Below are 144,179 nucleotides of genomic sequence, written 5' to 3'. Positions count from 1 at the left end.
TCATAGAATCATAAAATTCAAGATCAGAAGGGACCATTATGATCATCTAGTCTGGCCTCCTGCAAGATGCAGGCCACATAAGCCGATCCACCCACTCCTGAACTAATTCTCTCCCTTGACTCTGCTGTTGAATGCTCCAAATCATGATTTAAAGACTTAATTCATTCCCTGATCATCTTTATTTATAGCACAAAGTGTCCCAGCGAGGCATCGAAATCATTCGCCGGTGGCATGGACAGATGGAGGAGCTGGTTCACATTCCCCGGCAGTGGCACTTTTGACAATGGGCAATACTTCTGCAATTGGTTCTTTCTCCTTGGCAGAGGGGATGAGCAGGAGGCTTCGTTCTCAGTAGCCTGGCTCCCATCAATGGCTGTCGTTCTCCATGGTTCTGAAACCCGTGGTGCGCTGAGGGCTTGCACACTCACTGGGGGTCAGGGAGAAAATGCTTTGGGTTAGAATGGACTAGCTGTAAGTGAAGCCAGAGGGAGTGTTGTCTAGCAGTTACAGCAGCAGACGGACTCCTGGGTTCTACTCCCAGCTTTGACACTGTCTCACTTTGGGTGTGTCTACACGGCAAACTCAGCTCGGGGCTGTGGGGCTTGGTGTTTCCAAGCCCAGGCTTGGGCGTCCACACAGTGTTGTAAGCCTGTGTTAACAATGCCTGGACCTGGGTTTCACAGCCGTGCTCACGCATCCACGCTGCGCTACACAGAACTCCTGACTCGGGTCTGTGGCTTGAGCAGCGGCCACACTGCAAAATGACAGGGCTTGGACCTGAGTCAGGGCAGAACTCAGGCTCTGACCACCCCACCCCCCAGCAGGGCTCTAGGACCTGGTCCTTAGTGCTTGCTGACCCAAGTCCGACTGATTTGTGTGTGGATGGAAGGCGGCTTCAGATCTAGCTTGAGTCAGAGCCCAGGCTTACTCGAGCAAGTCACATGCCTGCTCAGTGCCTCAGTTTCCCATCTGTAAAACAGGGATAACAATACTGCCCTGTCTCAGAAGGGAGTTACTGAATCAGTGTGTGGGGATATCCTTGCCCAAACCATTCCCTGCGTGTCACTACACAATGCATCCCTAAGTCCTGGCCTGGACTAGGCATTCCTGGAAGGGATTGTTGATGATGCTACAGTCACTTGTCTGCCGGTCGTTTATTATCTGTATTACCATGTTGCCTAGGGGCCGTAGTCCTGGAACAGGATCCCGTCGTGCAAGGCGCGGTACAAACACAGAACAAACAGATGGTCCCTGCCCAAAAGCTGCTCACAATCTAAATATTAGGCCTTATGGCTTTGCGTTCACCGGTCAGATCGGAAAGTTAATTGCCAATATGGGGGAGAATTCCCTTTCCAACGCCTAATGGTCTCAGAAGAGCTCACACCTCACTGCTCAGACATGCACACATCTGCGTCGATGTGTCACGCTGGCTCCTGCGCTGGAGCAGAGAAAACGCATCGCAAAGGGGAGACCGCTCCCCTGCCGCTGCTGCATACGAACACGACTCTTCATGGGCAGCTGGGGCGGAGGGGGGGGAGGGGAAAATGGCCCTTCAAGAGGGTCAGGGTTCAGCCTCACCTGATCCAGGTGTAGCCCAGCTCCCCCCATGAAGGGCGTGAGTCCAGGGGCCAAGGGACTCAGAACCAGGCCCTGCTGGGAGAGAGAAACGGCAGCCTGAGATCATAGACAGTGAGAGCTGCGGGAGATGGAGCCTGGCCTAGTTGTTGGGTTTACATTGAGCTGGTTTTGACCTGGAGAAATCACTCCCCCCTGGAGCAAAGGGACTGAAATCCTGCTGTCTGGGGAGTCGGCCTGGCTGCTGTATGATTTACTGTAAAGGCAGTGTAATGAGAAGGATGGTCTATCAGCTGTATCTTAACTATGTTTATCCATAAACTACAATGGAGCCAGTACCACGCACTGTAAAAGAAACCCCCTGTGTTATTAAGTGGGTGCACCGGGTGCTGGCTGTCCGTTAGGTAACCTGCCGCAGACAAATAGCCCACAGAGTCTGCCGTGGAAAGGCATAATAGGAGCAATACAATAGAGAACAAACACGGAGCCGTGTTGCTGAATAGGGGCTGTATTATCAGCTGTATTTGGAGGACCAGGAGCTGCTCGCTGGGAGCAGGTGTATAATAACAAGGTCCTTATTCAGAAAAAAATCACTCCCCTCCTTCCCACATGTCCACACTGTGAAGAGAGCTAAACACCCTGAACTCCTCACCCAGGGCTCTGTTACACGCTGGAGTCCCAGCCCGACGCTGGGGGTGGTGTGGGGCTGCACGCCTCCGGGGGACATGTGCTTCATGCAGCCACAATCCCTCCCAGAGTTACAGAGCCCAGCTGCTGCATGGCCCTGGTAGAGGGTGCAGCATGCATCCCCCTGGCTGGGCTGAGTGCAGGGGTGGGCTGCCTGGCTCCACTGGGGGGAGAGTGGTGGTGGTCAGGAGCAGGGCTTCTCTCAGAGGTGTCTGGCCACCGAGCGAGCAGTGAGCACCCAGCATCCCCTCCCCATTCTGCATCAGGAAAGGGGTCCGGTGCAATCTGTCCCTCCGTCCCTGGGCAGGGAAAAATCCCACTGAGATCAATGTGGGTTTTGCCTGAGTAATGACTAAGTACAGAGTTACCACAGAGTAAGTACAGAGTGAGCCCAGCGTAACAGCTCCAGGATTGCCCCTGTGCGTTTCAATGCCAGAAAATTAAACCTGTACAAATATTACTATTGCGGGGAGGGGTCTTCAGAAAGCACCTGCCCCCCCCTTTCTTCTAGTGGTGTGTGAATTTTAAACCCAGGGAGGGAGACTAGCAGAACACTGGCTCCTCTGTGAGACAAACCCTCAGGGCCCAGTTTGTCCGCGCCGTTGCTCATCACTCACGCCACGCGGCACAACCCTAATTCGAAGCACCTTCTCCTGCCCAGGCTGCTCACAGCACTGGGGGTTTGCAGTGTGGGATTGCAACTGCGCAAAGCAACTGTTCCCCACCCCCAAAAACAAGTGAGTCAAGACCAGCCTATTGCCCCTTTGCATCACAGCAATGGCCCAACTTGGAACATGCTTCCCAGCCCAGGGGATCCAGGTATGTCCTCCCTCTGCTCCCTACATCGGTCAGTCAAATTCAGAGCAAGAGAGAGTTGTCTCAGGGATCTCAGCTGACAGATACAGTCACAGCATCGGGTCTTATAATGTCCCCCCAGCATTTGACTTGTCCTCTGGGCCTGCCTCCTGAACAGGACAAGACTAAGGAGGCGCTGTGTCGTCTGTGCGGCAATAAGGTTACGGGAACGCATGGCCCCTGGTCTGCAGTGTAATTTAAATAGACAAGCGCAGTGCTGTAATCAAGGCCGATGGCAGTGAGCACTCCTTCCAGGCCCACACGTCTCCCTCCCTGGTGCCCCTGTCTGAGACTTCGTTTCTGCTGCTCTCAGGAGCCATGGGCTGGGTCCCTCGGCTGGTGTAGCCTGGTGCAGGGCTGTGTGAGTTTACACTGGCTGCAGGTCTGTCCCCCTACATGTGTTGTATCCCTACATACAAAGAGCACCACATGCACATTCAGTTCTAATGCCTCTCTGATGGGAGATGAAGGAAAACCACCAAGAACTCATGTAAAGTCTCCAGACAGGAGCACTGTCACATACGGCTTCCTTGCAAAAGGGAGCAGCGGCTGGAAGCCAGGGAGAGATCTGAGGTTCTCACTCTTTTCCATACCAGGACTCCACCCCTTCTCCTGAGGATCCCCCCCGCTTCCCCCAGTAGCTGGGATCCCCATCCTATTAACAGTCTGGAACCCACACAAGGGTTGTCTCTCCTCGACACGTTTAACCTTCCTGGGCTTAGAACCCATGATTTAGACTTTAGAGGGAATAGCTACATATGCTGAAATGCACAGCTCCGTCTATACCAGACTCCTAGGAGACAGCCCTTGGTTATCTCCCCAAAGGTATCTGGCTAAATTCATTCCTGGTGCGTAACACCATTGAAATCCATGTGGATTCAGACACGTGACGCAGTTTTGCCCACTCCTTGGGCATACTCATAGGAGTGACGACTTGTCCACACAAACCCTCCTGGAAAGTGAATTATTGGGGGTGAGTAGGAGCAGTTTATTCACTCAAGGTCATCAATCGGAGTGTCATATGAGCCAGATGTCATCCAATGAGGAAGCAGAAGCATTGCCACATGACTCAGCTGCGGTGAACTGCAAACAGGTCAATCATCAAATGAGTCTGTGGGAGACCCCGGAGCTGGAGCTGACGTGTGACAATTATGCATCAGAAAAAGTGACCAGTGAACTTGCTGCGATCCGCACACAAGAGTGGAACACGATCTCTTTTCCACCAGCTCTAACGCTGAGCTATTCCTTCCTATTGCCTGTTGCCATTGGTGTAATTTATTGAGCGTTTAGGAGCAGGCAATAAACCAAAGAACGCTTGTGATCATTTTTTATTTCCTCTCTGTTTATCGCTAGGCTGGTGGATTTGGGGAGGGAGGGGGAGGCTGTTATTATTTCAACCCATTTTGATTTTACCAGCTGGGGGTTTTCTCTGTAGGAGATGTTGCTGTGGCAGATGGAAAAAGAGAGCAGTAGGGGGAGGGAGGGATGGAAAAGTCTCTGGTAAATCCCTAAGGTAGGAAGGAGTGGTGGGTTTTTTTTCTCTTCAAACAAGCCACAAGCTAATGAAACACTTGGATGCCTCACTGTGGAAGTGGGCCCTGAGGTCTCTCTTGAGTGGACTTGGCATGTGATCCAGGCAGCAGCATCTTGGCTGGTTTTCTGTCTGTCAGCCAGTGGAGCCAGCTCACGAGCCAGTGCATCAAACAAAACTCCACCAGCAAGATTTCAATCTCTTTTCTTCATCCAAAAGTTCTCTTTTCCACACCAAAAAAAAAAAAAAAAATGCACAAAACTCTTCACAAAAGAAGATTTTGTCTGTGTTCCAACTGGCTACAGACACCTCAGATGCAATTTACACACCAAAATAAATGGCCAGATCTCCAAAAAAGCTCAGGAATTTGGATATGTGTAAGGGGATGGAGCAGGACCATTCCCCCACTTACATATGGAACTGAAAACCTGACCAGAAGTGAAATCTGGGCATGAGCGCTTCAGAATATCTGGCCCGAGGTGCTCAATTCAGCACTGCCCTCTACTTTGCATATTCACATACACCAGTGCAAAGTAGATGCTACAGGCTACCAATCTGACTTGGTATCATTTTATACGCCCTTCACCCTGGTGTACATGGTAACACAAGCAGCAGGACATTGGAGAACTGGGCCCCTAACATTTGGGTTGTGGACTGCTTCAATGCTGCCCTGTGGTGCTGGGGGAACCAATCCATCTCTCTCACCATCTATAGCTCTGCTGTCTCCATCCCTTCCCTGCAAGCAGGCTGTGGGGCTAAGCTGGACCAAAACTTTGGAAACGGACCACTCAGGTCCCGATTCAGCAAAGCCCTTGAGCACGAGCTATAATTCCCATTGAAAGTCTTAGGCTGACTCTCACATCACAGAGTATCCTGTGATTTCTACTCCGCAGGATAATGCCGATGACTTCACTGCATTGACTCCATAAGAACACAGGAAAGGCCAGACTGGGTCAGACCAAAGGTCCATCTAGCCCAGTGTCCTGTCTTCCAACAGTGGCCAATGCCAGTACCCCAGAGGGAATGAACAGAACAGGGAATCCTTGAGTGATCCATTCCCAGCTTCTGGGAAGCCTAGCTCTGAATCCTAAATCACCCTGCGTTTGGCTGGAGACACAGCCTAGGTTTGTTGGACAGCTTCCCGGGGTCAGCTCTGTAAAGGTCTGAAGGTCCCCGAAGATGCAGACAGGCAACTTGAAAATCCCACGTAGATACCTATCTGCTAAGGCTGTAGAGCAGACTCATTAATCTCTAAGTGGTCTCGATGCCACTAGACTGTTGTATCAGGCAGGCAAGGTATTAACAAGCTTCAACAGGACTTTATTTACAGTGGAAACCTCTTTACCAAGCTGCTGCTGCACCCTCTGTTACTCTCACTCAGCCTCCTCAACTCCTCCCCCCTCCTTCCTGTTTCCTGTCCTCTCAGACTCCCAATGGCCAGTGCTCCCAGTTCTAATAATGACAAGCACATCTAAACACCACAGTGACCTATCTGCATCTTTAGGGCACCTAAAAAATAGTTTAAAAATCCGGCCTATGGAGCCTAGCACGATGGCGAAGTCCGTCTTTCTGCCCCGGCTTTGTGTTTCTCTCCACTGCCTGGCTCCTTCCCTTCGCTGTAATGAAGCAGACAGGTTCACCGCCGTTTGCTTTTCCTCTTTGGAGGTGCAGCTACCTGACACCTCTCAGACTCAGAGCCCGGAGCATCGCTGTACCGCCCCAGCTCAGATGGCCTGGCAAGGCTTGGGTTTCTTTCCGAGTAAATGATACTTGAACGCCAAGCTGCTGGAGGGGGAAGGGTTACAGATGTCACCCTGATCAGGTTCCCAACTTTGCCAGGTAGAGACAAGGGAGTGGAGCCTGAAAGGGGCATGTTCTGGCTCTTGAGCCCGTTAGCGTGCAGCAGAGAAAGTCCCTTCTTTCCCTACAACAGGTATTCCAGTCGTGTTCCCACAGAGCTCTGCCAACACCCTTCAATCCTGCCCATAGCCTCCCCTGCTCTCCCAGCCTTGGGCTCCTGCCCCACAGCCCCACCACCGCCCCGGGAGCTCCCCCACTCCACAGTTCTCTCAGCATCCCTCAGTCTGGACCTCTACAAACAAACCAAACCCATAAAAATGCTATTTTATTCACTAGGGCAAAATAGCATCAAAGATCATGACGCTGCAGTAAGTATTGAGCCATGAATGTCCAGGCTGCCTGTTAGGATTTAACGCACAAGGGAACAGTGTGGAGCTTGCTTTGAACGTCGCGTTTCACTGGGGCTCTCAGGCTGATAAGGCAGGGATCAGACTGCTAGGGCAGAGTGTGGGACTGCATGGAGGGACTGCTCAGCCAGTCCCTCGTGGAAAAGGCCTCTCCCTGCAGTAGCAGCTCCCCAGGGAGTTGTGCTCTGGGATGGGCTGCGAGTTGGGAAGTGGGCCCTAAGGAGGAACGCTCCCACACGCAGGGCAGTCACGCTCTATTGCTTTCAGTGAGGGAGCCCGGGCTTGTGCTCTGTAGACTGATGGCTGTTCCCAGCACTGTCTGGGGGAGGAGTAGACTCCTTTACTGCCTGCACTTCAGCCCACCTTCGGGTGCCCTTGGCAGTTTGGAAGGGTCTGGGAGTGGGATGTCTTCAGCTAAAGTAAACGACTCGGTATCCAGCTCCCTGCAGTTCCTGTGAAACCCCCAGCCAATGTTCTGAGGACTGGAGGCTTCAAAAGAGAAGTGGGGAGGATGCTAACCAGGGTAGGGGAGTCCAAGGCCATCCGTGGGGGCAGTATCAGGCATGCAGCAAAGCTACAAGCTCAGCACAGCAGATCTCCCTGGGCACCTGAGTTCTCGCAAAATGCTCCTCTCCATGTGTAAACCCTGCTGCTCCCTTCGCTGGAGTGCAGCTAAAACCTCCTCACCCCAGCTCTTTCCTCACCCTGACTGGCACGAGGCTGCCAAGGCCACGATTCCCGCTGACATTGCTGAGCGGAGGACCACACGGCCCGCCCCTGCCAGCAGGCTCTGGCGCTCAGGGCCTCGCTTTTACATAAGGCCGCTTTAAGCCTCTCCTTCCATAAGGGGCACTCCTGCACCCTGCTGCCAAAACCTGCCCCCATGCCAAGGGAGCATGGGGGGAGGCCCCCAGCCCGGGTATTGCCAGTGACGTGCCCGCCAGCTGGTGAGCACACACGGCGCTGCTGTCACCCCTCAGTGGAACCCACCTCAGCCACCCCAATAGGCGCCTTGTGCTACCTGAGCAGCAGCTCAGTCAGGACCCAACAGGCTGGACCTAGGAGTCTGTATCTCTTCAGCTGCACTGATGGGAACTGGCCCCGCTGCCCTGTGCATGAGGCCAGCTCAATGCCCAGCCAAGAAGAAATGTTAGGAAACAATCAGGGAGAGGCCCCAGCTGGGGAGCTTCACGTCAGCGAGTGTAGGAGCTTCCTCGCCGGCCTGGAGCCAGGCAAATATTGTCAGTGCTTTGCATTCAGTGGGGTTACACGCAGGGTGAAGTTGGTCCCAAGGGAGGCAGGAACGTGGTGGGTAACTCAGGGTGGAAGCTTATCTGTGTGCCTTGCTGGAAGCGGGGGTGGAGGTATTTTAATTCAGTGCTTGCAGGGCAAGAGGGGACCCTGATTTCTGCTGATACCAGGAGCTGCTGAGCTCATTTCTCCTTCTCTAGGGATCTCTGTTTGGGTCTTAAGCAACTTCCCACCCTGCCACAGTGCGAAGGGCAGGAAGGTGGGAAATGACAAGCCGTGGCAGGAGAGTTTAGAGCAGACACCATCACCATTTCAGAGACAAACATTGCTCAGATTGTGAGAAGGGAGAGTCTGCATCTCGTACAGCTCCGAGCACTCTGCCAGCACATCACAATCCATCTCTAGTAAGCGAGAGATACTGGCTCGGTTAAAGGATGTTCAGAACAGAATGCAGGTCCCCATGCGTTGCCAGCAGGTGGCTCAGCAGGGCATGGTGTCAAGTCACTGCTTGGCGTAATGCCCTGAGCAGGGCGGCCACGCCAAGGTGTCTGGGCTGTTCCTGCGCAGGCTGTGAAGCTGGTGCAGCAAAGCGGCTGCACGAAGCAGCCCCCGGGATCCTCTCTCTGCGTTTGAACTAACTAGGCCTTTGTCTACACTGGGATTTTAACCTGCACCGTGCAAGCCCCCAGTGTAGACACAACTGAATCGGTTGCACCTTACAGCAGTGCAAAGCCTGGCTACAAATCCCAGCACAGACAAGGGGTAACTCACATTTCCAAAAAGCTTTTAGTTCTGATTTGCTGCGGCGGGTGGTGGCAGGATTTGTAATACGCCCTTGTGAGTTTCACAGTCTCTGTTTCATGCCCCATACTTGGGTTAATAACCGCACGTTACCTTTCTGCCGTGACTGGCACCCATGCGTTCCCAGGGAGCCCACAAACTCTCATTCATTACCCTTTGCAGCCGCTCTGCCAGGTGGGTATGATCACCCCACCCCACCCCTTTTACACATGGGGAAATTGAAGCAGGGAGAGACAAAATAACTTCCCTGTAGCCACAAGACAAGTTGGCACCAGAACCCAGGAGTCTTGACTCCCAATTCTGCCCCCACCCCACTTCTTTCCCAGAGCTGGGAATAGAACCCAGGAGTCCTGACCCCTGATCCCCTGACGCCCAACAACTGGGTAACACTCCCTCTCTGCTGTGATGAATGCAGAAGGGGCTCCAGGACAATGACAGTGACCCTGGGGGAGAGTGTGACGACATCTGAGAGCATGTAGGAAAAAGCACCGTGGTGGACTGGGAGCCAGTTTGCAGCAGCAGGTGATGATCCACCTGCCTCTGAGTCAGACTCCTCTGAGGAGCCTGCAGTGGAATAAACAGAGCACACCAGCAGCCAGACTCACAGGAACAATGACGGCCTGGAGTCACCACAATGCCACTAATGGGACCGGTAACACCCACCAGGCACTGGGAGGCTAATGAGGCTAATTAACCCCATCATTAGATTTGGCTTCCGGTGCTAAATAAAACACCCAGGACTAGGCTGTCAGCATCATTACTGCTTTAATTCTGAGCCCAGAGCAGGCTGCACACAGGCTTCTTCCATGGCCATGCATTTCGTCTGATGCTTAGGGGTGGATCTGTTACCAAGCAGGCTGCTGGGCTCCCTCTGTCTCACCGAGCCTTGTCCTGTCTGCACTGCAGATCAGCCTCCCCAGGAAAAGAGGAGCCACAAGCAGATGTCACACTGCAGGTGGGGGTGGCAGCGCCAGTGACTTCTCCTCTCTGATGCACCTGGTTCCTGCCAGTGTCCAGGAGCCCAGAGTTTGCCCCCTCCTCTGTGCAATGGTCTCACTTCCTTCTTTAGTGCCAATGGGACAGCTGATGTAACAAGTCAGTGCCCACTAGCAACTGCATGGTTCTCACTGTGCCGCATCCAGTGACTTCTTAGAGCTTTGCAGCAACAGCAAGGCTAGAACTCAGCTCTTCTTGCTCCAAAAGCACAATCCCCTAAAGCGAAAGGAACAGCTGTTAGCCATACAGGGCCTATGACACACAGGGGAGAGGTTCTGAATCCATCCAGTAGAGGGCAGTGGGGGGACTAATATTCAGAGCTGCTCAGTGCAATGCAGCTGCCACTGAGTGTCTTTAAAATAAACATGCACTGTCTCTCTTTAGTTCTCTAGGCAGTCATGTTGCATCATCAGATGGTCCTGGCTGCAGGAGTTTTATTTATTTTATTTTTTTTTAGATGAGTTGGGGAGAATGGAAATGCATGATTACATTTTTTTTGCTCCCTGCAGTGAAAGGCAAATGAAGAATTTAAGATCGTCCTTAAACCAAGCCAAGCTCACACAGCTCATCAAATGCCCCTCCCTTGCTCCCAGGAATGGGAAAGGATCTGGACAAGATTAGCAGTGACCTAAGGGAAGTCACTCCAGTGCCTTTCACTCTGAAGTTAAGGGACTTCAGCTAGCAAAGCAGCCCACAGTGGCTGCAAATTCTGGGTGCTTGTAATATCCCACATGGCCCTGAATTCTTTCTAATGAGAAGAGAGTTTTCTCCTAAATCAAAAGGGATGAGAAAAAAAATCAGTATATCTGAACTTTAGCAATAACCATAATCTCAGTCCAAAGGTTTAGGGGGAAATGGGGAGTTCCTGGAATCCTTTTTTCACCAGCTAGTAAACATAATGAAATAACAATAAAAAATAACTCTAAGCAAATAGGTGGGATTTTATAATGATATTGATCAATAATGATCACACTCAGTAGTCGATTGCAGGATGCCTAGAATAACTTAATTTTACCTAGGGAGGTGGTGGAATCTCCTTCTTTAGAGGTTTTCGAGGCCAGGCTTGACAAAGCCCTGGCTGGGATGATGTAGTCGGGGATTGGTCCTGCTTTGAGCAGGGGGTGGGACTAGATATCTCCTGAGGTCCCTTCTAATCCTGATATTCTATGATTCTACAATGCAGGGCCTATTTGGGGTGATACCAGGGGTATAACCGGTCACACTGGCACCAAGTTTTAGATGTGCAGAGTTTTTTTTAAAGTCCCACAGGACTCTTGGGAGCTATAGGGGGTGTTCGGTGCCAGAGATCCCTACTGGAGACTACTGATCTACCCGTCTCCCTCCACCCCCAGGTCTCCCTCCACCTGGGCCCTGTGACCAAGCAAGTCCAAGCTCAGCAGTTTGTGTCAGAGGCTGTCAGCATATCAGGGACTGGAGAGCAAACTAAAGGAAGGCATGTGGAAGGTAAAGAACAAACCTACAGGCACAGCAGAAGCCCTCATTAGTGCAAGAGTTCCCCAAGGGCTGACCCTGCACGCCTGGGTGTGTTTGCCAAGCAAGAAATGACACCGAAGGGCTAAAAGGAAAATGCAGATGGACACAGGCGCAGTCTGCAAGGAGATGCTGAGCATGCATGGATGGAGCAGCAGCTGGCTCCATCATGGGGTTGTTATTTGGTCAAAGGTGAAGGATCTGCTGCAGCAATGTGGCTATGCTTCACCTGGCAATGGCGCAGAGCTGCCTGTGGGATCACAAAGGAACTGGCAGGCAGGTGGAATGATTTATTTTCTATAGGTCTATCTATTGACCTACCTGCCCACCCCCATACTATATATATATATATATATGGAGATATATTTATCTTATAGAACTGGAAGGGACCCCGAAAGGTCATTGAGTCCAGCCCCCTGCCTTCACTAGCAGGACCAAGTACTGATTTTGCCCCAGACCCCTAAGCGGCCCCCTCAAGGACTGAACTCACAACCCTGGGTTTAGGGCATCAGCTGGGTCTGTGGATATGCAAGGCATTTTGTGGTTCTTGTTGTTATCCTTTATTCCCATGGCTCAGCTCCAGGGAATTCTACACTGGATGTTTTCTCCCAACATGGTTATTGCAAGACGACTTTGGCAGAGAAAGAAATGCCTTGTCTTGCTTTCTGAAGGTGGGACAGTCTGGGCTTGTTCTGCCTGCTAGTGGAATGGATTTCCATGGTGAGGTGGCCTCTTGCGGTGTCCACCTTGCTCCCAGAACACTGCCCTCGGGTGATGAGATTTGATCGCAGGCAGAGGCAGAGGAGGTCAATGGAGATGTTGCCAACCAGGGGCCAGGCTGAAGGAAGGCATAGTGTGTGCTAGCTGAGTGTGGTTTATTCATTATGGCAGACTTCTTGCTTCGTGTGTAAATTGTCCTGGGGTCCAATGCCAGGCAAGCCCTCATAGCACCTGTGAAGGTTACGGTTGTTATGTCCACAGCTTACACTCAGAGAGAAGTTAGATTAAAAACATAAAAGACCCTTGCTGAAAGGTTACAACGTGACACCACTTCATTGCTTAGAATTCAGAACAATAACACAAAGGAACCCAAAACAGAAAGAGACAAAACGGGCTATTCTTGAAATCAGAGAGGCTCAGCTCACCTCACTGTTCTGTAGACTGACTGAGACTAATCTTAGGCTTCCTGCAAGCAGGACCAAGAAACCCCCCCTGAAATTTGAAGTGATAGCCTACAATTTTAAGACAGGTTTAAACACACTACAACGGTACTGTTATCCCTTTGAGCTGAGTGAGGTTTTGCAGGGTTGCTTCCATTAGGATGAGAAATTGGTAGTATGAGTCTGGTCTACTTGTGGTGTAATTTTTTTTATAAAAAACATACAGAAAGTCCTGTTTCCCTGAACACAATAGGAACAAACAGCAGCAGGCCGTTTCCTAGCCCCCAAGTCTGCCCCTCCAGCAATTTCTGTGCTCAAGAAGCTCTGTCTTTCTGCTTCCTCTCAAGGGCAAGCTCAGAACTCCTGGTCCCTGACTTTCTGCCTCCAGCACGTGCCAGTTGCATCCAATATGCTAGTGGCTGCATTTGTAACTTTGGGAACCCTGCAGTTCACATGGCTTAGCTCTGACCTAATGTGGCTTAGTCCTTGGGCAGTCACCTCCACTGTTTGCCACTCTCTTTGCTACATAAAGGGGCTTGATTGCGCCTTCTGTTGATCCTGAAAATGAGTGCTCGACCACCCACTGGCTTTAATGAGATCTGGTTGGTTTTGGATCCAAGACTCCACTGGTGGCAGCTATTAGCACCATCCAGCATCACACCAACTCCAAGGCTTGGCAGAGGGAGGACAGTCTTGTGGTTAAAGCACAGGCGCTAAGGAAACCTGCATTCATTTCTAGGCTCTTCCCTAGATTTCTTGCATGATCCTGGTCAAGCCACTTATGGGCTGATTTTCAGAAGTTCTCAGCAATCATCAATGCCCTTGAAGTCTATGGGACATGCAAGTACTCAGCTCCTTTGAGAATGAGGCCAGTCGTTCTGAGCCCAAGTTCCCTATCTGTACAATGGCGAAAATAACATTTCTTTTCTCCCACCCTTTGTCAGACTTGTGTGGACAGAGCACTAGGCCGGGACACAGGTTACCTGGGACTCAGGAGACTCCCAGCTCTGCCCCTGGCCTGCAGGGTGACCTTGAACAAGTCATTTCCCTGCTCTGTGCCTCAGTTTCCCCATCTCTAAAATGGTGATAATGACACTGACCTCCTTTGCAAAGTGCTTGGAGATCTATGGATGAAAAGTGCTGCATAAGAGCTAGGTAGGGCAGGGACTGTCTCTCACTGTGTGTCTCTGCTACCATAACCCAACTAATAAATAATAAATAATGGTGAGATGAGGGAACGAGGTGGAAAACCGAGAGGGAAAAGTTTCATGAGACGGGATGGAGTGAGTCCTTGACGGGCCTCTAAAGCAAGGAAGGAATGTTGAACTGAAACCCCTGAAAATAAAGTCCTGGCCTTGAAGGAATAAAATACCATTATTTTAATTATTTATATTGCAGGAGTGGCCAGGAGCCCCAGTCACAGACCAGGACCCTGTGGTGCTGGGTGCTGAACAAACACAGAACAAGAAGACAGTCCCTGCTGCCCCCAAAGATAGATGATATGAATCTAAGGCTATGTCTACCCTACACTATAGATTTCTGCCATCGTAGCTATGTCAGTCAAGGGTGTTAAAGAGGTGTGAGCCGTCCCGGCGTGTGCTCCAAATGTGGATGCAGTTATACCAGCAATACTGTGCTTTTCCCAATATAGCTTGTTTCATTCAGCGGTGAGGAAATAAACTACCAGTAAAAGCATCCACACTTACTGATATGGTAAACCTAAATATAGATTATCGGTAGGGAAACTTTTCTTTCTTTATCCTAAGAGCAGCTACATCAACACTGATACGAAGCCAATTAAATCCACCATCCATCTTGGGTCTTTCCTGACTTCCCCACTTTAGAAAGGGTTGAAAGCAGATCTCCATAGCTGAATGGGAAAAAAAGGAAGCAGACAAAGCCTGTTCTCTGCACCTTACAGCAACTCCTCTGATCCTCAGGGTTACTCTGGATTGCTCTTCTTACAGATCGTTTTCTTTTTTTAAAGAAATGTTTAACCCGCCTAACCCTCTGCTATCTCTGCCTCCCATCATTCAAGGAGAGGTAGCTAAAATCTCCATCTAATCCATTTGCCAGTATACAGGGGCCAGATATCTGGGTAGATCTCCGAGAAAGGGGGTGTTGAGTTGATTCTGCTAAAATGAACCTTGCAGCTACTGTCTGAGTGCTTTGCTTCTCCGAAAACTAATGGGCTTTCCCCCCTGGTTGCATGGAGACTCTCTCTCTCTCTCTCCAGGCGGAGTTTTCAATCCCCTGAGGACGGATATCATTCTCCGGCGAGGAAAAATCCACCGCTTTTTCTCTCTCACACACATACACAGTCTCAGATACGCACACCCCCAGCATCTGGGCACCTGCTTCCTTCCCTCTAGCATCTGTAGCTTTTCTTTGCCTGCGATTTCTTTATATAACGGTGCTGAGCCGGAAGGGTTATTTGTTATCGCTCCTCTTTCTTTGCACATCTGGCTGCACCTTGCAGCCCCCACCCCCTCCTCATGCGCTGGAATTGAGACCTATTTCCAAAGACCAGGATCCCCCAGCCTGCAGCCTGCTTCCAGGAGGGGTACCGTGAAAACAGGAGCTGCTGTGATGCCGGCTTTTGTCGAAATCGTAGCTGGTTTCTTTCTGTTTCTGTCCCTTTTTCCTCTCCAGTTCCAGGACTTTGAGTAGATGCAGAAAGATGCAACTGACTAAAGGTGAGTCAATTTCACTTGACGCGGTTAATGCAATAAGGGAAGAGATGAGGCTCAGGGGTTGCCTCAAACATGCTCAAACCAAGAGGGAATGAGACAACATTAGATCGGTTCAGGAAAAAAAGCGTGATGGCCAGATTCTGCTCTGGGTTGCACAGGTGTAAATCCGGAGTGACTTCACTAACTTCCTATTTATACGAATCAGAATCCGGCCCTGTGATCAGTCATCCGGCAGAACCCCTAAAGATCTTATTTCACGTGTTCCTATAAAAGGTAAAACCAAAGAATCAGGTAGAAACCTGCTTGGCTGCTTTGACCTTCTCGGAATGGCTTTGAAAATGAGAGGCGGCGGGAGGGGTGGGGAGTGGGGGGGGGGCAGGGAAAAGCATGTTTCAAATCAAAAGCGAAAGGTAAAAAAAGAGAAGGAAGGAGGGGGGAAGTCTGTTGATTGATGCAAACAAATAGCTGGACTCGGGGGGGGGGCGGGGGAGAAGTTGCGTGCGTTAAGTTTATATCAGCTGCTCTCTGAGTTCCAGTATTCAGAAATCAGATGAAATTTTAGCCCAAGAGAGGGGGGTTGAGTGTTGTATGTACATCCAGACCCGAAGAGGTGCAATTTTAAATATATCCCAGGTTAACCTGCTGGCGGATTTGCTTTCTCCTCGCTGCAAGCAGGGAGGGGTATTCCTCTTCTGCCCTAACTTTCATTGAGGTGCGGGGGGGATCCCGTCCATACATTGTCAGGGTTTCTTTTTCCCAGAGCTTCAAAACGCCACTGGATTAGGTCCGGAGCAGATCTGACGCCCTCTTCTGGTGATGGGGAAAATGGCATCGTCTTGAATAGTCGGGAAAGATGAGAGAGTAATTTTTCTTCTTGTCGTTTATTCGAAAGGTTGAAAACCCCAGGAAAATCCCCAGATCACAGAGCTGTTGTGATTTATTCCAGCACCCATGCGTATGCTAGACACTCTCAGTACAGAAACACAATCCCTGCCCAAGAGAATTTGCAGTCTGTCTGTCTCTGTCTTCAGAGTAAACTGTGCCTTGTCAGGGTGCTGTCCCCCGTCAGCTGTATAGTCCATCGATGCTCCCCACTCCCCCAGCCATGCTCCCTGCGCTGCCCTTGTGTTTTCGATCTAACTTTACATGGTAAGTCCCTGGAGGAGCCTCGACGTTCTGTTCCATGCACATCTAAGGCAGTAATAAATGCTGCTGATCATATGATAATAGTGGGACAGTTTCTTTCTCTCCCCTATTAGTGGGACTGTCTGCTGGCAAAGATCTGTTTGCTTGAAAGGCGGGAGATGGGGCCGGAGGACACAACTTCCCTGGTTCATCTCAGGAAATTCAAGAGCAAACTGCCTGATAAAACACATACAGGAGTATTGTTCCACTTATCCTGCAGAAGATTTTCTGATCTGCAAGGTGATTTCCACTGAATATCACTGGGTGGCTGTAGAAAAGCAATTTTCTTCCTGAAGGGCAGTGGAATATTAAGGCAGCAGGTATTGCAGTTATATTTGTTTTACATTATATAATATTTTCTCTTTCTCTCTTTCTCTCTCAGCCAGAGAAGGGTTAATGCAAAAGGGATGCAGCGTGTCTATTGCACTACCCCTTTCTGCCTGTTTTCACTGCTCACAAGAGGTCGGGGAGGGGGTTGGCTTCATTTGAACACACTGGACAGATGGGGGATTTCAGGAATAATTCACAGGTGCACCTCACTGCTGCTGGATGTGCAGCGATACACTTTGCAACTCTCCGGAGTATATTTCTTGTTTGGTCTCTGCACTCTGTCTGGCTGCAGGTATCAGGAGATAAAGGGCTCATCACCAACACGAGACAGTCTGTGTTTGGGGTTACCAGGTCTCCTCTATTTTCCATATTCACTTCACATTCCCCAGCTAAAATATCCCACTGTGTGGTATCCCCTTCTTCTACCAAAGAAGGCTGGATGTGTCCCCTTCTGAGCCTGTCAATGGTCCTCTGACCACTTGAATGATGCTGAATGCTCCTGTCCCATGCAAACCTAGGGCCAAAGTTAGAGAGGAAGGATGGTGCAGTGGTTCAGATGTTAGCCCAGGACTTTGAAAACCTGCATGCTCTGCCACAGACTTTCTGTGTGACCTTGGACAAGTCACTTAGCTTCTCTTGGCCTCTGTTCTCCCTCTGCAGAATGCAGATAATAGCCCTGCCCTACCTCACAGGGATGTGATGAGACTAAATACATGGAAGATTGTGAGGTGCTGAGATACCATGGTAATGAGGGCCAAAGATGGCTCTCAGATGCTGTTGCTAGGTTGTTTGGCCAGTCCCAGAGAAGAGGGAGCTGCAGTCATATCATCAGAGATAATTAAATAGCAACTGGCTAAGTAAGAACTAATATGTCAAGAGATGAGATTTTCAATACTGGTATTTAAAAACACCTGCTGCTGCTTCGCGGCCTCCATCACTGCAAATAGTGCTGGTGCCTTTCTTCAGGGGAGCTGCCATTTTACAGAGGTTTCCCAGCAGGAGCCCTGTAAAGCTTCACTGCAGCCTGAGACAGGCATTGGGAAACCCAAACCGAACCAAACAGCATGTCCATGGGGGATGATTATCAACATGCACGTTTCAGATTCACATTTAAATGTATACGCTCAGAACTGGCGTGGGGGGTGGATGGAAGATACCTGAGCATTGCCAGTTGATTATTAATCACCATCTTTGCAATGAAGAGGAATTGTACATCCACATAGTGCTGTTTCCTTTAAGGTTGCAGGAATTAAAACTGGGATGAACATTTCATTGATCATTGCTAAAAAAAAATAATCATGCAAGCAAAAAACAATGTAGCAGCATATAGGTGAATGCAAGGGCTGAATGTCTGTCACCTACTTTGAGATTCCTTGGGATAAGCTACTCTATAATATCTAGAAATGTACATTTCATAGGAGTTTAAAGCTGGGTTGACAGCCCTGGACACTAGTCATCCACAGAACTGGAGAAGTCCAGGCAGAGAGAGACTGCAAACTTCCACAGGTGGCCTCGTTACTGAGCTGGTGAACTCATCATAACTAGATAATACTTAGTCCTGCCTCATTGCATTTGTCTACTTGTTTTTGCAGATCAGGTTTCCTCTTGCCATTCTGCTGCTGTAGTTTTTAGCAAACCCCCTGTAAAAGGCAGCCAGCTATGGGAGCAGCAGGGCACAGATCTTGAGGGGCCTGTATCTGGAAGAGATCAACTCACCAGGCAGCCCACATCAGCTTTTTAAAGCATGCCTCACCCCTTGCCCCATTTGAACCATTCCTGGGGGACCCCACCCAGGTTTTAAATTCAGTGACTATGTGGGCACCCTTTCATGTATGTTCCTTTAATCATGGGCTGAATCAGGCAACAGTTTCTGTGTCTCGTTTGGATTGTTAGCGCTGGTATGATATCGAAGTTGCTGTCAGGCTCAAAAATATGAGGACTCTTTCTGTGCAGCGTGGAGGCTGGTAGATTTCACAGAGCGACCCTTATCTGCTGTATCCACCCTGGGAACATATTTGCAAGTTCTGCTCAAGCAAGTTTCCTTTTTCTGTTTTTGTTTCTCCCTTGCTGACGTTCTTCCCTTCTGGAATAAAGAGCTGGATGGAGAATGCGATTACAGCACTTCGTGGGGGCCACCCAAACTTGGTGACACCATGGGATGTATTGGCCAAAAGCCAGCCTTCTCAGTGTGTGAACCAGCTGGGTTGGGGTCAGTGGCAATCTGGAAGCTAACTTTTGCTAGCACCAAGATCAAAAGCAAATGCACCCACTAAAGTATTTGCTTATGCGTGCATCTTTCTGGAGAGAGGAATGGAAATTGCTTGTTTGAGTTTGTTGGCATTAAAAACCTCAGAAAGGTCAGCAGCAAGCTCCCACAGCAGGGTGATAGCAGCCCTGTAGATGAATCTTTGTACCCCCATATCAATTTGTAAGAGGCCACATAATTAAAGAGCAACAGACAAATCCTGGACAACTCTGGGGGCCAATTTTGCTTCTGTCTCAAGTATTCCTGCATTCTGGTCCCCTTGTTGTCTCTATTAAGAGAATGATTGCCTGAACACAGGATTTTGCCGCCGCTGCTTATTCCCACCTGGAGTCCCAGGGTGAAATCCTGGCCCCACTGATGCCAATGGTAAAACTCACATGGATTTCAGTGGGGTCAGGATTTTACCCCGTCTTTGCTTCAGGCTTAATCCTGTAAAGTCTTTGTAGCACAGGCAGCTTGCGAAGAGGAGATGTGCATCCACTGAGCTGTGAAAATGTACTTTGCAGGAGGCTAACCCTATCTTGGTGAAGTTTTGCCATTGATTTCAATGGGAAGCATCATAAGAACATAAGAATGGCCGTACTGGGTCAGACCAAAGGTCCATCCAGCCCAGTATCCTGTCTGCCGACAGTGGCCAATGCCAGGTGCCCCAGAAGGAGTGAACCTAACAGGTAATGATCAAGTGATCTCTCTCCTGCCATCCATCTCCACCCTCTTGACAAACAGAGGCTAGGGACACCATTCCTGGCTAATAGCCATTAATGGACTTAACCTCCATGAATTTATCCAGTTCTCTTTTAAACCCTGTTATAGCCTAGCCTTCACAACCTCCTCAGGCAAGGAGTTCCACAGGTTGTGCCCCTATGTGCATATGCATTCAGTCATCATGCAGTGCAGTGCAAAGCATGATGCATGTAGGTTCACTAGACTCAGCAGGGGGTGTGCTGGGGGGGGCAGACACTGGGCATGCCTGGGGCAACGGTGTTGAGCCTTTATCCATATTATGGAAATGAGAAATGAAACTGGTGCTCTTCCTAGGGCCAGGAAGGGAGGTGAACAGCCCTGATTCTCCTGCCTCTCTCTGCTCCCAGGCATCACTGTCATTTCCACAGCAACCTGCTAGGATGTCCCAGTTCTGTGGATAGGGCATGGGACTAGGAGGGCAAGAAGACCTTGGCTTCTAGACTCAGCTCTGTCACTAATCTGCCTTTTGCGGGCCAGGACTGTCTTTTTGCTGTATGTTTGTACAATGCCTAGCACAACGGGGTCTGGGCCAGCGACTGAGGCTGCTCAGCACCACGGTAATACACACAAATAATAATAAATATGATCTTGGGCAAGTCGCGTCACTTCTCTGTGCTTCTGTGAGATGGGGAGGGTGATACCTGGCTTCCTTTTGTGACGCTCTCTGAGATCTCCAGACAGAAGTTGCTGGGTGTGGCTGTTATTCAGGTAAAGTGCTTGGAAATGCTGACCACAGAGCCAGGTTTGAGAGCCGTTGCCCGACAATACATGCACACGCTACTTTTTCAGTGGCTTGAGTTCTGGGCCTGGACACTTCTGATGTGTCCAGGACAGATCTCCATGTCGGAAGCCATAATTCATCTGTCGTGTAACAGGAAGGGGTGGTTGGGTATTACAGCGGTGGGTGCTGTTATGAGACACCAGATAGAGAGAATAAAGGACTGGGATCACAAAAGCCACACTGTTTCTCCCTGTCTAGCATGTTTTATCTCTTCCCCTTGCTATCTCTTACTCAGATACGATGAATCCGGCGGCCTGCTTGAGAGAGAGAGACAGCTGATAAGCAAGTGGCCACGTGATTATGCAGACACCCCACCATGCCTCTAGTAGACTGGTTCCTCCGCCACTCGGTTACCATGTGGCTGCTTCTCCAGAGCTTTGTTCTGATGACCTTTTGTTTCCATTCGGCCACTACCTTTCCCAAGGGCTGCTATCACGCAGAAGAGAGCGGTTACAAAACCTTCCGGTGCAGCAACGCTCAGCTCACAGAGGTCCCTAAGGACATACCCAATGACACTAACAAGCTCTACCTGGATTTCAACCAGATTGCCTTCCTCCCCATTGACGCCTTTCGGAACTTGCCGGTCCTGCTGGAGCTGGATCTGTCTCACAATGCCATCGTCAGGATAGAGAGTGGGGCTTTCCGGGGCTTGTCGGAGCACTTGCATTCCCTGGATTTGTCCTCAAACAAGCTGGTGTCAGTCAATAAGGATGTCTTTAGCAATCTGAAGGCCAAGGTCAATCTCTCCAGCAACCCTTGGCTGTGCGACTGCAGGCTCCAGGAGCTGATCAGGACAGTGGACCTGGTTGCTGGGTCCTCTGGGAGCATCCTCTGCGACTCCTCTGCTAAGGAGGAGCATGTTGGCAAGCCCTTCCTGCAAGTGGTCACAGACATGGACTTCTGCAGCGTTTACAAAAAGACCACGGACATAGCCATGCTGGTCACCATGTTCGGCTGGTTCGCCATGGTGATCTCCTACCTGGTCTATTATGTCCGGCAGAACCAAGAAGATGCCCGTCGGCACCTTGAGTACCTGAAGTCCTTGCCCAGCAAGCAGAGGAAGTCAGAAGAGTCCTCCACCATCAGCACCGTGGTGTGACTGAAAAACCGCTCCCTCCTGCCCCAACCCCAGCAAATGTAGGACCCCTGGGGAAGTTTGTGGAAAGACCCCTGCTGAGTTTCATGGGTATTCAATCAGCTCCATAGACACACAAAGGCTGAAGAGGCTTTTAGTTAACAACAGTAACAACAAAATTAGTTTTTCTCTTTAGAAATCAAACAGACCGTTTCAGGAGACCCAGACCTGCGTGTTCAGAACAAAACAGGAGCAAGGAAGGCTTGAGCTCTATCCACAATTCTGCAGATCAAGAGCCAACTGGGCTGTGATCTAGAGCAATTAGCGAGGGCTCAGCGGCGCCACGAGGGATTTGGGCATCTGTTTATTGCGTTGAATAACAGAGGGAAAAGAAAAGAAACCCAGTGTGTCTCCTCAAGCATACAGTAATTACTCAGATGATTCCCCTTTCAGACGTTAAACTTAATTTTAAAAGAATTTTGTATCCTTTACAGGAATCCATTAAGGTGTTAAAAAAAATCAGTGGTTCAGACACTCTCTGTCTACTTCCTTCACTCTCAGGAAGGGATGTTTCCAGCAACCAGGGGATGCCCCAAGAAGACACTGCAGAGTCTCGGAGAACAGTGTTGTACCCGTACTATATGGCCCTCCTGGCTTTTGAGGAATATTGGGAATACTGGGTATCACGTCAAACTAAAGAGATTAAAGCAAATCCCAACTGCTGGAGGATGGTATGAGCAAATTCCCCTCATAGGCTCTTGAGTTAAAGTTCTACCCAAAATACCTGCCTCTTCTTCAATCAAAGGACCAGTAAGGTCAGTGGGAGCTGAAGATGCTCTGCACCTCATAAATTTGGTCCCTAACAGAGATATGAGGCAGAAAGGGATTTTATCATGAGAGATGGATGAGTCTCTTAGGATCAAACAAAATCCATCTCCCTGCCCCTAAAATATCCCCCTCTTTTAGAAACAAATCTGAAATGAGCTTTTTGAGGTTCTGAAATGTTTACTTCACTTCTGCTCGCCGGGACTAGAAATGTCAAAATGCCACAGGGCGAGCCATCCTCAGAGTTTTTCCAGCCACAACAGCACATGCTGGGAATCTGCTGAGAGAGCCCATCCCCATGAGAGTGTCCACAGACCTGGAGGATCCCCCGTGGGGTCTCAGTCATAGGTAGGATATAGGATATACACATAGCAGGTCCAGCCACTGCATGGAAGACTCTGTGAATTGGTAAAGTTCTGCTCCGGTGTGTCTCTCTGCCATTGGCACATGCAAAGGAAGGGACACACCTTGTGGCATGAGAGAATCTTCTCATTTGCAGTAAGGGTTCCAAACCAGAGATGTGACTCGCATTCAGTGGCTGAGCCTCAAATCGTACTCCCCTGCCCCAACCACGTGAACTGATTTATAATGTATTTTGGGGGGTAGGGCTCTCTGTAGCTTAAACATTTACAAGACAGCCCGCTTCTGCCCAAACCACTCAGCTGGCTCCATATGCAGAACCCTTTGGGTCTCCTACTTTCCCAGTGGATACTGGTCATGGCCAGAAGGCATTGCCTTGAAGTGGGGAGATTCCTCACAATCTTGTATCTAACTGCCTCCAGAAGAGAGGACTTTGATCATCATGTTTACTTTAGGACTCACAAGTTTGTCGACCTATCACTGTGACATGTTGGGAGAAAAAAGGATATGGTGGGTTAGAGTGAAGCCACAATTAAGTTTCTCTTCTTTCTTTCTTTCTTCTGTTGGCAAGTGGCCTCATCCCTCACACGCACCAAAAAAACCCAACATCCCTTCTCTAATGTTTCCAGTATTGGGGCATAGAATCCCTCCAGCCCCATGTTGAGAAACAATATTTGAATATCTAATAATTAGAGAGGGGCCTGAGCCACTAAATTTTGGAACTTGATTGGACTATCTCTAAGATTTGGGCGGGGGTGTGTTTGGATCAGAGGTTTGGGATGGCCTTTGATGGAGGACAGCTGCAAAGTTTGAATCAAGATTCAGCGGCTGTTTAAAGAAAGAAAAGCCAACTGGAACCAGAATCTTAAAATTTAACAGCTGGATCTGCCTCTGGCCCAGGAGGAAAAGGCTGTAAAGCTGGTTTGTTTTGTGGCATCCAGTCTAAACGGACTAAAGGTAAATTGCCTTAATCTGTCAAGGTCATGAACCAAAGCTCTTTGAACTCAATCTTTGCTTTGATTTGAGTGGGTTTTGGATCAGGCCCCACGTCTCTCTCCTTGCTTGTGTAGTTCTGACAGCAACCAACCATTATATTATCTTACTATTAGCGATGACCCTACTGCAGCAAAACCTGGATTCAGATCCTAATGATGAACTGAACTCTCACAACATTTTGGGGGGGGTGTAGATGTTGGGTCTAGGTTCAGGCCCCTCCCTGACAAGCACGAGACTAAATTTTCCAGAATCATCAAAAACATTTGAGTACTGGGGGAGGGGAAGTTGGTGGAATCTCCAAATGATCTGAAAGAGATTTAGATGTGGGAAGCAGCAAAAGTTCACTTGGTGCTCGTGAGAAAATCTGATGTCCCATGCACAAATGCCTTCAGAGCTGCTCAGATATATTCAGAAGTGCCTACTTTCCAAACATCCGCAGGGCTCCTGCATCATGCACAAACACCTTTTGACTCTGTCTGATGCCACTTTTGTGCATTGACAATAAAGATCGTTTAACAAGTTTTCCCTTTACAAATCTATCTGATGTGCTGGAAAATGGAAGGCTGAAAGCAGCTAATTCAATGACCTGGGTTGTCCAGATGTCCACATTAAAACCAAATGTGAATTAATGAACTGCATATTTCCCCCCTGCCATCAACCCCAAGTACCCCTGACATCTATGCTCTGTAACAAAAGCCCAGTAGAATTGTGATCTTCTGGGATGCCAGGTTTAAAACATGGTGGTCAGGGCATGCTCACTGTGTGGGATTATGTCTTGATAACATCTGACCAAATGATGTGCTTAAATAGACTGTTCATGTTCTTACTTTATATGAGAATAAAGTTGACTTTTACTTTGGAGTTTGTGTCTCTCATCTGAACGGTATGAAATGTTGCTCTCATGGCAATTATTCCACCTGACTGGCTAGGCCAGGATTGGAGCGAGACATTTCAATGCTTTCGGTGCAGTGTAGACATAGTGCTGGGATCATCCCTAAAGGAGAAGACTTTCCCACCCCCCCAAAAGCTGTCCTGGATGGGGAGGAAAGTTGTGGGCTGGAGCTACCTCTAAAAAGTCAGCACCCTCGGTAGCTGCCTAAGTGGTTTGACCCTTATTTAGCAGAGAAAGAAAGAATAAGAACTCATGGCTGGAAGCAGAAGCCAGACACATTGAAATGAGAAATAAGACAGATTTGGAACAAACTCTCAAGGGAAGTGGTGGAGTCTCCATCTCTTGAAAGTCTTCAAATCAAGACCAGATGCCTTTCTGGAAGATATTTAGCCAAACATAAGTTATTGGGCTCAATACAGTGTAACTGGGTGAAATTCTGTAGCCTGTGTTATATAGGTTGTCAGACTAAGTGATCTAATGGTACCTTCTGGCCTTAAACTCTATGAATCTGTGCATCTTACATCCAGTTCTGGTCTCAGCACTTTATCCCTAGCAGGACAAAAGCAAAAGGTTCTTATGTTTTAACATCAGTATCACAGTTTTGGTGACCGGAGGTCATTCCACTACCAACCCTTGAGAGCAAGACATGGTGATGGTGCCGTTTACAATTGTGATTTCCAGGAAAGACAAGGCAAGATTTGTTCAATTTGCTTTTGTCGCTATTTCTGTTTTAAAGGAAAAAATGAAAATCTGCCTTGGGGTGGAAGGAGATGTGGAAGTATGATCTGATCTACTATGGCAACTCCTACATTCCTTGGAGCGTCTCTTCCCAGGGCCACTAGCTAACCCCATCCACTTCCTAAGAGGCATTCAAATCCAGTGCAGGATTTGCATGTGGCTGGTGAAAAATCCCAGTGAGCAAGCAGTGCACTCATGTCAGACACTGAAAGGGAATTTTCTCTGTCAGTTCATCCATTTGACATAAATAGTAGAGGAAGTTGGACTGGATTTTTTTATGTCCTCATGGAATCCAGTCTGGTTAGAGCCCCTGGGAAGACACAATCCTGACCTGGATTTCTTTGCCTGCCTGGAATGTACTAGGTACTTCCCCTATATAGAAAGCTGGGGCAGGAAGCTCTAACCATCCCTTGAAGTTGTTTACTGCCTATGTTTGCAATAACAAATGAGTCACTAATTTTTCCGTGATCTGGTGACCTGGTGATGGAGATAAGTGGAAACCTTTTCAATTACCTGGTGGTGTGTATGCCACAGCTGACTTTGTGACCTTAGAATTCACAGCTAATTGGCTTCTTTTTGAAGTGCCACACCTGCTGCTTTGGAGGCATTGACGACAAAAGAAGGAAAAAAGATGAACAAGGCTACTTAAAGGCCCCATAGAGATCACAATGATTAACACACCCACAGGATTTCAGGGAGGCTGAACAGTCGTTGCTTTTGCCATATCTTTTTATACACCACTGTACCTTTGCGACACCATCAGGACCCATGGGCAACTTGCCACGAAGCCAAGGGCAACACCATTTACTTGTATATTGACATCATTTTAAGTACCACATATAAAATACATAAAATTGTATTTGCTTGCTCTTCTGTCTTCCTTGGGAGGGCTGAAGAAGAGCTCTATAGACCATTGTAAAGAATACCTTTCCCTCTAGAGTGTTTACACCCTTCCAGTAGCTATAGACATTTGCAATGTTTCCCCACCATTTAGCTGTTGTTTAGACAAGTCATAACTTCCTAACTCTTTAAATGTTTCCTCATTCAACTTTCCTGATCATTTCTGGAGCTCTTCTCTGAACTCCTTCCATCTTGTTTGGTCAACGTTCTGTTTGGCACTGAAGCCCAGTGGTTATTCCACAGCCTATGCCGCACAGTGTAAGCTGATAGCCTGCTGTGGGAATTGAGGAAGGAGCTTCCCCCAAACTCGTAATGGCCAGAACCAAAGTCAGTAGGAGTCTTTTCGTCTGCTCCAATGACATTTGGATCCAGCCCAATTGACCTAGTGTATTTTGGGCCTGAAGAACTGAATACTGGACCATGGGTATGTCTGCACAACAAAAAAAAAAACCCTCCAAAACAACCCAGAGTCTCAGAGCCTGGGTTTGACCAGGCAATGCTCTGTCCCTGTTCTTAGACTCCCCAGAGACTGATCAGACCCACTTTCTTTTAGAGTTCAGTTTGTCTTTTATTCTAAACCCTCCTGCCACCACCAGTATAACGCAACATCACAGTTTTACATCCATGCATCTTTCACTCCCTCTTTACTAGGGCCCTGGTGGGAAAAAAATCTCCCTAGGGAGGCTTTTTCATTCTAGACTCAGCTAGCCCTGTCCTCCCCCATAACCCTGCCTTCCTGGTTTTTATCAGGTTAGCCAGCTGAGGGCTAATTAGTTTATTACCTCCCCATCCTCTCCTTCTGATTACCTAATTATTCAATCAGCCCTCACTGGGGGAACTAATTGAGGCTACCCTGATCAGAGGGCAAACCCACCTGTCAGGTCTCAGCACTCTGCCACACCGGGTTAACTGACTTGGGCTCCCAGGGCTCATGCTACAAGGCTGAAAAGAGCAGTGTAGACTTGCACTGGGCTGGAGCTGGGTTCTGAAAGCCCGTGAGTGGGGTGGGTCTCAGAGCCCAGCTGCAGTCTGAGCATGGGAATGGCTATGCTGCAATTTTTGGCCTCAAAGAGCAAACCGGAGTCAGTTGTCCCAGGCCTGGCAACTCGCTTCTGTGGGTTTTTTTTTTTCTTCAGTGTAGACTTACCATATACCGACAGCAGCATTCTCAGTCCCTGCCAGACCTTTGGACGATGGAGGCCCAAATTCAGAAGATCTGTCCATATTTTAATAAACCCTCCTTCCGTTCATTTAATGTAAAACTAGCAGCCAGAACCCATCCCTGAAGAGATCTAAGGAAGTGCTAAGCTGGTATTGTTAAAGCAGCCACATGTTCTATACAATATTATTTTGATTAGCTGGCAAACTAAGACATTTTGCTACATGTCCTTGAGAACCAGGGTAAAAGAGAGTGGTGTTTAAATACTACTTTTTTTTAAGTGTTGACCAGCTGGGCAAGTACAGCAGCAGGAAGGAAATAAAAGAGGAAGTGGCCCAGAGAAAGAGTACTAGGCAAGGCTATGTATCCGAATGTGAGTGTGTAGTCACGTTCTGCGTGAGAGGGTCTCTGAGTGTATATGCATGGGTACTGTATGTATGTCTGTGTCTCCTGAAGTGTGTGCATATGTATCGGTTTCTTGTGTATGTTGGTGTTCTGGGTGACATGTGTTCATGTAAAAGTATGTCCATTGACTTTTTGTGTATGTCTGTATGAAATGTATACATCGGTTCTCTGTTCATATCCCTGTGTATACTGGTATTAAGGGTGGTACTGTCTGCATTGCTTCTGTTTGCATCTTGTGTCATGCAAGAGGACAGACTAGTTGATCATGATGGTACCGTCTGGCTTTTGACTCTCTGTGTAGGCGTTGGGGTTGTACATGCAGAACAAGGCTTCCCTGTGAGCAGAGAGAGATTTTCTTTGTCTCTACAGCCAGACTGAGCAACAGGCAGACAGCGATGGTGGCGATTGCAAATCCTCCCTTAGAAAACATTGCCTCTGTCTGTTTCCAATGCCTCCCACAAAGCTGATAACATAACGTTAACATCATAGGCAGGAAAAGCTGGTTAGTTTCCTTTGGGGGTAGTCCTCATGACATTTAGAGAATGCAAATACCCTTATCCTTCATGCTGGTGGACCCCTGCTCCCTGGCTCAAAAACCTACCTACCCTACTTTTCTGGATCATTGTTGGCATTCTGCTTTCTGTTAAGAGGATGGAGCTTTTAGAAATAAGATCCCCTACTCCCAGGTTGTCACCTAGTGGTAACCCTGCCTTAGCTTTGAATTAATGAACACACAGCAGTTAAGTTTCTGCAGACAGGAGACCATGCACAGAATCAGAATAATTCAGGTCACTTAGAGGTTTGAAATTAGATAGGCAGCTCTTGCAGAAGCAGGGGGTGGGAAGGTGAGCCAGCCAGCTCAGCAGCATTTGTTTAATTTGTTCTAATTGTAGTTGGCCTACAACAACTGGACTGAATAAATTCTATACCCTGGAGGGGACCATAGCTTGGGGGGGACTCTCTCATGTGTTAGCACCACACAGTGGCATGCTTGTTTATTTATTTATTGTTAGCAGTTGCCCTAGCAACTATCACTGCAGTGATGTTGTTCACAGCAGAACTACTGGGCTACAGAAAGGGGAACTGGGATCCTCATTTTTAATGGGACTGAGGTGTGTCTTCTGAAGCTGGATGTAAGTGAGCATTGGCCCACAGAGGGGAGCCAGTCTCTGTGATGCTATTCTCCCGCTCTTTGCCTCTAAACATTTATACCTTGCTCATCCTGCAGTGGCATCTGAACTACCCACAGACAATGTGTGTGTGTATATGTATGTGTGTGTATATGTATATATACACACACACAGTAACTCCTCACTTAACGTTGTAGTTCGGTTCCTGAAAAATGTGACTTTAAGTGAAATTATGTTAAGTGAATCCAATTTCCCCGTAAGAATTAATGTAAAGGAGGGGGTTAGGTTCCAGGGATATTTTTTTTCACCAGACAAAAAGACTATATTATAAGTATAATATCAGTTTTAAGCAAAAAATTTAATACTGGTACACAGTGATGATGATTGTGAAGCTTGGTTGAGGTGGAGGAGTTAGAGGGTGGGATATTTCCCTTACTGCTAAATGATGAACTAGCAATTGGCTCAGCCCTCAAGGGTTAACTCTCTCTCTACACCAGGGTCGGAGACCTCCTGGACTACGACCGGGGAGACTGGCTGGATGGGGCTCTCCCTGGTCCCGAGGATATCAGCTGGTTGCAGCCCCCTCACCGACCTCTCTCTACACAAGGCAGCAGGAATGGAGGGAGATATGTGCATTTCCCTTAAGTACACTGCCCTGTTAATTAGATCAGCTTGCTGAGACAGCAGCTGTGGCAAGCTCCCTCCCTCTTGAGCCCTGGTGTGTCCCCCCTGCTCTATGGAAGATGGGGTAAGTGGGGTGCAGAAGCAGGAGGGAGGGGGACAGCCTGACATTAGCCCCCCCTCTTCCTTCCCTCCCCCCCGGCACAGCAAGCAGGAGTCTCGGGGAGCAGCTCCAAGGCAGAAGGCAGGAGCAGCACATGGCAGTGGGGGGAGGGACACAGCTGAACTGCAGGCAGCTGCTGCACAGGGAGTGGGGAGCTAATAGGGGGGCTGCCGGTCCACCGTGGTTCCAAGCCCCCACCAGCTAGCTGCAACGTGTTGCTCTTCCTGCAAGCAGTAGACAAAGCAGGTGGCTACCAAACAACATCAGATGGGAGCATTACACAACTTTAAATGAGCATGTTCCCTAATTGATCAGCAACGAAACAACATTAACCGGGACGACTTTAAGTGAGGAGTTACAGTGTATATGTATCTATATATATATCCCTGGCTTCTTTCTTCAGTGACTTCTATTAATGACTTTGCCTCTGAGCAATTCTCCTTTCAGACTGGTGCCCACAGGCACTGACGGACCCCAGGGAGGTGGCTGTAAGGTTACAGTCATTCATGTTCCCCTCTCAGAAAGTGAGCCTGCTAGCTATCACCAGAGGGTTCTCTGTACTGTGCACAGCTCTAGCTATGGCATCTGTTCAGAACTGTTAACTGTAGGCCCAGGAAGTCATTTGTATACATAGAGGATTCATTCTGGTTTCAGCCATATGTGCCCAATGCATTGCATGGCAGGGAGGGGTAGCTCGGTGGTTTGAGCATTGGCCTGCTAAACCTAGGGGTGTGAGCTCAATCCTTGAGGGGGCCATTTAGGGAACTGGGGTTAAAAAAAAAACTGCCTGGAGTTTTGTCCTGCTTTGAGCAGGGGGTTGGACTAGATGATCTCCTGAGGTCCCTTCCAACCCTGATATTCTATGACTGCATCTGATTGGTATACAAAGGATGGAGAAGGAAAATGGGGCAGATTTTTAAAGGTATGCAGATAGCCACATCATGGGACATTCAAAGCTCCTAGCTGCCTAATTCACATCGCAATCAATAGGAGTTAGGCAATGACATGCTTTTGAAAATCCCCCTAGGCATCAAATTTTAGATGCTTAAATATCTTTTAAAATCTCACTCAAAGGGCCTAATTGAACCATATTGGGCTGCAACTCTGCTACCCCCATCAAAGGCTGCAGAGAAGTCAGCAGGCAGCAGGAGAAATTGCACCATGCGAAAGAACTGTTCTTCCAGGCTCAGTTGCGTAACTGCTTCCTTTATTTGGACACTCGTCATCTGAGAACCCTCCCTGCTCTGTCGGAGCTCCGGAGAGGGAATTTTGCAGAAGAATCTGCAGAACGGCACCATAACCAAAGACACGCACAGGTCCATTTGTTAATAAGTTAATTTCCCTTTAACTTTCCATCTATCTATATCTATATCTAGATATAGATATAGACTAGTTTCAATTAATTGTTCTTGGTTGCAACCCCTTCTCCCCCTCATAGCACTCTAAACAATTCCCCTTATTGCCTACACCTTCCATATACTCACACATAGTTATAACATGCCCCGTTGGTAGCTCTTTGTCTGAGCAATCCATATTTTATCTTGTTTCTGTTTGACAAGCATTGATTTTTTTGATTATTTTTTTTTGCTACAGCACAGCAGTAAAACAAAGCAGGGGCATAGTTCAGAGGCCCCTTGAAGGAACAGATAAGTAGCTAATAAACTGTTGTCTTTACATTACAGGGAAACTTTCATCTCAAGGTCTATTTTGCAAACGTTAATTCTCATTAAATGTGCTTTATAACATTCTGGACAAGTCTCGGCTTTAGTTTCCGGAGACCCATCAATTGCACAGCCAGTAAAAGAACACAGGAGTCCTGGCACACAGCTCCATGCTCTGCCCACTAGATCATATTGTTCTGTGCACCAAAGCATAACCAATTTGTCAGATTTGGTACCGAAGGATGCACAAGGCCAGCAGCCAGGCTAAAGAACAGACATTGTACCACTGCACTCCCTCCCTCCCTGGGATTTCATAATTTGGAGGTGTCATCCACACATGGGAGGAAAACTTCTTTCCTGACGCCTGCAGTGACCCAGTGCAGGGCTGGAAAGACCTTTGGCTGCCAGTGTCACGGAGTGTGGAGGGAGACTAGGCCCTGAACCCCCAGCTTCCTGCGATTCACCATGACTCTCAGCCAGCCAGTAAAACAGAAGGTTTATTTAGATGACAGGAACACAGTCCAGAACAGGTCTCGCTAGTACAGACAACAGGACCCCCTTTAGTTAGGTCCATCTGGGGCCCCCAGCGCATGGGCCGGGTTTATAAAAGGGACCGTCCCGGGAGGTGGGCTGGGGGCCGCTGGCTCAGGGAATGGTCCTGAGGATGCTGGGAGATGTACATTGCCATTCTCTCTCTCTCAAAAAACAAAGACACAGAAGAATCTGATTACGGGGGAAGCGTTTGATTGGTAGTTTTAGGGACAGATCACTAACCGTTGGTCACTGGAGACTCCACAGTCCTTTCCCTGAGTCCTGGCTATATTCCATGCTGAGAAAAGATATTCTGCCCCTTTAAAAATTCCCTTCTGTAGGTTATGTGAGTCAAGCTCTTGGCTTCATTGACTTCATTGACACTGCTCAGGAGTAAATCAATCAGGGTTTGGATAGTTAATTAATCCTCAAAACACCCTATAATGTAGGCAAGTATTATTATTATTCCATTTCAAAGATGAGGAACTTGACACCGACGTTCACTGACTTGGCCAAAGCCTATGATGTCCATCACTGTGATATCTGAATGTGAGTAAAACTAGGGTGTTTTTAGCTCCTGCCTCCCAGAATAAGATACTTGAATGTGAAGAAAAAAATATGCTGAAAGTGCACAAAACCAAGAAGCATTTAAAAAGAAAGTCTCCCTAGCTTTTAATTACATTTTTGCCTGTTAACAACCCTGTAGGTTTTAAAAGCGATTTCCAGTTTAACAATCTCCTACACTGTGTATCTGCAATGTTTCAGTCAGTTGGGACAACACATCTAGCCTGAATAGTTCCAGGTTTATCTCTAGCCAGCTTCACTGTCTCCTTCCCATGCACAAGTGTCAGAAAGTGTTTTGGATTTTACGCTGCAAGGGATTGCTTTACATTAAAAAAAATAATTTTAAAAGTAATTGAATTTGATTTATTTTAAACCTTTCTAATAGTTGGCTCTGCAAAACTTTTTTTCTTAAACACAAAGCTTAATGGCAGAAGCATGTAGTTGTGGCTAAACGGCAGGAAGTAAGATCTGAGGTCTCCCAGCTCTGCCACTGAATTGCTGGGTGACCTTGGGCAAGTCACTTAACCTCTGTGCCATGTTTTCTCCATCCGTACAATGGAGTGTTCTGGGGCTTAATTCAGGAATATTTTAAAGCATGTATTCCTTGTGTGAGGATCCTGCAGCCGCCTTCTCCTCCTCCTGAGGTGCAGCTCAGAGTGAACCTGCACAGAGAGTGCTCTGCCAGTTTTGTTTCTGTAGAAGAGGAAACAGGTTTTTAGTGTTTCAAAACTGATCGAGGAAGCTCAATTTCCTGTTTCTGTGAATTTCTCTGCAACCTGTGCCACCTTACAGGGCTGGGGCCTGGAAGCCTTAGGGGAAAGAAAAAAGGGTTCTCTGCTGAAGCTACAGGATGAAGATTAATGGCACAATGTGTATGTGGAAACATTGTCAGTGAAGTTAGTTTGAAGGGGGAAAAACATCAGACCAGTTAAGTAATTTCCCTTTCACATGTATCTGTGCACAGAACATGAGTTACTTGTCAAATGTGCCACTTGGTTGTTCATATCTGCTGTGAACTTGCTATTGAGTTCCCTAGCAAAGCACTTGGATGGACTTCACTATGCTGGTACATTATGTAATGTTTGCCATGTTTCTCATTGGGGTTTGAATACTCAAGCAAACAACTGCTGCAGGAATAGAGCTGGTCGGGAAGAGAGTGCCTTTGCACTAGACTGAAAAAGGATAAATGAATCCAATAAAACCTTCAATATAATAACTTGATCTACATGTCATGAGCCAATACCTGGCCCCTTCCTTGTAACACTACCCTGTGGGACCAGTTTGAAGTTTATGACAGGAGTGCTATAGTTATTATGGACACATTAGCAGTAACTCCAGAGTTGAGGTTTGTGACGGAGCGATTCTGGCGGGACCCAACTGAGAGTGCCAAATCAGGACCAATTGCTCAAACAGGGCAGTTACAGCCCTAGGCTGGGGTTTTTCCACCTCTAAGGCAAACCAAACCAGCCAGACAAAAAGGACTTTGGTCTCACCCCACTGGCTAACCACAAGTCACACAAGCAATTTCCTTAGACACTCCAGTCTCCCAGTATCACCACCAGTGCACTCGTCCTGGGGATGAATGGTTATGAAAACCAACACCCCAATAAAAGAAAAAGGTTCTCTCGATCCCAAAAGACCAAGCCCCAGACCCAGGTCAATATACACATCGGATCTTACCCACAAATCACGCTGTTGCCAATCCTTTAGAATCTAAAATCTAAAGGTTTATTTACAAAGGGAAAAAGGTAGAGATGAGAGGTAGAATTGGTTAAATGGAATCAATTACATACAGTAATGGCAAAGTTCTTAGTTCAGGCTTGCAGCAGTGCTGGAGTAAACTGCAGGTTCAGATTAAGTCTCTGGAACATCCCCCGCTGGGATGGGTCAACAGTCCTTCGTGCAGAGCTTCAGTTTGTAGCAAAGTCCTTCTAGAGGTCAGAAGCAGGATTGAAGACAAGATGGAGATGATGCATCAGCCTTATATAGACTTTTCCAGGTGTAAGAATCTCTTTGTCTTCACTGTGGAAAATTACAGCAAAATGGAGCCTGGAGTCACATGGGCCAGTCCCTGCATACTTTGCTGAGTCACAAGGCGTGTCTGCCTTCTCTCCATGGGTCAATTGTGTAGCTGATGGTCTTTAATGGGCCATCAAGCCAGCTATGCAGGGCTAACATCAGCTTGTCTGGGACACTTCCCAGAGGCAGAGCATAATACAAAATACAGACAGTACAGAGCGAATACTTATAACTTCAATTACAAAATGATACACAGACATACAGACAGCATAATCATAACCAGCAACCCAGAACCTGGTCTTAGACACCTTATATGACCCCCTTTACTTAGGATTTGGTGCCACTACAGGACCTTGGTTGCAACCCATGTTCTATATGGTTCCCATTTATATCAATAACGTCACAAGGTTACATTCAAATTTTGCATTTAAAGCCTTTTTTATATTTAACAATTGAATTTAGTCTCCAAATTTAATATATGCTCTTTGTGGGTCAACTGAATTTTCTATAATATTTTTGTTCAAAGATTTACTAACTTCAGCAGAGGAAACATTTCTGAATGAACGCTTTTTTTTTATTTTTCCCCTACACTTACAAAATGTCCCCCCATCCTCTAGCTTAAGAGTCACAGCAGTTTCAACACACACACACACACACACACCCCATTTCTGAAAATGTTAACTTTGAACACAAATAGACTTATTCCGTTTCCTCATTATAACCTGCTTTATCTCTGGGATGAAAAGCCAAGAGACATTTTGAGTTCTACTAGCTACTTCTGTCCTCTGATGCTGCTAGCCTGACTCCCTCTGTCTCCACTCAGTACAGAGACCCTGAGGAGCCAAAAAAGAAAAACAGGTATTTGGGAGGCATAGGGTATAGACTGAAGATCTGTCAGGCCATGAAAGGTAGAGTGGGGCAGTTAGTGAATACTGCAAGACAAACCCAAGAAAGAAACCAACAGGACTCCACTGGCCATCACATACAGACCCCAGCTAAAGCCCCTCCAACGCATCATCAGGGATCTACAACCCATCCTGGACAATGATCTCACACTTTCACAGGCCTTGGGTGGCAGGCCAGTCCTCACCCACAGACAACCTGCCCACCTGAAGCATATTCTCACCAGTAACTGCACACCGCACCATACTAACTCTAGCTCAGGAACCAATCCATGCAACAAACCTCTATGCCAACTCTGCCCACATATCTACACCAACAACACCATCACAGGACCTAACCAGATCAGCCACACCATCACTGGCTCATTCACCTGCACATCCACCAATGTAATATATGCCATCATATGCCAGCAATGCCCTTCTGCTATGTACATCGGCCAAACTGGACAGTCTCTAAGGAAAAGGATAAATGGACACAAATCAGATAATAAAAGGTAATAATTGGAGATATACCAATCTCTTAGAACTGGAAGGGACCTTGAAAGGTCATTGAGTCCAGCCCACCTTATAGACTAACAGACGTTTTGCAGCATGAGCTTTCGTGGGTGAATACCCACTTCTTCGGATGCAAGAGTGGAAATTTCCAGGGGCAGGTAAATATAAGCAAGCAAGAAGCAAGCTAGAGATAATGAGGTTAGATCAATCAGGGAGGATGAGGCCCTGTTCTAGCAGTTGAGGTGTGAAAACCAAGGGAGGAGAAACTGGTTCTGTAGTTGGCAAGCCATTCACAGTCTTTGTTTAATCCTAAACTGATGGTGTCAAATTTGCAAATGAACTGAAGCTCAGCAGTTTCTCTTAGAAGTCTGGTCCTAAAGTTTTTTTGCTGGAGGATGGCCACCTTGAGATCTGCTATTGTGTGGTCAGGGAGGTTGAAGTGTTCTCCTACAGGCTTTTGTATATTGCCATTCCTAATATAGGGGGGAGGGATAGCTCAGTGGTTTGAGCATTGGCCTGCTAAACCCAAGGTTGTGAGTTCAATCCTTGAGGGGGCTACTTAGGGATCTGGGGCAAAAATTGGTCCTGCTAGTGAAGGCAGGGGTGCCACAGGATTGTCTGCTGCTTTTAGTGAATAGTGGGGCTACATAAAAGGTTCCTTCCTATGTATCAGGGCTATGGAGGGAATCACGTCTTTATGTGGTTCATACAGACTCAGCGCCTCATAACGCTGATGATGTCTTGACTTCACAGCACAGCAGGCAACAGTGAACGAAGGAACCAAGCGGGGAGGGTAACAGAATGCTCTATTCACCACTAGACGGGCACTTCCTCCTGGTCATAGTGGGGAATAGCTCACCAGGTCAACAGCCTTTCCCACAGTTGCACACGACTCTCTCGCTCCACAAGCTGCTACTGTCTCTTTGTGACTCAGCCCTCCAGCCAGATCACTGTCTGCATTTTCCCCTCCTGGGGTGGGAAAGTCTGTCTTTACCAGCAGCCTTAGGCAGTCTTCCCATTGACTGCTTCATCATGCCACTCTCTCAGTGGCTGGCAGGGAAACCTGGGTCCACCCTCCTCCAGGTTCCAGCTTAGGGACCCACTAGTCAACAGTCAAGGTCTGGTCTCTTCTAGAACCTTACTGCCTTTTCCTGAACCCTAGCTTCGCCTGACTCCAGGTTTGCTAGCCCAGAACTACAGGGTTTCCTACCAGTCCCTTTTGCTTCCAATCTCGTGTCTTTATAGTCCCAGTCCAGCTTGTTCCTCCTCAGGTGGGCTCCCTCATTCAGCCAGGGGATTACTTGGCCACCTGATTCTCCTCAGCTGTGGCTTGCTGGGTAAATAGCCCCCTTCTCAGTCTGCATCAACCCTTTCCAGGCAACAGTGGGGTAAACACCCCATCACAGGAAGGAACAGCAAATGGAGAAGAGCTAAGAAGGATTTAACAACTAACTGGTTGACTGGGTGTCCATAAAAGGGAACTACCTTCCCCACCCCACAACATTTATCACATTTTTATGAAACAAGCTCCGCGGCCATCGGCGAGAAACCAACAGGACTCCACTGGCCATCACATACAGACCCCAGCTAAAGCCCCTCCAACGCATCATCAGGGATCTACAACCCATCCTGGACAATGATCTCACACTTTCACAGGCCTTGGGTGGCAGGCCAGTCCTCACCCACAGACAACCTGCCCACCTGAAGCATATTCTCACCAGTAACTGCACACCGCACCATACTAACTCTAGCTCAGGAACCAATCCATGCAACAAACCTCTATGCCAACTCTGCCCACATATCTACACCAACAACACCATCACAGGACCTAACCAGATCAGCCACACCATCACTGGCTCATTCACCTGCACATCCACCAATGTAATATATGCCATCATATGCCAGCAATGCCCTTCTGCTATGTACATCGGCCAAACTGGACAGTCTCTAAGGAAAAGGATAAATGGACACAAATCAGATAATAAAAGGTAATAATTGGAGATATACCAATCTCTTAGAACTGGAAGGGACCTTGAAAGGTCATTGAGTCCAGCCCACCTTATAGACTAACAGACGTTTTGCAGCATGAGCTTTCGTGGGTGAATACCCACTTCTTCGGATGCAAGAGTGGAAATTTCCAGGGGCAGGTAAATATAAGCAAGCAAGAAGCAAGCTAGAGATAATGAGGTTAGATCAATCAGGGAGGATGAGGCCCTGTTCTAGCAGTTGAGGTGTGAAAACCAAGGGAGGAGAAACTGGTTCTGTAGTTGGCAAGCCATTCACAGTCTTTGTTTAATCCTAAACTGATGGTGTCAAATTTGCAAATGAACTGAAGCTCAGCAGTTTCTCTTAGAAGTCTGGTCCTAAAGTTTTTTTGCTGGAGGATGGCCACCTTGAGATCTGCTATTGTGTGGTCAGGGAGGTTGAAGTGTTCTCCTACAGGCTTTTGTATATTGCCATTCCTAATATAGGGGGGAGGGATAGCTCAGTGGTTTGAGCATTGGCCTGCTAAACCCAAGGTTGTGAGTTCAATCCTTGAGGGGGCTACTTAGGGATCTGGGGCAAAAATTGGTCCTGCTAGTGAAGGCAGGGGTGCCACAGGATTGTCTGCTGCTTTTAGTGAATAGTGGGGCTACATAAAAGGTTCCTTCCTATGTATCAGGGCTATGGAGGGAATCACGTCTTTATGTGGTTCATACAGACTCAGCGCCTCATAACGCTGATGATGTCTTGACTTCACAGCACAGCAGGCAACAGTGAACGAAGGAACCAAGCGGGGAGGGTAACAGGATGCTCTATTCACCACTAGACGGGCACTTCCTCCTGGTCATGGTGGGGAATAGCTCACCAGGTCAACAGCCTTTCCCACAGTTGCACACGACTCTCTCGCTCCACAAGCTGCTACTGTCTCTTTGTGACTCAGCCCTCCAGCCAGATCACTGTCTGCATTTTCCCCTCCTGGGGTGGGAAAGTCTGTCTTTACCAGCAGCCTTAGGCAGTCTTCCCATTGACTGCTTCATCATGCCACTCTCTCAGTGGCTGGCAGGGAAACCTGGGTCCACCCTCCTCCAGGTTCCAGCTTAGGGACCCACTAGTCAACAGTCAAGGTCTGGTCTCTTCTAGAACCTTACTGCCTTTTCCTGAACCCTAGCTTCGCCTGACTCCAGGTTTGCTAGCCCAGAACTACAGGGTTTCCTACCAGTCCCTTTTGCTTCCAATCTCGTGTCTTTATAGTCCCAGTCCAGCTTGTTCCTCCTCAGGTGGGCTCCCTCATTCAGCCAGGGGATTACTTGGCCACCTGATTCTCCTCAGCTGTGGCTTGCTGGGTAAATAGCCCCCTTCTCAGTCTGCATCAACCCTTTCCAGGCAACAGTGGGGTAAACACCCCATCACAGGAAGGAACAGCAAATGGAGAAGAGCTAAGAAGGATTTAACAACTAACTGGTTGACTGGGTGTCCATAAAAGGGAACTACCTTCCCCACCCCACAACATTTATCACATTTTTATGAAACAAGCTCCGCGGCCATCGGCGGGCCGCCCCCCCGCTGGCCGCTCCGCGGCCATCGGCGGGACGCCCCCCCGCTGGCCGCTCCGCGGCCATCGGCGGGACGCCCCCCCGCTGGCCGCTCCGCGGCCATCGGCGGGACGCCCCGCTGGCGCTCATGCCATCGGGCGGGCCGCCGCTGGCCGCTCGCGCCATCGGCGGCCGCCCGCTGGCGCTCCGCCATCGGGCGGCCGCCGCTGGCCGCTCCGCGTTATCGGCGGCCGCCCCGCTGGCCGCTCATGCCATCGGCGGGCCGCCGCTGGCCGCTCCGCGCCATCGGCGGGCCGCTTCGCTGGCGCCGCTCGCGGCGGGCCGCCCCGCTGGCCGCTCCGCGCCATCGGGCGGCCGCCGCTGGCGCTCATGCGATCGGCGGGCCGCCCCCCCGCTGGCCGCTCCGCGGCCATCGGCGGGCCGCCCCCCCGCTGGCCGCTCCGCGGCCATCGGCGGGCCGCCCCCCCGCTGGCCGCTCCACAAGCTGCTACTGTCTCTTTGTGACTCAGCCCTCCAGCCAGATCACTGTCTGCATTTTCCCCTCCTGGGGTGGGAAAGTCTGTCTTTACCAGCAGCCTTAGGCAGTCTTCCCATTGACTGCTTCATCATGCCACTCTCTCAGTGGCTGGCAGGAAACCTGGGTCCACCCTCCTCCAGGTTCCAGCTTAGGGACCCACTAGTCAACAGTCAAGGTCTGGTCTCTTCTAGAACCTTACTGCCTTTTCCTGAACCCTAGCTTCGCCTGACTCCAGGTTTGCTAGCCCAGAACTACAGGGTTTCCTACCAGTCCCTTTTGCTTCCAATCTCGTGTCTTTATAGTCCCAGTCCAGCTTGTTCCTCCTCAGGTGGGCTCCCTCATTCAGCCAGGGGATTACTTGGCCACCTGATTCTCCTCAGCTGTGGCTTGCTGGGTAAATAGCCCCCTTCTCAGTCTGCATCAACCCTTTCCAGGCAACAGTGGGGTAAACACCCCATCACAGGAAGGAACAGCAAATGGAGAAGAGCTAAGAAGGACTTAACAACTAACTGGTTGACTGGGTGTCCATAAAGGAACTACCTTCTTCCCACCCCACAACATTTATCATTTTTATGAAACAAGCTCGGCCATCCCCCGCTGGCGCTCCGCCATCGGCGAGCGCCCCCGCTGGCCGCTCCGCGGCCGCCGGCCGCCCCGCTGGCGCTCGCTCGGCCATCGGGCGCCCCGCTGGCGCTCGCGGCCGCCGGCGGGCCGCCCCGCTGGCCGCTCCGGCCGCCGGCGGGCGCCCCGCTGGCGCTCGCGGCCATCGGCGGCCGCCCCGCTGGCGCTCGCGGCCATCGGCGGGACGCCCCCCCGCTGGCCGCTCCGCGGCCATCGGCGGGACGCCCCGCTGGCGCTCGCGGCCGCGGCCGCCCCGCTGGCGCTCCGCGGCATCATCGGCTGGGCCGCTCACGCCCGCCAGCCGCCCCGCCGCCGCTCCTGCCATCGGGCGCCCCCGCTGGCGCTCGCGGCCATCGGGCCGCCCCGCTGGCGCTCGCGGCCAGACGGCAGCCGCCCCGCTGGCGCTCACCTACCATGGCCGCTTCCGCTCCAGTCCCCGCTGGCGCTCCAGCGGCCGCTGGCCCCCGCTGGCGCGCTGGCCGCTCCGCCCATGCGGGCCCTTCCTCACCGCCGCTTCCCGCCGGTCTCCCAATCTGCTCCGCTTCGGGTGCTCCGCAACGCCCCGCTGGCCGCTCCTGCATTCGCTCAGCCCTTCCTCAGCTGGGCCCGCTCAGTAGTTAACCTGTCACCGCTCCGCGGCCCATTCTGTAATCGGGCGCTGGCCGCTCAGCGGCTCTCCATCGCTGGCTCTGGAGCCATCGCTGATCTCCGCTCTCTATATATAGAGAGAGAGAGATGAATTTTATTATCAGGCTTTGGCTCTGACCCTCTTGCACCAATCACTGTAACTGGCTTCTACTTTGGGTTATCTGTTTTCTTTTAATGATATTGGGCCAGCCAATGGGGCCATGCTGCATTCCATGAGCTGAGGATCTGGCCTATTGTTCTCATGTTGGGCCAGATTCTGCCACCCTTATGTTGACTATACAATACCCCACAAGCAAGTCCCATTGAAATCAGTGTTAGAAGAGAGAGGTATTACTCAGTGTGAGATAACAACTAGAGCACCTCTGTCTTGTCTATTTATGTCCTTCTGCTTGTATGTCAGTCTGTGTTGTGATCCTGTGTGTCATATCAGTGCACTTACATGTTCTCATACATTATACAAAGAAGTATCTGACAGATGTTCAAGGAGCAGATTTATACCACACAGATTTATACATGCGGAGAATTGATGCATTCTGACTTGCATATTTAGGGGGTTTTTTGAAAGTCATAAAATGTCAAAATAGACATTTTTTGAAAGTCATAAAATGTCGCATTGTATTATTTTGCAAATGTCAGTTGCATACATGCTGCATTTATCTGTGCACTTGATCATCACCAGCATGAATACACAGTTAAGTAATTGAAAACAATCACCCCACTAGATATGAAATTGTTCTTTTGTGAAAGGAGTTATGCTGAAGGGTTGCCATGTTGATGGTTTAGTTGATGGCCCTTACTGGTTATCTAGCACAGTTTTGGTCTAACATGGAGATGAAGCTGCCCATAAAAGGAAAAGTACAGGCAAGCTTGACACAGACCAAAAGAGGATAAGAAAGAGAAATGATGTGGGAAATATGCCATTAATTTTGTTGTGGTGCCATAATTGTTAGATGAACAGTAGGAGTAGGGGAAATATAGAAGATAATTATTTAGACCTAGTTGGAAGATCTGTTATTTTCTAAAAATTATTTATGGACTGGACAGCCCAACAGTTTTTGACATTTTATAAAGCCTCTAGCTTTGTGAAACAGTTTTCATGATGGTGGCAGGACAATAAACATAACAGTGTCTAGTAGAATGGAGAAAACATCCTCCCCAAAACAAACAAAAATGGGTGCCTTGAATAAATACACAGGGATGAACATGAAGAAAAAAGACACTAAAAATTATGAAAAGAAACCACCACAGAAAAATATGTATCTCGCTTTCTGTGTTTTTTGACAGGTGGGATATGAATTTGCTCCACGTTTAAGAATAGAAAACAGATCCAGAAATCAGTAGGTGTGCTTCTTGGAGGTCCAGTTATTAGGTAGCCAAAATCTCATGAGCGAGTCTAAAAATGGGATATTTTTAATGATCAGAGTCGGCGCCGGCACTGGAGTTGCTGACTTTCTTGGTTTCCTATAGATGCCAACAGACTTGGCAACAGCCTATTTGAATGATCTACATCTGCTTTTTCTATCCTACGCTTTTCCCAGGTTAATCATTACTGATGGGGAGTTTACATAAAGCCCCTGAAGATAGTATGTAAAAGGGAAGCGTTAAAATGGCCTGCTTGAAGAGAGGTTACATCAAATTGCTTCTATGCTTTGGCTGGGCCCATATTTTTCTTGCCCATTCTGTCAAAGTAAAGTGTCTACACTTTATATGCTAACTCAGGGGTGGGCAAACTATGGCCTGTGGGACTGTCTTGCCCGGCCCCCGAGCTCCTGGCCTGGGAGGCTAACCCCAGCCCCTTCCCCGCAGCCTCAACTCACTCGCTCTGCCGCCAGCGCAAAGCTCTGGGCATCTGGGCTGTGAGCTTCTGGGGCAGCGCAGCTGCAGAGCCCGGCCTGGCCCAGTCTCTGTGCTGCGTGGTGGTGGTGGCAGTGACAGACTTGAAGGTGGCAATTTTGCAACAAAAACCTTCAAAAACAGACTCCAAAGAGAGACTGCTGAACTCAAATTAATATGCAAATTAGATACAATTAACTTAGGTTTAAACAGAGACTAGGAATGGTTGGGTCATTACACCAATTGAATCTATTTCCCTATGTTAAGTTCTCCTCACATCTTCTATGGGTCATCTCAATTATCACTTCAAAAGTTTTTTTTTCTCCTGCTAATGATAGCTCATCTCAATTGATTAGACTCTTCCTGTTGGTATGACTACTTCCACCTTTTCATGTTCTCTGTATATATAAAGCTCTCCTGTGTGTTCCATTCTATGCATCCGAAGAAGTGAGTTGTAGCCCATGAAAGTTTATGCTGAAATAAATTTGTTAGTCTCTATGGTGCCACAAGTACTTTTTGTTCTTTTTGCGGATACAGACTAACACGGCTGCTACTCTGAAACCTAAACTATTGTTGTATGTAAAGTAAATAAAAAAATTAAAATGTTTAAGAAGCTTCATTTAAAATTAAATTAAAATGCAGAGCTCCCCAGACCGGTGGCCAGGACCCGGGCAGTGAGAGTGCCACTGAAAATCAGCTCACATGCCGCACGCCTTTGGCACACATGCCATAGGTTGCCTACCCCTGGCCTAATCCATTTAATCTATCTGAAACTGGAGTTCTAGCTAGCAGATGTGGGTAAAGGTGTCTAAGCATTTACATTCTATTGCTCTGTTTTCAACTGCTCAGAACTTTACAAAACTGTTACTTTTTGGCCTGAAATTTACCAAAATTGGCGTCTTCTTGGGGATGATTTTTTTCCCCTTGAAATTTTGAGCAAAAACAGTTCCGCCATTTTTAAGAATGAGAGGGGAAAATAACATTTCTCCCATTATTAAAATGATTGTGATTTTATTTTTAAGAAAAATCAGGTCTGGCACTGAAGTAGGCAGGAATAGGAAGCTAAAAGCTGGCAGGAAAATTGCCTTTTGGGAGAAGCGCCTTTCAAAATTGTCATGACATTTGGTTTGAATTTATCACATTTATGAAGATTTGAAAATTGTACTTTGCACACGTACAGTCTATTTCAACAACATTAGCACTTTACTATTTGAAAAATAGGCTTCATGGGGCATGCACATGGCCTTATTAGCTATACAGTTTAAAAGTCAGTGAATCTCTGCATTACACTGATTTGAACAATAACAGGTGTGATAAGGCAAAAAATCAGTAAGCAATATGGTGCAATAATCAGTAAGATGCAAAGTCAGTGAAACTCTATGATATCCACACAGGGCAGTTAGGACTTAAGCTTTTCGGATGTTTGAAAAATCTGCATAGTACACTGAATTCCATGCAATTTATCTTCTTTGGAATAATTGACATGGGGAATATTTACAGTGCAGCTGGGTGCGTGCCTCCCAACTCTGGCAGATAGACACACACTAGGTCTAACAATAGCAGTGAGGATGATGTGGCGTGGGTGGTGTTATGAGCCAGCCACCTGACTATGCGGTACAGCGGGCTGGTACTTGGGTGGCTAGTCTGTCATGAAATCAACACTACTATTCTTAGCAAGCTATCTCGAGCAGACCTAGGGCATGTCTGTCTATGCATGCTTGTAGTCATGCCTGCCACTGTGTGCAGGAAAAGGTGGTGAGGTTGTAAGAATAAGGCCTTTGTCTGCAGCCATATTGTAAGGCCTAAAGCCTATGGCCTTCGTGTGCAGCCAGATTAAAAGAGCAGCCGAGCAGCAGCCATTAGCTGAGAAGCAGAAAGTCACATCCTCACTTTCCATCTAAATTACATTAAAACAATGTAATATCAGGCTGTTAAGAAGGAGACCCCATTCTAATGGCACCCACTATCACCAGATAAAGAAACAGATCTTAAGATGGCTAAAGAAAACTTAGTTTGATAGTATCCTGTTGGTCAATAAATCACTTATCAATAGTTGTGGTTGTGAAATCCTCATTTCTTTGTTTTGTCATTATGGTCCCCACTTCCCTATTGTTTATCTGTATGGTCTCTGTCTGGTTCTTTAATTGTTTGTCTGTTACATAATTAATTTTGCTAGGTGTAAATTAATTAAGGGGGTGGGGTAGGATTGGTTAGAGAATTTTGTTACACTATGTTAGGATTGGTTAGTAAAATTTTAGTATAACAATTGGTTAAGGTATAGCTAAAAATGACTCAAATTTCACTATATAAACTGGGGTCTAAAAGAAAGTTCTTTGGGAACCAACTCCGGGACACAGCCCCAAAGATCAGAGCTGCCAGACCTCAACACTCTGCCAATGACACTGGGCAGAAACTGGAGTCCCCCAGATGGACCTGATCCTGACAGGTCATCAAGAAAAGTTAATTTGTCTTATTGGGAGTGGTGAGCATTGTATGTGTAGCATGTGCATTCTGTTTTTGGTGATTGTTAATAAATAGAGGTGATGCAGTATATTACTGTGTAAGGCTCTTTCACTGGTAAAAAGTCCTGCACACCTGCAGAAGTAGTATACACCCGGAGCCCTATGTATTGGGAAAGGATGTAGGTACTCAAATTGACCAGGTTAGTTAAACCCTGAGCCCTACGAATTGGGTACAGGTGGCCCTGAGCCCTATGAATTGGGCAAGGGTAGGTGCTTTTTGCCTGGTGCTCTACGAATTGGGAAAAGGTGAAGTGACCTAATGTGTGCAGGTAACAAGGTCAATGTACATTTGAGTGTGGCCATAGGAAAAGAGGCAGCTTGGTACCAAACCCAGCAGAAATGAGCCCAGTGGAGTTGTGTAACTGGTGCACAACTTAAACCAGCTTCAAGTTGGTATAAATTATCCTCACTCCACAGTGCACAATGGAAGAGGAGAATCAGAGCTCTAAGAAGATGGGAGAAGCATTTTTTTTTAAAAAGTGGATGCAATGACCAGATGCCTTGGGGCCTGTTCCAGACTGGTTTATTGTCAGGCCTCAGGACATGGGGGGCTGGGGCTGGACAGTGCCGAGAACAGGTGTGTTTATTGGGAAGGCGAGGGTATACATTGCAGTTATTATTGTGACTGCTGGACCAGTATAGGGTTTTGGTGGTGATGCTCCTTAGAACATTTTCCCTTCCTTAGAAAGCAATATCTAGCTAAGTAAATATTTCCTTTGTAGATCACCCATTGTATATATTATATACTCTCTCACTCAGCATTTATTCCACACACTTCACTGTGGGTGCTATGTGTGCTCAGCATGATTAATTAAATTATTTAGCAAATATTGTTTGAAGATTTTTTAATATTTGTAAGTATCATCAGCTTTCTTACCTACCCAGGTTTTTTGGATCAGAAATATATATTTGATGTCAGTAATATTCACAGAGTGGAATGTTCAAGGTACTCAAGCTAGACTGTGTTTTATCACTTGTAAATGTCTCTAATTTAATATTTACTCCATCCTTTGTAATTTAGGTAAGGGTTGGCATCTGAGTCAAATCTGAAAACAGCACGACTGGTACTGTTTGTAGCTAAATACAGGAAATTGCCAAACACATGGGCGAACTTAATTCCAAGGTAAAATTATCAACCACAGTGATATAGTAAACACTTTTCTTTGAACAAGAACATATGTTAATCCATTTTAATATCATATGTCTCTGTAGTTTTATTTGCAATTACATTGTATATTTATCTGCTGGAATCAGTAACAAGAGAATTAGAAGCATGACCTCTGAATGTATCCTTTCATCACACAGTTAAATCTTGGTTATTAACTTCTAAAGAATTCTTCTTCACTCAGATGAGTGGGTAATCACTTTGGCACACCCAATGGAAAGCAATTTTATTCTGTGGCTGAGGAAGAATGTATTATTGGAAAGAAATAAAAAATCATGACATGGCTAGCTGTGAGCTAATAACCACCCTTGCAATCCTAGAATTCATGGCTTATATTATCCCCACAGATAAAAATCAATGTGGTTAGATGACTATTGCATATTGTGCAAGATCCTGAAATCCTTACTTAGGGTCATTACTTAAAGGGAAAACCTTCACAGGGAGAGGAAACTCTACAAATTGAGGGAACTCAGATGGTGATTCTCCCCTGCAAAAGAAGTTGGGGGCTCCACTCCCATAAACCAATGGATCCCCCATGACCTGTGTAGATCCCTGGGATAAGCAGGAGCCTCCTGCCTGGATTGCCCTTGGTTTACTCTGTCACTCAGTCTCACTAGTTTCCAATGGCCCCGGAGTTGTGCTTCCAGGACTACCTTTGTTATGGCTCCCCCCAGATCCTCCTAAAGGGGTTGGCTTTCTAGCTGTAGAGTGAAACAGAGTATTTCTACCAGTTTACACATAATGTAGCAGTGCAACAACCTGAAAAGACTCATTCTAGAAGTGAAAATAAAACTATTTTAGTGTATCCCTGAGCTTAACATTTTTTAAGGAAGCAGGAATTCCAAAAGATGTATGAAAAAAACCCCACTTAAATCTAAAAATTCAGGGTCCTCCGCCCCTCTCCCCCTAGGAACTCTAAAGCTTCTAGTAAGATATCCCAGGGAGGAGGGATAGCTCAGTGGTTTGAGCATTGGCCTGCTAAACCCAGGGTTGTGAGCTCAATCCTTGAGGAGGCCACTTAGGGATCTGGGGCAAAAATTGGTCCTGCTAGTGAAGGCAGGGGGCTGGACTAGATGACCTTTCAAGGTCCCTTCCGGTTCTAGGAGATTGGTATATCTCCAATTATTATATATTAGGTTTACAAACCAAACCATTTTAAAATAAACATAGCTAACCCTATTTGGACTCAAAAAATATCTCAGGCCAACTTTTTCAGAGGCTTGCAAGGTACATACATATTGTGTACTATGAAATTACTAAAAAACAATGTTACTTGAAAAGCACGTGTATACCACAGTGTAGTATTAACACAGCTTCTATTTTACAGGTAATACAGTCTATCATTGTAGATATCTTCATTCTATAAGATAACATTGTTACCAAATTTGCTTTACTTTTGAAAGGTTAGATTCTTTCTGGGAATAAACACTTCCACTTTATCTTACTATTTGCACAATTTGTTCCTGGACTTGTTTACTGATCCAGTAAAATGATGAAGGGTTCAAAACTGCTGTGAAAAGAATAAGCTTCTGTTCATACAGAATGGCACCTGGGACCTCCAGCACATGCCACAGGTGATATGCAGAGAAGAAGAAATAGCTACAGAGGCAAGCAGATGGAGATCAAAATGTTCAGCACCTTTTTAGTTTGCTTATAATATAGTTTCTGAAAGCACGATGGAAGCAACAGACAACATAAAAGTCATATAAACAGGACCCTTATTTTTCCTGATTCCAGGACTGTGGAATTTGCCAACATATCTTGCCTTAGATATGTGATCTGGAATCTAAGCTTTTATTAAAAAACAACCAACCAGAAAAACTGTCTTTCCAGCCTTCATTGGACTACTCTACATTAAACTTTTTTTTAAACTTCCACACTGTTGCACTACCATAGATCCCACTGGTGATGTAAATGGTAGAAGCTCAACTGGCTGCCAGTGTTTTTACCATCATACTGCCTAACTTTGCAGAGTAGGCTGGAATGGAAGGATTTTAGGCACAACATAAAATGCTGAGATTTCACTTTGATAACATAAAGAAATGTGCAGGAACTTTCTACAGTGAATTAAAGTTAAAAGAAAATAACCACTTTTAATCTTGGCAAATCCCTACTCTTACCAAAAAAAATGTGATTTGATCTTTAATATCTACAGAGAACTTTGCTTTTTAGGAACTCCTCCAAGAGACATGTCAATTACATTAAACAACACAAAACTTAATTTGTCTGTCTCAGAAAGATGAAGAATGGAGATGATCCTCCTTGAATGCTGGTACTGTGGTTGCAGGGAGACTTTTTCAAATTGCTGATGAAAGCAGACGGTACTTTCTGGAATTTGTTTTGAGTTTCTTAGATATGATCTGGAAACCCTTTCTGTATAGCACTGTGACATTTTCAGTATAGTAAATTAATATTATAGCTACACAATGTGTCAGAGTTTTCATTGTAGATTCCGTGTTTAAAGGGGTTTATAAATGAGTTCTAACAACATGCTCTGAAACATTTAGCTTGCATGGCTAATAATATTGGTACACTATATCTCATAGCAAACTCAGTACAATATATTAATATAAATGATTTTGACCTCCCTGACTTCAAAAGGAGTTCATATGCAAAGAGGAAAGTTGTAACAACCATGTTTTTTCCAAAAAGGGACAAAAAGCAAAAGGAAATACAATACATAGTTTTATTTTTTACATTATAGAGGTTAAATATGTACTTCCAGCCTACAAGAGTAATTTCTAGCAAACATTAATGTACATGGACTTCTACTTAAAGCATTATAACACATTAATATGCTTCTACAATCATTCTGCTACACTATATATCACTTCTCCATTAATTGTTTATGGCTCCTTCATTTATTTAAAGTACAGTGCTATGCTGTGTTCAGTGTCAATACCACAAACCAGAGACTTTTCTGTAAAAAACACTTATTAATACTCATAATTTTCTTTGCATTCTTTGTTTTCCATTGAATTACTCTCCTCGGTATGAACATTTTATACAAGAAATTTTTTAGATTATCCACAAGTGGCTCCTGACTACAGAAAATGTAAAGCTATATAAATCTTAAGAGGATTGGCTATTGAAATATAAGAGCCCCAGGACTGGAGGTAAAAAAAGGGACATCACAAAAGAATAATAATGCTTTCACAACTTTTCTTCAGTTTTCCAATTTCTATTTTAAGTTTATTAGCAAGATTTTGCTCCATAGTGTTTGATTCGAATGCTTGTACAAATCTGACATCTCACTTCATTGTTAGGACTGTATGTTCCAGGGTCACAAACCACTGCAACCAAACAAATATACAGCATTTCAGTCAGATGCCTTCCACCTTGGGCTGGGTTATACACATTATGGAATTTTCAAACTTTCAGCAAATCACTAAACTAGCTCCAGGTTATATTTTTGCATGCTGAATATTTCATATGGAGATAAGTGACCATATGAAGGAAAACTACATTCTTAATTTTAATATATTTTATATCAGTGATTTTTCATTTAATATTTTAGTGCTCCATTCCGACATACCCTGTAGGATAACTCTACCTGTATTACAGAATTCCTTTTTCAGTTTCTCTGAGATCAACACACTTAGCTTCACTTCATAACACAGTAGCCTGAACCAAAAGTCTGATCAGAAATTAAGGGCTCAATCCAGGGGCTGAGCACTTTGTCCCAATCCAGCAATGCACATTTACTTTGCTTAATATTGTGTAACATTGACTCTATGTGGCTGCCTTGCAAATTTCAGTTGCCATGAGCAATAGATGTGACTATTGGAAATGAGTAGTGACATGTAAATACCCCCAACCCCTTTCCTGAGAAGTTTTTCTGGAGGGTTAGCTATTTATTTTTTTAGGTATAAAACATATATGCATTGCATAGCCTTTGGGTAAACTCAGAATTTAAAAATACAACCTGTTCAAACTATAAGCTTGTTAAAAAACCAATACCAGCCTAGTAGATGGTGTGAAACTACAGATGTGATATATCTTGATTTTAGTAAAGCTTTTGACACAATCCTACAGAACATTCTCATATGCGGCTGCCCAGCTGTGGCGGGAAACCCCCCCCCCCCGCGGGGGAGGGGAACAGGACGTTCCGCAACTGCCCAGCCTCAGCGGGCTGCGGGGGGACCCTGCAGCTGCCCAGCTGCGGTGGGCGGCAAGGGGATCTTCTGAAGCTGTCCAGCCACAGCTGGGGGACCCCCAGGAGCTCTCAGGCACTGCGGGGGAGGAAGGGGGGTGAGGGAACTCAGCAGCAGGCTATCCCCGTGAGGGGTGGGGAACCCCCGAGCTCTCACTCGCTGCAGGTGGCGGGGGACCCCGGAGCCTCAGCAGCAGTGGGTGCTTAGCGGAATCCACCTCCCCATTTTGTCAGGAATATTTTTAGTCAAAGTCAGGGGCAGGCCATGGGATGCCGTGAATTTTTATCTATTGCCCATGATCTGTCCCTGACTTTTAGTAAAAATATCCCTGACAAAATTTTAGCCTTAATTATAGGAATTGTTAAGCACTGGAATAGGCTTCCAAGGAAAACTGTGGAATCCATGACACTGGAGGTTTGTAAGTACAGGTTAGACAAACACCTGTCCAGATGGTCTACATATATTTGGTCCTGCCTCAGCACAGGGGGCTGAACTAGATGACCTCTCAAGGTCCCTTTCAATCCTACATTTCCATGATTCTATAACTCAATTCTTTGCACTGTGTACTGAAAGCCAACACAAATAGAGGCTACATCTACACCGCACTTTCATCAGTAAAACTTTTGCCAACAAAGCTACCGTCCCTCTTTGGGGGTGGTTTTATTTTGTCGGCAGGAGAGCTTGCTCCTGACCACAAAGAGCGACTACACTGCGTGCCTTACAGCGACACGGCTGTGCTGCTGTGAGGTGCACAGTGAAGACACAGCCTGAGCGCAAGAACTAAAGACCTACTGAGAACGCCCTGCCTCCAGTAACCCTAAATTCAGAAATAGATACTGGTAGCAGGAGAACTCCTAGAACAGTTGAGCATTTACTTTAAAACAGCAGTACTACGAAAGTGAAAATTTCTTATTGATCCTATGTCCTGAGTCCTATAACTGATCTAAGAGCAAGAGGAGAAAGTCATTTAGCCATATTTCCAGATGGGCCAATGACAGCAGTGGTAGCCTTTATTACAGTATGATATGCATCAAATACTATCAACACTTTTTTCTTGGCTGTTTCCATTCCTGCCAACTTTATCACCTAGAATCTGAATGCTTCTCCAAAAGATAAACAGCAGCACACTTACTTTTATCACCAATATTTTATATATATATATATGGCAGAAAAACTGTAAGCAGGGTTAATAGATAATAATCTTTATATTGCTTGCTAAAAATATGGATACTTGATTTTTCTATAATTACCACAGCAACTAGCGCAGTCATTGTGGGTGTCATCATTTTTTCCAAAACCTGGACGACAGCTGTCAATGCGAGTAACTTCAAAACTATGGTCTATATAATGTATTGCAGGTACATTCCGAAACTCGTGCTTCAGAACATATGTTTGTTTACGGAAAAATTCTTCAATGAGATCTCTTGCCTAAAATTTAGGAACAATTAAATGATAAATATGACACTAGGATTTTGTTTTTTGTAGATCAGGTATATCAATAAATATATTTTGTCCTAATTCTGCTTGAATATGTATATGATATGCAATATGGGCCTGATCCGGCACCCACTGCACTGCATCCTGATCCAGAGTCTTTCCATTGGCTTTAGTAGGCCTTTAGGATCAGGGCTTTATAATGTATATCATAAACAATCACCACGAAGCTAAATGAACTATATATAAAACAGAAGCTACACTTGATAGTTTCTTTAAACTGTATTACAGCTACCAAATCATAATCCAAAGGTCTATGTTCTAGGAAAACTGAAATAAAAGATACAGTACATGTTAACATATTGCTAATTTTCATAATTTCATATTTTAGAAAATAAATGTATAAGCAACATTAACACTGGCCTCAGCAAATTTTGGATAAATATGACATTTTAATACAGTTTTCTATCTTGAGCTGAATTATTTAAAATCCAGACATCATATATACATTCCTGCTCTTTGCATACGGTGGATTGCAACCAGTCAAAATCTGTAGATACTAATGGTGAAATTCACTGTAGTGTGAAGGGACCATGAAAGCCTTCTATAACACTTAAACCCTACTGATCCACTGAATACAATGGTGGACAGACTACCCCGAATACAAAGAAAAGTACTTAAGAGTGGGACGTCTGTATGGATATCTGCATGTCCTTTTAAATAAGGGTGTGGGGGGGAGAAACATTCCACAATGGTCCAAAATTGGTTACATAGGGGACCACTGGGGATGGATGTGCGAAGGGGCCTCTAGTTCCCGTTTACATGAATCCAATAGGCTAAAATATTTGCATAGGAAACATGGAGTAGCAATGGCTACTGTTCCCTACCACATCTAGAATAGCTGCACCAAAGCACCACGGTCTGCTTGTGGATTGATGGAATAAATTCCTTCTCCATGCTGCGCTTGCTCTTCGAGACTTCCCTGCACAAAGCCCAATTATCTAGGGTTTGTACAGGGAAAAGTAAAGTTCACCTTTAACTAACTTTGTAGTCCATATTTTACAAACCCCCTCCCGGCAGCGGCTCCTTCCCTCATTTTGAGTTCTAAAATATTCACGTTTATTTAGGTATGCTTTCATTAAAAAAATTCTACCTCCTGAACTCTTCTGTTGGTTACATCTTCACAGTCATAAGAAATCTGTTGGCAAACTGCTTCCCATCCTGGGGCAAAAGGATTTACTATAGAGAAAAGGAGAAAGGGTATAAAGGCAAAACTGTTTTGTAATAGCTCATCACAAATACCTTGAAAAATACATTACAAAGGAGCATCCTGAAATTAGTGTCTTTCATTTGGAGATTTATTTTACAAAACACTGGCATGCAAACACCAGTCATCATACTGTTGCTGCTTATCTTTATATAACATTAATTTTATGCAATTACAATACAACTCAAGAGCAGATGCACTCTCTATTTTGCCTCAAATTTGTGAGGAAGAGTCATTTTATTACATTTGTTTCTGTGGTCAAGATATTGTTTTCATAACCATTGTTCTTGTGATCTAAAATACTTAATTGAGTTTTTAATAATAAAAATAAAGAGAAATGGATAATCAGGAAGGAAAGGCAACTTCGATTACCTCTGACTGATTAAAAACAGGTAAGGAAATACTAAGAAAACATGAACATATACAAATCAGTTAGTCTAGCTGGCTTGGCATTCTAGGATGTTAAAAGTATTAGCTAATGAACATTCTGAATGCTTAATAATTACTTCTAAAGGGTCACGGAGAACTGGAGAGATACAAGGTTCTGGAAAAAAAACTATGTGGTATCATTTATTAATAAGGGAAAAAGAGTGGTCCTGACGATTCCTATCTAGTGATATTAGTGTCATTCACTAACAAAATAATTACATTGTAAGACAAAAGATCTGGAAAGTAGAGATGGGACAGACTCAAACCCCCATATATACAAATAACTTCAAACTATGGAAAGGTCCAAATCCAGATTTGAACTTTGAGGCTTGTGAACATGGATGGTGGTGGTGGGGGAGCGTAATTCATTCACTCAGATGATGAAAAATTGCCACAAAGCAACTGCAGGTCCCATCGGATGAATTCTCCTCATGTAGGGCAGATACACAGTCAAGAGAAAATGTGTCCGAGGTGTCCCTGTACCTCATCAATTCCCCAGTGCCATGACACCTACAGAGAACATTATGGGTCAGCTATCCCTATGGATTTCAAAATGTAGAAACCTTGGAAACACCTGAATCCCTGGGCCCCAAAAAGGCTAAGCATTGGAAACTTTAAAATGCGAATTAAAAAAAATCTTTAAACAAGAAATAATGCATAGACTTCTTGACTACACAAAGGGATTTGTTGAGGATATCTGGTACAAATTAAAGTTAATGTTGCTAGAAACAGCATATGAAGTACTAGGATTGATTAAACGAGTGCCAAAAAGGATAAGAAGGAAGACTTGGTGGTGGAATCTTCAGGTTAAAAAAATCTGTGGATAAGAAAGAGGTAATTTTTTTAAAATGGCAGTCTGAGCAATGATATGTATATGGAGGTGAGAAAAGGGGCCATTAGAAGTGTCACAGCTAAAAATTTGGCTTGTGACAAACTATATAATCAACTAGGAGGCTATGACAGAGAAAAGACTGTCCAAAAACTCGTTAAGGCAAGAAAGAAAATGCTCATGTGCGTTTGTACATACTAGAAATAAACATGGTATATTGCAAACAAATGGTGAATCAATCAAGAATGTCTGGAGTGATTATTTTGAAAGAGTGACAAATGAGAACTCACAGGAGGAACTAAGAACATGTAAGCAGAGCCAGGTCATAACATTTCATACAGGAGGAAGCAGTTGTAGAGGTACTGAGGAATGTGAAAAAGAAGACAGCACATAGGCTAGATGAAGTACTGGTGGACGCACTGAAGTAAATGAGAAGGGACAGCATCAAGTATTTTACAAGTCTGTTCAATGATATTCTTAAGAAACAGAAAATGCTGGACGAATGCCATAAAAGCTTTGTGGTGTCCATTTTTAAACACAAAGGAGATATTATATTGTATGCTAATTATGGCCCAATTAAGCTGACATCACATACTATGAAAATATGGGAGAAGATTATTGAAAAGCATCTGAGAAGAACACTTGCGATTTGGAGGGGTCAATATGGATTTATGCTGGGAAGGGGTACAACTGATACCATATTTGCTCTATGAATACTCATGGAGAAGTTTAGAGACAAGAGACAGCAACTGGGCGCAGCCTTTGTTGACTTGGAGAAGATGTATGAATGTTTATCAAGAAAACTAGTTTGGTGGAATTTGCAATGGAGAGGTGTGCCAGAAGGGTATGTTGCCTTATTCAGGATATTTTTGATGGAGTGACTACTGTAATAGTCTGCTACAGCAGTAAATGTTTAGCTGTACTGCAGGGGTCAGTGTTGAATCTTCTTTGTTTGCAGTTGCCTTGGATGTGATAAGTGAGAATAAGAGAAGGGAGCTGCCTTGGAATATGCTGTTCAGGCCTTGTCTACACTTATTGGGGGTTTGAGGTGCGGCAATTGACACACTGGCAGGCGATTTAGCAGGTCTACCTGCTAAATTGACTGCTGATCACTCTCCCATCAACTCCTGTACTCCACCTGAATGAGAAGTGAAAGGGAAGTCAATGGGAAAGCGTCACCAGTCTATCTTGCGTACTGTGGACCCCGTGGTAAGTAGATCTAAGTATGTCGACTGCAGCTAAGTTATTCATGTAGCTGAAGTTGCATAACTTAGATCGATCTCCCCCGTAGCGTAGACATGGCCTCAGTGATCTGTGCAAAAGATTGTGAGCCCCTGAAATCCAACTTTGAACAGTGGCAACATAGAGCAGGCAGGACTTAGAGTGAATGTTAGCAAGACTGAGGTTGTAACTGAGGGAGGAGAACACACCATAAAGAATATTACAGGCAGAGAGCTTAGATAAATGAAAGAATCTAAATACATAGGATCAGTGGTTGCTGATAATAGTGCCCTTCTGAGTGAAGTCCAGCACTATACCAAAGCTGCTTGGTGCAAATGGTGGGAGCTGACCTCAGTCATCTGTGATAAAAGATGCCAATAAAATTAAAGGGTAGAGTGTAAAACTATAATTCTACCCATCCAAATGTGCAGAACAGAGACTTGGCCAGGCACAAGAAAATAAATCAGTATGCTTTCCACCACAGAAATGAAGATGCTGAGATGGTAAAATGGTTGCACACTCCATGATAGGAAAAGAAATGAAGTTGTGAGGGACATGATGCGGGTCGCCCCAAATGAAGACAAGTTGAGGGAGGCTAGGCAACATGGTAGGAACGCTGAGCAACGCTGAGACAGCATCAGCCATGAGCCAAGCTGTGGAGGATACATTGAGGATGAGAGCATGTGCAGCAGTGTGTGGTGTACATGGGTCCTAGCAGACCCAGAACAGTACTATGTATGCATGAAGTGCCGCCTAAATAGAGCCCTAAAGAGGCTGCTGGAGGAGAAGATCCAATAGAGCTGCAGGTAGAAACCCTGGTAGAGCATAGAAGGGGGGGAGCAGAGCAGCTGATGGTGGCAGTGGTGACTGAAAGGAAATGGGGGCCAGGGGGGGGGGGGGGAGGGGGGGGCTAAGGGTGGGGGGGGGAGGATGGATGAGGAAGTGCGGAAGTGGAAGCATGTGAAGAGAAGCAGGCCCAGAGAAAAAAAGAGAGAGAGAGAGAGGAGGGAAGGAGTGGGAAGGAAGGTGGGGAGAGAGAGAGAGAGGGGGGAGGGTGGGAGGGTGGGGGAGGAGGAGAGGCCAAGGAAAGAGAAAGAGAAGGAGTCCAAGAGGGGAGAGAGAGAGGGAGGCATGAGAGGAGGGGAGGAAGTGGGGGTGTGGGTGGCTTAGGAGGAACCACAAGGAATGATAGGAATGATAGGAATGAAGGAGGGCGGAGGGAAGAGGGGCGAGAGGAGGGGATAGGTGAGAGGACCAGGCTGGATTGAGGCATTGGGGGATTCCATGGATTGAAGGTTGAGGGGCCTGTGGGAGACAGGCTCCAGAGAACAGAAAACCAGCTGTGAGAAGGCGCTAAAAAGTACCAGGTGAGAGGATGAGGAGAGGTTGAGGGAAGAAGGAGCAGGAAGAGGGCCAGAACCCTTCATCCTTCATGTAGGAACGATTGAGCGAAGAGAGGCAGATTCTGACTAGAGAGGATCAAGGAGGATGGCAGAGGTGGGCAGGGCTCTGAGAAATTGGGGGAAAGGGAGTCTTCAGTGGGGGATCTACAGCAAAGGGGGGAAGGGCGCCAAGTGATACAAGGGATCGTGAGGTGGTGTGGCAAGGAGGAGGGAGGGGGGAGAGGGCTTTGGGCAGGGGGAGGCCTTGGGGACAGACAACTGTTGGGGACAATGGCTCCACGGAAGTAGGGAAGGAGTAGACTTCTGGGAAGGGAGTTGACTTAGAGGAAGGCTGGCTCATCTGATTAAAAAAAGAGCGGGGGAGAGACAGGTGGAGAGGTTGGGGGAGAGGTCCAACAGAGGAATGAAATTTATACAGAGAGAGGAGAACAACAGACAGACAGGAGATATAGCCAGATAGGGGAAGATGGGGGACAGATACTAGGAAGACAGATCATACTACAAGTACTCACTCTGGTCATACTGTGTCCCTAAAGTCCTGGTGAAAAAGGTGAGAAGAAGCAAACAGCAAAAACAGCAAAATTAAAACCAATGTTTGTTTTAGGTAACAAAATGGGAGAACTGGGAAGAACGTGAAACAGGAAAAATGAACCGACATGGTAGGACGGTACAGGGTGGGAGAGTACAGTAATGGAAGGGTAGAGGTATGTAAGGGGGTATGTGCTGTAAGGTAGACCGGGATGCAAAAGAAGGTGGGGAGTAGCATTGTATGTAAATAATGAGGTGAAATGTAATGATATATATATAGCAATGCAATGGATTGGGCAATGGATAATGGGGAGTCTGTGACTGGAAGAAAACTACTAGAGGGATAGGGTATAGTGAGGGTGTGGATAGGATAGAGCCTCCTGGATATAGATGGATAGAGGTTAATAATTAATTAGGGAAATAATAATAATAGGAAATAACTTGTGATGGGGATTGAATTCCCCCGGATAAGATATAGATATAGAAATGAGTAAATAATAATAGCATATGAATTTCTCCTTCTTTAGATAGTTGAGTAAGATCAATTAGTCGTTGAAGTTTTGACCACCGACGAATTTTGGGACGAGGAGGATGGTGAGTTGAGGAGTGAGGAAGGAGTTGTGAGAATAGAGTTGGGCCTTAAATCAGTGGTCAGTGATCATGACAATGAAGTTTCAAAATAAAAAAAAGGATTTAAATCAAAAAATTCTAGGTTTAAGAGGTTTACGATTTTTAAAAACTTAAGGTTACTAAATTAAGAGTGGTAAGGACTAACATTGATAGGATCTACAGGATAGGGATCTAAAGGCAGATGATGCCTGGGGCAGGAGTTGTCAGAGTTGGAAGGTTAGAAGGGAAAAAGGCTTGTAGGAGGCAGTTTTTGGTAGAGTTGGGATAGGAAGGAGTTCTTATTGGGAGCGTGAATGAGGGCAAGGAGGGGAAATTGGAAAAAAGGAAGGAGATCAAAAAAAAAAAAGGAGGAGAAAGCAAAGAAAGGCAAAGGCAAGGAGAAAGGAGATGGGCGAAGGGAGAGAGGGAAAAGGAAATGGGAAAAAAGAGCAGCGAAAGGTTAAAAAGCAAACTAGGAGGGAAAGGTTTAAGAAGGAAAAAAAGGAAAGAAAAGTGAGAAGGGAGGAAGAAAGAAAATGAAGAGGAAAAGGAGATAATCTGAGCGAATATTTTGGGCTGATCTTTGATGAGGCTGATATATTTTGGATCTGCTATGAAATGCTGATGGAATAGTGAGGAAGGGACTGATGGGAACAAGAGATGGAGGGGTAGAGGCTAAGAGAATTGGGGGTAGCTGAGGTAGAAGCCAAACTTGAACAGCTAAACGGAAGTAAAAATCAAAAGAATATCGAATTAGCGAATCGTTAAGCGAAAATAAATTGAAATTGAAATTGATTTTCATTGATTTTTAATAAATCTCTAAACTCAATATAAATTAAATATGCAAAAGAGAATAAAAAGTTTATAATATAAAGAAAAAAGGTTTAGAAGGGAGAGTATAGTTGCAAAGTCATGGATTAGTAAGTAAAGGTAAGTGGAAAAAGTCATGGGAAAAGATTTAAGTTGAAAGAATGGCATTTTGGACATTGAGGAGGATGGATTTAAGGGACAAAAACCTTGGAAAACCAACGAAAACCAACCTGATTTTTTTCAGGGAAATTTCAGTTCTTTTGAAAAGAGACAGATTTTTTGAATTGATGATGAGATGATAATTAAATTATTTGGAACGAATGAAATTGGGGAAGAAATAATGGATGGAAGAAAAGGGGGGGGAGGAGAGAAATGGAGGGGGAGAGGGTCGTAGGGAAGGGGAGGAGGAGAGGGTGTTATTGAGTCGTATTTTGGGGGTCGGGTTGGAGGGGGAGGGGTTAGGGATTGATTTTTTTACTGGGGAGGTATTGGATTTAGGTATGAGTTTAGTGATAACCTTTGAAAAGGATCGGGATGGATTGGAGGAGAGAGTGAGAGTAATGATGGAAAAGATTTGGGAGACAGTAAAAGGAGGAATTGTGAGGGATATAAACAGGAGATACTTGGAGGAACTGAAACGTTATATATGGAAGGAAGTGAAATTAAGAGAACTAAAGTAAGGAGTGAGAGGAAGGACTGGAAGTAACAGAGGAGGAGTTATAGGAGGAGGGTGGTTGTGATGTGGATGACTATGGATGGGAATGACATGAGGAGGCAAAAAGCTAAGAGTGTTAATGAGATGCATTAGGGGAGGTATGTGGCTAAGGGATAAGCGGGTGCTAGTCCCGTTATAAGGGTGATAAGTAAGTGTATATTTAAGGTAGAAGTATGAATTTAAGTCCCATTTGAAGATTTTGAGAATTGTGTGAGGTTTTGGGATCCCATGTTTGTGAAGGATGAATTAAACTGAAGTTTGGTACAAAGGAGAGAATGGAGAAAAGAGAGGAATGAATGATTATGAGGAAAGAAGGAAGGGAGGAGGGATGAAAGAGGACTTTAGAGGAGAAGAAGGATAACTAATAGGGAGAAGGATAAGAGGAGATATACTCTTTAAATAAATCATAGGAGAGGAAAAATTAAGCGGAGAATCATTGTAGTGCAGAAATTGTCAGCCAGGAATTAGGAACAGTGGACAAAGGGAAGAAAATGAGGCTTGAAATAAGCTAGTTTAGAAATGGTAGATAGGAGACAAGGATGACTTTAAGCCAAAGGAAGATAAGTTTATGGTGGGGAAGGATTGGGAGAATGGGGGGATTAGAGGTTATATTAAGGTTAAGGATATTGGTGTTTTGGGATGAGGTCAAATGGGTGCTTGTTAAGTTGATAGGGACTGTATCATGGGTCAATATTGTTAGTCTTTTGATTTTCCAGCTGGGGAGGGATGGTGTGGCCCTGGGGTTTTTATGCTGGGGCAGGGGATTGGCAGTGGCCGGGGGTGGGGGAGGGCTTCCTCCGAGGGTGGGGGGGGGGTCAGGGGGGGTGCCGAAGCATCATGGGATCGTGGTGGTTCGGGGGCAATATGTCCAATGGAGAACTGAGAGTTATGTTGATAGGCTGGCCCTTGCAATGATCATAGATGGAAGATGACCAAGGGGAAGGCCAAAGACTTGGTATATGGACCGGATAACAGTGGACATTAGAAAGACTAATTTGCATGACAACCAGGTGTACAATCATGAGTTTTGGAAGAAGACTATAAAAGTTGCCAACCCCAAATAAGGAAGTAGCAAGAAACAACAAGAAGAAAATAGCAAGAAAGATAAATCTGATCATTTTTCTGACAGAATTACAACATTCATGAAGAATCATAAATGAACTATATCTGGACTTTAGTAAATGATCTTCTGGGAATGGGCAACAGGTATGGATCACTTCATTCCCTCTGAAGCACCTGGCATTGGCCACCATCAGAAGGCAGGATACTGGGCTAGATAGACCTATGGTCTGACCCAGTATGGCCGTTCCTATGTTTCCCAAGGCCCTTTGCAAACAACACCCCTGTTAGAGAATAACCTTTGCCACTAAGGTTGTAAAAAGTACAGTACTATAAATTCAACTAACTCATAAGCTGCATTATAGCTCCATCTGTGGGCTAACAAGAAAAAATACAGAAATTCTAAAGAAAAGCAGAGAAGCAACATACATGGGAACTTATGACTCTGATATAATTGCAAATGTTATTTTTATTGTCCTTACATTAACTCTTTTGTTAATAAAGTAACAGTGTGACACTACCTCTTAAACAATGCTTAAATCTGTTACCTTGAAAAGTAACAAATAGCTCATCCAGGAGGCCATGCTTTGGTATCTTGATGACATGACATTTGTATGATGGTTCTATAACATGACATGTCAAATCAGAGATTAAATCATTCAAGATTTTCTTCAGCTCTTCAAAGAATTGACCATTAGCTGCTAGTCTGCACTCTTTTGTAGTAAACCGAACAGATATCTGGTATGTATAGTCAGGCTCCCGATATGCTTAAAAAAATTAGTATACACATAAGTACATGCAATATAATGTCTCTCTCACACATATTATATTTCCTATGCAGTACTATTCTTTGTACCTTATATATTAAATAGACTTTTATTTAGAGGCAAACCAATTTGTTTAAGTATTAAGCATGATGGGCCAAAAGCATCCTTGATATAGCTTCCCTGACTTAAATGGTGTTACACTATTAATTTAGTTTGATATGCACAAGAATTTTCGTATGTGTATGCACTATATTTTTATATGACTATGTGCCTAAATACCAAACATGGGAAAATGTTATATGTCAAAATAGCTACAGAACATGGCCATTGTTGAGCCTGTGCACTTGCTTAAAAGGTAGACATAACTGAAACGTGATGAGAAGTTGTTAAAAAAGTACTTCATGTACCTGCATTTTAGGGTGGAGAGTTTAGAAGTCTGACTAGAAAGAGAAATTACATCTGTTTCTTTCTCCTTTCATTTATTTTTTTATAATTGTTTTTTGGGAGAATGATGGGGTTGCTAAACTGCACAATCTGTCACCCTTCCACCACTTGTAACACATGTCATCAACTAAGATCAGACCAGGACAGAAGCTCATCTTTGACACCTCTTCGGAACAAGATCACAGACACACCAGAGCCTCCTCTTCTGACCTTGGGTACCTTTGGGGGATGGCAGGAAGAAGGCAATGACCTCATCTATTTTTCCCAAGGGTAAAGATTATTTCATTCTCAAGGACAGTCACCACATACTCTTGGCAGTTGTGTTGATTTGACTGAAATCAAAGTTGTATTGAACTGACTTTTCAAAAAACGGTATTTAGAATAATAAAGATGTTTAACACCAAGGTGCTTGAAAATGTAATTTACATTCTGGAGTACAGTGCTAACTGTGTTTAATAAACCAATATTCAGAAAAGTCACATGCACTACTGTACCAGCAAATATGGTCTTACCATATACCATAAATTTATATGTCTTAAATTTCTCTCTCTCTTCTTGTATGTCAGTGTTGATGGTTTTATAAGAAAGAGTGCAAGTATAAGATCCAGACATAGACTCCTGAAAACCTCTCACCATCAGTTTTCCTGTTTCAGTGAGATTGACGTAACTTTGTCCTAAAATGGAAACAGGAAACTACCTGATTAATATTGGAAAAATACTGATGCATAATTTATGTAGTATGCTAACAGATGACAGAAGATATATTTACCTTTACATAGGTATATCAATTTACTTATAGATGTTGGTCTGGATCTAATGACTTACAGGACTTCTTGCAAATCTCATTTTTTTCCCTCAGGCATTTGAAAATTTGGAAGAGGGAATATAACTGTAGGGGTCCAGAATTATTTGACAGAATGGAGGATTTGCAGCAGGTTATCTTAAATTATTGCACTTAAGATGTATTTTTAAGTTATGTTAAGTGTGCTGAGAACATAAAGATGGGAGTGCTTTTAGCACTGCTATATATTGAAATAAAAATATACACTTTATATATAAAAATACTAAAACAGCCTTTAAATATATATCAAAGGTCACGTTTTTACATCCCTTAGTAAAGTACAAATCATGCTTCGTGTATTTATTTGTTGAGAATACTTCAAAGCATCAACTGTTTTGGCAACTTAAGAACAGGTGAAAATATGCTCTTGATATGCTAGTAAAGTGAATACCCAACTAATATTATATACGTGAAAACTGCTTAGTTTTTTAAAAAGTAATTCATTTTTTTCCATTTATGGTATTCATAATACCATTGTTGGTGTTCAAACTAGTGGAGTGAGGAATGTTTGTGTGTTTACATCTGTAAGCTGATGGAGTGGGCCAACTGGATCAGCTACAAAGTCTTTTACCAAGTGAAGCTTTTCTCCAGTTTTATTCTTGATCCTGTCTGTGCTTACTTAACAGCAACAAAAAAGGAAAATATAGATTTGAACAGAAAAATCCCAAATCAAACAACAACCCAGCCCACTAGGCGTGGAGCTCCACCTTCTCCATAATCTCTCACCCATTTGGTTACCAAGCAGCGATTTTTAATAGTGCTTCCAGTTTCCCTCTAAGTGCCTGATTGGATATTCAATCCCCAGCCCTGCTTCCTTAATCTACTTTATAGATCTGTGTCAGTTATGTGAAGAAAATTACCTCTTTTCTTTATGGAAATCAGGAAGAGCTTCAAAACAAATTCTGACTAATCACACATTATTATTTCTTCTGGAAAATGGCTTAAAGAAATGAACGTTAATGGAAGCACCCATGAACAAATTCACATAGGATAATATGACCCACAAGTCACACCATCTCACTGATGATAGGGATCACCAAAAACTTAGAAAGCGTGATCTCACATACAGAATTCTGAAATATACTGAACCATTAGTGATGGAATTAATTTTTTTCTGTAAAAGAGTAGAGAAACAGAAAACAAAGATTTATCTCAGCAAAATTTTTCATTTTGCCATTACATATGGATTGCTTCTAGTTATGTTATATTCAGAAAAATCTGATTCTGTGGGTTAGTAGGTGATGGAATAAACATGGAACCAGTAAGACTGTATATAAACTGTAATGAGGAGAAAGGAACTTGCCTTTTAGAGTCTTTCCATTGGGTCCAATCCATAAATAGTTTGGATCTATTACTTCTTTCTGAGAAAGTGCCAAATCCATGCATACTAGAAATGGACTATTTGTATACACTTTAACATAAATGTTCACTGCAATACAAGAGAATGAATTAAATAACCAGCAATGCTGAACTGAACAAAATTACTAAATATCAATTTATATATACGTATATATTATTTCTTTACTTTTTTAGGTGCAACTTGCAAAATTAGTTCAGCGTTACACTAATCTCTTAATGGCCTTCTTTATTATTATTTATTACTTTGTACTGTGGAACTATCCACAATGTGCTTCATACTGTCCAGATATACTGGAAAACATGGTCCTAGTCCCAAAGATTTGACAGTCTAAGAATATCAGATCTCCAGTTTGCAGCTGAGGTGGTGAGAAGGCAAGAAGTACCTGAACCCTTATTCTGACATTAAATACAGGCAAGTCTTACCTTATGCGGGGGTTCAGTTTCGCGGTTATTGCATAAAGCGAAAACCGCGTATACGCAAAATTATATCCCCAAACCCTTTAAATCCCACCCGCAGCTCTGGCAGCTGGGCCGGGGGGGCATTTAAAGGGCTCCTCCGGGCTTCCCACTGCGGCAGGGAGCCCAGTGGAGCTCTTTAAATGCTGGCCCTGGCCCGGCTGCCGGAGCTGCGGGTGGGGTTTAAAGGGCTCCGCCGGGCTTCCCGCCGCGGCGGGGAGCCCGGAGGAGCCCTTTAAATCCCGCCCGCAGCTTTGGCAGCTGGGCTGGGGCTGGCATTTAAAGGGCATGAAGCTCTACGGTGGCTGGAGCTTCGGGCCCTTTAGTTCGCCACAGGGGCTACCAGCCACCTTTGCAGCTGGGAGCCCCGTGGGTGATTTAAAGACCCTGGGACTCCCAGCCACAGCTGGAGCCCCAGGACCTTTAAATCTTGAGGCCACGCCCCTGACTCCGGGCCGTACGCGTAAAGTTGAAATCGCGCATGTTAAATGCACGTAAGTTGCGACAGACCTGTACTTACAAAATTCTATAGTGACACCACCGGGGAAAAGTGTTTGTTAAACCACAGCTCTGCATCATGGGAATAGTATTGTTGGAATCACCAGCAGTTCAGCAGCACGTGTTGTTCCCATGATGTATCCTGATAAAGGTTAATGCTTTAATATAATAAAGGCTCGTGCTAAAATACAATAAATTGACCACTGCCAGCACTTAGATTTTACACCCCAGAAAAACAAAGATTCAAGGGCATTTTTCTAACATGATCTATTTAATTTCTCATTAAATAATAAATTGTGCTCCCATTGACTTTGGCTCACCTCCCACCCAAATTAAAGTTCTTCTTTAGAGTTTTTCTAAATCAGTTTCCATTGTAACTTTACTAGGTAGTTGTAAACATGTGGTGTTAAACTTTTTGTAGAATAAATCTATTATATTAAATCTATTAACTGTGCTGACCAATCAGATACTTTATGGGGTCAATCTGGTAAATGAACAAAAAGGAAAGAAATGAACAAGTACAGACTGGATCCATATGGAAACGAATAAGCTATAGCCCTACTCTATATCCTAGCTACATCATTTGTAGGATCTGTTACAATGGGTATGGAATAAAAAATTTTCCACTGATGTTGGGTGTGTAACAGGTTTCTATCAATGCTACTATGCCAGTAACTGTACTTGTTTCCCACCAGGCACGACCATTCGCCATCCCCAAATACTCTACCACTCTAAGTTACCCACCATGTAGTAGCGAAACAGGTATTTAGAGAGCAATTTGGACTCTCTGAACCTTGGGACAAAGGCTTTTTAAACACCTTTTACCTCAAAACAAGTTTTTTCTCAAACCCACCTCCATGTATGTCAGAATGGGACCCTGATTAAGGAATTCACACCAGAACCATGTCTAATGTATATGCCGTCCTTTGATTAAAAATACATAATTGTTCTCTTTTATCTTTCTTTACTGTGATTCAGTTAAAAACATTATAGCCTAGGCCAGAGGTCTCCAAACTACGGCCCGTGGGCCTGATCCAGCCCGGGGCTTCCATTTGTCTGACCCTCCAATCAACAAGGGAGAAGCGAACAGCTGAGTAGGCATGCGGAGCAGGCATGGGGAGGAGCTGCCGGCAGCAGCTCACGCAGGGCGGCAGCATAGCTGAGCTGTGCAGAGGGGTGAATGCCCCCGGGAGCCAGTGTCCCCCAAAAAGGGGAGCCAAATTAGGGGAGAGTCGTTGCTGCAGCCGTGCAGGCACAGACCCGCCTTAGAGTAAAAATACAAGCCAGATGCTTGATTACATCTCCAGTGAATGGAGTAAAGAAGATGGAAATTAACACTTCCATAATGGTTAAATTTTAACTACAGCACTAATAGAACCAAACAATATTTGTATGATACAAATGTGTGAGTTTTTAGAAATTAAAAAAAATGGGAAATTTTTAATGTATTGACAAATATTATGTGATTTCACAGTACCTGCATCGATTAACTTTTATACCTGATTTAGAATTTAATGCAACACTGACACAGTCTTGTTGTTTAGCAATTTTGCATATATTTAATTTCTTTAACAGTTGCTTCGGCCTGTGAAGCCCCTTCAAAAATCTAATATGGCCTTCATCTGCTAAAGTTTGGAGACCCCTGGCCTTGGCCAAAACACAGTTCTGCATACCTGACTTACAGTCCTTAGTGAAAACAGACTCTCCAAGACTGAGCAATGTTGATAGCTTGTAGAATGAATTATCATTTTGCCAATACCTTTTTCATTTTATATAAAAACCCATTAAGTGCACATCCTACTGCTCCATGCAATCACTTAATTCAAAGATCTTTCTGTTTACAATGTCCTTTATTGCACAGTGGGTATGATTTGTTGACAGCTTTCAGATTACAGTAATTGAATTGTTCCAGTTGGGAATAATTTGAAGTAAAAAATTTAGTTACCTATTTTACGATATCCATTTCCTGTTTATATGCTTGAAGAATTATGTAATTTTCTATATAATTAGGATTTGAAATTCTTGCTATAATAACACAGCCACAGTCACCTACATATGTACATTTGTTTATATGCTTTATTGCTGCATTTATTATATTTGTATTAATATTGCATTAAAATGCTTACTTAGATCTTAACTATAAAAATAATCACCTTGATGTTTGATGTTGCCATAAATATAATTCTTTTTAATTACTTTAACAGAATATTGTTCTTCATCAATTGCAGCTTCCACTGTAGAGAAAACACAGTAACACTTAAAAAAACATTTTAAAAATCAAATCTGAATGTAGTTTGTTTCCCCTTTTATTTTACTCTTGAAGTTCTCCTCTCTTCCATCCTTTTCTTAAAAAAAGGACTCCTGTTTACTGTTCGAGTAGTAAACCTGTCTTGACTTTGGAGCCTCTAAACTGGCTAAATATTTCACTTTCCCAAAAAATGTAAGTAATTAAGGAAGCTGTTTAAAAATTTGCAGCTCTCAGCTACAAAACTTGTCAAGCTTGCATGAAACTTACAGAATGGGCATTACTTCCCTGATATAAATACATAATAAACAAAAACCTGGAGTTTGGAGCCAGAAGAGTGTGGAAGCAGGGAAAGAATTAACAAGGATTTGAAGGGAATTTTAATGCATGTCAGACAGTTAGCAAGAGTTAGGCTAGCTGTGACCCTAATGACGTGAGATTTGTAGAAGCAAGGACAGTGTGAGACATAGGGAAAGAACTGTGTACAAAGTTATTACGACCTTGTAACTGATAACCAAATATGCAGGCTTGCTTTTTCTTAGGAGTGAGACAAACAAGATAGCAGAATGGCTTATGTATAAACAAAATGTAGTTGTTGCTCTCTATTGTCTGTATTATTGCTAGTTATTGTCTGTAACAAAAGTATAAAGGCTTGCTGTAATTGTTTACCAGTTGAGAGACCTGTCCAGGACTGGGCGATCCTGTGTCCTATGGCACTCTCTCCCTCCATTGTAATTACTGGAGAAATAATAAAGTATTTGATTTTGCTGCACCCAAACGAAAAAGCGAGAACTGAGTTTTTCTCCGACAAGAGTTACCTACTGGTCTGAACCATTTTCTGCTGTTTAAAGTCCTGGGTTCAATTTCTAATCCCAGTCATTCACTATCCAGGTCAGAAAGTTCTGTGGAAACAGCACGCTTTGCCCAAAAGGTGAAGGAAGTGCTTTGCACCGCTTAACTAATCAATAGCAGTGCCCGTGCTAATCCACTGGAGGTCTTAAACAGGAATATTTCGGAGGTCACCCCTATACAATATCTATTAATAATTAATGGGGGCAGGGCTGTGAGTTGCTCAGGGCCCTTAAGCAATTGCTTTGTCTGCTTATGCCAAGCACTGTCTTTGATCAACTTCAGCACCTCTGAATAGTTACAGATTTCAGTGAACAAGTTAGAGATTTCCATTAACAGTCTCTGAAAGGAATACTGTTTATTTATAATTTGCTGGGGCCCCAACTCCCGACACCCCATCTGACTTTGGGGCAAAAGAACTCATCACTATGGTTATGTAACGCCCACTTCAGAAGGGCATCTCACCACAGCTGGGATTGGATTAGGGACACACCTGCTGAGGTTGCAGGAGGCCCTGATTTCTCTGACAAAATTGGGGTTCAGGGAAGCCACAGCATTAGTGACCTTGTGGAGAGTGTGGGGCCCATGTCTCTGTGCTTGTTTCCATGTCCACCGAGCACTTTAAAGGGAGTCGGCCCCCTTTTGATGAGCACTGGGGCCCAGTCCGTGTGCAAGGGCTTCTCTCTCAGGGGAGCCCCCAAATGGGTGTGAGGACCGTTGTCCCAACATTTTGGGGGCCCTCAATGACTCCTGACCCAGGGTTTCGCTGAAGGCCTCCAGGCCAGTGGGATGGCCCATTCTGGTGTCTGGCTGAGGCCAAGAGGTATTGGTGACGACCCCCGCGGAACAGGAGGCCTTGATGGTTTCTGATCGCAGGGAATAAGGGGCTCTGGGACACTACAATGGCCCCTTTTAGCTCTGATCTCAGAGCGAGGGCCACCGGGAGACCCTGGTGCGCCTCTGCCATCCACAGCCGCAGGGTGAGCGCTGGAGACCCGGGCAGCCCCCACAGCGAGTGAGGACACCAGGCTCCCCCGTTACCTTGGGTCAGAGCAAACAAGGCGTTCAGCAAAACCCCCAGCGGCAGGAGAGCGGCGCTGCAGAGCGCAGGGCTCAGCCCCCAGCCGCCCCCCTGCATGGTCAAGCGCAGCCCCGTCCCGCGCCAGCCTGGCTCCCTGCCAAGGAGAGGGGGCGGGGCACGGCGCTCGAGCGCCCCTCGCAGCCCCGCCCCCGCCCGCAGCGTTCTAACCGCCGCGGCGCGTGACCAACAGCTGTGCGCTGCCCGCCTTTTTTTCGCCTGTCGCGGCTATAGCGCGAGCCTCGCCGCCTTGCCCGCCTTTCTGCATGTGGCATGTCCGCAGCCCCAGGCCAAATGCCCTTCCCGCCTGTCGCCCGTGCAGCGGGAGGCCAAATGTCCTTCCCGCCTTTTTCTCGCCTGTCGCGTCCGCAGCACGAGGCCAAATGCCCTTCCCGCCTTTTTTCCGCGTGTCGCGTCCCCAGCGCGAGACCAAATGCCCTTCCCGCCCCTTTTCCGCCTGTCGCGTCTCCAGCGGGAGACCAGATGCCCTTCCCGCCTTTTTTCCGCGTGTCGCGTCCGCAGCGCGAGGCCAGCCAAATGCCCTTCCCGCCTCTTTTCCGCCTGTCGCGTCCGCAGAGCGAGGCCAAATGCCCTTCCCGCCTCTTTTCCGCCTGTCGCGTCCGCAGCACGAGGCCAAATGCCCTTCCCGTCTCTTTTCCGCGTGTCGCGTCCGCAGCGCGAGGCCAAATGCCCTTCCCGCCTTTTCCGCGTGTCGCGTCCGCAGCGCGAGGCCAACTGCCCTTCCCGCCTATTTTCTGCCTGTCGCGTCCGCACCACGAGACCAATCGATGTATTCGCCTTTTTTCCGCCTGTCGCGTCCCCAGCGGGAGACCAGATGCCCTTCCCGCCTTTTTTCCGCCTGTCGCGTCCGCAGCGCGAGGCCAAATGCCCTTCCCGCCTTTTTCCCGCCTGTTGCATCCGCAGCACGAGGCCAAATGCCCTTCCCGCCTTTTTTCCGCCTGTTGCGTCCCCAGCGCGAGACCAAATGCCCTTCCCGCCCCTTTTCCGCCTGTCGCGTCCGCAGCACGAGACCAAGCGACCTATCCGCTTTTCCGCCTGTCGCGTCCGCAGCGCGAGGCCAAATGCCCTTCCCGCCTTTTTTCCGCTTGTCGCGTCCGCAGCGAGACCAATCGGCCTACTCACCTTTTTTCCGCCTGTCGCGTCCCAAGCGCGAGACCAGATGCCCTTCCCGCCCTTTTCGGGCCTGTCACCTCTGCTGCGCGAGGCCAAATGCTCTCCCCGCCTTTTTTCCGCCTGTCGCGTCCGCAGCGCGACACCACTCGCCCTACCCGCCTTTCTTTCGCCCCGTTGTGTCCCTAGCGCGAGACCAAATGCCCTACCCGCTTTTTCGCCTGTCGCGTCCCCAGCGCGAGACTAACTGCCCTCCCCACTGTTTTTCCGCCTGCCTTGTCCGCAGCGCGAGACCACTCGCTCTACCTGCCTTTTCCCGCCTGTCGCGTACGCAGCGCGAGACCAAATGCCCTACCCGCCTTTTTTTCTCCTGTCGCGTCCCCAGCGCGAGGCCAAATGCCCTTCCTGCCTTTTTTTTCCTTCTGCCTGTCGCGTCCCCAGCGCGAGACTAAATGCCCTTCCCGCCTTTTTTTCCGCCTGTCGCGTCCACAGCACGAGCCCAATCGCCCTACCCGCCTTTTTTCCGCCTGTCGCGGCAGATGCATGCGAAGCCAGCCAGCTCTTCCCGCCTCCTTTCTGCTCCCATTTGCTACCTTCATTCTCCAGGGAGGCGCCTCTTTCCTCCCTTAAAGGGAGTCCCTGTCCCGTGGGGGGAGGGGCTGCCTCACTCAGCTGCCCGCCTGAAGGGCCGGGTGGGGCTGATAGGAGGCCAGCATCCCCCCTCTTTAATAAAACTCCTGGGGGGGTTCCCCCCTTTCTACCCCATTCTGCACCCCAGGACAGTAAACCAAGTTGCAAAGTGCAAAAGCATAATTCTCCTTCCTTGGGATTGACCCACCCAGAGCACCACTAGGCCATCTGTCCTCAACACCTCCGTGCCCCACACCAGTAGAAACCTTGTTATAACCATGCCCAGACATTATTTCCAAATACCAGAACACAGTGCTCCACATCCTGGCTCACACCGCTAGCAACAATATTAGAAAAACCTTCAGGGACCCTGAGAGAACTGGGACACGGTGATGTCTGCCCCTCCTTCGCGCAGCTAGAAACAGCACTGCACTATAACCATGTTTGGAAACCATTGCTAGGCACAGTGACAGTATGGTTTGTGTCCCCATCACGCTCTGTCAGCTTTCACAATTTAATTGTGAGCCGTGCAATGTTTAGTGTTTTTCTTAAAGCACCAGCTTCTGGAGGCATGTGATGAGTTGAGACTGTTCAACTTTTTTTTTTTTATTTTAAGTAAATTTTTAGCACTGATTGTGGCAAAAAGCTTGAAAATGTGATCTTGTATCAAAATCTAAAATGCAAACAAAAAGAACTTCAGATTTATTGTTTTTAAAAATATCATAATTTTTAAACCAATCTCATGATTTTGGGGGCCTGGCTCAACTTTTTTGAACATTTGGGGCAGGTAACACTGCATTTCTAAAAACGGTGTTAAAATAACCATGTTCAGAAAATGTGCCTGGACACAGTATTCATATTTGACATTGTTAGAAACAGTCATATAACCGTGTTCGGAAATCATGACGAAGACTTTAGCTAACAGTATTTAGAAAGAAAGAAAGAAACCTCTCAAGGGAATAATATTGAATTATGAAAGGAAAATGTTGAGATTGAAAACACAATTATGGACTAAAACATTAGTGTTTTTAAACTATTTATCCTCTAATTTTCATGCTATTTACAGTTTCCTGCCTAAACATTGGTGCTACTTTAGTTATTTCAGTTTACTCAAGTTCAAGAAGACTTAACGGTTATGTCTAGACTAGCTGGCTCAGGTGTAAGGAAAATGTCAAAAGGGGTTCGGTTTTAGTTTCTATGAGTAGTTGATTAATTTAAAATTAGGACCATCTCAAAAAGGTCTAGGGCTCCTCTGTGTCAAAGATTTTCAGTTTTACTCAAATTAACTTTTCACACTTATGCGATATCGGCAAAGTGATTCAGTTCTAATCTGTGTCCGTTATATACTAGTCATATCTCAGTCTGTTCCAGAGGATGTTTATGCCCAAATTTAATTTGACTGTCCCACACAAACTTTCATTATCCCACTTGTTAATTATTGTAAAATAAGATTCTCTCCATTATAAAGCTTTGTCTGCAGTTTTGGATCTCTGTAGATTGAGACTTATGATCTATGTTTCTAGCCAAATGACTCATTCCTTTCAAAGTCAGTATGATATTTCTGAGTTAAAAGCAGCTAGGTCATCTTCTTAATAGATCTGTGAACAGCATTTTCTTCTTTAAAAAGATTCTTTGTCAACCAAAAAATAAGTGATATAGTTTGGTTTATTTCTTTAAATACTTTTTATTTACTTATTATTCTTGTGATAGTGCCCACTGGCTCCAATATGATAGGTGCTGTACAAATACATAGAAAGGTCTTCTGAAAATTAAACAGAGCTACATTAATCTACTAAACAAAAATTCCTTCATATAGGGCATTCATATACAATATACAATAAACTTATTTGTGCATCTGTCTCTTGGTGTATTTTACTTTCTATAGTAAGAATTAAGTTGTATTTTAGAGTCAGTACACTAGCGTTCAGATAATGCTTCTCATCTTACTGGCCCTTGATAGATCAATAAATATGTTATACCGGTAATTCACAAACACCCAATTTTACAATTTCATGCAGACAGCAAAATGTGTATGTGGAAAAAAGAGTTCAGGTGATGAAAGCACTTTTTTTAATGGCAGTCCCTTCTCAGTCCCCTGAAGAGACAACCCAATCCTTCCCTGTTTCCGTTGCAATGGGTGTTTCCAAGGCGCAATGAGTCTAATTTTGAATTTAATACAGGTAAACTAAACATAACAATAGTTACCCCAAGACCCCGAAATACTGGCTAACTGCTCTGGTCAAAAGGAATAATAATAGTATTTTATTTTATAAAGTCTCTTGTACCTCCATCTGTTGTCAAAATTCAGAGTTTTAATAATCCTTACAAACATGGTTATTTCTATATTATTGATATTTTCTATTTTTTTCAGGGTTTTATACTGTCATCCAATACTGTAGTATCTCAGGACCTTTGACACTGAATAGACTGAGAACAGTGAGGTGCTCAGGGACTTTCATGTAGTGTCTAGCTCTTCCCCCTTTTTGGGTTATAGAAACTGGATGGACATTCAGTCAGAATGCCGTCTTCAGGAGGTCACAAAAAATAACTCTTAGAATCACATCTCTGTGCTGTACTGTTATCACACAGCAGAGACATGTTCTGTTTGTCTTTTGAAAGATCTCTTCAGATCACCATTTCATTCACCAATACCTTAGTCTCTCGATTTTGCAATCATTGCATGAGTACTCTCATTGACTTCAAAGGGACTACTTGCAGAAGTATGGGTTGCATGACTTGGTATCCATAACCTTAGAGATGTAATTGTTCCCATAAAGTGTCAAGTAACAACATAAATTAATTCTCAGTCCAGTTCTTACTCCAATGCTTTTATTTAATTTCTCAACTGTCAAATAAATCGATCATAAACAAGCTGCAAGTCCTAAAAACACAAAGGCTGAATTAAGCAAAACGTATTTTTTTAAATTAAGTATTCCATATTGATAACAATCATAGAAGCCTCAATCTAAAGTATTAATTTTCCCCCTTACTTTTGCTCTCCACTATTTTTGTCTCACCAGAGCTTGAAGTCGCACATACAAATATAAGATGATGCCAAACATGTCATGAGATGATTGTTCTTGTGATGATGTTGGTTGCTGATGCATTGATTGTAATAACTAGGCCATTTAAAATTTCATAAGGCCATTTCTTGGTAAATAAATCTGAACTCTGATAAAAACAATTACAAAACTATTTTTAGTTCACATGTGAATTCTCGTACATTCAAAACTTCAGCTGATTTGGTTCCCAAGTGTTTATTACACCCAGTTTCATGCTATTTTTTGTTGAGTTGTAGGAACAAAGATGATTCATTGTTAGCAGCAAAGGTATTTTAATGGAGTTAATCATTACTGATGTTTACTAGGCATCTTTGTAATTTGTAATTTTTTAAACAGCTGAGTTATTTTTGCTTTTTTTAAAAAAGCTAACAATCATTGACTTTCCTTTATTAAGACTAAAGAGAGGCCTAGTGTTGTTTCAGCGATATCATGTTAATATATATGCAAGCCTGTGAGGGTGAATAACACAGAGAAAACAGGGTTGATGCAAGTCTCTGAAGACCATGTCACCATGTTTACATGATGTAAAAACAGTACCAGTCCAAGTAACACATAAAGGAAATTAAATATAAAGAAAGAAAAATATTTGTTCATGTTGAGTGTGGGCATGCTGGCGTGCTATTGCAGCACTCATTCAAACAAAGTCCTAAACTACCCTTGCCAAATTGTAAGAAATGAGTCACAAACCCACCAAGGCAAGGTAGTTCTGAGTTACTCCTGTCAAATCCTTCTTAGCAATACAGTAGTTACTGTCTTTTGGGTAACTAATAGATGACCGAAACTAAGTAGCCCCCAAATGACTTTTAAGGGGTATTGTGGGAATTAATTCTTGTAAAGGACTTAAAAAATGAAAACCACTGTATAAATGATAAGCACCATTATTAACTGGAAAAATGTTTTAATGGATTATGGGCCCATTAGATCACCTGCTTTATGGAAGGAGTGGTAAACTATTTTCGCAAATGTGGGCTACGATGGCAAATTGCTTGAATGGAACACATTGCATCTGTCTTTTATGTTTAATATGGAGGCATATATCTTACAGACAACTGTAGTTCAACTGGACCAAGATGGGTCACGCATGCTGGAAACTAGTATCTGCTGATGCCCTGTTCGTATTCAAGATGAGGGCAGACATGGGACATGTGGAATTCCTTGAATGCACCTTGGCCATTCCTTTCAAAGAACAATGTTTTTTTAATCATAATGTTGTACATGTGAAGAAACTTCCCTGGAACAAGTAACTGGGAACTAAGAAAGATATGTGAGTGTCAAGACATGTGATGACTTAGGACACCACATTTTAGGGGTGTTACAACATCCTCAGCAACTCAGAGCCCAGTTTCTCTTTCAGGTAATGGGATCATGGAGAGGGGCAGTCACATAAGACCTTATTCCCTGTTTCACCAGTGACACCTCCAGGATGGATCCCATGCTTTTGGGAGTCCCTCAGAAGCTTCCAGGGAGACAATGTAATCCAGGGAATAGGACATGGGTTTGGTAATCAGGATACCTGGCTTCTATTCCCAACTCTGCCACTGCTGTAGCTCCAAGAATGGCAAGTGTGGTTATTCTGTCTTGTACACCTTGCTCCTTTCTCCAAGTAGTATCTGCCTGTTTCTGGGGGACCCCGCCATCGCTTCTTTACTTGGCAAGTCAGAAAGCCATCTCTGCAGACATGGAGATAAAGATCCATGACGTTTGTTGTGACCCTTTTTCTAAGAGTAGGGTTTGCACTGGCACTTTTTGATCCACTGGTGCTTTGTGTGAGAATAGGAGTTTGCCCTTGTATCCCTACCAAAAATCCCCCCTTCCTTTGCACTGTTATTAAGCATCCTGCCCACAGATTGGTGAGGCAGGACCCTATGTCCCTCAGATATCTGCTTTACAGTGCCTCTGCAGTGTAGATTGTGTGCAAAGCACTTTGGGATAAAGGGTGCTGGAGAAGAGTAAAACGTTATGATCTTTATAAATCTCAGGTTACAGGACTATGAAGAAGCCTTTAAAAAAATCCTAATGACATTTTAAATGTTTATTTTAGGACTAATCCAACTGCCTCCGCCTATCAAAATGCAGAGTCTTAAAAGTTTAACTCTCAAAAACACACCGATTTCCTCCCACTGTAGACAACTTGCCGGTAACACGTTTTAGCTGTCGAGGTGGCATTTTTTGTGCCTGAAACTAAACATATTTCAGTCACGTGAAATGAATACATTTTTAAATTAGTTAATTAACCATGATAATTGCTAATTCTGAAATGCACCCATTTCCCCTGCCAGCGGCTGAAATTTTGCACCCAGACTCATGCAAGGGATGACAGGGGGCTGTGTGTTCTCGCAGCCGTTTTGCAGGAGGTTTTCAAACCACCACCCGGCGCCGCTCTAATCACACAGACAATGAGTTCCTGTCCCTTTAAATGCCTGATGTCACCGTCTCCTATCCAGAGCGGAAGCCCAGTCGCTGGGAATCTCCCGCCTGCTGCAGTTGAGAATCCTAGAGCCCTGGACCAGCACGTGGAGTAGGGAGCACACGTGGAACAGCAGCATGGAAGGTGAGAAGAGACTCCACTGGTTTTACAAGGGCGTAGTGCACCGGTGTAGGGGTCCCTGGGTGGTTGCTTTAATCGTATTTAATGGAGTATTTTATAAATCGTGATTGTCCTCGCAGTTAATCGAAAGTTTCTCCTTTTGCCATCTTTTCTGCGACCAGATCCCAATCCATAGAGGTGGAATCAAATCGCGTGTTGCAATAAAACAGGAAACGAGTCGAGCCTCTTTCTACATTTAATTTCAGAACCTGTGCAACGTGTATGTTAAAGTTAGATTTAGAGCCCGGTTTAACTACAGCTCATCTTCTGGGTTTTAACGAATGAAGGGCGTGTGGGTTTCTTTGTGCTTATAAAAAGCGCACTCAACTTTCATATCCAGTTCAAACGAAGTTGCAGGTTAATTTAGGCTCTAGTATTTAAAACGAGGCAAAATACTTTTGTTTCTTCATATTGTTAACAACCTTTGCAATTACCCCCATTCACTAGTAGTTTGAGAGAGGGATTATTAATACATTGTTTCGATTCTTCATGTTAAAAAAGCCTGAGAGTAAAATCATCCCTGCCTAGTCTCATTCACTTCGAGTGGGAGACCCCCTTCTTGTAGGTTAAATTAAAATTTTGTTTTAACAATGTCTGACCCTCTTGTGATGAAAGATTTTGAGATGTACATTTCTGGGAGACTCATAATTTAAATACAACCTGACTCAATTCAGGTAGCCACAGCTTGATAGCCGTGAATGCTTTGAAAGAATGGGTCTAATTGCAGTTTGCCTACTTGCGTGTGTCAGTTTCATTTTTCTTAGTAGATCAAGTTGTGATTACTTACTGTATGTTTTTATTCAGCAAGTGAGAACAAACAGTCTCTGAATAAGAAATGAGCAGGCCTCTACCTCTGTGAAATGTATATTTTTCTCCAAAAATTTGCTTATTTGTCTTTTAAAAACTCTTGCAAGTAAAATATATCTTGCTACTGATGGTTCAAGTTTTAATGCTGTCAGTGGGTCCCATGTGACATCCTACACTCTGAAATTCACTTGATGCATTTGAAGTGTACTAAAGTTTCTTATGTTTTCAGATGCAATTTATGTAAACGATGCTGTACAGAATAAAGTTACACTGTATTCTCTCTGAACACAATAACTGTAACGTTTTCTTTTATAATCCTAGTTTTACACTTTCAGGTGAAATCCTGACTCCATTGAAGTCAATGGAGCTTTACCATTGACTTCAGTGGGGCCAGGATGTCTTCCCTTGTTTTTCCAGCCCTAAAAAAAGAACAAATAATCCCACGGAATTCAATGAGGTTTTACTCACATGGTTACTTGCAAGAGTAAGGGTTTTCAGATTGGGCCTGGTGTTTATGAGCTAAATTCTGTAGTCTTTACTCTACCAAATGTTAGAGTTTAGGGAAAGTTTATTTTGTTAAGGAATGCAGAATTTGACCTTGTGTGATTAGCATTTTTGCATTTAATGTATTGGGATGAATAAACTGAGTAAAGATATCCCACATACCACACAAGGTCAGTTTCTTAAGGTAGATACCAATGTAGATCGAAATTTAAAGTGAAAATCAAAATGTTGTCCATAACTGCATACTACTAGACATTATATTTTCCAACATATGTCCAAGACTAACTTAAAATACTGTATAGTCCATAAGACTCGCTTGATTTATGCCTCATTATTCCATGAGGAACATAGGGCCTTCATCACTGTTTTCCAATATTGAGCTGAGAAGTAGTGTATATTTCTGTAACGGCTTTGTTTTTTACAGGAACAGATTGTTAGCCCTCTTCCAACCTCTTAGCAGGAGGACAGGTAGACTGCCTTTGGTCGGGCTGAAGGGTAGGAGCCAATCTGGCATGGGTGGCCCTACCAATTATATTCCTGACAGCATAGTTTTCAGGGTCATGGGATTACTCAAGCCTTTCCATCATGTTGAGGCACAGTCCATGGGGAAGGATGTAAGATTAGCACAATGTTATAGAACCAGATTAAAGTCCCATCATGTTTATTTTGAGGGATCTATAGACTAAAAATCTGTAAACTGTTACATTTTGAGTTTTCAAGGTCATTTTCAAAATGCATACTGGTTTTAGCAGAGAGCCATGGTGGAAAAGGTGGAAAAGAATCAGTTTAGTCTACTTAGGTTATGACATAATTTATTTCTAAAATTGAAATGTCTCATTTAAAAAAGGGAATTAAAATTATTAGGAAAAAGGGAATGCTTTAATGGGAAAGAGCTTTAATGCTGTATTAGCTGGACTTTCTGAGACTATGAGAAAGATACTATGAGGGACACATATAATCTAAAAAGTGAAAAGAAATAACTTTGTTTAATACAAAATGAAATAGGGCCAAGTGTTTTCTTCAGGAAGTTATTGAGGTTTGAAATGCCAAATAAGGCACTTCAACCTGAAAATTAAATAGGCTTTCCCTTGTTCACTTGTTAGAAGTATAACATGGTTTTTAATATGAAAAATATTGGAAATTATATGACAGTGGCAAAAGAAATTACATACTATATGTAACAGATTGATCTTGCATTAGGAATCTTGGTGGATTCAAAATTTAAACTGTGTAGATCTGATTGCAGACAGAGGCCTAGACTGTTGTATTTTTATTTCAAAGTTTCCTTGTGCCTATTAAGATTATATCAAGACAAAGTAAATAGTTTTAATTGATCCACTACATGCAATAATAACAGGGTTAATTGTCTTTAGAAACTGAAAATACAAGAGAATGCAAATAGTAATCTGTGAAATAGGTATTTGCAGTGAAATGCTGACTCCATTGAAGTCAATTGGAAAACTTCAGTTGACTTCAGTGGGGATGAGATTTTATCCTTGATGTGTAGAATTACAGTTGCACTGGAAAATGTAATATACTAATAAAAAAGGCAAAATCCTGCCCTTTACTGGTGGTGGCAAACAGACAGAAGAGAACATAACAGTGCTAGATTCACACTTGCCATTCTGCTGGTTAGAGCTGTGTGGCCAATAGAAAGATATTATTCACTGTATATTTAATGGAAAAAATCACAAGTCATTGAATACATGATTCATTATATATGTTCACAAGTTATTCAGCCATGTCTGTATGCTGATCAAATAACAGAATAAATTGTTCTAAATGATTTTATGCTTAAAATATAACAACATTACTTGACTAAGTTTGTTGTTAAGTATTATTTGTGACAGCTGGCTTAGAGTGAGTCTCGCTATCTGTTACACTTTACTTCTGTTTTGTAAATGAACATTGTACACCAAATGCAACATACACTTTAGTCAGCTGCACCCTTCCCATGTACCCTAGGCAGCAGTTCCTGCCTCCATTAAGTTTTTGAGGACTAGCCGATATGTAAGTGAGCCCCTCCTTGCGCTTTTCTGAGCGCTAAGTAGAGATATTGTCTTACTGTTTTCATGGAGCACAGAGGCTTCCTATGCCCATTTCTCCTTCTAGCACACCTGCATGGTACAAGGAAGGAGTTGGCTCAAAATATTTTACTGAGAAGGGAGGTCTGAGGATATATGAAGAAAACATAAGGGCTTGAAGGAAGGTCTTTTAGAGAAGACTGTCTGATGAAATCCAGGTGCAGATGAATGGATATTGAGGCCTGAAAGTTATGCAAAGACTGTGGTATTAGTGAATGGTGAAAAAATGATACATAATGTCATTTTTTAAAATTTGAATTAATTAATTTATTTATAGTGACGTATTTCCCAAAGGCCCTGGTCATGACCAGGGTCCTATTGTGCAAAGCACTGCACACATCTATATAAAGGGATAGTCCCTGCACTGAGAGCTTAAGGGCTGGTCTAAACACAGTTTTTGTACCACCATAATGAGCGGTTTTAAAACCCGATATAGTTAAAATGGTACAGCTCCCTAGTATGGATGCAATTATAACTTTAAAGATGCTTATATCGGTACAGTTTAGTGAATTAAAGTGGTATAGATTATTGAATACAATATAAAAGTTCTTATACTGGTATAGCTGATTGAATACCATACAAAGGTGCTTATATTATATATAACTTATTTGAATAAGGTATACCTTTATGTGGTATAATTGTGTCCACTCTAGGGAGTTATACTGATTTAGCTATATTGGTTTCTGAATCAATATTGTGGTACAAAAACTGTGTAGACATAGATCAGCCCTAATTTAAGATAGTCTCTAGGTAACTTTAATTTATATTTTACTTCCCAAGTCCATTGGTGGACCCTCAAGAGCAAATAGCTGCCACAGTACAGTGCAGCCACGCCCCCAACATGTTCCTTATATACCCACTGTGTTTAGTTCTGGGAGTTTGGCCCCTGCAGAGTCCTTACACCAGTTCTGCACCAGCCAAGTGCCCTCTCCCTGCCCCATGCCTGCATAGGGAGCCTTTCCCACTCATTTTAAGGCCTCTTGATTCTGTCACAGTGGAATAAAAATATGATAGTATAGCAAAATTAGGCCGTTTGGTACATACACGAGTTGTTTGTACAACTTAGAAGGTATAAACACACAAATAATTAGAATTGATATCAGTGGTCCCAACCAGACATCTACCTAGTTATTATCAGCTGGGAGTTTACCATCAGTATCACAGTAGAAGCCTGTCATACACTGTTCTAGGCCTTCATATTTGGACATTATAGGGTAAGAAAATGACAAATCGAATGCCTTAGCTGTGAAACTCCTTGATTTCTAAGTCCAATATTTCTAGTAATATTTATTTTTTTTGCATTTAACTTTTTGATTGTGACTTTGGAACATGACAATGTAATGTGTTTATTTATGATCTAAGACAAATATGAAAAAAGTTGCATTGCATGAATCAATGGACCCCTACCTTTTTTGCTGAGCATTTTAACACCTTTGCTTTGGGTATGATTTGAATATAATAAAATTAGGCTTTTGGAAAAAAAACGGATTATTGAAGAGTTAAGATTTGTAATAATTTGTTTTTATTCCCATGATTGATGGTTTCAGATAATATAGGTTTCTGAAGAGGATCTCTTATCACATGAAAATGGAAAGCTAATTCACATTTCACAATTTATTATTACATTGAAAATGTAACTGGAGGATAGATAAATAATCAAATAATTAGCTATTTTTTTCTTTTATTATTAATTGTGCTCATTACCAATGGAGAGTATTTGAGGAGTTTGCATTGTCAGAAGAGAATGCTAGCCATTTTACATTCCTAATGGAAAAAAAACAGGGATAGTGCTTTTTTATTTTGTTTATTTATTTATTTTATGAGAGAGAATTTCTGAAAAGGGCAAAGAAAGCCACAGGAAGGGCATATATATATCAGTGGACAGATATTCACTCAGAGTGTCATGAGATACAGCAAGGGTGGATTTTGCATTTGGATTTCTTATTTAGTTTTATGGTGGGTAATATCACATGATGCCAGATGATTCCTTTTTGAGAACACTTCAAGAGATGCCTAGGATCTCAAGTTATTCCAAAAAAGTCATAGAACAGGGTGTACTCCATAATTTGCCTAAAGATCAACGTGTTTTAGATAACACATAAGCGACTTTTGTCTCCGGGTAAATTCACCCACTTTTGGTTAAAATATGTTCTTTTCTAAGATTCTGCTGTCAAAAATGCAGAAGACATGCAGAACTGGAGATCTGTACTGTACATTTTTGTGAAAATTAGAGTTAGTGAAGGTCTTCAAATTATGCACTATATGTTACAGTATATAAAATACAGTTTTCTTTATTTCTGAGATCTACATTGCAGATATCGGAGATGATTTTTTTATCTATACTTCAAAAGAAAAAAATGTATGTTTTGTTTAACATTTATATTGCGGTAGAACCTAAATATCTCCAACAGGTTGGGTCCCATTGTGATAATCATTGTACAAACTTGTAGTGAATGACTGTTCCTGCCTTCTTAGAGGTGGATATTTTTATATTCTTGGGATCAGGCCCATCAGGAGCTAAAAATGTATGTCATGTAGCTAAAACCAACATTTTATTTGTCCATTCAACTATGAAAGGATTAGAGATGAAACCAGAGCAAGGAAAAATCAAAGCAATACATGTGGAACAAGTACAGTAAAAATACTGCATGTGAACGATACCCACCAGATCAGCAAACGGTTGCCCAAGAAATCAGAGAGTAACATAGAAGGAAATGAACATTAATGGAACAAAACTACTTAGCCCTTCTATTTAGTTGATGATCAGCATATCAAGTGCTTATTTTATATCGGTGGGAAATGGGATTGAAGAAAAACATTAGCTTTCCCTGATGGTGGTTCTTCAGAAGATGTCTTCTCTGAAAGTCTTTGGCCAAAGGGATCTCTTTTTTCATTACATAAGGTACCTGGTGAAATGTATGGGCAAGAAAACCAGTGGAAAATATGTACTAGCTACTTATGCTAAATAATCTGTTCCACCTTGCATTTTGCTGTGATGCCAGGAGTTCCTTTCCCAGACCTGAAGAGGAGCTCTGTGTAGCTCAAAAACTGCCTCTCTCACCAACAGAAGCTGGTTCAATAAAAAATTGTTACCTTACTCACCTTTGTCTCTCAGTGGAAAAAACTGTCATACAAAATGAAGTACCTTCAAGGCAACCTTCAGGCCATTTATTGTAAAGCATTTAAAAGTATAACATTTTATAGAAATTAGCATGAACACCCAAGCCCCCCAAATTGTTTTCTTTCTAATTCAGGCCCCGATTCAGGAAAGCACTTAGAGACTCAAGCAAGTGCTTAAGTTCTTTCTTGAATTGCACATTCAAACATTAACTTTGGAAGACTTTATTTTGCAACATGCAACACTATTCAGAAATCACAAAATCATAAATGAGTCAGAAGTGACAAGGAGAAGGTTATTTCTACAGTCCAAATATATATATTACTGAATTATCACACTTCATATAAATCTGGACATGGTATTAAATTATTAGGTTTCAGAGCTGTGACATCCCATAGCAGTTAAATGAAAAACAAATGATTTAGAGATGGAGAGATATTACCTCTTTATGTTTAGGAATTACATTATGACATATTTGTCTTTATGAATATCTCTGCTTTAGATCTTATATAGAGATCTCATGGTGACTTGGAAGGGATGAATAGACATGAATAAATTAAGGCTGTCAAGCGATTAAAAAAATTAATCGCGCAATTAAACAAATTAACCGCACTGTTAATAATAGAATACCATCTATTTAAATATTTTTGGATGGTTTCTACATTTTAAAATATATTGATTTCAATTACAACACAAAATACAAAGTGTACAGTGCTCACTTTATATTTATTTTTTATTACAAGTATTTGCACTGTAAAAAAACAAAAGAAATAGTATTTTTCAATTCACCTAATACAAGTACTGTAGTGCAGTCTCTTTATCATGAAAGTTGGACTTACAAATGTAGAATTATGTAAAAAAACCAACTGCATTCAAAAATAAAACAACGTAAAATTTTAGAGCCTGCAAGTCCACTCAGTCCTACTTTTTGTTCAGCCAATCGCTCAGGCAAACAAGTTTGTTTACATTTGCAGGAGATAATGCTGCCTGCTTCTTGTTTACAATGTCACTTGAAAGTGAGAACAGGGGTTCTCATGGCACTGCTGTAGCTGGTGTCACAAGATAGTTATGTGCCAGATACGCTAAAGATTCATATGTCCCTTCATGCTTCAACCACAATTCCAGGGAACATGTGTCCATGCTGATGACAGGTTCTGCTCGATAAGACTCCAAAGCAATGTGGACCGATGCATGTTCATTGTCATTATTTGACTCAGATGCCACCAGCAGAAGGTTGATTTTATTTTTGGTGGTTCGGATTCTGTAGTTTCCACATCCGAGTGTTGCTCTTTTAAGACTTCTGAAAGCATATTGCACACTTTGTCCCTCTCAGATTTTGAAAGCACTGCAGATTCTTAAACCTTTGGTCAAGTGTTGTAGTTAGAAATCTCACATTGGTACCTTCTTTGTGTTTTGTGAAATCTGCAGTGAAAGTGTTCTTAAAATGAACAACGTGCTGGGTCATCATCCGAGACTGCTATAACATGAAATATATGTCAGAATGCAGATAGAGCAGGGGATATACAATTCTCCCCCAAGGAGTTCAGTCACAAATTTAATTAACACATTATTTTTTAACAAGCATCATCAGCATGGAAGCATTTTCTCTGTAATGGTGGCCGAAGCATGAAGGGGTATACGAATGTTTAGCATATCTGGCATGTAATTACCTTGCAATGCCAGTTACAAAAGTGCCATGCAAATACCTGTTCTCACTTTCTGGTGACATTGTAAATAAGAAAAGGGCAGCATTATCTCCTGTAAATGTAAACAAACATGTCTGTCTTAGCAATTGGCTGAACAAGAAGTAGGACTGAGTGGACTTGTAGGCTCTGAAGTTTTACATTGTGTTGTTTTTGAGTGCAGTTATGTAACAAAAAACATCTACATTTGTAAGTTGCACTTTCAGGACAAAGAGATTGCACTACAGTACTTGTAGAGGTGAATTAAAAAAAACTATTTTAAATCATTTTTACAGTGCAAATATTTGTAATAAATAATATACACTTTGATTTCAGTTACAACACAGAATACAATATATATGAAAATATAGAAAAACATCCAAAATATTTAATGAATTTTAACTGGTATTCTGTTTAACAGTGCAATTAAAACACCAATTAATTGGTGGTTTATTTTTTAATCGCAATTAATTTTGAAAGCAGCAAAGAGTCATGTGGCACCTTATAGACTAACAGATGTATTGGAGCATGAGATTTCGTGAGTGAATACCCACTTCATTGGATGCATGGATGTGGGTATTCACTCATGAAAGCTCATGCTCCAATACGTCTGTTAGTCTATAAGGTGCCACAGGACTCTTTGCTGCTTTTACAGATCCAGACTAACACGGCTACCCTTCTGATAATTAATTTTGAGTTAATCACGTGAGTTAACACCGATTAATCGACAGCCCTAGAATAAATATTATGGTCTAGTTTGAGAACCAGTACTTTTTGGTGCTGTTTTTGAGTCTGCCTCTGAGTTTGTTTGACCTCGAATGGATAACTTAATTTTTCTATACCTAAATTTTCCCCATCTGTAAAATGTGTATAATAATATTTACCTAACTTACAGGGAGTTTCAGAGGCCTCATTAATGCCTGTAAAGCATTTTGGGATCCTTGGCTAATAGACACTATGGAAATGCCATGTATAACTAAATGTGAGAGAAGATAGGGATTCTGATTTAATTTTAAGATGACATTTTCATAAGTATTCAGTGTTGGTCTAAATGCTTCCATTTAAGTTCAATGGGAGAAGAGTTAGGCCAGTGCTGAATACTTTTGACAATCCCACTTTAAAAAAGAATCAATTTTTTTCTTGCTGTTTACTGCTAATTACTATTTAACCATAGTGGGAGCTACACACATACAGTATTTGAGAAATGAAAACTAAACATAAGCATTTAGGAGACCAAAATAGATCCAAAATTTGTAGCAACTTTATCAGGCAGGTAAAAGACTTTTTTGTAAAACTTACTTTTACTATGCTGAGCATGTCAGCAAGGTCACACTCACCCAGAACTTTTAGGATAACCTCACATAGTGCCAGGCATCTTTACTTTTTAGTTAACAAAGCTTTACATTTTGATGTTGCAGAGACCACAAAAATGTTCCATAAACAGTGGTGGTAAAGAGAGATAATTATGGGGTAAATGTCAGTAGTGGTTAACACCTCACTGCCACAGTATGTGTATTTCTGTTATGTAACTGTCAGGAATGAGTTTTATGTGCTCTGGGTCTCTTGTTTGATTGTGTAAAGACAATTCAAGATTTTTTGACAGGTAAAGTAAAGAAACAAAAATAGTGAAGGAAAGAGGAAATAAAGGAACAGGGCGCTATAGCATCATTAAAAAGGTGAATACTGTATTAAAATCAGCCACATTTGTAAGTTGTCATGACAGTACAGGCATCTAGAAAGTGCAGTACATTGATCTACACAGGCCAGTGACTGCCTAAGATACTAAGGTCACATTTAGACACCTGAGAACCTTCAACTCCCACTGATTTCAAAGGGTCCTATTGGGTGCTCAGCAGTTTAGAAAATCACATCACACATACTATATATGTTCCTAAATACAGACTTAGGAGTCTATCTTTAGTCTCCAATTTTTTTAAATCTCTGCCCCAGTACCCCTATGAGAATTCAGAAACAAAGTTAGTTTTGCACCCCTAGTTAAACAAATTTGATGTAGCAAAATTAATAGGAGCTTTTTTCCTTTTTGTTAATAAGGGAATTTAGGAGCGTCTAGTACTCTGCTCCATTGAGATTTCCCCCGCCCCCAATACATAGCTACTACCATCAAGCTGCATTCAGAATGAGGTCTTAAATGGAAAACATAGATGATTTGATTCAGTAATACTGAGAAACTATAAAAGGAAGAATGCTGTTTGCTTGTTTTGGACACCTAACACTAGTCGAGCTATAGAAAAAGGATGGGTATAAATTAATTATATTGCACAAATTCCACTTTATAAAAATAATTCTTGGATAGCTCTTTCTTTAGATTATTAATGTGTCAATTTTGCAGTTTAGGTTTATTCATAATAAATTATACTCTTATAGCTTTGTTAGAGCAGAGATAATTTAAAAAATATTATTAGCAATTTAGATTGCTGCTAGCATTTACTTTGTCTGTGTCTTTTCCAGATTCACAGTCAGGTATGGACCTAAGTAATTCTCAGGAACAGTCAGTGGCTACAGGTACTGTACCCTTAAGCTTTCTCTCACCCTCCTCTTTAAAATCTTAGTTCATTTTAACTGGGAAAAAATGAAAGAATTTCACAGTCTGTTCAGATTAACAATGTACTAGATGATACATTACAAACTGAAGATGTACATTACAGGACAGAAAATTAAACTCTGGAGTTGAAGTAAATGCATAAGAGGGCGATAGAATTTTAGAAAATAATGTGATAGAAGAGAAATCAAAAGAGTGTATGATAGAGAATTATCATTGCTCATGGACAAAAGAAAAGGTTTTAGAGATGAAGCTGGAGGTTTTGGTATCTGGTTAAGAGATTGTTGGGGCTTTTTCTGCCTGGGATTATGGGATAACTGCTGTTTCTGCCAAAATGATCACCAGTGAAGTAGTTTTCATATTTAAGGGTGTGATTTTTCCAAAAGCACCTAAGTGATTTAGGAGCACAAATCCATTGACATCAGTGAGACTACCCATATGGTTAAAATTAAGCATGTGTTCAAGCACTTTGCTAGGTGGGGGCCAGAGTTTTCGGCACCTTGCAAGATTGAGCCCCATATGAACAAAGTACATCTTGTGATCATTTTCTAGGCTTTATTTAAAGTTCTTGTTTATTTATCTGCTAATTCATAAAATTAACTAATTTGCAATGGGTCTCCTAGTCAATAGGACACATTAGAAAGGTCCTACAGCATATTATACTTCAGTTTATATCTGTTTTTAACCTGACTCAGAACAGTTCCAGAATATTTAAGTCTGAACAATAGATTAACACTCCTTTTAGATGTATATTCTATGGCATTGGTGATAGTTGCTGTTTTAGCAGGGTGTGTGGTTTTGAGGATCTATTCCCAGTTCTATCAGTGACTCAGTGAATGACCATAAGCAAATTATTAAGCTGTGTTGCAAATGTTGTCCATCCATAAAATGGGTACTGACACGAGTGTTGTGAAAATTATTTCGTTTGCAAACTGCCTTGAGATAATTACATGGAAAGTGCTATTGAAGGGTTAATTTATTATCATTTAACATTTTCCTTTCTTCAGAAGGACAGGACGTTTTGAAAGACTGTAATGTGAACAAATTCCAGGAGATGGAAAACATGGATAGTAGGGAAGATATGAAAGAGCACAGTCAACCTCATGAAGAAACAGGAGGTAAACAGGGGCTGCATGATGAAAACCAATAGTTAAAGATCTTCTTATGCCTTTGGTTGATTGTGTTATGTTCATGCCTAGGAGTTTTAATTGAGATCATGCTCCCGTGTGCTACGTGATGTACAAACATTGAAATATGAGTTTGAGGTCTGAACATTTTAACAGATTCCCGGGTGATATGCAGATTGGAGGAAGTACTACTATTTCCCATCAAACAATCTCCATGTGCAGATTGCACATAGGTCATGTATACGGGACCCATGAAACATACACTATCAGGTTCATTCTCAGAAAAATACTGTACATTTCAATCTTGGTTTTATGAATGAGTTCATAGATTAACTAACTTTATTATTTAGCAAGCTCTAATGGTGTGCTCAATGCTGTACAAAAGTTCAAGGAAAAATAGTCCCTGCCCCAGAGAACTTATAATGTATTACTTACACAGACAAAACAGATCATACACATATATTAAGTAATAATATATCAGATACCAAGACTGTAGAACGGGGTTGGCAACCTTTCAGAAATGGTGTGCCAAGTCTTCATTTATTCACTCTAATTTAAGGTTTTGCATGCCAGTCATACATTTTAACGTTTTTAGAAGGTCTCTTTCTGTAAGTCTATAATATATAACTACTTTACATACAACAATAGTTTAAATAAGGTTTTTAAAATGTTTAAGAAGCTTCATTTAAAATTAAATTAAAATGCGTAGTGCCCTGGACCAGTGGTCAGGACCCAGGCAGTGTGAGTGCCACTGAAAATCAGCTCGCATGCTGCCTTCGGCACGTGTGCCATAGGTTGCCTACCCCTGCTGTAGAAGAAGGGAATGTGGGTGCAATTTTGTTGGGAGCCATGACAGACTTTCAGATAACGAGAGGAAGGATAAGCAGGGTTATTTGGGTAATGCACCTCGTGCAGAATCATTCACTCAATGTTTTGTTGTTGAAAATCACACACTGAAATGTTTTGAAAAAAGTAGTTTGCATATAACAAGATATACATGCTAGCAGGGCACTGTGCATCAATATCACTTAGCCCCTTTGTTAGCTCAGAATATTTTGACAGCTTTCAGCTTCATTTTCTAAAGAAAGGGTAGATTATTCTAAACTCCTGGGACAGGGGTACACTAGAATCTTAAACTGCTGTACACAGTAATCTTTTCCCTGTAACTGCTCAGTGAGGAAAAAGCTGAGCAACTCCAGGTTTTTATTGACAATGAATTCAAACAACAAACAATTTCTATATTTCTCTCAAGGAAGATTCAAGTATAAGCACAAATATTACACCCACATGCACCTATTTTTAATTGAAAAGATATCCTATGTACATTTATATGTCTTTAACTCTTTCTACCTAGAAATGGGTATGGCTTCTTCTCTGTAGTATCAAAGCACCTAATAGGCAAAAAGATAAAAGATGCAGTCCTTGGACTCCTGATAATCTGTCATGGTGTGACCTTTAGGATTGCAAAATTTGAGAGGGGGGCCTTGAAATAGGTCTCTGTATCTAGATGGTTATAAAGTGAAATCACAGCATTAATAAACATTCCAGCTACTCTGAGTAGAGCATGTTCATTTATGCCAGTTCTCAACCACAGACAGTGAAAAATACTGCTTGGCAGAGGATGTGGTAATATATACTGAGGAAAAGGCATGTGGTGTTTTACCAGTTTCATATTGCCTCTCGAATAGTCCATGAAAATACACTAGTATCAAGACAAATTATGTCTGTGGCTTCAGGTGACAGTTTTCTGAACCAGGATTTACTTAAATCATGCCATTTAAAAAAATTGTCTCTGAATTGGTCATCTAAATCAGGGATTCTAAAACTTCATTGCACCGCGACTCCCTTCTGACAACAAAAATTACTACACGACCCCAGGAGGGGGGAGCAAAGACTGAGCCCGCTCGAGCTTTGCTGCCCTAGGTGTGCCAAAGAGGAAGACCAAAGGCTTCAGCCCCAGGCAGAGGGTCTATAACCTGAGCCCTGCCACCCAGGGCTAAAGCTCTGAGGCTTAGACTTGCTGAGGTCCACAGCCGAAGCCCAAGCCAGCCCTCGGGGTCGCGACCCACTTTGGGGTCTCGACCCACGGTTTGATAACTGCTGATCTAAGTGAATAAAGTTAGACATTATCTGTTTTTGCCATAACTTGGAAATAACAGTTTTACTTTGGTCTAAAATGAACTTTCACATCGAACCTTTGAGTAATTAAAAATAAAACTGCTTTAACAAAATACAAAACGATACATAAAGTAAATTTTGTGCTAAACTGGTGAATGAGGCTAGAATGACCATATTGGAGACAGAAGTACTTTATTTCTCCACAAACTAGGTATAGCGCAGGCAGCAGGAGTAGAAAGTGGGAGAGGAATTATTTAAGCTTAGTACCAATGTGGACACAAGAACAAATGGATATAAACTGGACACTAGGAAGTTTAGACTTGAAATTAGATGAAGGTTTCTAACCATTAGAGGAGTGAAGTTCTGGAACAGCCTTCCAAGGGGAGTAGTGGGGGCAAAAGACATATCTAGCTTCAAGACTAAGCTTGATAAGTTTATGGAGGGGATGGTATGATGGGATAGCCTAATTTTGGCAATTGATCTTTGATTATTAGCAGGTAAATATGCCCAGTGGTCTGAGATGGGATGTTAGATGGGGTGAGATCTGAGCAACTACAGAGAATTCTTTCCTGGGTGCTGGCTGGTGAATCTTGCCCACATGCTCAGGGTTTAACTGATCGCCATATTTGGGGTCGGGAAGGAATTTTCCTCCAGGGCAGATTGGCAGAGGCCCTGGAGGTTTTTCGCCTTCCTCTGCAGCATGGGGCACGGGTCACTTGCTGGAGGATTCTCTGCACCTTGAGGTCTTTAAACCACGATCTGAAGGACTTCAATAACTCAGACATAGGTTAGGGGTTTGTTACAGGAGTGGGTGGGTGAGATTCTGTGGCCTGCACTGTGCAGGAGGTCAGACTAGATGATCATAATGGTCCCTTCTGACCTTAAAGTCTATGAGTCTAAGTGCTTCCATACCACATCCTGCAAAAGTGTTCAATTCTGCCAAAGAATGGGCTACTTAGGCTTTGGCCACACTTGAAAGTTATTTTTGTATAACTATGTCAGTCGGGTGTGAAAAAAAAACATACCCCTGACCAGTGTAGTTATCCTGACATAGCTGGATCTACACTGGAGGTTATGTCAATGGAAGAGTGCTTCCATTAATGTAGCTAATGTTGTTTGGGGAGGTGGCGTTCCTACACTGGCAGAAAAACCCCTTCTGTTAATGTATGCTGTGTTTACACTATAGGGTTATGCCAGCAAAACCTATGCAGACATAGTTGTGCCAGTATCATCTCCATAGTATAGACATACCCTTAGAGACTGAGGACCAGATTTTCAAAGGTATTTAGTCACGTAAAGATGCATATAGATGCCTAATGGGATTTTTCAAAAGTGTGTAAGCAAGTTAGTTGCCTAACTTCCTTTGAAATCAATAGGATTTAAATGACAAAGCTGCTTAGGTGCTTTTGAAGAGCCCACTGGGCACTCCTTTGCATCTTTAGTCACGTACATATCTTTGAAAATCTGGCCTAAACCTACAATGTACCACCTGCCCAATATCCTGGCATCAATCGGGTCATTAGTAGTTACTTGACTGCCTTTAGCCCCTTCACAACATTTTCCCAGGCACGTCACCAATCTGCAATAGTATGGAAAGGAAATTATCCAAATAATATATTTTATGTGCAGAGAAGAGAACATTTATGTAGACCCCGCTCTTGTACATATGTTACATTATTTTATATGGCAGCTGACCTGCTGCAAACCTCTTTTGTGCAGTAACTTTTATTCTTGAAAACAAAGGTTCTGTGAATTTTACACATCAAAGATACTGTTATTAATATCAATACATCATCAATTCACTCTTTAATAAACTACCTCGCTATTATAACATTCATCCTTCATGAAACAACCCAGAGTATAAACCTACTACAACACCACAATAATCCACTCCTCTATGAAGATCCTCAGTGTACAAATAAAGAGATTTTAAGAAATAGAAGGATGTTTTTATTACATAAAAAGACATACCGCAGCATCACAACATAAAATGACATTTACTACTTAAGAACATAACAATGGCTACAGTGGGTCAGACCAATTGTCCATCTAGCTCAGTGTCGTGTCTTCCGCCAATGGCCAATGCAAGATGCTTTGGAGGGAATGAACAGAACAGGATAATTATCGAGTGATAGGGAATATATAGTCCAGTTCCAGTTTCTAGCAGTCAGAGGTTTAGGGACACCCACAGCATGACTAATAGACATTGATTGACCTATCCTCCATAAACTTACCTAATTCTCTTTTCACAACATCCCCTGGCAATGAGTTCCACAGGTTGACTGTGTTGTGTGAAGAAGTACTTTGTTTGTTTTAAACCTGCTGCCTGTTAATTTTCATTGGGTGACTCCTGGTTCTTGTGTTATGGGACCTCTGGTTCTTGTGTCTTGGGTTTGCTTTACATACAGTTCCGCACCATCAGTCCCGTAGCGTATGCACGCAGTAGTTCTAATTTGTGCAGCATGCTGAGTGTAGGCAATGCTAGCAGGCTCAAGTGCAGTTGCTTATGTGACTGTGCATGGACTGATACCAATCCAGCTGCCTTCACACTCCATTGTTAATTAAAAACTTCACTTTTGCTTTCACATCTGCTATACAAAATGCATTGGGTATGATAATTGGAACATTAGTCACTGGACAGTCATTGCAGGTCAACAACCATCTTCGTTTTACTTCCAGTTACCTGGATGCACATTCCACCCAGTGACAGGGTGCTAAGCAGAAAGCTGCTTAGCCAACCCTCTGTCACTCCAGCTCCAATTAAGGGAGGTGAATTGGAGCTGGGTAGATCACCTGGCCCTGATTGGGGAAGCTGGAACAGCTGCTGCCTCGTCAGGCTGGGGCTGGATAAAAGCCCCAGGGGAAGGAAGCCAGGATAGGAGCTGGGAAAAGGGGAAGCTGCACTAAGGGAAAAGTAGCTTGTCCCTTCTCTCCTGCTGGCAGACAAGCGGAAAGGGATTGTGTGTATTGTGGTGAAACAGTGGTGGGAACACTCCTTGTAAAGTAAAGCACCAGGTGAGTACTGCAACAAAGGACTCTGAGTGACTTTCTCAGCCCAGCGGGGGCAGTAGCCAGGTGGGCCCAGCAGGGACACCGCTACACACCCCCATGCTGCACCTGCTGGATTTATTACTGGATGTGCATCTTTTGGGGTTTGTCGTAACTATGAAAAGATTTATTAGCCATTGCAAAAATGGGTATGCAGAGTCATCCAGAATCACAGCAGTAACATGACAACATTATTAGTGGGAATACAGTTCCCCTTTCTCTGCTCTTCACAAGTCCGCTGTTTTTTTGGAAAATTCTGGCATTATGCTCTTTGCTGGACCACCTTGTGTACGCATTCATGAACATCCCTTGATGATCCACCAAAGCTTTCATCACTGCTGCAGCTTTGAAGATTAAAAATAAATGTTTAAATGTAAAGAGTTTAAAATGGATTCAGTTAGTGTGACTCAAATGCTACGCTTGCCCGCATCCCTTGGTGGGTGGAGAAGGTCCCAGAGCAGCAAAGCTGACACAGTCCACTCTTCTGGGTGGGGATGCCATGGAGGAGCTACACCAGGGACCGCCACACCCCATGCAAACCACAGAACCCTATTCCACAATGTCCTGGAGCTTGGCTTACAGCAGGATGGGGGAAGGAGGCTGGGGTTCTGGTGTGTTCCAGGCCTAGGGAAGAATTCAGTAGCAGAAAAGATGGTGCCACCATTGCGCCTTTGGAAATGGAAGCGAGGAGTGCAGACTCAGGCTTAGCTGGGCTCTTTCCTTCTTTTCATCATCACCAATCCTAAAAGTTTTACAGGTCAAACCAGGCTTTGATGGCATCTGTGCAACCAGCGTTGTCCATGTTCTGGCCCCTCTTGTGGCCTTTGTACTCTGTTTGATCACGCACCCTGCAACACATTCTGTATTGCCCTGCAATCCTCCACAACATACCCTCCACTGACTTCCCATCATCAAGCTTGTCCCCAAAAGACCAGGGTGGACAGTTTTCACAGGGAAGTCCAAAATCTCTTCCACATTGAAGCAGTGCTCTCATCCTTGTGATCTGGTGCTTCACTATCAAGCATAGCTCACCAAAGGCCTACCAAGAAGCCTCCTTTCCTATCCTGATGTTATACAGCCATGGACGCTCATGCCAGATTTTGAGAAGAACTCAGTTCCACCAGCCTATGGTCATTGTCCATGCCCAAATGGTGTTCTTCATCTGCTTGGATGGTGATCAGGCATTTGATAGTTTAGTATTTTTTTCAGTTAGAAATATCTCCAACAATAATAATTTTCCTTTATTACTGCTGTAAGCCAGCATTTTCCCTGTTATTTGATTAAATCATCCATATCTGTAACAATAATCACTAGTTTATTAGAGCTTGTTCACTTATTAATCTTGCATTATCAGTGGAGGTGGTCTCTATATAGAATAATGGAGACATGGTTTCAGGCCTTGTGCGAGGTAGGGACAACTGAAATCTGTATTTTGTCCAACTCTGGACTGGTTTGGTAGAAGTTTTGGGCTAACTTTGCAGATGGTGAGATTGGGAAGCGTCAAGGAGACATTACAGAAAATTAATAATGGCAATAAATGAATTAATGTCAAAATATCTCATCAAAGCTAATATTCTTGATGCATTTCCGTATCAGTCTTCACTGTTTTCAATGGAAAACAAGAAGAAGCACCCAGGAACATTGCAAATCAGTTGCAAGAAAATCTGCAGTTGTAGCTAGCAATTTCAAATTCGCATAGTCCCTTGGCCACACAAACACACTGGGTAATATGATGCTCCCTCTGCCTGCATGCTGCATGCTCAAAACATGCAATGGAAAGGTTACACACGGTGAGTGAAATTCAGCCTTTCACACACACAGCCCAAATAAATGGGCTTCACTCTAGTCTGATCACTGAATATAGTGCAAGCAGTTAGACAGAGAACTATAGTACTAGGTTAAGAAAAAGCTTGGTGAAGAACAAAAAAAAAACCCTTGCTGCCTCAAGGGAATTGAAGTTGTATGCTGTGGTGCACATGGTGTATGCCTGCCTGCAACTATGAAAAAAACCTGTTCCTATGGTGCTTCCTGTAACTAGTCAGAGAAGAGACAAGCAATGAGGCAGATATTGGGGGAAGGATTTAGACTTCCCCTTCCTTTTCATATCCCCCACCATGGTGGCCTTGAGTGGCAGATATGCTTAACTGAAGAGTCCTTAATTTAAAAATTAAATTAAAAATATTTGTGTCCATGGGAGACACGGGTCAAGCACAAGTATTGTAATTAAAGTCTCAATTCCGTCATTGGTTGAGGCAGACTACTTTTTCAGTGTTATGAATGTTAGCTAGCTTTCATGGTTGTGAAATAAAAAGAAATAGAAGCCACATTTGTGGTTTATGGATGCTAATTGCTGCTGCATTTAGGTGTGTGAAAGGGGGCGGTTAAAAGGCTGGAGTGAGACAGGAGAGGCTGACAAACCCTCGCTTAGGCGCTCACTGAGGTTCCAGTGGTGCTGTTTAGCACACGCACTTATCTGCTTGAAAAGGAAGTGCCGTTTTTTATCAGAATATTACATCTCCCAAGCCTAGATCGAGCCCTGCCGCTCATGGGACTCAGGGGTTATCTCACAACATCAGCAGTACTTTGCTGCAGAAGTTCACTTAACAGGGGATTTCTGTAAGTGTTAAAACCAGGCAAGGAGTCTGTACTGGTTAACTGTGTCAAGTCTGTGAGCTTTGATAGCTATGTAGGAACTGAAAGTCACATCTCCCTAATGTTATCAACAAAAGATTCACTCTACTTTGTTTTAACTCTGCAGTACTGTACTGTCAACAAAAAGCAATACTGCCAAACATTTTTAATGACATCAACAAAAATTAGTCAGTTTCATTACAGCTTGTTTATGAATGACATACAGTTGCAGATTGTGTTGTACTGGGCACTTATAACAGGGCTCAATGTAATTAGGAATTAGAGGTATGAAAACTCAGTAATCTTGATTGCCTTAGCCAGAAATGTGCAGCTATTTCCTTAGTCTGTTTAATCCATTATCCTTACCTAGGAAAAAGAGACTAAATTTCTTTTGAGGTATGTGACTATTTGTATCATAACTGGTCAGAGAAGGCAAGGCCAAGGAGAAAGAAGGTACATACTATTATTCAATAGATTCTGGAATTTTTTTCCAGTAACATTTTTAGTTCTCAAGGTAAATATATTCTGTACTCACTTTTCTCTGTTCACATTGTTTGTATTCCATAGATCCATTCAATACAACTGAGAAATTAAAACAGGGACAATTATTTTCTCTTTTTGTACTGAAATGAAATCTAGACCAGGGGACCTATTTTTTCCCATGCAGTATACAATGCATGAGAGGTGAAGATGAGAGAATGGCCCTGGAAATCAGATCACACGTCACATTAGACAAGAATCAGTTTACAGAAACATGGGCTAGTAGAGACTATCAATTAAGATAACTCACACTTTATCCCCAGACCTATTTATGTGGCAAAAAAGGACGAGTTTAATAATGTTTGAGTCACTGGAAAGATGCTGGAATGCAGAAATTAACCCAGAGGGGTCAAAGCTAGATTAAAGTGCAAAAATAATTCATGGATTATATTATTGCAACAAAGTAACTCTGGAGGGGAAGCATTTGTAATCTAAAAATCTAGCTTCAAAACCTGGATTATCAAGAATTATAAATTCAAATCCTGGCTTGGTTGACTCACCTTTCATTCTTCCAAAATAGATAAATTAAGTTTCATGCAGTTTAATCTGTTTGGGTCTTTTGGGCAATATCTTAAAAACGAAGGTCCTGTCTTCTCTGCAGGTTCATTAAATTTCCACTGGTACTTTTCATAAGAGTAGGAATTTGCCTTGCTTTTTTGGGCCAAAATGTTCCCTTCTTTACGCATATAGTATACTGGCTGCTAAACTCCACACAAGAGTGATTCCTCAGTCCTGTATATTGTGCATAATTTTGAAAACATTTTGGAATCAAATTTGCTATATGAATGTCAGTTAGTATTATCAGGTGCTATTGGAATAAAGGACATTTGAAAATCTACTTGAGAGTGATTAGCAAGATTGTACTTTAAACATTTCAGATTTTGAAATGCATTTTAAAAAACAGATGACCAAAGAAAGTCAAGCCTGACTGATCACATTAGTAATATGTCTTAGTATAACCTTTAAACACTAACGAATTAGATTATCAGAATTTAACATGTAACCTCTTTCAGTCTGACTGTTATGTCCAGATGTTTTCTGATTCAACTGTCTTACTGAAGTGTGATTTAACGGTTGTGATTGTATCTGGCTTTCTGGACTTTAGGAATTGTAGTTTTAGAAGATGTCTTCTATGAGTGATGTTATCTAAATAGTAACAGAAGAAAACTCAGTTTAATCTTTTTTTTTTCCTTTTTTTTTTAAGAAAGGGAGATTTTAAAGGACACTAAAGTTCAGAAAACCAGTGCCAGAAGATCTTGTAAATTAAGCAACATTGGCATAGACAGGATTTGAATGGGAGAGCTCAAGATAAAATTCAGGCAGTGCAGGTGATGCAGTAGGAAGTGGTGTTCTCTCTGAATCAATAGTAAACTCATATCCCCAAATAATGCCTGATATTCTAGTCAGAGTCCATCCAGGATGATTACATTCTGCTTCCTACATTCCTACTGCAGCTTTAGTTGGATATAATATATAGTTGCCATCTTTCAGTCCAGACAGTTGATAATACAGGAAAGCTAACAGACAGTACTCTTTAAAATATTTGGGCATAGGATCCTTCATGAAATTATAGGTCTCCACAAGGGAAAAAAATCAGTATGTTAGTCTTTGATTAAAAAGCTCTAAGAAGCCGAGGGTTAGGATTAACTCTGAATTTCCTGGCACACTTGATTTTACAGCATAATTCTTATGATTATTTATTTTGTTGTAATTAATTATATTTTAAGATACATCAGATTCTATTTTGATGATAGGAGGACAGTTATTAAAAGGGACATTGTTACAGATAGACGTTAAATATACAAATGCTTGGAAGATTATTCCTGATTTTTCTACTATTTGAAGTGCTGTATTTGCCTGATTTGCTTCTATTTTTGTCTGAAGTCTGAATAAAAATAAAGAGACTAATTAGCATAGAACATGCATTCCACAGAGAGGAATTATGAAAGTTTCTCTCCTATTTTTAGAAGTGAAATTTCTACCAGGTGCACACTACATTGGCTCATTAGATATCACCCTTGAAATGTGCTGTATACAGTGTATACGTTAAATGGGTGTTTAATTCCTTATCACTGTAAAATGTAGATGGTGAATTATAGCACTAAGATTAAAGACACTAGTTGCAACAGGCAAAAATAATATGACAGTAATAAAGAACAATAGGGCCAGATACTCACTGAAGTCAATGAAGCTTTGCTGATTTACACCAGATGAGGATCTGATCTATAGATTAAATAATTATTTTGATAAGAAAATCTCCAGCACACTGGCTCAATGCTTGGAACACCTATGGAGAGTGAAGCAAAGGTGGCTTTGTGCTGTTCCACCCAGTTCCTGGTGCAATGTAGTGCAGCCCCAGTCTGCTGGTAAGCACATTGTCTTGTAATAGGGCTATAAGATCTACCAGGATTGCCAGAGTACAATGAGTTCCAGCCAGGCCTATTCTATCCCTAGGGCAGAAGGGGATATGATTGGAGTCAACTGCTGGGGAATCATGAGTTTTGAAATTAAATGGACAATCAGGTGGAGAAATACAGACAGGTCGCAGCTCTGACATGGTCTGGAACAATGGAGAAGGGCTGGCTCAGAGGGCAGGTATTAGGCAGTGGAACCTTTTACTTCTGCTTGCCCATGAATCCAGTCCAGATTAATAGAGCTCACCTGATGGTGGTTCAGGGGACTATGGAATGATTTGAGAAGATAATTTCATGCCTAGTGGACAAATGATCTTCTCATAAACATCACCACAGACACCATTAATTGGCCTTATCACCAGTTTCAGCAGAGAAGCCTCAAAGTCTGACTGGGCCAGGAGGACTTGAATTCCATTCTCATCCTTACAGTTGATACCTGCAGACACATTGACATAATAGTGTGAAGGAAAGATCCTCTGTATGTGTTTGTGTTGTCCCTGTCCTGTACCAGGCATAACTGTGTTGGTCAGAGATATGATGAGGTGTGATTTGTGACCGACATAGCTGTGTCACAAAATCCCTTAGATGCAGTAATACCAGCAAAAGTGTAGTTTTACTGGTAAAAGCTGCATCCACACTAGGAGCGCTTTACCAGTATATGTAGTTTCTAAATGGACTACTTACCCTAAATGCTCAATTACAGAGGGACAATGTACACTCATTCCTATATTTGCTTTCTACAGCCAACTCACTGTACAACTTTTCATGAGTGATGTACCCAAATACTTGGATGCTAACATTTAAACTGTATTGTTAAATTTATTCACCTAAATTTGGGTTATTGCTGATCATGCATTATATGTATCTTATGACTTTTAAACAAACTTTGTATTTATGGATAATCTAAGCACTATACCCAGATGTACAGACACTCTTTTCTTAACCTGTGTATTATATAATTTTTTTAACATTAACTTTAATAAAATTTTTATATCTATACTGGCAAAGTGCTTGTAGTTTAGACCTGGCCTAAATCGCAAGCTGCCTGCCTGGCACCTTTCTCCAGTACTAAATATACTGAAAAATATTTTTGTAATCTGTATTGAAATTTTAAAAAAAGTGTTAAATTACATGTTCATTAAATCTTAAGAAAACATAGAAAGGAAAGAAAAGTAATTTATCTAAGGTTTTGTAATTGGATGAACTGTGTGCATCTCCTCAAGTATTTGATTATGGATTTTTCTTCCTTGTTTACCCTTTCACTTGACATTATTGAAAATGGTTGCCATGTTATAGAATTACAGTATGTGCACATTGCGTTATGTTCATTGCGTAGTGATTGCTGAGCTTTTCATAGACATTCAGGATTGTGAATTCTCTTTAATATGTAAACTCTTATGACTTCTTCAGTTTTGTGGTATACAACTGTGCTATTCTGCCAGCATAGGCTAGAAAAATCTCACTTTCTGTGAGGTGGCAAAGAGTAGTTTTAGTACCTCACAATTCTGACTTCTACGCACAATTCTAGGAAGTTTGTGGAGTCATTTGCATACTGTATGTAACAATTCATCAGTTAATATCAGTCAGATACAGGTAGTCACAAAACATTCTAATCCTATATATATATATATAGAGAGAGAGAGACTTCCTTTTTGTTCTTTAGTTCTCCAAGCTTCTAAATCCTATGAACAGCTGTCAAAATCTGGTAAACTATCTAGATGCTTTCACAATTTGTTTAATTGGATAGTTAGGAAATGGCATACAAGAAAAGCCTTTTCTTTTCTTTTTTTTTTTAAGTCTGGCTGAACATCTGTAGCATTAGGGGCTCATTATCTCAGAATTGGCATAGCAAATCAGTAGCATCATTAAAATGCCACATTAAGATGATTAAGTTTCTTTGTTATCCATTTGACTTTTTGCATGTGTTGAGGATTTCATTATTATGACCCCACTTCTCGTACAATACTTGAGCAACATCACCCTGTTGTGCTGTTGCCTTTAATGGCTCCTGATTCTTAATCTTTCTGTCTTCTGTAGCATCAGTAACAAACTTTGCTCAGTAACAGCACAAAACTTACATTCTTTTCCCTGTGTTTGATGTCAAGGAATGGATTAAGCATGGCAATTGAAGGCTGTTCCCCTGAGAATTCTTCTTAGAGAGTATAATCAAGACAATACACTTGTTTTTCTTAATTATTTGCTGTTATTGACTTTTTATTATTATTCTTGAATGTACAGAGCATACATATGCAGAGTTTCTGTGGTGACTCAGTCTAATGTTGCCATCACAGCTTTATATTTTGGATCTTTTCCAGAACCCATTGTTTTTACAGTGTTTCAGGTGAAACAAAAATATTACTTTGGAGTATGTCTTTCATCTCATAATCATCACCCCAGGAAATGAAACCATGTGCATCAGCCCTAATGTATCACACCACCACTTTGTTGTGTAAAATCTACCAGATCTTTTCTGCTGTGTGTATTGTCTTCAGGAGGGGCCCCAAGAAGGTAGTTACCCAGGCCAGGACAGATTAATTAATTCTTCTCTATTAACCTCTTCACTTTCCTGAACATGGAAGGGACAATATGTATTTCAGTGAGAATATCCTCATCTTTCCTCACTTTAATTCTCCTCCCCCATTCTGTGCATTCTCCTTTTGGCTGAGGACAGCTAGATTGGACATTCTCTGGAACCTGTCAAAATCTCTCTTTAAGCAACATGAAGCATCCCCACCCAACCACCAGCGTTATGCTTCCATAGGGCTCCCTATGCCTGCCAGCTTGCAAAGCAAAAAGGCCAGGACTAGAAATTGAAATGGTCTCCTGCATGGCAGTGCAGACCTCTACTACCACTTGATCAATGATTGACCTACTTTTCCTAGGCCATTTCTTTTCCTTGGGAAAATGGCATAAATATTGCCACTTGTTCTCTTCTCCTGTCACAAGCACACTGAGGGACTTTGGTAGTACTACTTTCCCCTTAATTATGGCCAACATCTTAAGGATACATTTCTCTTCCAACATTCACTCAAAATGAAATACCTCTTCCCTAATAGGTTCTGCTTTCTGCTATCTTTTAGTTGTCAGTAGCTGCAATTTTCCGTTGAGGTTCTTTTAACGCCTACATGCAAACTGAAAAGCACTCAAGCTTTGGTGGGATATCACCGACAGCTGGAGTGGTAGAGATGATTTAGGGGGGAGGGCCTTGATCAGAACTCAGGTGCATCCTTCTCATTTATCATCAGAAAACAAAAACATTGCAAACAGTGTGCAATAAGGAAAAAGCAAAACAGTTATTTTCCATGGTGGAACCATAAGATATAGCCCAAATTATACCAGTCTGCATCATCTGTCCCAGTGGAAATCAGGGACAAAACACATGTATATTATATACACGAACATTGGCATATTTCTCTAAAGAGTAAAGAGATGTGAACCATGAATTTGTGGTGGGAAACAGAAAGGATAAAACTATAGAGAAGTCTTCTACATCAGAGGTTAAGACCAGTTCTGTTCCCTTAAGCAGTTGCATTTAATACAGATGACAGGTAAAACATTAATTAGTAAGTGGAAATTTAAATGTATTTCTGAAGATATCAGCAAGGTGCAGCTGCAGTGTGCACTTTCTTTTAAAGACACTGTACAGGACCTGATGAATTATTTTGTAAGGATTGTCCTCTTTTATTAAAAAATAAATCTGTGTGGAAAAGAGTTTTGTTTAACATTCCCCCCAACAACTAGCAGTAAGTATTGTGCAAAGTTATACAACTAGAGGCTACACTAACTTTTGCTTGAGCCCTGTCTGTTCTGGAGAATCCCCCACTTGGGGGCATGGGAATGGGAAGCAATAGCTTCAAGAAGGGAAACCCTGTCAATGTTGTGACTCCAAAGGAGATGCACTGTCCAGGAGGTAGATAGAGAGGCAGGGTTACTCCTGAAACAGATAAGGAGAAATAAGGTACCTGTGTGGATGAACCTCTGGTGGACCATTACCCAAGACAGGTCTGAATCCTTGGGTGATCTGTGGGCTCTGAGTGCCAACCTCCCTGCTGACAGAATCATCTAAGGGAAAAACTTGGGGAGACCTGGAATTTTCCTCATGACCAGGACCCTCACAACCACTTCCCCCCCACCCCCCACCTTTAAGCCAGAAGTAAGGCCACAGGCAGAAAATTGCACCCTAGTGGGAAAGGGCTATATTCTTAGACAAAAGCATACTTGGTGCCTATATAAATGCCTGAGCTCACTGAAAGTCTTCAGGACATAGGAGTATTTTTCTTCCATACTTTAGCTGAGAAGTTTGACTTCATGAAAGGGTTTATTGCTTGGTTTTTATTTTTTCACTTTTTTTTTATGCTGTCACTTCATTTTCAGTGGCACCAATTGTTTTTTCTCTGCATCTGATGTGGTTTCTTTATCAGATCCAGAGATAATGCAGTTTTGATAGTCCATGTTCTATACATTAGAGAAAGGGCACGCACCTTGCTTAGCAGGAAGGCCATATTTAACTGTCTAACCCTCATTTCTGGAAAGGAGCAGGTGGCCAGGAGTGCAATACTTTCAAACAGGAAATTACATATTTTATCTCTAAAAGAATGGTCTGGCTCCTCATGTTTTTACTCCTGGAGCATCGTCTCCTGAGTGAGGGGTTATTATTTGCAAATGGCTAACTACTTGCACCACTGTCCCATCTTGCCAGTAGGGTTATTTTCTAATCGAAACCTAAGAGGTTGTCTTCATTAGCCACCCAGAAAAAATGGGAACTCAAAGTACCAGGAACCTATCTAGGGACATTTAGGAGAAGGGGGCCAAGTATGGCCTAGCAATAGGGCAGGATGCTGATATTCGGGGATACCTGGATTCTTTGTCAGACACGTGTTATGTGATTGTTGGCAAATATCTTGGGGAGGAATTTGACCTCTGAGACCTCTTTGTAATTTTAATGGAAATTAATGGATGCTTCTAAAAGCTTTTGAGATCCTTGGATAAAAGTTGCTATTTGAAGTGATAATTAGTGAAAATCCTATGAGGATTGTTGAGAAGAATTAAATTAAAAGTGTCTCTCCTCACACTACAATATAGGAACAGCAGAACTGCATACTGGACCACACCTGTGGTCCATCTAGTCAAGTGGCAAGCACCAAATGCTTCAGAGGAAGGGGCAAGATTCCCCTGTATTCTTGGCCTCAGTGACGCCCTGAGGCAATAATTTCTATAGTCTAATTATGTATTATGTGAACAAATATTTTCTTTTATATACTGTACCATATATATAATGTAATAACAATTTGATATATAGTGTATCATGTATTTATATAGCTTAGAAGTAAAATATCCCCCAAAATAATTAATATATATAATTTTTGTAAAGGTTATTTCTTTAAGATTATCACTATAAATGCAAGATCCATGAGGACTGATGTCCTAACTGTATTTCATTATTTTTGTGGATTTACGTCAAACATGCAGAGTTATTTTAAAACATTTTATATTAAATTAGCTGATATGGATTTGTTTTAGAGAGACATTATAGCTTCTAACATAATTTTTTCATTTTGTGCTTTATTGTTCACCTGCAGATGACTTGGTCAAAGTGAAGGGTGAATACAATGAAAGAGAAGAGAATGCTTTGAATTCAGAGTCTATGGAAAATACAGAAGAATCTGAAATACCTTACAGCTATCCAAGAGAATATAATGAATATGAGAGCATTAAACTGGAGAGACATTCTGGTTCATATGACAACATCAGGCCAACTAGTGGAAAGATGAACTGCGATGTCTGTGGATTAGCCTGCATTAGCCTCAATGTCTTGATGGTTCATAAGCGTAGCCACACTGGTAAATATCCCTATATTATCCTTAAAAGAGCTACATTTTGATAGCATATGATTTGAGTGTGGTCTAGTGATTAAAAGGATAGCAGGAATCTGTTCCCTTCCTGAACCTGCAAATATGACCTTGGGCAAGTCACTTAATCTTTCTGTGCCTCTCTTTACCCATCTGCCTAATGAGTACAATAATATTTACATATTGCATCAGGGTTGAATGTTTGTAAAAGCATGTTTGTGAAGTGTTTTGAGAATTTTGGATGAAAGGCACTAGCACTTCGTCATGTAAATACTTCTTAGTCAAAAACCAGGAGTCAAGCTGTTTTGTTGGTTGCTGCATCTTGCTTGTATGCCATGCTTCTCCTTATACCATACCTTAACATGAAGTCAACTATCATAATAGGTACAGACTGGGAAGAATTAAAAAGATTTTTTTTCCTGCAAATTCTCAACATATTAGAATCAACTTCCTCAAGAAAATTTATTTCCAGTCCACAGAAAAACTATACATTTGGAATATTTCTCATAAACTGACACATTGTGCCAAATTCTGCCCCCAGCTTCACAAGTAACTTCCACTGAGGTTAACAGGAGTGGTGTGTGTGTCCCAGGGTAGAATTTGATCCACTATCTCATTCTTTCCTCCTCCAACAAGGAAAGGGTGAGGGGCTGGAGGTGATATCCATATAAATATTTAATGTCCTTTTTTTTCAATGTCATTTTAAGGTGAACGGCCATTCCAGTGTAATCAGTGCGGAGCGTCCTTTACTCAGAAGGGTAACCTCCTCCGCCACGTTAAACTACATACAGGGGAAAAACCTTTTAAATGTCATCTTTGCAGCTATGCCTGCCAAAGGAGAGATGCACTAACAGGTCACTTAAGGACACATTCTGGTAAGTGACTACAGAGACACTTAGGTGTTGTAAATGTGTGTCACTAGGACATCGGTCGTGGAAAATAGAAAGGGTTAATCAATAAGGTTTAATCTGCCAATCTGATTCTGGAGACCTAACAATTTGCAATGACCTCTAGTTCTATATATGGTACATTCCACCTAGGGGCTCAGTTCTGCTCTTTGCTGCATGGATGTGCTAGTGAGGAAAAAGGTTGTAGGAAGCCTTTCTTTCAGGAGAGAGTACTGTGAGAGAGACCCAGTTACTCCACTTGTTTGCACTGCATAACATCTAGGTATGGCCTCTCCGTTAGGAGATGTGGCCATGCCATCAGACTCTCAGTTTTTATAGTTGCAGTAAACTATACTCCACTAGGGCTTTCTCTCATTCTTGTCTATTAGAGCTGTTCTATCCTGTATCATCAGAATGGCCCCAGGAGAATACCCAGGGCTGGTGTCACTCAACTACCAAATAATACTTGCCATTTTTAGTGCCTTTCATCTGAATATCTTAAAGAATTTAACAAATGTTATTTAATTTTTTCAACATCCCATTAACACATTATATCCATTTTACAGATTGGGAAATGGAGGCACAAAGCTGGGGGTGACTTGTCTCAACACTGCAAGTCACTCAGAAACCTAGGAATAGAACCCATATGTTCTAATTCCTAGTCCTGCTCTTTAGCAATCAGATCATACTTACTCCTTTTTATTTTTATATGTCCTTAATGTATTACATAGAGGTTTAGAAAAAAAGCATTTTGAATGACAGATACTATCTATGTACTACCGTATGCAGAAAAAAAAGTTTAACCTTACAAAAAATCAAAGTTAAAAATGAGATTCTTACATGAATAAACAAGGTTCTGATTTGACTTTGACCCAGATCAACAAAACTACATGTCCCTATCAAGACTCACATAAAAACATCATGCTTCAAACACATCTTAATCAACAATGCAACAACCCTCTTTGGCACAGCTGCCAAACAATATGTGAACTAATAACCTTACAATCGGAAGCTGTTTGTGATTTAAAATTGTTCTGAGAAGCCTGTTAGTGACTAATTAAAAGATGTTAAAATCTTTAAATAAATAAACAAAGGCCCTAATTATACAGGGTTTTGGGGTTGTTGTGTTTTTTGTATTGGTATAGAGTGCAAATCCCCAATATATATGTGTTGTACTGATTCAAGCAGGGGTTTGCACCTGTGTGCCTTTGAACTTGTCTACACAGAGTGGCACTTGTTTAACTTAAGGGACGTTTTAGACTAATTAAATTAAAGCAGTGTAAAGGCTGTATGGATACTTTTATTTCAGTTTAAACCAGGTTTATTTCAGCTTATCTTAAATTGATTAGGAACATATTTAACCTACATTGAAATAAGCCACTCTGAAACTGAGATAAGAGCATCCATATAGGGCTTCCACTGGTTTTACTAACCCTGTTGAAGTAAATCAGTACAAGGTTAAGTAACAATGATTCAGGTCCCGTTTCAGACAAGTGTAGTGTCTCTATGTTAGGGGGTTATGCTAAGAGAAGCTAGTGCTTAAGAGTAGGGTACTAGGAATCAGAGCTCCTAGATTTTGTTCCTGATTCTGCAAATGTGGAGGCTAACTTATGAAAGTCTGATCCTAAGAGCACTGCCTCATGTAATCTTAGGATGTGAAATGCATTAAGGATAACTGAACAGTTCTGACATGCTTAGGATGAACAAAGGGAGACTCTTTATTCTTCCAAGAGGGAGAAGATAACATCTGAATAGATCTTTTAAAAGCAACATGCTAATTAAATGATAATAATTTACATTAGTGGTGTTAGCATGGTATCAACAGATATGTATCTATTGCATATTTATTTTATATTCTACCAGGAAAAGTCTATCATTCAAAGAGCTGTATTCATTTTGTTAAAACTGTGCCTACTTAGAAAATCTCAGACATACCGGTATTTTAGCAATTATTTATAACTTTACTAACATAAAATGACTATCCTAGGGTGAATTCATATCCCATACACCACAAATTTGATTGATCTGCAGAGTTTGGATGAGAACATAATCTAGACCCTGACCTGTGAGCAGTCTGCAGGGTTCCAGTACTGCCTCTCTGCAGTCATGATATCAGAATTTGGGCTATATGAATCTGGAAATCCAGGTCCAGTAACCCCTTTCGTCTGCCCCTGTTGGTCCATTTTCCAGCCTACTTGACACAGATTTCAGCTGCATGCAGTGCAGAAGCTCTCTGACAGATATTCCATCACTGTAGTAGGGCACTGCTAGACTTAAGTAATGGAGAGAGCTATGTATGGACCCTCCATACTGGGGTGAATTTCACCCTTAGTTAACCTTGATTGCATAGTAATAATAAATAATAATAATAATAGTTATCAATTACATAGGAATTTAAGGCATCCCCCAAGTGTTAAATTGAGAGTTATCAGTAATTATGTGCTCATATGCCAGGAAGGCAGTGTTTCATCAGTCTCATGTGGTTATTTTATCCTGCCATCTTTTCTTTCTAGTGGAGAAGCCCTACAAATGTGAGTTTTGTGGAAGGAGTTACAAGCAGAGAAGCTCATTAGAGGAGCATAAAGAGCGATGTCGTACTTACTTGCAGAGCACTGGCATGTGTGAGGCTGGTAAGTTTATCAGATTACACTGTCTTTGTATGTTACAGTGCCTTAAAAAGGGCATCTGGCAAACTGTTAATTTGCAGCCTGAAAACAGTTTTCGCTACAATCATTTGTAGTAACCTAAGGGACTGCAGATCTTATAAAAAGGTCTAGTTTAATGCACCCCTCAGGCAGTTAGTTAAAGAACGCTTTTATTTTAATTACTTTTTTATTTCACTGTTACATTCAATAAAACATTCAGAATTCTTCATACACAGCATTTCTGTAGGTGACAAAAACATTAAATTAAATTAGTCCTACACTAGTACTCTTATGTGGTTTATTTCATTGAATGAGTTGCTGCTGGTATTTCATTACAGCAATTGTTTGCATGTGTTAGTCCATTCAGAACAATTTTCAGTAGATTAATATTTGCTGTTTGATACCATCATAATCAGTTAGAATTTGTTAGTGTTTCAACTGCAAAAGTATAGGGCTAGGGGATGGAAATGGGGTGGGGATTCTGACACTCTTGATAGACCAGCCTCTAATGCAGAGGGAAGTTTAGATGGGAAATATTGAATAATAAACAAGGAGATAGAAATATGCATATTATGTGAACATAAAAAATCCATGTTCCATTTGCTCACTTTCAGGGCACGCTGAAGGGGGCTCATATGTTATACTTGGCTTTTGAAGGGAAATGGGAAAATTGAGGTATAGGCAAAGGCAATGGGTATTAGTATTTGATTATGAGTTGCTACTTGGAGAAGAGGTCAACTGATTGAACTTAGTTTTGTAATTTTAAATAATTGACACAGCATTCAGAGCCAGAAAAGAGGTTCTTTTTATTGTTCTAAATTGAAACAAAATAAAATAAAAATAACTTTCTTATGACAGTGTCTAAGTAGTTTAATAACTGAAAACAACCTTTTGTGAATTCAGGCAAACTAATGTTACATTCATGTAGTCTCTGTATTGGTCAGTGACTTGAATTCCTTTAGTTATTTTGAAGCAAAGTTTGTCACCTGATTTAAAAGTTAATTTCCAATAATAGTTTGTAACTTCTATTTTCCTTTTCATTACTCCAATACTGGATTTCAGAAAATATTTCAGTGAAAAAGTAACAACAATAATACTCTCCCTTTCTATAGCTATTTTAATCAGAGAATTTCAAAATATAAATTAAGCCTCACAACATCCCTAAGAGGTAGGAAAATATAATTATCCTCATTTTAGACAGGCATAGAGAGATTGTGACTTGCTGAAAGTTTACAGACCTAGTCAGTAGCAGATATGAGTCTAAAACCTCAGCATTCTGGCTCCCGTTCTCCTGCTGTTATAGGTAGGAACTTCCTGCCTTGAAAAGTGAATGTAAAGTATCAAGCCTCTCATTTTTGGTTCTGAATTTGAAATAGATGTTTCTTTTCAAACAAAGAGTTTAAGTGCATGTTTTCCTCTGATAAAATATGAAAATTTAAAAATGTAAAATAAGGATTAAAATATTTCTTTTATGTGAATAATAATAATAAATAATAAAGTTACGGAATTAACATGGACACTTCAAACATAAAGTTCTTGTTGGGATATGGCTATCAAGAAAAAATATTCAGCTATTTTAGACCCTATTTCTGCAAGCATCACCACAAAGGTAAGCCCTTGCACCCATGGAGCCCCACTGATTTATTAGGACTCTGCAATGGGTGCAGGGATTCCTCCCCACCTTGCAGAGCTGCTTGCAGGTTTGGCCGTTAGTGTGAAGAGAAAAAAAATTCAGGAAATGATGATTTATCAAAGTTAATTAGTGCTTCATAGAGTGTTTTCCTTTTTGCACACAAAGAAATGTGTTAAGTATCAGTAAAAGTAAATGGTTAACTGAGTGTGTCAGCAAGTTGTGATTTTCATGAGAAACTGTACATACCATAACTGCAGTTTTATCTTACAAGGTACACTCACATGGTGGCAATCACATTGAGATGCCCACCACAGGGAAATTGAGGCACAGAAACTTTATACCTACTGTAGATTTCTGCTTTATAGTCGTTCCCATCATTTGTAGTCACTTCAGAATGGCAACTTTTCACTTATCCATAATCTGTGAAGTATAGTGCTAAAGTAGTACAGTATGCCATAAATTGGTCATAGAGGAAATATAAATTTCCAGTACAGCATTATGTATCGGTACACTCAGCCTTTAAGGCCTCATACCTTAAAAAATAGTGGCATTGTAAAATTACGAAAAACAGGAACTCGAATCTTGCTGAGGCATTTCTATTCAATTCTCTGCTGTTAGGCACTGTATTAGATGGCATATTCTGCCCTCGTTCCACACATGGAACGTGCATTGATCACAATGGCTGATATGCAAAAAGATTCACCTTACGTTTGTCAATATTTCAGAAGTTTCCACCTCAATGTGGCATTCCCCCCCCCACACACACACACACTGGTGAGACAGCAAGAGCAAAATCTTGAAATGTCATATCATTGCTTCTCTTACCCGTAACCCTGCTGCTGCTATTGTGATTATTCTTATTTATTACAGTGGTGTCCAGAAGGCCTAACTAATTTCATTATAATAGGTGCAAAAACCCATAGTAAAAGACAGGCTCTATCCAGAAGAGCTTTACACCCTAATTTAAGACAAGATGCAGTAGGGTGTGTAATAAATAAATGGAGGAAGTTGTGGTGGAAGGATGAGGGTAATAGTAATAGGAACATGTGATTATGTAGACCGGCCGCGGGAACAATTATATGATTTCCATATGGTGCTTCAAGGAGACACATTGCAGTGTTGCACCGACATTTTTAGACATTCAGGATAATATTCAAAAATACCTAAGAGACGTTGGGCTCCTAAATCTCACTTTCAAAATTGATTTTAGGTATTTAGGTGCCTTAGTCTCATCAAAAGGCAATGAGGTTTAGGTTCCTAAGTGCCTAAGTGTCTTTTGAAAATGGGATTCAGGCTTCTACATCACTTCATCCCTTTTGAAAATGTTGTCCTTAGTCTCAGAACTGGATGAATATTGTGATTTGTACTTAAATGGATCCGATTTTTCTATTTACTCTCTTCTATGAAAACCAGAGCAGAGTAAGACCAAGACCTGTGTTCTCTGGAGTTAAAGCCAGAAATTCACTCTGGCTTGGAGAGGAACTAAATAGACTCCAGGAGCAGACAATATACTTCATAAAATTTTTCCTCAAGATAGATCCATGTTTTGATGACCAAGTCTATTCCCGCTGCTTTCAGGAGGATAAAATCTGCAGGCCAATCCCATTTTTTTCTCATCCTTCTCCAATAGTTGTATCTTGTTACTAACTTATAAATGCAAATATTAACCTTCTTTTATTAAAAAAAATAAACTAAAACCAAACATACAAACATATAATTTCCCTGAGGCACACAGGCTCTCTACAAAGCTTGGAGAATATTTATTCTTTTTAATGACTCCAGGACAAAGTCCATATATCTAAAGTTGAATTCCAAAAGTGCAAAGTAATATCTGTGGACTGGGAGTCCAGTAAGAGTCTTACCCTCTTAATGCCTCAGTTTATCTCTAAAATAGCTATAAGATTTACTGCACTTATCTTGCCAGAAGATTGTGAGGCTTAATTATTGTTTGTATAGCTCTTTGAGATCACTGGAAAAAAAAACACAACACAGTAGTAATAACAGTAGCAGAAGCAGCAGCAACAGCAGAATACACTGTGTATTATGGAAAACTAATGTATCCCTTAAAAGTTGAGTGTCAGACTGTTAATAGAACTACAACTGAAACAAATAAACTGAAGAAAAAGGCAAATAAATAAAAAAACAGAACTCTAGTTAAACAGAATTTTCAGCAATCTCCAGTTCATCCATTCTTTTAAAATTTTAAATAATTTCCCATTGCATTTTAGTATTCTACTTGCTCAGAATGTGGCATTATAACAATATTGCTGAAAAAAAGATTTTATGTAACAGTATTGTTAGAACTTAGCTCCGTCCTTGATAACAATCTCTGATCACACCGTTTTCTTAGCACAATAACCCACCTCTATGTTCCACTCTCCATTATTTAGTGACCACACAGTAGATGTGACAGGAAGCAATGCCTCTAATTTGAGCTTCATTTAGCACTTCAGGGTTTGCTAACGATGCCCACATGCACTAAAAAGTATAGTCACAGTGTGTCAGAAACCACATTGTGGAAACAATTCATTACAGGCCAAATGATAAAATATCAATGTTCATGACTGGAAGGAAAGGACCAACTCCCTCTATTTCTACAGCATGGTAGTAGACAGTAAAGCTTACTAGAGACAGTGCTCTCTTAAGAAATTAGTATAATGAGTCTCTGCTCTCTTAAGAAATTAGTATAATGAGTCTAATGGTTATAGCAAAAGTGGTGGTCAGTAATGAAAAATAGCTCATGTATGTAATGCTTTTCATCCCAAAATGTTTTTTAAACATAGGACTAACACTGAAATGCGCACACACTTACACCTGAAATGCGAACACTGATAGAGTGGACAACAGCATTTATAAGCACTACACAGATGTCTAAGACATTAAGTGAAGAATGCCATAACCAATTGCAACTTCAGGGAGAGTTCAGTTGAAAATGGTCAGGACACCAGAGCTAACACTGCCTACTCTTGGGTAGAAGGCCACGATCAGAAACTTGGCTTTACATTTCACCTGAAAGACAGCTCCTCAGTGTTTGTAACATCATGCTAGGGCATTGATTAGTAAAGGTTCAGAGGGAAAAATACCTAATGGATCTCCAACACTTCCTGCAGTGCCCTTGGGAGTTTTTATGGTGCTGTCCCATCCAAAGATGAACCATGGCCAACATGATTTGATCTGAATGACATATCAAGATCACAGTCTAAAGTAGTATAACTTCATTAAGAGTCTAGGTTTTCGATCACACTTTTTAGTTACTCTCTGTGTAACCTTGGCCAAGTCATCTGTCATTTCCTTGTGCCTCTGTCAAGCCATCCAGAAATCAGTTTTCAGATGGTTGTTGATTTAAATCCAGATCCTTCTGAGCCATCCTAGGTCAATAAGTGACAAAACAACAAAAACAAAAAAAGATGTGTGATGTATTTAGATTATATTATTTACTACATGTTGAAATGACACAGTTTCTACTTGGAACATCAAGTGAATAAAGTACCAGAGTAGGAGTCAGGAGATGTGGGTTCCAGTCCTAAAGACTGGCTAAAAACTGACCAACTGCAATTACAGTCACTTTAGAAGACACGTTGCCTCTTTGAGCCTCAGTTTCTTCATCTATAAAATGAACATAAAGAGACTTACCTACCTTTGAGAAGTGTTTTGTGATCTTTGGATGAGGAAAAATGCTACATAACTGCTAAGTATTATTCTTTATTAATTAAATGGACAAGAATGAACAGGTAGATGGGATTATCTCAGGCCAGCCTTTAGACAGGGAGAACTGCACTGATAAGGTGTGGGACAACTGAGCCTATGCCTGTACGCCTCTGCTACAGAAACAAACATATTGTTTTTCTAGAACTACATTTTGAAGAGGTTGCAAATATATTTTGCAGCCCGTATTTTGGAGTTTCTTAAAAACAAAGGGCTACTAGCATGCAGAAGAAAAAATTAAAATCATGAGACACAACAGTGTAGAAAACTGACATTTGCAGATGACCCAGAACATACTATGTAGGTCAATATTTAGTGTCTCTTCAGCAATCTCTTCTCTGCACAGAATATTACTGTCACCCAGCAGGAAGCTGCATGTCTACCATTTTAGACTGTAATGTAGTAAGGTTCCATCAGTGGTAAATAAATGGCATTGATAAAACCAATTTGACATCAAGATGCTAAGGATAACTCCCAATATAGGTCTTGGGCTGAGTAAAACATCTTGTAGTCACCGTTTCTTGCTTCTAGAGTTCTACCAATAGATATATAAGGTAGATCTGAGAACGTATATTAAAAAACAACACCACCAAAAACTGATGAGAGGATACTAGGAAAGACTTAGAGGCATAGGAGGAATAAAAGAAAATAGAAAAAGCAAACAAACCAAGATCTGTGAACAGGAAAGAAATAAACAAGTAAGCAGTACTGTTATCACATATTTATTGTGCCCTCTTTTGCGTTGATATTTTTCATTCCAGTGAAAAGCTTCTGGGTATAAAAAGTGACCACAGTTGAAAACATAATCCTTAACTTGTTTTTGTTCAGGAGAGATGTGTGTTGCTGAGTTTCTTTTCATTATTAATAGCAAACTGCCTTGTACAGTGATCCTGTCAAAATCAAAAGCTTCCTGGGTTTAGGATGATTCAGAACTTGGCTAGGAGACCTCCAAAGATAACCCAGGGTGCCATACAGAGTGGTGCTGGGGATTTAGTAGCGGGTGCTCTTCCCCTGAATTAGTATCAATCCAAATGCCCCAGCATGATGCTAAGGCGTATGGTGTTGCTGAATGTGACAGCTTTTGGATGAGATGTAAGCTGACTTTAAAGATCGCATTGCACTATTTGCAAGAGTTAACCCAAAGATCCTGGCCAAAATCCAACTTGGGTAATTAAATTTTGCCTACTTAACTTTCTCTTGCAGTTTCAACTGATTCTGGTATTCTTCTTCACTTCCTCACTTCAACTGCTATATTGTGTTTGTATACTCTTTCACCCCAGAGGCAGCTGCATTTTAGCAGTTGATAAAGTGATCTCTGTTTATAGTATATATATGTTTCTTAAGTTTGTTTAGCAGGTTGTGATCCTTTGGATTAAAAAGAATCACAATATAAAGGCAAGGTATTATTATCTTAAAAACACTGTGAATGTGTTCACTTGTGGGCCTGATTTATCATGTAAATCAATGGAGGTACACGTGCATAAAACCAGAGTAACACAATGGAGATACAGACCCTGTTATTCCATCTATTCTGAGTCATATATATAGCTAGATTTCATGGCAGGAGCAGTTTGATACTTAACACTTGTGAAGCACTTTACATATTCAAAATGCTGTACAAACATTGATAAACTAAATAATCATGGCTGAGGTTTGATTGAAATACATCCAATATCAATAACAGTAACAGTAAACATGAAAGGTTTAACTTATTTTTAAATGTCAGAAAAATACTGCACAATAGCTTAAAGGAAGATGATATTGCACTTTTGTTTTCACAGCCATATTTTACGTTATTTCTACTGCTGTATTTTTAGCAAACAGATTAATTTAGGTCTAATACTTTATAAACTGCACTTAATTGGTCTGCAGCATCAAAATGTTTATATAGCCTCCATTTATGATAAGACTTCTCTCCTGTCTAGGCAAGGCGACAAATATTATGGTATCCATGTGAAATATTATAACATTTAAATTCTCCATTTACAGTGAGGTCATCCCACAGCCCAACCTGCTGTGTGACCTTGGGCAAGTTACTTCCCTTCCAGCCTTTGTCCATTTAGATTGTAAGCTCTTTGGGGCGCATCTGTCTCTAATATGTTTGTTTAGTTTCTATCCCAGTGTGGCCCTAATCTTGGGTAGTGCCTCTTAGTGGTGCTCTAATACATATCACTAAAGATAATACCTCTCCCTGAGGAGAAAACAAGAATCTGGGGGCTAGAGCAGTTAAAATCAGAACGCGACTGGCAATACTGGGTTGAGGTGACAAACAGGTAGTCATGGCTGGTCCAGTTCATAAGTCTGGAGAAATGTGAAGAGGTTGAGAGCATCCACAGTGTGTGAATGTGTGACAGTGGGCGCTGGTTAGTCTTATTCTGGAAAATGGTAAATTGCTTAAAATGGCCAAGAGTCACAGCACTAGATGAACAGACACACACCGAGTATTCCTAAATTTCAGAAATTCTAGGCAGTTTAAATAGTTTTAAATAGATCTGAATAGCTAATGATAAAACTGCAGGTGATGCATAGATGGAGGGTGCACAGTGAATTTCAGTTGTAACAAACAGAAAAAATGTAAGACTAGATAACAGACTTTTTCTAGAATCTGGAAAAAAATTGGGAATGGGAGACAGTATTGTAAGGCTATTTTAAAAAATGTAAAATTTATAGGAAGTTTTTATGTTTAGTTTGTTGCTAGCTTACTAATGACCCCAGTTTCTGAGCAGTATTATTAAAATACTTGCACTCTTTTGATAATAGAACATAGGGACTGTATCTTTTTTTAAGCTGTCTTGAAGAATTGTGTTGGTCTGCAGCTGTCACATAGCGTTACTCAGAATCAAAAGGAAAGCCGAGCAGGGCTTATATCTCCATCTGTATTTTGTAACCAACCACGTCCAGCCTGTTTATTTTACACTTCCTCTTGCTAATGAAGATATTGGTTTTGTATGGGTTATGCTCTCCTGCACGAGCTTAAGACTGCAAGATTTGTGTGCGTTTCTGTGCTTGGTTCCACTGACCGCAACTGGTGCCCAAGACGCAAGGAACAAGAACAACAGAAAAACAACAAAACAAGTTTACAGCAGATCTCCAGACTGTTTCCTTCCAGTTACTGTGGCAAACTCCGGAGATTAAACCATTCATCTCTTCCTTTTTTTTTTTTTCTTTTTTTTTTTTAACCTACGTGTGTTTTCTTTTCACATTTTCCAAACTAGCAAGCGTGGAGGCAAGGCACATCAAAGCAGAGATGGGGACTGAAAGAGCACTTGTGCTGGACAGGTTAGCGAGCAACGTGGCAAAACGAAAAAGTTCAATGCCTCAGAAATTTATTGGTAAGAATAAAATTTTTTTTCACATGCAGCAGTTAACTGTGTGAGGGCTGGTAACCAACAGGTACAATAGCAGTACTTGTTATGAAGGGCCCTTTCTAATACATCATGTATTTAAATAAGGTAACTTCTGCTTTCCTGCTGTGCTTCTACTTACTGATTACAGGTATTTGATAAACAAGAGAAATTGTTCAATTAGATAAATGACAAATAGATCTGAATTCATACTGTATTTTGTGTACCAGTTTGTGTTAGTGTTTGCATGGTTATTAAATATACATTTTACGGGGGGTGGGGGGGTTGGAGGGGGATTGGAGCTGTATGTGTGTGAGAAAACCTTTCTACCAGGGTTTTACTGGGGAAGAATCAGAGGGCTTGATCCTGTTAGGGGCGAGTACCTTGAACTCTCATCGTAGTCAATGGAAGTCGAAAGTCCTCAGTACCTCCTTGCAGGAGGCACTGCAGAACAGAGCCCAAAGACAGAAAATTACTGAATTTTTGAAAGTCATTTTTAAAAATTTGAATCTGAATTATAGGGTCAACCCCTTTCTTGTTCTGGTTAAAAAATATGGCCACAATACATTTCCATAGAATTTACTTTGGGTTTAATTTTATAAAATCAATGTTTGGCAAATTGGAAATCTTAAATAGCAAGGCCTCACATAATTTGTTGTTTTCTCTAATGAATGTTTATAAAATTGCTTTCATTTCATTTCAGTTTTACTGAATCTTGAGCTTTCAAAATGAGATTACAAATTATCACAGAAAAATATTTGACTCTAGTTTATGCCACTGATGTACTAAAATAGCCCAGATGTTTTCTGCAGAAATCAAAATAAGTTTAAAACACATTTCTTTTTGCCAAGTAGCCTGCTGAAATGGGTATACAGTACTAGTAATAATACTTATCTCATATGTAGCTAGATTTGTTTCAAGTTTAAATAAAAAACTATATACTGTGGTATTTTAATTAAAATAGCTAACCAATCAAAGGTATAATTTTTAAATAATCCTGTATATCTGAGTTTGATGGCAGGTCCTGTTTCTCAGCAGTGCTTATCTCTGTCTGTTGGTCATAGTCATTTATTTTGCACTAAATGAAATTATGTTTGAGCTCAGGAGTTTAATTAGCCTGCAGTTATGAAACATTGCTACTAATAATGTCTTAATCATACATTTTCCAGAGGGATATATGTGGTACAGGATGCTTAATTTTCTTAATATACATTTTCTGTTGCAAATACTGGCCTCTGTGGTAATTTACATTCACACTCTCAGAAAAGAAAGAAAGAAAGAGGATAGTGATAGAAATAATCTGCCAGAACTTGAACAATCCATTTTCATACAGTCTGATCTGCACCCTGCATAGAGGGGTACTAAGGATGTTTCTTGAAATTCTGGGCCCAAATTTTCAAATCTGGGTACCAAAGGGTAGGCTCCTAAGTAAAAATTTAGGCATCTAATAAAAGTGACTTGATTTTCAAAGGTGCTGAGCACCTATAGCACCTATTGGTTTCAGTGGAAACTCGTGAACTTTCATCATCCCAGAAAAACAAGCCACTTTTACATAGGCACCTAAATATGGATTTAGGACCCTAACTTTAGGTCCCCAGGTTTGAAAATATTGGTCTTGGGGATTAGGCCTTGCAGGCCATACTGTGATTCCTAAAATGCTTCTCAAGTTCCTTAGCTCTTCTTTTTAGTATTGAGAGCAGCCTCAGATTTTTGTCATCATAATTCATGGGGGGGGGGGGGGTGATTTTACAAGGTGCTAAACACTCTTGCCCAGTGCAACAAATAACTTAATCCTTGATTCAGTAAACCACTTAAGCATGTGTTGAACTTTTCATTAGAATTTAAGCATGTGGTTAAAGTTAAGCATGAGATGAAGTGCTTTGCTCAGCACCTTGCACGATGGAGCCCTTTTTATTCTATTGTAATGTTTCATTGATACAGTTTATTAGCAGTGAAAGCTGACACGGTGGTATAAAGAAGTGGTTTTGGGGATAAGTTGGGGGCACTGAGGACATTCTTTTAGTGATATAGAGTAATTGAGTTCTGAAACATGCTGTTTCTCTAGAACCTCTGCTACAGGCATGACGTTGTTGGGTAATATGTGAAAAAAGCATGAGTCACTCACTCCCTTTTATTCTTGATTGGCATGTTTGCAGCAGCAGTCTGTCCGACCTTGACTTGGCTTTTGTGACTTCTTGAACTATATGTGCAGGAGGAAAAATCTGCCAGGACAGTTTTGTGATTTCTTGGGAAACAGAGTTCTCAGAAGGGTGCTGATTTTTCATTTCCTCAGGAAGGAGGGATAAGGAGATGTAAACCAACAGGCCAGCCTAGGCTCGTTTCTATGAGAGAAGTCTACTAACAAGAAAAACTATTAAATTGTCTGTTGACTCCTCTTAAACATGGTGACACTGCAGACTCTCACCCTTTCTGTAGGCCAAACTCTGGCCCATCATGTAAATGGCTCTAAAAGATTATGTATCACATTCTGACCCGCAGTGGCCCCATTGTGTAAATCAGTGGTTCTCAACCTATTTATCATTGTGGGCCACATATTGTTATCTGGGCTGCAGGTTGAGAACCACAGTGTCCCCCAATTAAACCCTCACATAAACCCCTATGCTCCACGCCTTCTGCCCAGAGACACCTCTCAGACTGGGTCCAGGAGCGGACAGCTGGGCAGGGACCCCAATGCCCACCATGCGGGGCCCCAAGACCCGGACCTGCTGAGCAGGGCCAGGCAGCAGCTGGCTGCCCGGACACTCAGCCTCACCATGTGGGGCTATGTGGCAGTTAGCTGCCTGGAGCTCACTGCGCAGCAGGGCAGCTGGGAGCCTGGAGCCCATGGCCTTTAGCACACAGCTAAGATAGGCTGCAGCTGTGTGCTAATTGGCCTGCAGGTTGAGAACCACTGGTGTAAATAATTTGTGTGGGTATGTGCAGTTGCAGTTGCCAGGACATATATGAATATACATGAACAAACCATACCCCAGACTCCTAAAACTTACCTGAGACCTTCCCTTCATGGCTCCTGTTGCAGAGGTTCTGCCTTTGGCCTTTCCATCGGTTTTGGGAGAACAGCTGTTGCACTCCCCGTCTTTCTGACAGATTTCTAATGTGTACTTCTGTGCACCAAACTTGTAGTATTTAGCACCTTGTAATTACTATTTCAGTTAGCCATTTTTTCTAGTTGTATGTTAAGTGGAACTGATACCCAGTAATAGGAATATGGCTTGGTAGGCAAACCTTTCAATTAAACTTGCTCCTCTCTTGAATAGAATATACATTGGGATAGATCCTCAGCTGATGTAAATCAGAGTAGCTCTATTGAAATCAATTAAGCTGTGCCAGTTTACACAACTGCTCATATGGCTCATTTTGTGCTGCTTCTTTTTGAGAGCAGTATTAAAAATATCTTTCTCCCCAGTGGTAAATGTGCTAGTACAGTTTTGAAACTTCAGCAAATACCGCCAGCTCTCTGTGTGAAGTAACTAATGAAAAATGGCCTGCCTTGGTTAGCAGAGCAACAGGAAGCAGGTTCACTCCCTTTTTCCAGTGTCCACACCTCATCATGTCACAAAAATCTGCATACTGCTGTAGAGTAAGCATCACTGAGCAGCAACTGGCTATGTGTTTGCATTATATGATCGTGTGAATTCTGAAGGGGAAAGTTTTGCATTGCACTGAGGTGAAAAAGATTAACTGGGGAAAGATGTTTCTTAAAATATGTAGTAGCTAGCTTTGTAAATCAATAGTAGAAGAGAATGTAGGCTTGGTTCTTAATTTGGTGTTTCACAGTAACTTTGTGGTACTTCCTTTGGGAGCAATAACAATTTAACTCACAGTAATCTCATGCATTGTCCCACAATGCTGCAATAAATAAAATTGTATCACTACTTTATGCCCTAATTAATCTTCTTCACTTTATTCCATTGCTGTCATGCACTCTTGCCTTTTCCTAATCTATTCTTCTTTTCTTTCACCCCATGTCTTGTTGCTGTCTTAATGGGGCAAAGTTTGAGCTGCCTTTTGTCTCCTTTTAAGCAAAGGGTTGTTGACTTAGAACACAACAAAATCGGTGGAACTCCATCCGTTTGCCTATAATGTTTTGTCATCATTTGGTATGATGTAAATGCAGTGAAGAATATACACTTACTAATTTTTCTGACATTTAGTGCCTTCAGTAATGAGATCTAATAATAATTCCACTTACTATATTATTGAATATGTAACACCTTTCATCCCAAAGTGCTTAACAAACTTAATAACCTGATAAATACATGTAGGAATCATTCACCCACCACTGTTTATGGTGTGGAATATGGAAGCTTTTTAAAGGTGCACAGCACATGACACCCCTGTTTATGTCAGGGGAGTGAAGTAGGGTATTCTATCTAATTGAACTATCATATGGAATTTTAGGGAAGCAGAATGGAATTAACTAAGTGGGAATTTGAACAGGACCTGAGGGCTCTCACATCTATTAAGAAAAGTAGTGCCAGATCGTTAATGACCACAAGAGGGCAGGACATTTGTTTCAAGTCTTATTTCAATGACTGCTGAGCTTTTTAACAGGAGTTTCATAGTAAGATTTTGTATATTTTTGCTCTTGTTATTTTTTTATTTCTGTTTTGATTAAACCTTTCATTTGTCTAGAAGTGGTATTATGAGTCATTCAAATGTGTTATACCATTTTTGTTCCCTCTGAATAGAAGTTGGATCACAAGTTTTGCTGAGGGTTGGAACCAGTTACATTCTTGTGGTTCACTAACCTTTTTTATAAAAGTGTTTTATAAAAGAAACGTGAGCTGCTGGTTTTGCTGTCTTTGCAGTGAAACCTGGTGAGTTTCATATACATTGAGTCATAGTGTCTACAGGTGACTGATAAACATCTGTACTATTTGAGTTACCGTAACTCAGAGATTAGTGGATCTGATGTTTGCAAGTCACTTGCATGTGAACATTCAGGCTTGTCCATTTTCTTAACTATGAAAGATTGTAAGTTTCATTTAACCACAGAATTCAGTTACTTATTTCTAGACATCCACAAAAGAGTTACTTCAGTCTTTTTTGGAGTGCAGCTTTCTTCCTTCCTTGCACCTGGCACACAAAGGGTCAGGGCCATGGCTCCACCCACACTAACCTTCCTTGTCCCATACTTTGCTAGCAGGGCTATGAGGAGAATTTCAGTTGTGTAGACCCTCTGCTCTCTCCTCATTCCCTGGATGCTTGGCTGAGTACAATATGTGCAGTATTAACATGGTCAGGGCAGAGGTGGGCTTTGCTCCCCTGAGCAACTGCATTAGAAATAGTCATAATCTAGCCCGATGTAATGTAGTGTTCCAAAAGAATACATTATCTCTACTTGTATGGCTGCCAATACTGTATTATCTGAGAACCTTCACAGAGTTAAAAGGAAACAATTCCAGTCCAAGGGGAGCTATATAAGGCCACAGTCTAGGTTGGGAATATGCATAAATTCTTGTTAATTTTAATGTATTAAAATACAATAGGTATAATTCTCCAGTGTAATTCTACAGTTTTACACCCAGGTAACATCATGGAGAATCAGTCCCAATAAGAATAAACGAGCTGCAAAAAGAAAGCTTAAGTGAGGGCTCCCATGCAAAGAAATGTAAAAAGACTAAGTGCAATCGTCCCAGAATTATGCCTATGTAATCTTATTGAAGAGGCCTTCCAACTACTTAATTTAGAAAGCGATAAATAAAAGGAGAATACATTATATATATATATAAAGCAATGAATGATATAAGAACAGCCATACTGGGTCAGACCGAAGATCCATCTAGCCCAGTATTCTGTCTTCTGACAGTGGCCAGTTTACGCTCCCTGTCACAGAAGAGTACAATTTCTCAGGAGATGATCAAAGAGCTAGAGGGAATGTTCTAAGGACCGGCTGTGGATTTTGTTTATTGACTAATTGACTTTTTTGCCTGTTTTGTTTTTCACAAATCAATTTTCATGATTTTATGTAAAGATGAAGGAAATAAATCCTTGACAATCTTTCCTAATATCTTTTCCTTAAATCCCAGAACTATCAAGCTCAGTGATGGATTGGCCGGCAAGTTGCTTAACTAACTTCTCTATTGCTCCATTTCCTATGGGCTTGTGCTTCAAAAAGTCAATTTACTTACATAAACAGCATGCCTACCCCAGAGATCATACAGCTAAATTCAAATCTGTTTCCTTTTCATGGCCTACTGCTATTTAGAAAAGGATCCTAGAGTTTCAATACTTTTACAATCCACTCAGTAATTCAGTGTCTTTCCTCTCTTGTAGGTGAGAAGCGACATAGCTTTGACATTAATTACAATTCCAGTTTCTTGTATGAAAAGGAAAGCGAAATGATGCAAGGACGTATGATGGACCAGGCCATAAATAATGCGATCAGCTATCTTGGAGCAGAAGCACTGCGTCCCCTTGTACAAACCCCACCAGCTCCCACTTCTGAGATGGTCCCTGTCATCAGCAGCTTGTATCCCATACCACTGACCCGCTCTGAAATGTCAAATGGCAATCCACAAGACACAGAGAAGAGCCATGCCCACCTTAGAGACAAAAGTTTGTCTTCTGACAGAGGCCTTTCCCCAAACAACAGCGGCCAAGACTCCACAGATACTGATAGCAACCATGAGGAGCGCCAGAGTCACACCTACCATCAAAACCAAATGATCCCCTCCCAGGTCCGCAATGGCCTCCAATCCTTGAAGGAGCTCCCAAGGCCATATGACATAATCAAGCCACCAACCATATGCCCACGTGATGCCTTTAAGGTTATCAATAAGGAAGGTGACGTCATCGGGGTCTACAGATGTGACCATTGTCGTGTCTTGTTTTTGGATTATGTGATGTTCACCATTCATATGGGATGCCACGGATTCCGTGATCCTTTCGAATGCAACATGTGTGGGTACAGAAGCCAAGACAGATATGAGTTCTCCTCACATATAGCACGAGGAGAGCACAGAGTGGTCCTGAAGTAAAAGGATTGATTTTCCAAGAGACCAAAGGATCTGTTTTAGATTTGTTTGTTTTTTAAATTTGACTAAAAAAATTGCTTAAATATTTTTTGTGCCAATTCTAAAAATGTTAGTGTCCCTTGTAGTAGCAAAGTACTGATGGGGCTTTTTATTTGTTACTCGAAATGCAGTATTCTGTAGCATCTGTGCCTAGATACTGCGGTGACTGGCACTATATATAAATACCAAAGATAGGCAGATACAGATTTTGTATGAACTTTATTTTTGTGAAAATTAATAACAACTTAAGATATGTTTTCAAATATTTTAACATGTATTTTTGTTAGAACATTTGCTTCCAGTAATAGCAAAATGGCAATCTAGCTGTATTCTGAGTGAAATACAAAGTCAAATATTGATGTAATAATTCTCATAAAAAAGTTGAAATTCAGCACAAAAGATTGTCTATCCTTACTGCCCTTTCAGAACCACTGTATTCCAGCCAGTAACACACAAGAGACACTTTCTGTTAGTGTTTCAATTCCTGAGGTATTCCTAAAATGGCCAAATTATTGAAACAGGGAAAACACATATCTGGGGAGATCGTATCAAATAACTTTTAAATATTTCCCCCAAAGTCTTAAAGAGTGTGTTGTCTCACCACACTTTGCTTTTGCTTACCCCACTCTCTTCACTTTCTTTAAAGTCTCTCCCCACTCACCTCTTACTCAGTAATACCAAAATAAGCCATCTAAGCTATTTGAGGTTTTAGTTTTTTTAACTGGGTATACCCTTTTGGGATGCCCATTGAGATCCTTTGTTGGCTTGCCCATAAATTCTGGAGGAAATCCTGCTTTTCATTGATGGATCAAGTATGTGTCTTTCTAACAGAACAAAATTGCAATGAGACTTAGACCCAATTCTGCTCCCATTGACATCAATATCAAAACTCACACTGACTTCACCTGGTGTAGGAGCAGTCTAGCAATGGGCAGCCAAAATGCTCATTAAGGCAAATGGGATTTTTGCTTATCTAAGGGCTGCAGGATTGGGCAGTATGAGGTTACTGTAACTCAGGGAGAGAACAGAGAAGATAACATATAGAACAAATATAATGAAAACTTTTTGATTTAGAAAGCAATTTTTGATGAAAGTGTACTGGATGTGAAAATAAAGGTCCCAAGTCTCCTCTCACTTGTGTTACACCCGTGTGAGAGGAAAGCTAGGCTCAAAATGTATTGGATCAGATGCTACCCTCATTTACACCCATGTAACCTCACTGATGGCCATGCGGTTGCATAGATGAGCATAGAATTTGACTCAATATATTTCGGATTTAGCGTTGCCAAGTAGAATCATAGTGTCCTGGTATATATTAGCAGTAGCTACCGTGAGAATCTTCATGTAAGAATGTGTGGGAGCGGACAATTCAATCACACTTTCTGGTTTTACATGGGGATATCCCTTGGAGTGAAATGTGCTGTTTTGCAAAATGAGTATTTACGATTACTTTGAAGACAGTTTTTAAAATAGTTCTTTTAATCTAATCATTGTTCTGCAGCTGTATTATTAGTCACTGTACTGAAGATGTGAATATGATAATTTTGCTGAGTGTATGTTTATTTTTTTAAATTTTTTTATATAATGTAGAGTTAGATGTGTTTTGCTGGATTTTTTCATCCAGTGAGTATTTGGTCTGAGCACTTATTTTGTACTTTTTCAGTGTTGTGTCAACTGCTGTGTAATGTGTTTCACTTTTTTCCATGAAGCAAAAGTGGGAGCTAGTGTTCTGAATAGAAGACTGAGTGTCAAGAAATAGGGAATTCTAATTCTGCCTCTGACACTGGCTCCTTCTATGATCTTGGACAAATCACTTCACCTCTCCCTGACTTATTTCCCTCGTGTAAAAAGGGGATGATAATATTTTCTCTGCCTGATAGGGGTATGTGTGAAGATTAATAAAATTAATGTTTGTAAAATGCTATGAAGTTGAAAAGTACTATATAAGTGCTATATTTTTTGTGCAGAGTGGGGAAGATATTTTTGTCCATTTGTGTTCAATTTGTAGAAACATAGTTGTAAAATACTTTTATGAATACCTTTGTGGTAGAAAACTTCTTATTGCCAGGGACATTTTTAGTGAGCTGGGTGGATGCCCCTCCTACCCCCAAAAACACCCGTGCCACAGCACTACTACAAAACCCTTCAGTTGAGTTACTCCTGACTTACAAGAAGATCTGTAAAATGAGATAGAGGACGTTAGGTTCATGCTCAGTATATTTGGAAATACTTTGGAGTGGGTCTCTTACAACAGGAGGTTGCCTAAAAAGGGTGGGGCAGAAACATACTGTATTCTTCTTTATTTCCTGTCCTAAATTACTGTGAGCTGATAAACGGGTTTCTACATTTCTTTCCAAAGATGGCTATATTTTCATGGTGAAAATGATCAATATATATGTACACCGTAGAAAAAATGTTTCTCATTAGGGTTAAACAAAATCATTTAGAAAGATGAATAAGAAAAAGTACAAATAAGTGAAGTGTTACCTAGTCATTAGGACAGGAAACACCTTGAATTACTGCATGTATATTACATCAAATACCACTAGCTTCTTTCTCACGCCACCATAGAATCCTTGAAGATTACTTTGCCCAGAATTTACTCTCCCACTCTTCACTTATTGTTCAGCTAGGCAGGGCTTCAGCCACCTACCCACCCATTATTTCCCAGATAAAGTGAGCAATCAACCACTGAGCCTGTGAAAAGTTCAGTTTGAGCTACATTGACAGTTTTTTGAAAGAGAAGTTTCACAGAATCTGCCCCTAGTAGGCAGATTTTTCCCACCACTACTCAGGCAAAGAAGTGTTGTTAAGATATACTGCACCAAAAGAAATTGTTCATAGCCATTTTTTGGGCCCAATGAGCAGTGTATTTAAATGAGTACCTTTTATCTGACGTAAATCCTCATTAACTTCATGAGTGTGTGTTTGGGACTACTCCCACTTGGGCTCAGGACTGCGTTAATCACATATTGGCACTGAAGCTGGAAAAGTACATAAGGCCTACTCCTGCAAGGTGCTGAGCACCGCTGCTTTCCATTTAAATCAGGATTTGCCCCCTAATTGGCATAAAATTGAGCAGATTGAAGCTTACCTCATCTTTAATATGGAGGGGTAGCTCACAGATACTAAAGATCCCATCTTGCAATGCTCCATCTTGATCTCAGCAACCTTCCACTAGATCAAAAGGAAAGATTGTATGGTGAAGCAAGTAGTCTGTTTTGGCCATGTCTGTTTATCAGAAAGAAGGTGGATCACATCGCTGGATACTGAGAGTCACATTTAGCTTGCAAGATATATTTTGCCAACCCCTGCTGCAAAGAGTTCAAACGCCAGGGTTGAAAAACCTATTGATGACTTTGCAAAATTACCTGAACTGCAAAATGAAAAATCTTTGCAAACTGTTGCTAGACTAATTTGTTCTACTGGCCTATTTTAACACTGCTGGTTCAGTTGATTTCAGTATGAAAACACATTTTGCATAGACATTTTTCTGAAATGCAGTCTGATCAACAGTTTTCTTTGTCTCGGTCAATTCTTTGTTGTACTAACTGATAAATTGCACACATACAAAACATTGATATGGTTTTTGAAATTGTATTGTGTCATTAAGGAATAAATGTTATTTTTTTGTTTAACATTTTACTGATTTTTTGAAGGACAGGCCTACAAAAAGAATATCTAATATTTATAATTGCTAAAGAAGTCTCAGCAGATATAACAAATAGATGTACTGCAATTGTGTGTTTGTAAAAGGCCTAGAATAATAGGGGCTTGATCCCTGATTGGTGCTTTTAGATGCTACAAAACACAATAATAATGCTCTATATGTTGAATATTTTTTTTTATTTAATTAAGACAAATTAAGTCAGATAGGCAGCCCCTAGATTCCAAATGTTGAGAATTTGTCTTATTAAGCTTTAAGCTATCACAGGGGTCAGCAACCTTTCAGAAGTGCTGTGCCGAGTCTTCATTTATTCACTCTAATTTAAGGTTTCGTGTGCCAGTCATACATTTTAATGTGTTTAGAAGGTCTCTTTTTATAAGTCTATAATATAGAACTAAACTATTGTTGTATGTAAAGTAAATAAGGTTTTAAAAATGTTTAAGCAGCTTCATTTAAAATTTAATTAAAATGCAGAGCCCCCCCGGACGTGGCCGGGACCCAGGCAGTGTGAGTGCCACTGAAAATCATGCCGCCTTCGGCACACGTGCCATAAGTTGCCTACCCCTGATCTATCATATTAATACATCAAGAAATTGTGATGAAACCTATGGTCAATATGCAGGTTATGTGTTATACCCTTATGAATGAGCTTAACGGCTGTGGTTAACAGAATGTTAAATAGTTTCTTAATATAACTCTGTTAAATGTAGAGATTTAACTATAATATAGGCTACTCTTCTAATTGTGGAAAAACTATACCAGTATTCAACTCTAGTTAATGTATATATTGTATATATACAAAAAAAAGGAGCCCTTGTTTGACCTTTTGGATTTATATTGCTCATTCCCTGTGTTCCAAGCAAATCAAGGATAGGCACATAAAGATGGATAACAGGCCAAATTCTGCCCTGGGATACACACAAGTAATTCCCACCAAATTCTCTGGGACTTTTGTGTGCATATTTCTGAAGGCAGAGTTTGGCCCTTAGTTTGTCACCCAGCATATTAAGAATCTCCATTCCCTTTTGGCTCTATATTACTGAAGCCAGGTTGGCCTTGGAGATAGTTCACAGGGAGCAAGAACCCCACTAGTTGATTTGTCAGTGGAAAATAAAGTACGCTGTAAATGTTAGCAGCGGATTTGAAGAATAGAAATTCCATTTATCTACATATACTGCCTGGTGAACTTAAGTGACTTTACATTGTTATAGGGTCAAAGGCTTTTCACCTTCACACTCTTCATATAAAGCCTAAATAAACAGGCGTTGCACAGGCCTTTAAAAGCACTTGGCTACCAGCGTGAAGGGCAGTATAGAAATACCTAAAATGGAAAGGACTACTCTCCCCCTCGATCCAGTAGTGTGGAGTGGTTGGATGGCTAATCTGTTGCCACTCTTACAGGTAAGGGCTGTAGTAACAGCTGGTGCCCCTGTGTGTGATGTTTAGGCCTGTAGATTCTTGTAGTGGTAGATCCATTATTTAGTCCGGGCAGGTGCCTGCTATGCCCCTGGCACCTTCCCCCGTATTGCTTGCACGGTGGTGAGCACATGGTGTCAAGTTCCCCATGACAACGAGTCTTTGGCTTGCTCCACATCAGGAAGTGGAACTGTGTCAGGTTTACTACTTTTAGTGCTTTCTGCACCAAAAAACCAGTGGGGTGAAGGTTACATTCAGCCCATAGTTCCCAGAGTCTTTTAAAAAAGTACCATAAGAACAAACACTTATTTTAGTCTTCTATGGGGGAGGGATAGTTCAGTGGTTTGAGCGTTGGCCTGCTAAACCCAGGGTTGTGAGTTCAATCCTTGAGGGGGCCATTTAGGGAGCTGGGGCAAAAATCTGTCTGGGGATTGGTCGTGCTGTGCAGGGGGTTGGACTAGATGATCTCCTAAGGTCCCTTCCAACCCTGATATTCTATGACTCTATGCCACTGGGGAGTTTTGTGGAAGGCTCAAGTATCCAGGAGTTTCTAAATGACTAGAGCTGACCTAGCTCTTTAGAGCACATCAGTTAGAGGGAAACCTCAGTAACAAGTTGTAGGAGAAGTAGAGTTTCAAGCTAATATATGACAGCCAGCAGCCCCTTTTTAGCACCTGTTTTAACAACTTCACACTTGTTCACACTTATTTCATTCCCTCCTGACACTCTTCACCACAATAAACTGGACCAGCTTAAAAAGAGAGAAAAGAAAAAGTCAATGCATTTTCTTTATAGTCACCTACTTACTTCCTACCACCCAGTAAAACCTAAACAACTGTAAAAGATTTTCCCCTCCTTGCTGCAAAACTTTCACACTAAGCCTTAAAGAATTGTTTAAACAATTTCCAGTTTTTTAAATGTAGCAGTACTGACAGGTTTAGAACAGTGAACAAAATGTTAAGAAGCAAACTGTGTTTTAATTTTAATGTATCTTTATTGCGGCTTTTCTTTTAATAAAAATAATTCTTTTGACAATGGACAAAAATATTCATGTGCCTGGAACCAGAAACACTTTAAGCATAAGGTTTATAAAGGTGTTCAGTTGATGTTATGACAGAAAGATCCTTATCTTTTGATATACTGTAATTGTGATAGAACATGGAGGAACTCATTTCCCCTGCAGTGTTGAAACATGCTTTATAATGCATGAAAATCCTAAAAAAGTGTACACAGCATTAAATCGCATCATTTGAATGTTTTAATGTGCTCATCCTTTTTGCAAGACTCTCTCTACCCTACTTTGCAGAAGGTAACAGGGCTAGTGGCGACAGATGTTCTGTCTTTGGTCTCTCTGCAGAGACGGCCAGTGAGAAGGCCAATTAGTGAAACACTCATAGCTACTCACTGGAAACCATACAGGAATCACCAAACTCATTCCATGTGGGCTACTGAATGGTCATCACATGGTAACTGGGTCACTCATTAATGTCCTGGGCTGGAGCTGAACTGGAACCCTAAAGGTAAAAGTCTCCTAGACTATCACCAACCCCTTGAGCCATGCAGTCTCTCCTCAAAGTCCTTTAATCCTCCATTTCTGAATTATCACCAGCTCCTCCAAATGAAGTTAGCAGCAGTACATTCCAAGGCCCTTGGACACCAAAACATTATTCACTTCCTTCAAGTAAATTTATGTTGCTTGCCTCTTCTGCTTTCTTAGGACCTGGTCAAAAGCCCATTGAAGTCAATGGGAGTCTTTCCATTTATTTAAAAAAAAACCAGGAGTACTTGTGGCATCTTAGAGACTAACAAATTTATTTGAGCATAAGCTTTCGTGGGCCTGTCATTTATTTCAGTGGGCTTTGGATCAGGGCCACTATCTACAGCTGAGCAAAGGAGGTAGTTTGAGCTGCTTATGTACTGTAAATTAGTTCCCTCTCAAGCTATAATTGTATGTGGCCTGGGAAAACTTGCTTCCCTATCACTGTGTTAGAGAGGAATAATAATACCTACCCCACTGGGGTGTGTAGCGAGAAAGGTAAATTGCTAGGCTTAATTATAGCCTATTCCTGTTTCCACTAAAGTTAATTATGAAACGCCCACTGACTTCACTGCAAACAGGATTGGACCCTTGAACGTTTGTAAAGCGTATTGAGCTGCTTGGATGAAAGACACTATAGATATGCAAAAAGTTATCATTCCCTATTTAGGAGACATTAAAAAAAACAACACTACACATACAGGACCAGATTTTCAAAGATATTTAAAAGAGCCCAGCTCCCATTGTGGCACCCAAATAAGGACCACATTTTCAAAAAAGCTCAGCACCCAAATTGCCGAGCTCTTTGGAAAAGCTGGCCCTTAGTTAAAGAGAATGCTTGGACACAATCACTCATACCATGGGCCCATGCCACCCTTTCAGTGAGTACCAATTTTGAGAATGCTCCCATTGACTTCAAGCCCTATGTAAAATAATTCAGTCAAGCATAAAGAATGCATGTTACCACGCTGGCAAGAGTGGGTCCCTACCAGACAAACTGCACCCTGGCGAAGGAAGTTTACCTTCACAAGTTATCAGACCAAGGCCCTCAAGGGAATCACTCTCTTTCTCCTTTTCCTGGCCCATGTGCTGTCATGAGGCTAACATAAAGACATTCCATCAGAGGAAGGTTATATTTGTATTGCCATTTGCATATCAGCAAACCAGTGCACCTGTGCAGCTAGTGAAATTCTCCAGGGAGCGAGAGTGCAGAACAGTAACTAACAATTGTAACACGCAGACTCGCCAATGAAAGGAAAGTCCCTGCAGACAATTGTTTTTAGAAGAACACACTTTCCTTTCAAGAGTTACTAAGCTAAAACCTCTATACTAGCTACCACTACTTTAGCTTGCTAAAGCAAATAAATATTTCAAAGTTAGATATTTTTAAATCAGCAGGTCCAGATAACTTGCATACAAGACTTTTAAAAGAGCTGGCTGAGGAGCTTGCTGGACCATTAATGTTGATTTTCAATAACTCTTGGAACACTGAGGAAGTTCCAGAAGACTGGAAGAAAGCGAATGTTGTGCCAGTAGTTAAAAAGGGTAAAGGTGATGACCTAAGTAATTATAGGCCTGTCAGTCTGACATTGATCCCAGGAAAGATAATGGCCCAGCTTCTATGGGACTTAATTAATAAAGAATTAAAGGCGGGTAAAATAATTATGCCAGTCAATGTGCCTTTATGGATAATAGAGCCTGTCAGACTAACTTAATATATTTTGATGAGATAACAAATTTACTTGATAAAGGTAATAGTGTTGATGTAATATACTTAGACTTCTGTAAGGCATATGACTTGGTACAGCACAATATTTTAATTAGAAAACTGGAACAGTATAAAATTAACATGACGCACATTAAATGGATTAAAAACTGGCTAATTCATTGGTCTCAAAATGTAATTATAAAGGTGAATCATCAAGTAGGTGTGTTTCTAGTGGGGTCCCACAGGGACTGGTTGTTGGCCCTATACCATTTACCATATTTATGATTGACTGGGGAGAAAACATAAAATCTCCACTGATAAAGTTTGCAGATAACAGTTACTGATGTAGAGAGATCTGGATCACTTCGTAAGCTGGGCACAAGCAAACAATATGCAATGCAATACAGCTAAATGTACAGGTATAGGTATTAGACACTGGTATAATCACTACTGGAATATAGGATGCATGTCTGGTCCACTTCCATAATTCAAGAAGGATGTTGATAAATTGGAGAGGGTTCACAGAAGAGCCATGAGAATGATTAAAGGATTAGAAAACCTGCCTTATAGCAATAGACTAAAGGAGCTCAACGTATTCAGCTTAACAAACAGAAGGTTAATGGGTGACTTGATCACAGTTTATAAGTACCTACATGGGAAACAAATATCTGATAATGGGCTCTTCCATCTATCAGACAAAGGTATAACGTAATCCAATAGGCTACACATTGAGACCCGAAAAATTCAGACAGGAAATAAGGCACATTTTTTAACAGTGAGGGTAATATAACCACTGGAACAAATTTCCAAGGGTAGCGGTGAATTCTTCATCGACAAATTTAAAATCAAGATCGGATGTTTTTCTAAAATATATGCTCCAGAAATTATTTTGGGGAAGTTCTGTAGCCTGTGTTATACGGGAGGTCAGAATGGATGGTCGCAATATTCCCTTCTGGCCTTAGCACCTATGAAGATGCAAAGCATTGTGTTAATTTATTATTTTTGTCTCCAAGATTTATGTTACGACTAGATACTTAGCCGGTGCAAACTGGCATAGCTCCATTTACATCATCTGCGGATCTAGCCATATATATGAATACACATACATGCACCCCTGTGCACACACATACACACATGTTTGTGCACACACCCATTCAGCAATTTAGGACTAGATTATACCTTTTATGCCACAACCTTGCTTGGGGATGGTAGAGGGCTAGAGATATTGTGCCTCAAACAGGGAAATCTCTCTCACTGCTGCATACGCATGTGCAAGGAGGGAACTGCAGGTTGCTCCCACTAGTGCAGCTGCTTCCCACCCCTTTTCTTGGGTGATTTATGTGAGGGATCACGAGTCTCCAACCCCAGGGGTCCCCAATCCAGACCCATCAGGCCCCCTGGCTCAGACCACAGATGTCTCCCCCAGTTAGGGTGACCAGACAGCAAGTGTGAAAAATCAGGACGGGGGGGGGGGGTGTAAGAGGAGCCTATATAAGAAAAAGACCCAAAAATCGGGACGGTCCCTATAAAATCGGGACATCTGGTCACTCTACCCCCAGTCAGGAGCTTTGTGGGCAGAGTCCTTTGTGAGCTAGAGCTCCGCTAGCCCCCTTTCCCACTGATTCTAGTGAGCTGATGTGGCCCCAGCCTGAGCAGAACCTATGGGCCTGGGTCTGAGACCCATGATCCTTCACAGCCTATTCCAGAGTGGGGAATATTCACAAGCAGTCCCCTTGTTCCCTAGGGTCCCCCAGGTGGTATAACTGCCAGGTTGCTAGGACACTCCCTGTTCTCCAGATGGCCCTCACCTATTAGTTTGGTGCATAAGGATCCCTCCTCCTTTCTTTGAAGCTACTGGAGGTAAGAAAGCAGATTCTGATGGATGGTTTCTCTGATCCAGTGGAGCAAACCTTTCCCATCCACTGCATGGTCCCTGTTATTGTTGTGACCTTTGAGTTCCACTGCAGCCGTGAATGATTTTGAATGAATTGTTCATTAATTAATCACTTTAGATTACAAGATAAATGCACGGTTCGTGTACCATAAAACCTCGTTGACACTCCATCTGTAACAAATAAGGTCCAGGAGTGTACTAGCACCTTTGGAAGTGGGGGGTTGGAGGATGCCTTCTGCCTATCTGGCTGACCAAGGAGTGATTTTCACGGGTTCTGAAGGCAGGAAAGATGGTGGCCATGCAAACGTCTGGCATGGATAGGATCACAATAGGGGAAAACACCCATTAGACCAGTGGTTCTAAACCATTTGGAGTGCAGGACCCATTTGTAAATCTTGATGCCTGGTCTGTCATGACCCAGAGATACCCCCCGCTCTCCCAGACCTGATGTCCTCCCTCCCTGCAGGATTCCGTGAGGGGGAGAATCTCAGAACTAAGATTCCAAATGCTCGGTCCAGATGTGAACAGCTGGGGCACATCCGCCTCCAGCAACTGAAGAGAGGGGCAGTGAGATGAGACAACCCCCTAATACTACAAAGCCCCCCGCCCCCTGGCCCATGAGAGGCAGAGGGTAAGGAAGTATTTGGGGGGTTGGAGGTGAAGTGGGGAGATCGGGACACCTGGGGGGTATAGTGAGGAAGAAGTTGGGGTTTATGGAGGTGGATGGGGAAGGAACTTGGAGGGGCAGCAGGGTGTAGGGGGACAGTAGGAGGCTGGGGGAGGTTTCGGGGACAGAGGTGTCTGGGGGAAGGACAATGAGCTGATTGTTCCCCAAAACACACAATCCCCAAATGTCCATGGGGGGCAGATGGTAAAAGGGTGGGGGGATTTGGGGTCCTGGGAGTAAGTAAGATGGGGAGGTTGGGGGAAGGAGTCAGGGGGCAGAAGGGTCTGGGGTGGCAGTGGGGGAAGATCTGGGGAGCTGGGGATCAGGAAGGGTGCTATGACAGAGGGGGCTCTGTGGGAGATGTATCTTGGGGTCCCCATTTGGAGGTTCTGGGGGGCCGGGTGGGGGGTATGGAAGATGGGGTGGGGTATATTGTGTGGGGGCAATACTTACCCGAGAATGTGACATCAACTGCTCCCTCCCAGCTGCTGTCCTGCAGGGCTGGCTGGGGTCGGCCCCTTGACAGGGGGCGGCTGGCCAGGCCAAATTTGTGTAAGTGGCATGGCGACAATTCCCTCAAATTTGGCCCAGTCCCCCCCCCCCATCATAATGACACTGGGGCAGCTGGGCCAAACCTGAGTGGTGGCACAACTCGCTGCACCAGATAACAACATCCGGAGGGGGGAGGTGAGCCCAGGCAGCCCTGTGATCCTTTGACGTGTTCTGGAGATCCAATTTTGGGTTGTGACCCACAGGTTGAGAAACCTTGGATTAGACTATCACAGGCAGGGTAAACTCCCCCAATAGAGAACGGACAAGTGCTCCCATGAAAACATAAGATTCACCACCCCAAATTAGGCACACGAGTCTGATATCCACCTAATGTTTCAGGGGAAGGCAAAAAACCCTCTCTCTCTCCCCTGCCATAATCTACCCGTTCAACACGTGCCGTGGTCTCCTGGAGTGTCACTTTCTCCTTGACCCCTGCCATGACTGGGACTCCGGGAGTGAAATCCTAGCCCCATTGAGCCAATGGGAGTTTTACCATTGACTTTGTTGGGACTGGCATTTCACCCATGGTTCCGCTTGGACAGAGAGCCAGGCACGATTCCACCTAGGAGAACAGGGGAAAGTGACTGTATAAAAATGGCTCCTTCCTGCTCAGCAGATCTGCCACTTGCCTGCTTGTCTCAGAGTCAGATGCCCTTATTCTAGCGACAAAAACAAGGCCTTTGTAGCTTTTGACTTCTGCTAGCACTGCAGAGGTGAATTCACTGGATTCCATTCTATCTAGCTCCTCAACACAGTTATGTGCTCTGTGCTAATCTTTCAGCAGGCCCACGGCATTCGCCATTGGAAAACACTGACAAATGTCCCCAGGGCAGATGCAGCCACTCAGATCCGATGTGATTGCAGAAGCATCACCCAAATGCTGAATTTGGACAGTAGTGTCTATTGTTAGCAATAAGAGGTACAGTTAGGGTGACCAGATGTCCCGATTTTATAGGGACAGTCCTGATTTTGGGGTCTTTTTCTTATGTAGGTGCCTATAACCCCCCACCCCCATCTCGATTTTTCACATTTGCTGTCTGGTCACCCTAGGTACAGTAGGCAGGCAGAGTGGTAGGGGAGAGATCTTTGCAGGGGCCACCTTGTATCCCTCTGCAGCTTCCTGGTTTCACAATGAACTAAGCCCCTCCTGAAACCTGACCTTCTTTCTCCAGCTCCACTCATCACACTCCAAGTGCAAACTCTATTGCCGGTGTGATGATTCATGAGGTGGAGAGAGAACCCACACTCCCCTTTCATTGCTTTCATTTCCAGAGGGGGCCTCTCCCCTTTCATAAATGGCAACCTCCCCTGCACTGATGTAGTCTGAGTTCCCACTTCTGGGAGGCCAGAGATGGTGAAAGTTCACCGCAAGCTCCCTGCCCGCCCCTGTGCTGCTAGCAGTGGGATCAAAGGCATAGAAAGGTAACTGGCAGCCAGCCGTTGGGGACTGCTTCTCCCCTAATCCACACATACTCCATTAAAGCCTGGGAGCGGTACCCTCTTTGTGCACAAAGTGAATTAGCTTCATGCCTCACTGTGCTTGTCCCCAACCATTTCAACAAAGCAAGGTTAGGTTATTATCCTCTATCTCAGGAGTCATCAACCTTTCAGAAGTGCTGTGCCGAGTCTTCATTTATTCACTCTAATATAAGGTTTTGCCTGCCAGTCATACATTTTAACGTTTTTAGAAGGTCTCTTCCTATAAGTCTGTAATATATAACTAAACTATTGTTGTATGTAAAGTAAATAAGGTTTTTAAAATGTTTAAGAAGCTTCATTTAAAATTAAATTAAAATGCAGAGCCCCCCGGCCTGGTAGCCAGGACCCGGGCAGTGTGAGTGCCACTGAAAATCAGCTCGCGTGTCACCTTTGGCACACGTGCCATATGTTGCCTACCCCTGCTCTATCTACTCTAGCCCATCTGCTCTTTGCACTCAGGGGTTTCATGGCTGCCTCAACAGAGACATGGTAATGTCATGATCGTATCATGGTATTTGATGCTTTGCATAAAGCCGCCGATCTCAGCTTTAAATTTTTTTTTAAAGGATCAGTTTCTAGCTCTTGTGGTTACAGGGCAAAGTTAAAAAACCCGACCCTTGTGCTCCAACACCAGATGGCAAAGACACCCCCCAAATATGGGGGGGCATTAAAAAACCTCATGATTTTTAAGCCCATCTAATGGTTTTTACAGGGCCTGATCCACGGTTTTTGAGCACTCAGCGTTAGCAATGCTGTAATAGCAGTGGTTCCCGCTGTCTCTCTCTCTTCCCTGTGTTAAACCACCCCCCACCTTCACCCCTGCCCCTCAGAGTGGAGAGAGTTAGTCAAATTCTCATAAACCACAGACTGGGGGGAGGCTGTGTCTCTGCAGCTTTTCAGCTCTTTGATGTCACTGATCTGAACCCTGGGTCCCGCAGGTGCGGCTGCTGTTGCCGTGGTGATGGAGGCAGTCGTCCCCTGACTACTTTTTCTGATGAACATTGACTTAAAAAAAAAAAACAGAAAGAAAGAAAGAAAGAAAGGAGCCACTGAGCTGTCTCCTGGGTGAGCGGACTGGTCTCAAACGTGCAGCAGCACGTATCCTGGGACTCCATGTTCAGTGGGCCAGTGCTGGGGGGGGGCAGCAGCTGCTCTTGTTCGCGCCCCATCTCTACCTAAATTCAACCCAAATACTAATTGCACAGTAAGAGCCTGCGGTATTAACGATGCCAACCTCTTACACAGTGTTTTTCATCTATAGAGTTCAAAGTTCCCCCCCAAAGGAAGTCATTATTATTATCCCTGGGGGGGGGGGAACTGAGGCCCAGAGAGGGGGAAGAAATTTGCCCAAGGTCACCCAGCAGGCCTGCAGTAGAGCGCCCAGATCTTCTGAGTCCTAGCCCAATGCTCTGCCCACTAGGCCATACTGCCTCACCCTGTAGTGCCTTACGGGGGAAGGGGAGCAGCATCCCAAGACATTGAGCTAGGGTTGTCCAGTGGTTAGGACACTAGTTTAACACTTGGCAGACCTGCATGCTAGACCCTGCTCTGCCACAGACTTCTTGTGTAACCTTGGGCAAATCACTACGCCTCTCCATTACTCCATTGCCCATCTGCACCATGGGGACAAAACCCTGCCCTGCCTTGCAGGGGTGCTGTGAAGATACACGCATTACAGTCTATGAGGTACTTGGGTACTCTGGTAATAAGGCCCATGTGAGTACTGTATATAGACCTTTCTCTAGAATGCAGCCTGTCGTATCAGTGGTGTTCCCCTCCTCACACATCTCATGGTGTGTCGCACTTTCACCCCAGGCCTTTGCAGAGCCTGATTGGCTCATCCTCCTCCCCTTCCATAGGAGGCAGCTATTCCTAAACCCAATTTCCAGAGGGGGAAACTGGGGCACAGAGCAGGGACGGGACTTGTCCAGGGTCATGGAGAGAGTCAGTGACGGAGCTGATGGCCAGTCCCGAGTTCTGAGCCCAAGGAAACAAGGCTGGTGAACAGGGTTCATGGATCCAAGTGTCAGTGGATAGAAAAGGAGAGTGATGCCCTACAAGGGGCCATATTAGTCCCCTGTTGGGCAGCTCTATACCCCTCCATTTCCTAATTCCCCTGACCCCTATCCAGTGTATGCACACACAGAGAGCTCCTCATGGGCTGAGTCTCAGTTGCGAGATGAATTCCCAGGCTGGTGCAGAGTCCGCCCCGCTGGCAGACAGCCTTTGTCATCTAGAAAAGGAGAAAGGGCACTTTTGGGCTTTCTCACACTGTCTCCCAGCTCCCTCCACATTCATTTCAGAGCAAGCCTCGGAGACGGCTCAGTTGCCACAGGAGCCGAATGGCGGACGCTGAGAATTGCTTCTGAGAAATGGTGCCTGGGGTTTAATCATCCAGGACCTTTCTGTGGTTTCTCTCTCTTATATCATCTTCAAAGTTCAGTCACGCTGGGCGCCCACACGGTGGCTAGCATTGCAGAAGGGCGGCTGTGGGACAGAGAGCCAGTGAATAATACTAGCAGTAGCACAGTGGCTGCTGGAGCTATAGACAGGAGCTTGCATTGGGGGAGTACGACACACCCCAGTGAATATCCCCGTCATAGACAGGCCCTGCTCTAGCCTCAGGCATTCTCCTGTGGGTAGCTTGGAAGGGGTGTGTGGCTGAGGCAGACCTGGAGCGCAGCGATTCTGCTCCCCTGTAAAGCCCCACGGGGGGTCACTAAAGCAGGGGCACAAGGCAGGGCAAATCTGGAGCTGCCCTAGTGTGCACCACAGCAGGACTCCATGGCCATGCCCGTGCAGAGGAATCCACTTGTCGGTGGGATGGCCAGCTGTTTAGCCATGCAAAGCAGCAGGGCAGGACAGGAAGTGAAGGAGAGTCCCCCACGCAGTTGAATCTGCAGTTGGGTTTTAATTCCCTAGGCTGATGTTTGGCCAGGACCCCAGAGCTAACACAACTCCACGGAGTGAAACATCAGTCCAGTATCAGGGCTGGCTTGTTCTCCATCTTAGCTTTCCATCTGTCTCACAGCAGCCAAGCCAGAGTCAGGTCCCAGCTGTGGCAGGCAGCTCTCTCGGCATTCCCAGCCCCGCACGGCTGTGCGGAGAGCAGCAGCCCTCCATAACAACAGCAGCTGCCCAGCACCAGGCCTCTGGTCTGACATCTCAGAAGATCTGGCAACACAAGGCCACCCCAGCACCGTGCCAGGGCAGTTCTGAGGGAGAAAAGAGTTACTGTAACCCATTGGTCAGCATGCATTAAGTGTTCCCACACTGTGTCTAGCCCACAGAGGATGTGGGTCTGTTACAGCACAAGGTGTGCACGCTGGTTCTCAAGCCCCAGCACCTCATGCTTTTAGTTGTCGAGATTCCTGGTGTTGGCCAAGATGGTGGCTGTGGTGCAGCTCCATCCCTCCGGGTTCCTCCGTCACATCTGCCTTTTCTTGGCCCTGTCCCCGGTAGCGGCCTCGCTGTCAGAGGGTGCTGAGCACCCACATGCCCCACAGGAGCCAATGGGAGCTGCTGAGAGCTCAGCACTTTCAAAATCCAGGCCACAAGGGACAAGTTGTGCATGGTGCTGAGCATCCCTGAGAAGCGCTGGGTAGCCCCAAACGTCTGCCCAGGTCAATGGGAGCCAAGGTCCCTAACACCTCACAGGAGCAGGGAGCACACGTGTTGCTCACACGGTTTCAACTGCTGCATGGGCAGAGAGCCTGGATCTCCCCTCTGCAGAGTGAGCCGGCAGGTCAGATGGGGTGAGTCTGGGGAGATTAAACCCTGCCCACGCTGAAGTTAATGGGAGTTTTGCCTTTGACAATGGGGCGACTTTTGCTGGCTTCAGTGGGAGCATCTGTGGCACCACCCCTGCTGTATGCATGGGAAGGCAGCAGGTAGCCGGGGCCTGAGGGATTTGCAGTAGCAGGAGGGAATTAATGCCGAATGAGGTGCTAATGGGATGCACCTATTCGCTGGGAGCTGGGCTGGCTGCTGACTGGATTCATTTCGGAGTTGGCCCACGGTGGCATAAGTTCAGGCAGCAGCTGCAGTGGCAGGGGGGCCAGACCCTCCTCCACCATCAGAACAGCTGCTCAGCCCTTCCCAGCTCGATGTCACAGTGGGTGCACTTTCAAAGGAAGCCTCTGTACTTTTTCACCCGGTGCTGGTTAAAAATATCACTCCAGATTTTAATAAGGGCTGTCGCTCGAGATATTTCTGTCTGGGAGCGGGAAGTGAAACCCTCTCTCTGGTCACAGCCCATCACTTGATTCTGCCAGAATGAGCTCGAGCTGCCCTTCCCCAAGGCCGGGCAGACATACCCCTTCCCCGGGCACTCCCACTCTTCCCAGCACTTGGCACTCAAAGCCCTGAGAGCCTGTTACAGCTACAAATGACTCACCCCCTGTGCTAATGTAGAGAGGCAGCACTGCCCAGTGGACAGGCCACTAGACTGGGCCCTGGCGAGGACTGGGTTCTCTTCCTAGGACTGCCACCAACCTGCCATGTGATCTTGTGAACCACTTCACCTCTGTTTCCTCTCCAAACCTCTTGCCTAACTAAGCTCTTAAACGCAGCGACTTTCTCTTATTATGTACAGCACCTTCCACAACGAGGCCTCTAGGTGCTATTGCAAAATATAAATAACAAAACTCCCCATCTTACAGGTGAGGGATGTAACAGCTACGTGAGCATCCAAACTCAGGGAGTAGAACCCAAGAGTTCTGATGCCTACTCCCCCCGCTATGACCATAAGACTGCACTCCACTAGCTAGGGATAGAACCCAGGAGTCCTGTTCCACTTGGGCTAACCTCCAGACCCGACTCCCACTCTCTGGGCTGGGAATTGTAGGGACTAGGGCTCCTGACTTACACTTCCATAGTCTAACATTTACATTGATAGATTATGCTCTTTATGCACTTAAAAACTATTCTTTATACATTCTTAAATCCCCCACTAGTGCCCCCGCCCAAAGGCATTTGTCCTCAGCAGGTCAATGTGGAGTCCCCAGACCAACCAACCTGGTTTGAGAACCAGAACCAAAAGTGCATTGGAAAAATGTTGAAAAACTAAATTACAGCCAAGTTTTCAAAGCACTGTCCCTTTAGAAAAGTCCGATTTTTGTTAACCAAACTTCCCAGCAAAAATGGGCCCTGCTGTGAGATGAAACATGCAACCTTTCAGAAGATCAGATTCATTTCGGAGAAGTTGTGGATGGTGTTAAAAACTGGGTTTATAACGAAGGGTGAGCTTCAAATTACTGGGACGCATGGCTACCATTCTGTAACGATCATCCTGGCTAAGGGTTTGTGAGACAGAATGGATATGGAACATCTGAAGGGCCAGGACTGCCCAGAAGGGGTGGGCAAAAAGAGGCAGCTTGCCCTGGGACCCCTGTTTGAGAGGGACCCCAAACCTGAGAGGCACTGGGACTTCATGCGCCAGGTTGTAACACCTGGAGCAGGGAGCTGGAGCCAGACTTGTGGGACTGGAGCTGTGATTGTGGGGTTGACTCGCTCTCCAAACCCCCTGACCTTCCCTCAATGTTTTGCATCCTTGTTTCATATTTTGCCCTGGGCCTCCAAAAACCTCTGCAGCCCAGGGAATTTTTTCAGTATCAGCCTTTCGGTGTCCTTGTTCTTTACACACACACATGGGTGAAACACGGGGACACTTTACTCTGAGTAACTGGAGGATCCCACTCTGCCTTGCCACATTTGGCCTCTGATTCCTTCTCTACCCACCAGCTCCATCCCTCACGCGTGACCCCTTTGCAGTGTATAGGAACTGGGTAGCATCCCTTTAAACAGTTTATGGTGCTCACTGGGTTCACTGAGCAACAGTGTGTGACTGTATCACTCTTGCATGTTGTATGTCACAGTAAGCGACATTATATGGCTCCTTCAGACTATTAGTGTCTATATTAAAAAGACACAAGGCCACTTAGCTTCTTTTGGCCTCATCATTCCTCCCTCCCATTGCTTTCTGCTCATTTTCCTCCTATACACGCAGACTGTGTCCAGAGTTAGCAGGTCTCACCCAGCTAGCTGCCTCCACTCTTCCTACCCCAGTTGTTCCAGGGCCCTTGGATCCCCACTCGCTCCTGTGTTTGAATAGTAAGCCATCACTTTAAGAGCGCCGGGGGAGAAAAGGGCTGAGTAAGGGTGCAGGAAGGTCCTGGTCCTGTTTGCAATTGCAGGCTAGGGCAGGGGCTCATCAACAGAGAGTGTGATCAGAGTCAGTCCGGAAAGAGCCAGGTTAAAGCAAAGTGCAATGCGTTAGGCCTCGCTGC

The 144,179-nt window shown here is 42.9% G+C and overlaps 3 protein-coding genes across 9 annotated transcripts; 2 read left to right on the top strand and 1 right to left on the bottom strand.

Annotated features, from left to right (window-relative positions):
* Positions 1-15,144: 15,144 nt before the first annotated feature.
* On the top strand, positions 15,145-22,070 carry LRRC3C (leucine rich repeat containing 3C). Its single transcript, XM_039516848.1, has 2 exons — positions 15,145-15,250; positions 20,789-22,070. The coding sequence occupies exon 2, from the start codon at positions 20,870-20,872 to the stop codon at positions 21,650-21,652; it is 783 nt and encodes a 260-aa protein (XP_039372782.1). The 5' UTR covers positions 15,145-15,250; positions 20,789-20,869; the 3' UTR covers positions 21,653-22,070.
* A 27,926-nt stretch (positions 22,071-49,996) lies between these two features.
* On the bottom strand, positions 49,997-71,151 carry ZPBP2 (zona pellucida binding protein 2). Of its 3 annotated transcripts, none has more exons than XM_039516293.1 (8): positions 70,970-71,151; positions 67,808-67,888; positions 64,645-64,770; positions 63,013-63,174; positions 61,838-62,056; positions 53,573-53,658; positions 52,236-52,413; positions 49,997-50,124 (listed from the first exon to the last, which is right to left on the bottom strand). In XM_039516293.1, the coding sequence occupies exons 3-8, from the start codon at positions 64,721-64,723 to the stop codon at positions 50,027-50,029; spliced, it is 822 nt and encodes a 273-aa protein (XP_039372227.1). In that variant the 5' UTR covers positions 64,724-64,770; positions 67,808-67,888; positions 70,970-71,151; the 3' UTR covers positions 49,997-50,026. The 3 variants fall into 3 exon arrangements, with proteins under 3 accessions (XP_039372227.1, XP_039372225.1, XP_039372226.1); XM_039516291.1 differs by lacking the exon at positions 70,970-71,151 and adding an exon at positions 69,790-70,228; XM_039516292.1 differs by lacking the exons at positions 63,013-63,174; positions 70,970-71,151 and adding an exon at positions 69,790-70,023.
* A 5,623-nt stretch (positions 71,152-76,774) lies between these two features.
* Positions 76,775-128,973, top strand: IKZF3 (IKAROS family zinc finger 3). Of its 5 annotated transcripts, none has more exons than XM_039516786.1 (9): positions 76,775-77,200; positions 87,035-87,107; positions 87,901-87,954; positions 89,002-89,109; positions 105,449-105,709; positions 106,426-106,593; positions 109,119-109,235; positions 117,804-117,920; positions 124,233-128,973. In XM_039516786.1, the coding sequence occupies exons 3-9, from the start codon at positions 87,915-87,917 to the stop codon at positions 124,934-124,936; spliced, it is 1,515 nt and encodes a 504-aa protein (XP_039372720.1). In that variant the 5' UTR covers positions 76,775-77,200; positions 87,035-87,107; positions 87,901-87,914; the 3' UTR covers positions 124,937-128,973. The 5 variants fall into 5 exon arrangements, with proteins under 5 accessions (XP_039372720.1, XP_039372717.1, XP_039372718.1 ...); XM_039516784.1 differs by having other exon boundaries at positions 76,776-77,200; positions 88,999-89,109; XM_039516785.1 differs by lacking the exon at positions 76,775-77,200 and adding an exon at positions 82,265-83,533 and having other exon boundaries at positions 88,999-89,109.
* Positions 128,974-144,179: the final 15,206 nt, after the last annotated feature.

Source organism: Mauremys reevesii, linkage group 27, assembly GCF_016161935.1.
Source record: "Mauremys reevesii isolate NIE-2019 linkage group 27, ASM1616193v1, whole genome shotgun sequence".
Classification (NCBI taxonomy): Eukaryota; Metazoa; Chordata; order Testudines; family Geoemydidae; genus Mauremys; species Mauremys reevesii.
Note: the sequence above shows the minus strand (reverse complement) of the source record. Positions and strands in the feature narration are given on the sequence as shown.

Coding starts and splice junctions, on each gene's coding strand:
- LRRC3C (XM_039516848.1), top strand. CDS start 20,870: ATGCCTCTAGTAGACTGGTTCCTCCGCCACTCGGTTACCATGTGGCTG.
- ZPBP2 (XM_039516291.1), bottom strand. CDS start 69,886: ATGCAGGGGGGCGGCTGGGGGCTGAGCCCTGCGCTCTGCAGCGCCGCT. Junction 64,771..67,807: donor TGGCAACATCAAACATCAAG/GTGATTATTTTT, acceptor CTTGTATTGCAG/TGAACATTTATGTTAAAGTG. Junction 52,414..53,572: donor CCAACAGAAGAGTTCAGGAG/GTAGAATTTTTT, acceptor CCTAAATTTTAG/GCAAGAGATCTCATTGAAGA.
- IKZF3 (XM_039516782.1), top strand. Junction 89,110..105,448: donor ACCTCATGAAGAAACAGGAG/GTAAACAGGGGC, acceptor GTTCACCTGCAG/ATGACTTGGTCAAAGTGAAG. Junction 106,594..109,118: donor TCACTTAAGGACACATTCTG/GTAAGTGACTAC, acceptor TTTTCTTTCTAG/TGGAGAAGCCCTACAAATGT.